Source organism: Vidua macroura, chromosome 14, assembly GCF_024509145.1.
Source record: "Vidua macroura isolate BioBank_ID:100142 chromosome 14, ASM2450914v1, whole genome shotgun sequence".
Lineage (NCBI taxonomy): Eukaryota > Metazoa > Chordata > Aves > Passeriformes > Viduidae > Vidua > Vidua macroura.
The window spans coordinates 19,391,665-19,535,843 of record NC_071584.1 but is presented as its reverse complement, the minus strand read 5'-3'; positions in this window follow the sequence as shown (position 1 = coordinate 19,535,843).

Below are 144,179 nucleotides of genomic sequence, written 5' to 3'. Positions count from 1 at the left end.
AATCAAAGTTCACTGAATTACACTAAAAAGACTTCTAGGTTGGAATTCAATGGAGTGATCCATGGAATGATTCTTTTTCAGAGCTGCTTAAACAGAAGTGCAATCAGCAGGGTGTAGGACTATTGAAACAGGGAAAGTCACCAGTTCTGAATCCCAGGACAGGATCCTGGTTAAACTGGGATTTCTGTGTGGGAAGCCAGGTATTCCCAAGTGCAGTGCAAGTGGCTTTCAGTAGGAAAAACTTCATATTATTCTACTTTTCACTGTGAAATCAGCAAGAATTTTGCTGTACTCATCAGCACAGAGATCCTGTGTGTCTGTTTGAGGCCCTGGCACAGGGTGCCCAGAGCAGCTGGGGCTGCCCCTGGATCCCTGGAATGTTCTAGGCCAGGTTGGACAGGGCTTGGAACACCCTGGGATAGGGGAAGGTGTCCCTGCCATGGCAGTGGTGGCACTGGATGGGCTTTGAGGTCCCTTCCAACCCAAACCCTTCTCTGATCCTTAATTTTTAACATCCAGTGATGGAAATACTGCACTTTTCCCACTCCCTTGTTCTTAATTTCCAGGTTTTGCATTGAATTCTACAAGCCTTAGGTAACTCCAGCTTATTCTGATGCATTCCATTTGTAACAGTTCAAGCCACTGTGGTTATTTATTTATTTCTGAACCTCTGATAAATCTCATGTGTTCTGGGATTTCAGGGCCACGTCACAAAAAGAACACAATGAAGCCATCACCACCAAACAACCAAAAGGAGATCCATATTTTCTGCTCTTTTCTATGTGAACACACCATTCCTGGGGCACAAAATGCCCCCACCACAGCTAATGCAGTTCCAGTTTTTTTTTTTCCCCTCCTTCCTTTTGTTCATTATTTTTTCAACAGTTGAAAAGAGTGAACAAAATCAATACAAAAATATATTACACTAGCACTAAACACTGGTCAGCTACTTGCACTGATTGGATAAAACTTGGTACAGTTGAGTTTGAGTTTCACTGGGAATCTAAAACTTAAATGGATGGAAAATTGTGGTGATGCATGCTTTATTTTTACTTGTTTGCAAAAAAAAAAAAAAAAAGCCATAACTTTATCAAACATTATGAACACTTTCACTGCTGACAACCCTCTTCAAACATCAACTACTGTAATTTCCCCCACATTTGCATAATACTGGCTGATTAAGCTGACAGAATTTTCTTTGCTGCTTGCTGCAGAAATCAAAAATAAAAACACAGTGTTAGCAATGGTTTGCCCTCCTAAGATTTTCACGTTGGAGTGGAAGAAAGAGTAAAATGGCTAACCTGAAGCAGGTTAGAATAATATTAGAATATTCTCCTCAGTTACTAACCCCCTCATCCTAGCAGAATTTAGCAGAATTTAGGGTCTGCAGCCCTTCCTGAAGAGAACCACTGGATTCCCTCTTCCTTCACAACCCTCTCTGAATTACAGCCTCCTGCCCTGATAATTTATTTCTCAGAGGAACTCCAAAGCCTCAAGGCCTGAATTGTCTGCCTGTCACATGAGCACAGCTCTTCCCATGGGTTATTTCAATGTATTCCCATGTGTTATTTCATGGATTATTTTCAATGTTATTTCATTTATTATTTTCAATATTTTCCCATGTGTTATTTCAATGTATTCCCATGTATGTTACTTCATGTATTATTTTCAGTGTATTCCTATGTATGTTATTTCATGTGTTATTTTCAATGCATTCCCCTCTGTTATTTTATTTATTTTTTTCAATGTATTCCCATGTGTTATTTCAATGTATCCCCATCTATGTTATTTCATGGATTATTTTCAACGTTTTCCCCTGTGTTATTTCATTTATTATTTTCAATATATTCCCACGTATGCTATTTCAATGTATTCCCATGTGTGTTGCTTCATGTATTATTTTCAGTGTATTCCCATGTATGTTATTTCATGCATTATTTTCAAATATTCCCCTGTGTTATTTCATTTATTATTTTCAATATTTTCCCATGTGTTATTTCAATGTATTCCCATGTATGTTACTTCATGTATTATTTTCAATGCGTTCCCATGTATGTTATTTCATGTGTTATTTTCTATGTGTCCCCCTCTGTTATTTCATTTATTGTTTTCAATGCATTCCCATGTATGTTATTTCATGTATTATTTTCAGCGTATTCCCCTGTGTTATTTCAATGTATTCCCATTTTATCACACTCATAGCCTGGGTTATATTGAGCAGCAGTGATGTTCATCTCAAGATGCACAGGGCAATGTTACCATGTGGACATAGCAGGTTTGTAACTAAAATTACCGTGTAATTATCATTGTTTCATTGTCACGCAGCTTCAAAATAATCCATGTTGTCTCACAGGTTATAATTAAATCACAATCTCTTTAACTTCCATAGTAAAACCAAAGTTTCAGAGTTGAAAAGGAGGTCAACAGAGAACTGCCAATAACACAGAACATCCATAAAGACAAAGAAATTCTCTGCTGTAGTTAAAGGAGTAATTTTAACTCCTTTTCTTTCTGTAGAAAAAGATAAGTACAAAAAGCTTTGCTTGTGAACACTTTTAAAGCCAACATTTTTAAAGTATCACAGAAAGATAAAGTAATCAATACATCCCTTAGGAAATCATCCCATCTGGTTCCAGTACACATGAAATTAATTCAGACCAATAACACCCCCCCATAAAGCAGTTTCACATTATTCCAGAAAGGAGCTTAATGATCCACAATAATAAACCATTAAACATTCTGCACTGAAGCTTCCCAAGCCACAAGAATTTATTCTTTTGAATTGGTCTGCCTAACATCAGCAACCGGTTTCAGACATAAATCAACTTTAGAAACACAATTCTAAACCAAGAACAAATAAAAATTGTCTAGAATGCCTGTATAATCACACAGTGAGAAATCTGACATTCTTTTCTTGTTAAAAGAGCAGCTGGAATTGCCTCTGAGCTCCCATCTCAGAACATCCAATTTCTCTGTTGTCATTTTCATACTCATTCTCAGTAATTTCCATGGCTCAGAAAGAAATCTGGTAAACAAGAATATGGATTATAGTTTTCTTCTGAAAAAGGTGCAGCAGAGTCAGCTGCACTGTGGTAGAGCAGGGGGCTCCTGCCTTGGTTTGCAGCTAACAAATAATTTTGCTCCTATTTCTCAACAAGTTTTGTGAGTCTTGAGTCCATGGAAAATGCTTTCAGGAGCACAGGCAAGCCCACATGACTTGGTTAGTTTTAATTGTAGCTTGATCTGTTTATTTCTTCTAGAATGCAGGGGAAGCAGAGGTGGGGAATGAATGACAGGATGTTCCTGTCACAGTGAGAGAGCTCCCAGGTGTGTGATAAGGGCTGGGGGAGCTCTGCAATTATGCAAAATTCAAAGGGAACTGGAGAACAGGAGCAGTTAGCACAGGAATGAGTCAGCAATGATGTTCCATGCAGGAGGAGTATCAGACAGCCCTGGAATTTCAGGCATATTGTGGATTAAAGGCAGGACACAGAAGCACAAAGGAATTACAGCGAGCTTCTGTTAAATAAGGGTCAGTCAGGCTCAAGCAGCTGCCAGAAACTTCACAAGATTATGAGTGCTTTAGAGTTCTGGATTTCTCTCTTCCTCAGCCTATCCTATTAATCTGGTTTTTAAGATCCCTTTCCCCTCCCACATTTCAATGAGACAAATTCTTTTAAACCCCTCCTGGGCTTTGCAGGATCTCTCCGGTGTTCTGGGAGCAGCCTTGTTATCTCCATCCCTCTCTAGGATCCAGATCCCCCTTTCCTGCTGCCATCCAGCAAAAAGCCATCCACCTGAGAAACCCCAGCTTGCCTTTCTCCAGCTTCTGGGAACAAGTGGGCAAGAAGGAATAGGCTGGGACAAGAAGGAATAGGGTGGGACAAGAAGGAATAGGGTGGGCAAGAAGGAATAGGGTGGGACAAGAAGGAATAGGTTGGGACAAGAAGGAATAGGGTGGGCAAGAAGGAATAGGGTGAGCAAGAAGGAATAGGGTGGGACAAGAAGGAATAGGCTGGGACAAGTTCTGCCCTAAGGATCAGAAGGGATTACAGGCAATAATCACTCTGCAGCTGCTCTGCTGCCTCCTGGAACTGCAGCAAACTGGGGAACTCCTTCAGCTGCCCCTGCAGAGACCTGGCCTGGGTCACCCAGGGACTTTGTGATTTTATTAGGAGATGTGAAATGGCTCCTGTGAGTTTGAGACTTGTCAGCACACCCTGTCCTTGCCTGTTTGCCCCCACAGATTAATCCTTTCCAAGCTGTAAAAGGCTGAAACAAGATTGACTGTGATGGGGAGGAGAGGGGAGGCTTCAAAGGTGTTAATGTTGTTGTAGGTACCAAGGTGTCTGTACAACCTTGATGAATTATTCCTAAAAATAGCCCTGATGCAGGTGATCAATCTTACAGGTTTGGTCAAAGGGATAAGCTTCCCCCAGCCCAGGTATTGATTTTTTACAGTAGGACCACGTTGGAGGATTGCAAAAGGCACTTCAGTCCCTGCAAACAGTGGCCACAGAGGTTGGTGCAACAAAAAAGGGTGGTTTTTGTTTTGATATATTTGCTTCTCCTCCTTTAATGCTGCCTCTTGCTCAGCTTCCACAGTAATTGCTGTTCTTATTTCTTTACAGTTTGCAGTTATCTTTTAAAATAGCAAACAAATGAGGGCTAATTTCTGCCACAGCAGCACCTCACAAGCAGGTACATGGGCAAAAATAAAGGGAAAAGGGAGGATGGTGGGCAAGCCATGAAAGGAGGGATTCTCCTGCTGGCTGTAATGCTGATATAACTGTGATACAAAGCCAGCAGGTTTTTTTTTTCTGGTTTCAATATTATTTATATGCTGTGTTTTAAAAGTTCTGTAGCATAATTTCAAATCACAAGGTGACTTCAGGAGTATTCCTGGAACTTGCCAGCGATGCTGTGCCTCAGGTGGGACAAGAATTGATGTGGGAAGTTTGGATCCTCTCTCAGGATATCCACTGGAACCTCATCACTTGGACAGCACAGGGACAGGGATGGCTGGTCCTGTTCACTGGCAGAGGGACTCAGGAAATCAAATTCAGTTATGTGTCTGACATCCCACTGAACTCCAGTTTGTGCCAAAGGACAGATAAAAGGTTGACAAGATGTAAGATGTTTGCTCTTTTTTGGCAGAATCTTTGTTGTTTTCTCACGTTTCCTTTAGCAGTGCTAGAAATGCCCTCATGCAACCCCCAAAAAAACCCAACAAAACCCACCCAAACCTAAATAAAACCCCAGAAAAATAACCCAAAGACTCCAGATACAACTCACATTTCAATAGCCATCATCAGCTGCCCCAGGTGTCCCACTGAGAAAATCTCTCACTTGCATTCTCAAATTTTGGGTTTATTCAGGGCTGTGGCTCTTTCTGCTGGGCTGTCTGACATAAATAGATCTGGTATCTGTTTAATTTGCCTGTGGAATTCTATGTTCACAGCATGTCATGTCCTGAGTAATATTCAAAAGTTTTTCTTAGGTTCAGACAACTAGCAAAGATGGATTAATTAACAGATTACCAGTAAAATATTAGTAAATATGAGGCAAAACCAGGACACTACCTATCATCATGTAAACATTTCTTACATTTTGAAAATAAATTATTACTGAAAAGGATAGTACAATTCTGAGCCAAATAATCATTCCTCTTAGAACATCATTTATCTTACTGCAAATTTTAAAAAGTGCAGAACACAGAAGTGTTCTGCTCTTACACTGTGGGAGCAGAGATTTTAAAAATGATTCATTGTCCTGTCAGACTATTTGCCTAATGCCAGGAAAAAAATCCATTAACATCTTTCAGCCTCCAAAATATTGGGAACAGAATTGCTCTTCCCTCTCCTCCCTTCTATCACACTGGGCTGGAAAGGAAAGCAGAGGAAGAGGAACTCTCTCTACGATGGTGATTTTACAGTGCAATATGGGATATTTAGTAAAACGTGGCTCAACCTCTTGTTCTTCTTTTATTTTAATTAAAAAAGGACATTTTTCCCTATGCTGCAGCACGAGCAGTGTGGACAGTAACAGGTACATTTTGTTCTGGACTGCACAGATAACTCCCCCCTAATTTCACAGGTCTCAGGCTCCCATCTGAGGCTGCACATTCCTTCCTATCACTTCCAAACATTTCAGACCTGGGAATGGAACTTTCTGGAATCTCATTAGAATAGATTATGCATGTTTTATATGTTGCCTCCCCAAACTGCATTTAAAATACACACATCTCACCAGGAAATACTCAATCTGCCAGTTTTGCTTTATCTACCCTTCCTAGATAATTTGCCTTCTGAACAGAACTGAAAAGAGATTTTAAGTGATTTTAATACAGGAAGAAATCCAGCAGCTGGAGCCAACTGTTAAAAAATGTGAAGCCCTATTAATTTTTTATCACATATCCAAAAGGACCCTGCTTTGTGTAGATTATACAGGCATATTCAAATAAGTTTGGGAATGAAGCTTCAGAATAATTTTAAGTAATGGATAATGATGCCCATGAAAAGATGAGTGAGAAAAAAAAGGCTGAGAAAAATCTATTTTGATCAACCAGCCAAGCACAGGAGCGTGTCAAACACATGCATTTTCATTTCTGTGAGAGCAGGCTCAATGAAGCATTAAAGAACATATTACCTCAGAGACAGCTGGATTGCAGCATCCCAAAGCAGGACACATCCAGGTTAGCTCCTGATTTATGTATCCCAGAGCATCCTCCTGCCAGGGCTGAGTCCCGTGGCACAGAGAGCAGACTAATTCTAAAGACATATATGCTACTCTTCATCTTCTCTCAGAGGCTCCAGCCACTGTGATCAGGGCAGGATTTGACACAGGAACTGAAAGATTTATGGCTCTCAGCCTTGCCAAGATCTTCAGAGATGGCCAAAGCAGCACTTATTTCATGCAATTAATAATTGTATCAGAAAAGCCAAAGCACTCTGTTTACAGTGACACTTGACAAAAGTTAAATGGCAAAAATCTTAAATCTTGATTTCTGAACTTTCCCTTTAAATTCTTAATGTATAGAACAAAGGACATATTTTTTTTAAATTCACACTTCATCTGGGATCTTCTTTTCCCGCTTTCAAAAAGTTTCCTGCCAAAAAACTAATGCTGTCACTTACTACTTCCTTTTATTCAGTGCTCACCAAAACTTGAACTGCATCTCAGAAAGCAGCATAGCTAAATAGCAAAATTTCTATCCCTTACCACCTTGAAATGACAAATGAAAGTTCTAGATCCTTTGGTATATCAACAAAAAGCACTGCTGATACAGAAATGGAAGAAAATTATATCAGAATTGTGCTAAAAGATTTCAAACTGTTTAATGCAATGTAAAAAACTGAATTTCTTTCCTCCTTGTTCAACACTTTTTCGACATCATTCTGAGTGAGCAGGCCAGGTTTAGATGCCCTCATGAAAAGAGAGAACAAGTTCAGCAGAAGGCCACAAAGAAAACAAATACTATCCATTTCCTTATCAGTTATCTCCCCTCTTTAGGGAAAAGTTTATTTTAAAGAGACTTTTTAAAGTCTTTAAAAGAAATAAACGTGCACAGCATTGTTTTGATTCTTACTTCCAGTAAAATAATTTTATTCTAAATCTACCCATTTTTGTAAGAAAATGCTTGGTGAAACTTTATTTTTAGTATTATATTCTCAGAAAGTTGTGGCTAGTATTAAATACCATTGTATTTTATAAATACTGTCATTTTCTACTGAGGTTGAAACATTGCATAACTTTTCAGATGACAGCAGTAAAATTACATTCAGTCATGTGCAATGAGATGACAAATCTAGATTAAATTCCTATTTCTGTAAGTCTTCCATCAGTCATAGGTGAGACAAATGCAAACCCTCGTTCTTGTAACACCCAAAACTTCCAAATCCATGCTGGCAGTAATTACTGAACGTTCAGGAAAACCAGCCTTGAATTGTGAATTTGCACCAACGCAGAGAAAAGGAATTCAGCAGCAGACTGAAGAGCAACTGAGAAATCACTTTCCTTCCCCCACAGTTTATTTCAGCCCAAGTAAAATGAGTTCTGTTTATGTACATTTATATTAACTTTCATTGCTGGTATTAAAGAGCTACCTGAGCTCCCCTTCCCACAGTTCCTGTGGCATTTTAAATTAAGAGTAAAGCATCATTTCTGCCAAGGACTGCAGCTGGCAAGAGAAAGGACCCTGCAAGTCCTGAGTGACAATGAACTGGATAGAAAAATAAGGAATCAGCTCAATTTTCTGAAACCGTGGTTGGGTTTGTCTGTCTTTATTCAAGGAAACTAAAATAGGATTTATTGGAAAAGCAGGGCAGCAGTAAGTCCATCTGCCTTAATGGTGTTAGTGGATATTATTAGTTATGATCCAGGGAGTTATGTAACAATTTTATACATGTGTAGCATAAACATTTTAATGTCCTTGCAGTATCCCTCCTAAAGCATCCTCAGAGTGAGTGCTCAGCCTCCTTACCTCATTAAATGCCTAAAAAAGAGTTTGAACTATAAGAAATTGCTTTTCCGTAACTTTGTAAAGGCAGTCTACTCCATTCACCCTTGCTTTTTTTAAGCTTTAAATTGTATCTCATGCTGTAGCCTCCATCCTGCGTAGCATTTGACATGAATTTCCTTTTTTATATAGAATGGAATGGAGATTTTAATGACTGTTGGGTTTTTCAGCTGCTGTGATGCAGAAAGAGTACAGGGAGCAGGGAGAAAGTGCACATTCTCAATAGGCTTCTTAACAAAATGCAGGATCACTTTTACACACCTCTCTCCCTGTGATTTTGTTCCATCTCCTGCACACAATTCAATCACCTGTGCTTGTCATCTGATTTCTGGCACTTGGATCCTTGCCTGCCTTCAGTGAGCTCTGTCCTGACCCTGGTCAGGTTTTGTGGGACAAGAAAATCCCTTCAGTGTTGCATTCCAATCGCCTGTGCATCTTCAATTCCCTTTGCTCTCGCTCTCCCCCTTGCCAGTAATTGTCTGGGTCATTTCCCTGAGGGAAAAGCAACATTACAGGCCAGACTTGCTTGAAAATTTCCACATTTTGACTTTGAAATCAAAACTTCATCAAGCTTGTGCTGTAAGCACTGGGTTTGTCATGGGATTTTAAATTGCTGTCAGTAACTGAGATAAAATTTCTGGTGGCCTCTTGGTATTCCTGCTGTGCTACCCAAATGCAGACACACCAAAATCTGCTCCAAAGCTGTTCTGGGTGTGCCTTCATCTCCTCTGCACTGGCTGACATTAACCCCAGCTCCTGCAGAGCCAGGCTGCTGCTTTTCCACCTGTGACTTGCATCACTGGGACTTTTGGAATGACTTTGTGTGAGGGGCTGTTTGTTGTGCAGTGTTGGGAAGTGCAGTGCTGTGAAAACACAGCTCTGCAGCTGGCAGATGACTCATTTTAATGCAATATACTTCATCTGAACCTTGTTAAACAGCACTGAAAGGTTGTTTTTACATGGCCTGACACCTCTGCATTTCATTTCCTTCTCCCAGCAGAGAAATGGATGTTAGCACTCTGCCACAGAGATTCCTCTGTGCATTGTCACACCCCGTGGTGGAAATCCTGTGAAAATGGATATGGTGTCACCTTCACCCCCAGGTCCAGAATGGATGGGAGCTCTCTGCCTCCAGGGAGTTTCCAGCTTTTCCTTTGTAAGATAAAAATACTTCCCTTTATTTTTATGGACCTCTTGTTTTCCATTCCAGGTGCTCAATTAGCATTCGCTTAATTGCAGCTCTCCAGGTTTGCTTGGGAGAGGTTGGTGCCTAATCAACACCATTGTTATTCTGGGCACCTCGGTGGAAAACCTGAGCACAAATAAAAGGAACCTGGAATTCTCTTGATAGAATGGTTGTGATGAACTGCTTGAGTAAACTTGCTGTGTTTTTGGGATGTCACAGACTAAGGCAATTTGTTAGGTGTGGAACATGAATTTTAGAAATTAATCAATACACCAGTCAATGCTATAAAAAACACTTCTGTGCATCTTATAATAAATGGGACAAGAGTTAGACTCTCCACTGAACAATGCTTTTAAATTAAAATTCTCTTTTTCCAGACTCATTGAACAGACACATTTCCTATGTTAAATTATTTTGAATGCTTAAGTCTTCTATCTACTACTTGCCTCCCCAAAACTCATCATAAAATCAGAAACAAGCTCTCTTCTGACTTAGTATTTCTCTTCTGTTGATGTAGTGTTCAATAGGAATCTTCTAACCAACATTTTATTGACAGGCAAATTTGCAAGAAAATCTTCAGTAAATACTTCTGGTCTAAGAATCTCCCTGCAATTTGTAAAAGTTATTGGTGTGCTGCATCTTTGCTGAAATGTAAATCTGGATTAGATTTCCTCTCTTCCAAGAGCCAAGATCACACATACTCTACCCCTAACACGAACTTTATACTTCACTCTGTGCTTGCTGCCATGTTCTGAGTGTTTTAATAAACACTTGCAAACAGGTATTTACAAAACTGAGCTGGTTCAGCTTAAAGAGAATCAAAACTGAGTTTCCCACGGAGCTTTTCTGGTCACCGGTTCTCAAACTGTGTGTGTTGAAAGCATTCAGCAGGTAAATGCTATGATAAAGTTCCATTTTATGTGTAATTTTTTGTTCACACTGGGATTTTCAAATTAAAGGTTTCCATGTAAATTATTTGCTGGGTTTTAGAGAAAATCCCACCTTTCCAAGGGTGTTTCATTTCTAAAGGGTGGAATGACACAGGAGTGTCCTGTCTAAGGGTGATACTGCCAGGAGCACAGTCCTTGCCACCACATGTGCAGTAAAACATGTCCTGCACCATTTTATTTTATCATAAATTTCTTTCCTCCTTGTTCAATACTTTTTCGACATAATTCTGAGTGAGCAGGCCAGGTTTAGATGCCCTCATGAAAAGAGAGAACAAGTTCAGCAGAAGGCCACAACTCAATAGTGCCTGGGAGCACAGATATGATTCATGGCACACAAAAACACTGATTTATTTACTCTGGCTTTTAATAGGAAAACAGAAAACTACCCACACCTGCCTTGCACCTTTTTTTTTAAATATCAGTTATTCAGGACTACACTTAATCAACACAGTTAAAATATGGGGCTTTAATTGCACAATCCTTGAGGTTCATTGAGGTTGTGGGGCTTTACTGCCAAGAAAATGTGACTGTGGGAAGAAGATTCCTTTTGTAGGAGCCATTAATAATAATTATTGTATTCTTGCTTTTGGTTTTAAGGAATGCTTCTTCTTTCTTCAAAGTGACTTTGCAGCAAGAATCCTGGAAATACAAAGTTTTTGTCATTATCAATGCATATTCTTTGGTTTTAGAGTTATATTTTTAACAGCAGAGAAGTCTTGGTTATATCAAGGTGAATTATATCTGTGGCCCTCTCAAATATACTCATTAACTCTGAAAAACCTTTTTAGACTTAGTTCTGTTATATCCTTCTTACTGCAAGATCTGAAGGCAGATCTCCCAGTTATTAAAATCCGTGTCACAGTGTATAAAGATAAATATATATATTACATAGTGTACAAAGAACGGGAAGACAAACATTAATTAACGTTATTCAATCTGCCTGTGTCCCATCCTCTTTTCCCTGGAACAGAAAAGTCCTAGCTCAGAGAGAATTTTATGAGCTCAGTTAAATGCTGATTATTCTTTTCCTGGTGCCCAGCACACTCCTGTGACTCTCCAAGCACCATTAAGCCACGTCCCTGTTGCTGCTGTGGATGCTGATGATTCTTTCTGCTCTGTGCTCCCCAGCAGGATCCCCTCTCTCCATGAGGATGCTCACAAGTGATGATTCCTCTGGGCTGCCTGGCGAAGATGCAGCCCTGCCTCAGTCAAACTCCTCTCATCTGTTGGAGGGTGCTCTTAACTACAGATCTGCTCTCACTCTGGACAGGGGTGGGCTTCAATTCACACACCCCTTTGAAATGTACCATTCCAAGCAGCAAGAAATAAACCATTGACTTTGAGGTGAGCAGCAGAGTAATAAAGAGGACGAGGTAAAGTGCTGGGATGTAAATATTCACCAAGGAGAAAAAAAAAAAATATTTAATTGCTGAGTTTGGCTGGCAGCTTCTTTTCTGATTGGAATCACAAATATAATTTCTTTCCTGTGAGAAGTTGAGAATGTTTGATGACAAAAATAACACCTAAGACATGCAATCAGTGTGTTTGGATACTGTCCTGTTTTACAAACCTCACTGACCTTTGCTATTTCCTTTATTTCTGAGCTCTAAGAACCTGGCTGACATTTTTGTGCTGTTGATTTCACTCTGGTAACTTTGAGGTGCATTACACGTGTGCTGTGTCACCCTGCAGGCTACAGGGGCAGGATAATGAAAACAGGGTAAGCTCTGAACATGATACAAAACATTCCTCTTTTTTTTTTTTTTTTTTTTTTTGGTAACAAAATTAATTATTTCAGAGCAATTTGCTGCTTTTGTTTTTAACAAAGCCCAAATCCAAGTAGCTGCTGTGCTCAGCAAGACCAACACGTATTTTTTTGGTAGGGCCAGCATATTTTGGCTGTCAGGCTGAGAGCTGAAAGCTATCAGAGCTCTTCAGAGCAGCAAAGCTGCTTTCCATGAAGTGTGCTGAGAACCAAGACAATATCTGGCCTCTTGTTGGGTTACAGCCAAATTGTATTATAATGCTTTTTCTCTTGGTTAATTTACCTGATAAAGTGACAAGACTTGAACAGCAGCTTTAGCTCAAGGGTGTGTTTCCCTGTGCATTCAGCTTTGTGTGGAACAGTTTCCTCATGAAACAGATTTAACCATGGCCTGGATTTTGGGTACTACCTGTGGCCTGTAGGAATTTAACATAGGATAGGTAAATGTCAGTCAACTTTCAAAAAGAGTTGAAAAGTGCCTTTGAATTAGATGTTCTGAGTATATTTGATCTCTGCTGGCTAGCTGGGAAAGAAATGACAATTTTTCAGAACAGAATTCTCTGTCCCTTGCAGTTTTTGCATTTGATAATCATTAGTCAAGATCATGAAGGGTGCATGAAAATAACTGTGTACAACAGCCTGCCTAATTCAGACTTTGAGAACTTGTTAGGACAAAAAAAAAAAAAAAAAAACAACCCAAAAAACTTCAACCCACACACCAGCCCACCAGTCTAATCGTATATGGAAATTTCATTTCTGTTAATTCTTTTCCTGCACAGCACTACCCTATTGTGAAGTACAGACCATGGGCTTGTTGAGGCTCCCAGAGACTTGCCCCAAAGACCAGCTGCTCTCTTTTCCCTCCTTGTTTTACATCCAGCAGGCTGATCAAGTAAAAGTGTCACTTTGTAAGTGTATGAGGAGGGCACCTGGAGTCACTGGAAGCTGGGTTAAGGTCAGGATCAGGTGCAGAACCCAAGGGATGTAACTGCAGATCCCCACTTAAAACTGCAGTTCATTGCCTTTTATCAGTTCATTCCCTTTTTTTAATCAGAGCTTCAATAGCAGTTGATAAGCAGGGTGTGTAATTGCTCTTTCCAATGAAAAATGCCAGCTCCTGTCTTGCTGGAATCCTCTGCTGTGACACGGGGAATGCTCCTGATGCAGGGCTGTCATTGAGACTGGTTTGTGTCAATGGCACTGAGCCTGTAACAGTGACCTCCCCAGAGAGGTTTTTCCTTGGTGTTTGGTCTTTGGGGTGTGCTGATGTGCCAGGTTCTGATGTGTCAGGAATTGCCCAGTCAGGGAAATGCTGACTATTACCAGCTCTCCTCTGTGTGGATTTACCCTTTTTAAGTAAGGCCCAGAAAAGCCAAAAGCTGCCTACACTGCTGACCGAGTTTCTGGGGGAGTTTTGGCAGGATAAAGGGGTGTGTGCAGTAGGGGTGGGGGTTTTGTTTGGACAGAGGAGCCTTGGATCAAATGCTGAGTGAAAAACTGAGATGGAACAGCATCCCTGCCTGTGCCTCCCCACCAACAGTGGATGGGAAGAGCCAGCTACAGTTTATTAAATTTAATTAAACACCAGTAAGACCAACATATTAACATCTTCATTCAAACATTCAAACTTTCAAATTCAATGAACTTGAAATTCCAATTTCAATTTTCAAATGGGAAGAACCAGCTAGAATTTAATTAAACACCTGTTGGTCAATTAGACCAACACATGAACATCTTCATTCAAACATTCAAACTTTCAAATTCAATGCATTTGAAACTTCAACTTCAATTTTCAATTTCAGTGAATTCAAGCATCCATTCATTCAATTTTTTCAGATCTAGTCTAAAAAGGGAAAAGCTTCAGTCCAGAAGCTGCAGGTGTGTGTGAATGTGCATGGCCTTTGGGTCCCCTGGGAGCAGCGTGCCCAGCACAACCTCAGCAGCTCCTGCAGACAGAATTCTGAATATTGCAGCGTGCAGGGACCTGCCACTTGAAATGTCCACTGGTCACAGAAAAGTGAAAATCAATTTCTACCTTTACCAGACCTACATCCTTTATGCTGGAAACTGTGTGCTGCAGCGTGGGGCTGAAGTATATTTTCTTAGATAGAAAGAAGAGAGTAAATAAAGTTTACTGTGCTGAAAAACAACTTTTATTATACAATGTAAATAGGTAACTCATAAAAAGAGCTGGGGAAAATTCAGTGAGGATTTGAAGCTGGAATTTGATTCAGAGACTTCCAATACCTGAAAGTTTATTTCTTAACCCTGTTCCCAGGAGACTGGAGATTTTTCTCATGCAAAAAAAAAAAAACAAATTTTTTTTTTTAATAAATATCAAATATTCTCATTAATTTTAATGGCTTTTGCATAAGCCAAATTTTCATCAGTGACTTTTTTTTTTCCTTCAGGACTAGTAATTTCCAAGGGAGTGAGATTTTAAATTAATTGAGAGTGAGTTAACTTTTTTATTTTTAATTTTTTTTTCTCATTCCCTTTAGGAAAATGTAATTGTAATATTTAAAATTCTGCTTGTTTTCATCACCACTTCCTCTTTTCTGCTGATAGATTTGGGTGTTGCAGGCAGTGCATACTTGTTGCTTCTTGGATTTCTGTTCATTCCATCTCACACAGCTCATACATCACCAAAAGGATCCATTGTCTCAGGCCTTAGATTACAAATGTGAAAATAAATGCACAGAGACCTTGAGACTGGTGTGGCACCCTAAAATCTTCCAACTGAGTGCTGACTCATTCCTAGTGTCTAAAATGCTGCTTTTAAGTTCAAGTTCTCCAGATTTTTTTCTTTCAGATCCAACACTATAAATGGAGGAACTGAGAAGTCCAAATGCAAATTTTCCTCTTTGTCTTTTGCATTTGACCATTTTGAGGACTTGCACATGGAGTTACTGAAGGAGTTAGAGCTGGATGAGTTAAAGGATTGTCTGAATTGTTCATTAGTTTTCTCTTACTTGGTGTAAATCTCCCAACCTTATTAGAAAATAGGGACTTTGGCCACAAGTTCTGCCTTGCAGTAAATTACGCCTATCCCTAATGTGGTTAATACTTTTAAAAGTGCACATTTACCAATGAAATCTCTAATTTTAATGGCCAAAACGTAGGATATGGAAGAAACTCTGTGCATGTGGAAAACTCACCTCTATTAGTAGAGGAAGAGTAAAGAGCAAATAAGTGACACTTCAGATTTCTTTGCTCTCCCAATATTTTATTATTAGATTACTTTGGTCTAATTAATTGGGCTCTGAACTTCTTATTGGGAGTTCTGTTTCAGACCTAGAGAGCTGATCTTAGATGGCTTATTGGTAATTTCCTCAAGTTTCTCCATAATGTTCAAGTGTTGCTTCAGGCAGGGATTTTCTTATACAATGAAAATATATTAATTTTCAGTTTCCTTGCTGGAGGGCTGGTTGTTCCTGCTTTTGCTTTCTCCTCCCATCCAAGAGCCTTGATGGTAGTTAAACATGTCTCACTGAGAGCAGCTACTGCTCTTTTGTACTTTGGAGGGGCAGAGACTGAACCTTTGGTAGATAAAACCCCCCCATAAAATCATTAAAGCTTTGAAAATGTTGGGAAGAATTGCAACTTAACAGCTGCTGCTTCTGCCTCTTGGTGCAGCGCTGTAGTGGCAGCTGTGTAAGGAGGACTTAAGGGGCTTTTCAGAGCGTGGGATCAGTCCTGTCTGTGGCCTCACGTGGAATGGGATTTTTGTGAGAGACAATTCTTTGGAAGGTGCCAGCAGAGGCTCCAAGTTTTATCGTGTCTGAGAAGGCTCAAGTGCTCGAGGGCTTGAGTGGTGTGCTTTGGAGATGTGCAAGATTTCTGAGGCTTTCTCTGCTGAGAGTGTGCTCTAGGTGGAGCACTGTGTTTTGCTTCTAGCTCCAGCCATTTCTGACCCTTTCCCCTCCAAACTGGCAATTCGTGTTTCCAGATCTTGCTAGCAGAAGAAAATGTGAGATAATTGCTGTGGTTTTGAAAGAAATCACTGTGAGCTGAATTTCAAGACGAGTCCTTTCACCTGGATAAAACCTGGGCTGTGGCTGCTGTCAGTTTTCAGTGTGCTGGGGTTTCACTGGTTTCATTCCTGGGGAAAATTGGAGGGGAAATTTAATTTGCAGCTGCTCAGATTTGAGATCAAGGGAGGAGCTGGTGTTAGGGGTTGGATGCAGAGGGGAGTCACCTGTCTGGAAGCGGGAATGCCAGAGCTGGAACAGCTTGGGCGTGAGTGGAACTGCCTGGGTGGTGAGTAAGGAACAGCCCCAGCATTGCCTTGTGGATATCACGGAGTTCCCCTGGGCAGCAGAATGGATTCGTGTGCTGCTCACAGGAGGGATTTTGCTGTGAGGGTGTGAAGAAACCTGCTCATGATGCCTCCTTGTAGGACTTGTGGCCACAGGACACCACCCAAGTGCTGCTCTTTCATTTATTTGCTTTTCCTTCTTTCCATATTCCAACACAAGCATGTTTAATTTGCCTCAGGAGGCGCACTAAAAATTTCCCAACAAAAGAGACATCTGGAAAGTGCTGAGTTGCTTGTTCCTGTAGTCAGGACGGTTCTTAGCATAATGCAGATCTGGGGGCTCTGGTTTGGACAAATTAAAATCTGTCTGGCTCTAGCAGGGTGCTTTTCATTCTGTCTCCATGAATTGCACATTTCTGTTAGAGCTTTGAGAGACGACAGAAATATTGTAGTCTTTTGTCATATCAAGTGTTCCAGGACAGGGTTTATTTTATGGCTAATGGGTTTTGTTATCCTGTCTCTACTTTAGAAGAAGGTCTGGGAAGTATAAAGAGCATATGGGTGATCCTTTTGGAAACTGTCTCTGCTCTGAGGTTGGGATGAGACCAGATGAACTCAACAGGGTCTTTCCAACCCAAATTGCTTCAGGGCTTTTGTTGTATTTGCCTATCTGGGACGTGGGTTTGATGTAATTACAGCAACAGAAAGCTGGCAGTTTAGTTTCCTCTCTTGGGATGATCTTAACAGAAAATACATGGGCAGTGTTTCCAATTCTACAGAGTTTGCCTTTTGGTGCTGCAAACCCTTATCCCATGGGCAGATGGGTGACTTCTGCAGGGAGTCCTGTTTCTCAAGGCTGCCACAAATAAAATGAACACTTTTGAAAGACAGCCCTGCTGTTGTGGAGCTGTTGTGCTGCTTAATTGCATATTTAAGGCTAAAACATAAATCAGATGTATTTGTTTTATGGTTGGCATAATCTCAATGGTTTTAGTTGCACCTGAGTTTATGGATAAATACCTTTTTGAATGTATGAGCCATCAGAACTGTGATTGAAAGAAATTATAAATATCTCTGTGTTGTTATCCTGATCTGCAGGTTGTTAACAGGTCTGAGAGTTTGACCAGAAGTTGTCCTTTCCTTGAGGATTTCTATTGAAAGAACATTCCTTAAAAAAAATACCCAGTGAAACTTGTAACACCTCATCTGAAACAGGAAATTTCCCTTGGTTTTGGTCTGAAATAGACAAATACGTACCAGAGACTTAGAAAATAATGCTCAAAGCAAAAAGCCCAGGCAAACCCTAAAACAATACTCAGATATAGCATACTTGTCCTAGTTTTATTTTCTTTAATTTTTATTTTTAATGCTCAACCTTTTGTTTCCTCAGAATGCTTTCTATTTCTTTTTCTTTCTCATCTCAATGTTAAGACCTTTTTCAGGGTAACGTGTACTTATTTAAGATTGGGTTTTCAGCTGTGAATTGTACCTTTATGAATCCTACAACTCCACTACCCTGTAATGGCAGATTAAGTTTGGAGATAGTCACCACTGGGGAGAATTGTGCTGCTCTGGAGACAGGCTTCCTGTCTTGTTTTTCCCTTTTATATTGCCTCTTTAAATAAGATGTTACATTTCAGAGGATAAACGTGGTAAAATGTTTCTTTGTGTGTTCCCCCAGTTGTTAATAAAATAAATAAGATCAGGCAAGTCAATGCATTTCTCTGCAAAGTCTCATCTGGTTTTTTATTCTGTTGTATTTGTTGGAGAGTGGTTTTGGTATTAATCCTGCATGAGGCCATGGTTAGACTTGCCTTTTCTCTCTTTTATCTAGCTTTTAATAAAGCAAGTCAAGGGTGTGGTTATTGTCAGATTTACTTCTGGAGCAGAGTAATAAATGAGGTTTTAACGGGACATTGGAAACACCAATGATTTATGGCTTCCTACAACACTCATTAGACATCTACATCAGCGTACAACATGCCATAAATTATGGTACATGCTGCAAAAAGCCATAAATTGTCATTTCCAATGCGAGTTATCACCATTAAAGACTTTTATTCCCTGCTGTTACTGTGAGTTTCCACGGCTTCCTCACCAATTCCCTGACTAATGATTTCAGCAGCTGCAGGAAGATGACCCAGAGATGCGGTGGCTGATTAGGCAACACAATTGCCTTAAAGCTGGGGAGTCGGAGGTTAAACTGCTCTATAGAGAAAATGTGATCTCCTCTCCTGGTACCATCCCTAACACTGAGCATTGCTGAATTCCATTTGCTCCAACTGCAGCATTTTCCTGGCTGTTGTTAATCTCTGCCTACTGAAAACCAGAAATGCTTTAAAAACACCAATATCCCTTTGAGATAAGCTCGGGCCTGTGGAGCAGTTCAGTCTCTGCTGTTGATGTGCCCATCACAGGGTTTGCAGCAGAGATGTTGCTGTAGCAGTTGTAGCACTTTGAAGGGATGAGCCATGGAATCGCTGGGTTGGGTGCTTGATTCTGGATTGCAAATCGACTGGAGTGGGGCTAAATGAGGTGAGGGAGTTGCAGGGATTACTGCAGGGTTTGCTCTTGTGCAGCACTGGCTCCAGGGAAGGTGCTGTGCTCCTCCAGGTTGTGGTGGCTTCATTTCCAGGAGGAAGGCAAGAAAGGCTGTATTTAAACATCCTTCTGATTTTAGACACCTTTGAGGTTCCTTTTGACTGAGGAGTGAGTGGTACCTGTTAGGCTGCTGGCTGTGAAGTGCCACGATGGAAGCTACACACTGCAGCTTGCAAATGCAATGCAAGCCCCAAAAAATTTATCCTGGCTTTCCCAAGGCATTCTTTCTGAGCAGTCTGTTCTTTTCCCTGAACACTTGTGTGCACAGGGCTCTTGGGGAGGTTTTTCTGAGCCACACCTTCACTAAACCTTACTTTAGCAAACCTCTGCCCTCATCCAGCCTCTTGAATTCAGGGTGCTGAAGACAGAGAGGGACGCCTCTCCAAAAAAAAAACAAAAAACCAAAAAAACCCGGTTGCAATCTTGTTTTGGGCATGATGAAAAGGAGAATTCCGATAAAACGAGTTTTAACATTTTACTCGCCATTTCCGTTGCATTGTAAGAGAAGAGCTTTTTGTGCTCCTCCATCCCCCCACCCCTCTCGCTGCCTCCTAAAGCACATTTTTGGCTAAATCGTGCCCTCTAGTGCGGCAGCTCGGCGGGATTCAAATGGCAGACCTTTGTCGTGGCAGAAGTGGTGTTTTTTTCCCTTTTCTCTCTCAGGTAGCCGGTAGAGCTAATCCAGTACAGTTCCCACGAATAGATAATTTATACTTCTCGCCAGGTGAGGGAAGGGGCAGTGGGGCTGTGGCTGGGGTGTGTTCCGAAGCTGCCGGGCTTTACTTTGCAGGAGGGCAGCAGAGCTGCCTCTGCAATTCCCATTTAGCAGCAATTTCAGAGCTCTCCATGCCATGGGTGACCTCGAGAGCAGTCCCAAGGCAGGAAAGAGGAGCCCGATTAGAAATAAATTTTGCTTTATTTTTTTTTTTTTTTAACTAGATCTCTAGTGTGTCTAGTGGATTACACTGAAAAGGGCCAGTGAATATTAAGAAATTAAAAATTAAAAGTTGCCTGAAGTAAATATATAATCTGAATAAAATAAGTCCAGGAATACCTCTTAGAGTCAGGAATGATGAAGAGTTTTTTCTGTCTGTTGCTTCCAGCCCTTGTTTAAGTTCAGCCTGGGGGCTGCAATATTCTGTGGTTTGGGAACAGCAGAATAGATCAGCCCTGCTTTAAAATGCTCCCACACTTTACATATTCAATTACACTTCCCATCTTATGGTAATGGCAACAGGGTCTGTAAAATGGGTTTGCCACTGTTCAATTCATTGGGATTTATTGCAAAACCAGACCCTGTGCCATCAGTCCTCTCCTGCCTTCAGAGGGCATCACCAAGACTTTTATGATCAAATCCTGTGAGACACATTTGAAAAGAAATTGTGAGTGAAGGGAAAGAAGTATCTTGTGTTCAGTGTGCATTTCATTAAATAAGCATCTTTCATGGAAAAAAGAAAAATGAGGCTCTAGTCCTGCTGAATTATTTTACAACTTCTAAGATACGGGATTTATTCACATGCTGAAGCTTTTTGTGCTTTCAAGGTATTCCTCAACTCATACCTTAAAGGGTTATGTAATAAAATAATTTCATTCTCAAATGGCCTTTGATGCTGTACTTGGTTTACATTGAGGGGTTTTGTAATCTGCTTTAAAAAAAATCTTACAAATCTGAAATTTTTAAGAATGGACTATCTGAAAAATTCAGTTTTCACTGGGAAACTTTGTTTGCCATTTGTTTGAATGTTGTTTCAAAACATTGGGTCTTCTGTTGTGTTTTCACTTTGGTTTTTGTTTATTTTAATTTTTTTAAATAAATGTTTTTGCATTTTGGAAATTGAACATGTTGACTTCTTCCTGGTGAAAATTTTTGGGTGATGGTGAGGAATCACAACTTGTGAAACATTCAGAATTTGGGAGCAGTTTATTTCTCATCTGTTCTAGAGTGATTTTTAAGCAGTCACATATACATATCTCAAGGTGCCATGGGTTTTTTGCCCCTCTCCTATGAATATTGAAGAAAAAGAATTAAAAATATAGAACATGCAACCTAGTAGCTGAATTGAAGGATGCTATAATGATAGCTGATTTCAGTTAGGCATTGAAGGTGAGAAGGTGGGGAGCTTCCTCATCTCTGACAAAGTCCCTTTTATATCCTGGATGAATTTCTGCATCCTCTCACACAAACTTTGCAGCCAGTGGGAGAGACAGGCTGTGAGGCCACCCAGAAATAGTCAATATGTGATGACAGACAGAGCCACGTGGTTCATGGCACCATCAAATTAACATCTGGCCAGGTTTGGGAACACAGAGAACACAGGTGTGAATCCCCAGTAAAGATTTTGCAGTTTACATGAGGGAGTTTTAAATGCAGCAAAGGACAGAACTATGAAGTTGGTGTTTTGAGCAATCATTTCTGTCTTGGAGACTGCTCAAGGAACTTCAGTGTATTGTCCTAGGCAGGATTTATGAGTTCTCTCCTGTGTCCCATTCACTGTGATTCCAACTGTGTCAGCATGCTCAAGGTCTGGTTTTCAGTAACAGATGTTTTTTTCCACTTCTGCACAAAGTAACTGCAGCTGATACTTAATCACAAATATCTCTAAGAAGATATTTTTAAATTAAAATGGTAGAAATTACTTCGAAATTACCACACGCTTGAAATATACACACTGCATTTATTTGTTTTGAATTGATGAATTGTTTATGGAGCACATACACACATATCCTTTTGTTCCAAAATGAATGGGTAGAAAAATTTGGAAACATTGGCTGAAAAAATTCTTTCCATTTGTAGCTAGCTATTAGTCAGCTGTGTATATAAGAGCTCTGTCTGGATGAAAATAAATCAGTTGTGCTTATTAAAAGTAGCTTAATTGTTGTCTTCTAGTTGCAAGGATATTACAAAGCTTTCTCTTTCCAATGGTTAAAAACCTCTTTCTGATTTCTCACCTAAGTTTATTTAGGGCCATGCTTTGTCTGGCTGACTTAAGATCTTGAATGTCCTTTACTAACACCCAAAGCTAAAGTTCAGACTAAACCCAAAACATTTTCTCTTTGGAATTTTTAAGATCCCAGTGAAAAGTCCTCTGCAGCAGAACCTGTGGTAGAACCTTGAGTTGGAAGAGGAGAGCTCTGTTCTTATATTCCCTTCCCTGATGGGTGTTTCACAGTAATTTCCAGTCACTGGATATTAAAAAATACACAATTTCTCTGGCTGGCCTTGAATCAAATATTGGCAAGTAAAATATTAATGAAGTATTATAATGCCTAATTTCTTTGCTGGCTAAAAGCCATAAGTAAAAAAATAAAATTTGGTCCAAATTCCTCCATCTGGGCCAGAGTTGATTTTGTAAATATTCTGGTACAAGGATGGAATTCCTCAGTTGTGCAGTATAAGAGCAGGAACATGGAGATGGAAGTTCCATTCCTGAATGTGCCCTGGAGCAATTCTGGATTTGCTTTTGCCAATCAGCTTTTTAGTTGCTTCTGTATGAAAAGCAGCTGATACCAGGTTTTCCAACTGGCATTCATCCGTTTAAAAATAGATGAAAAAATAAATCTTATTTCATGTTTAACCTTCAAACTTGAAGATTGATTGTGGCAGAGATTTTGTTCCTTTGTCCTTCCTGCACTGGCAATGATTTCTGCCAAGGATTTGCACAAATTTGAGGCATCCCACTTGTCATTCTGCTTCTGCAGAGGAGACTGCAGGAAGGACCGTGTGTCATTACTGCTTGCTGTGGAACAAGTATTTTCATCTGGTAGCTCAGTGGAAAGCAGAAACTGATGATCCTGGGCAGGTGTAGACTTTTTAGATTACAAGACAAAAAATGCAGCCTGGTGTGAAAACTCAGCTGCTCAACTTATGAAACACTTGCTGCTATCCCCAAGGGGTTTCTGAAGCTGTTAGTGCTCAACGCCATCAAAGAGACCCAAAATGACATTTTGCTAGAAATTTTTGGAAGTTCTGTCTGTGTGGTAGCAAGGAGAAGTTAAAAATGAGAATCACAGAGTGCAAATTCATTGCTAGGAATGAATCTTTGTGCTAAGAAAATTAATTATATTTTAAAAACATAGTGGCATATTGTTGATTTCTAAGGAAGCCTTACAAAGGCAGGATGGTGATGGTTTGTGATATGTATATTCTTGATTGAGTCTCATTGCTAATTTTCTTTTAATATATTCTTATTGTGGTTATTGGAAAAATTCAACTCATGCAGAAGCACCTGAATATTTTGGTGACATTTGCTAAATCCCTGAGGTTGTAATTATTCCAAGGCAATATATTTTTGTGTAACTTCCAATAACAAATGTGGAGGCTCATATGAATTCAGGCATTAACACTGTACAGAAAAAAGCTGTGAAGGTGTACAATTAATGGAGAACTCCATGGTTCTGCCACTGGCAAATAATTAAAAAAAAAAAAAAAGTTGGTGGATGTGCTTCAAGGGAGGAGCAAAGTTGACAAGACTGCATAGTGTGCCTTCAGCAAGGTAATTTGCTAACAAAATGCTGCATGTCAGATTTTGGGTCGTCTTTTGACCTCTATATAAGGTTTGAAAGACTCAAAATAAATCTTAGCATGGCAGTTAGGAGATGAAAACAGGCTCATGTGAGCCAATAAACCAAATACTGACAGTAGCAGTGGTTACTGGGAAGAGAAACAAAAAAAGGGTGGATGTGCTTTAGGCATTCTGGAAAAATTATTGGACCTTGGTTCCCACTGGCCATAATCAGCTTTTTGAACGTGGTAGGAAAAAAAGTGAAATTTACTGGATCATTCTGAATAAATACTTCACAGAGGGTAATGTATTCAGTGAAAGATTTTTTGGTTTTTTTTTCTTGCAAATGTTTAATGGCACATTAGACTTACCTCTAATGTATTGCAAATGATTAGTGGAATAATCTTGAAGAATGACTTTGAGATTATTACTGACTTGAACATATTTATTACTGAGAATTTCATTTTGACATACCAGTGGTGTGACATTGTTTTTGGAATTTGCATAACAAAACTTCTGGGTTGCCTACTTTAGCGAGCAGTGAAAAATAGGTTAGTGATAGTACAAAAAAATAAAAGAAAACACACGTTTCCATCAATATTCCAGCCGAGCCAGCAGAGTTTTATACAGAATTTTAAGTGTTCCAAAGGAGGAGAGCAGATGAGGAGAATAGATCAGCCAGAATCAAATCTTATTAACGAGCACATAAAATTAATCCTGTTGGTGAAGCAGTGGTGAAACATTTTCTCTCTGCCTTGTACAGCTGTAGCCTGGACAAGTCTGTATCTGCAAAGCAGAGGGAATCCTTTCCCCTCTCCTTTTTTATTGTGTGCAAACTCTTTAGTTTCATTCCACCCTCAGAGATATTTTGAATTATAATTAAGATGATTTTCAGTGAGACACAACTCTGTTTATCTTTAAACATCCTGATCTGAGCCTAATAGTTCTAATCTTCAGCTTTGCCCACCCTGAGCTGATGTTTAACTCTCCAGCCCTGCCTTGTGATTGCTGCAGTGCTTCAGGAGACAAAATGCTGCTTCAAATCAAGCAGAAATGTTCCCAGTGACACCACTCAGAATAAATAACTCTGGTTAAATGTCAGGGAATTGTCACTCCTTGCATGGATGGTTCTGCAGTGGGCTGGGCCTGCTTGGATGAGTAACCTGAGTGGGATACAATGAAGTGCTTTAGGATTTTTAGGTCTTTCTACTTGTCTTTGTCACTTGTTTGCTCTCTGTCAGCGTTTTCTGCGCTGTCTCATATCACAGGAGTTCTGTCAGTGCCTCTTTGGGATCAACACCCACGTCAGGCATGGAGCTGCTGTGGCACCAAACCCATCCTGCCTCAGAATTGCCCAGTTCTAGAGCTGTGCCCAGGGAACAGCTGATGATTTGGGGTGTGGGATTGGCTTTGGGGCTTGGTGGTGGTTGGCTGGTCTGTGGGAGGTGGGTTGTGAGGTTTTTGGGTTGTTTTTGTGAGAAGACAGTCACAGCCATGTCCCTGGGTGGTGCTGGGCATGGCAGGGGTGGCTTTGGGGGACACCTTGAAAGCTGCTCCCGTGTCACTATTGGACACAAAATGAGCACACAGAAGCTTGGTGAGTTCAAGAGAGAAAAAAAAAAAAGATAATTTTATTTCTGACCTCACAATATATAGAATTCTAAAAGTGACAGTGGATTGGAGGGTGAAATTGCCACCTCTCCAACACACTGGTCAAACCAACAGCCCATCAATTCTCTCCTCCCACAAAGAAGAATGCAAAACAATCATTATTTACATGAACATGTGTGAGAACTCCAGTAGAAATATGGAAACATCAGAAGGCATGGAAAACTTGTTTTAAAAGAACTTTAAAACTTTCAAAAGAACTATAAAAGGAAACTTAACACTTTTAAAAATCAGGGCAACACCTGATAGAGCCAAGCCCTTTGTTTCTGACATTAATAATTGCAGTGCATCCGGGACAGAGCTGTTCCTGCAAGCAGCAAGAGGAATGAGCAGCACTGCCTGCCCCACAGCACTGGGCTAACACAGATCTTCACTCCTTGGACTTCTTGTTTGGGCTCCGCTCTGCTAATCAACAGATTACGCCGAGTTTTCTCCTCACAAAGAATATTTAAGTCAGCCCAAATCAGCTCATGGTGATCCAGCCTAAGGGCTGACTGGGGCTCTGTGCGATTCTCTGGAAATTCTCAGGATTTTTAACGAGGGTGGCAAAGTGTCCAGGGGTTGTTTTGTGTGCCTTTGAGTACACCTATCAGTGAATTTGCCTTCCAGCTTTACACCTTCCTGGCCATGTTAAAGGAAGGATTAAGAGCAGTCTTCCTGAGTTTGAGGTCAGAATTGAGCATTTGCTGTAGAAAATGTCAAATTCAGAACCAGGTTTTAATTTCAGGTGGATCAATGACCTAGAAATCTGTTTCTACAAATTCATTGTAGAACAGTGTTGGAAGTGCTGTAGGGAGGATGTTCTTGCCACGTGTGACATTATCCACCCTGAATCACAATTCAGTATGCCTTTTTCCCCTTGTTCTTTTGCTTTTGTTACAGGTTTTTTTACAATTTTTAGTCCAAGCCCTGAATTTCACTGAATGACTGAGTTTACTGAAGTATGTTTTCTTTGTTATTTATTTTATGCAATGCAGGTAAATTGCAGCTGGGATGCAAATTTGTGCATCAATAGTATTTTTTTTTTAATCTTTCTGTTAAAAAGAAAAGTTATATTTGCCTCAAGAAAATCTTGAACTAACTTAAATTCAGCACTTAGCTGTCCATTACAAAGGTGGGGGAAATAAAATTCAAATTTGTCATGTGCCAGACTGAAAATAGAGCTGTCCTAAAGAGCTTGGGGAGGGAGGAACAGGAGGTCGTGGTGGACAGAGGTGCTGTGGGAAAAGCAGTCCCAAATATATTGATTGTTTCTGTACAGCTGCTTTAAAGGATTTTACTGCCTGAAATCAATAACAACTTTCATCAGTCTTAATGAATCAAAGTGACAACTAAAAGTTTTAAGAATTGGTGGTTTTGGATTGAAAATTATACCCAGATTAATCTTCTGTATTTGTACATTATAGAAAGATTAAAAAACAAACCAAACAAACACATAAACAAAAAAAAAAAAAAAAAAAAAAAAACACAACAAAAACCACCCTTTCTTTAACAAAAATTCACCTTAATCAGTTTTCTCCCATTGGCTTTACCCAACTGAGCTTTGTGAATTTGGGAATGTTACTGCATTTACTGTTTGCTCATTTGTTCAGAGTAGAGTTTTATCACTTGTTCATCTCTTGTGGGTTTTTGTGCATTAATGTTTGGCTGGGCTTTAACCTGCTGACTTAATACGTAGTAAATAGTTACATTTTCTACTGGTTTGCAGTAATTAAACTGAATTAATTGAGCTGTTCTGTTGCTCGTAGTAAGTACAATGGTGTATTAGTACTTAATAGCTTTTACCACTCTGTTTTTGTGGTTCTACAGCCGTAATTGGACTTTACACAGGCAGTTAAAGTATTTATTTGAATTATTTTAATAGCTAATATTTAAGCCATTTTTTTAGCTGAGTACAATTCCTGCTGCTGCCTGGCACTTGTTGATGATAAATATGAAGTAAATGATGGCTATGCTTTGTCCACATGAAAACACTCCCACCCAGGCCGCTGGTACTGACTGGCAGCTGGATTTAGGGTATTAATGAAAACCCTTTCATTTGTCCAGCCTGGACAATTTTCAGCCCATTTATAGGAGCTCATAGTCCATTTATCTTGTCCTCATCTACAAATGTGGCTACAGGGATGCCATAGGTAATTCTGTCAGAAGTCTTTCTATTTATTATCATTAAAATTACATAACAATATGCTTCGTTGTTTAATAAAAATGAGATTTTGAGGATAAACTCCTAAAATTTTTGAACATAGTTATTCATCCAGGCAAGCAGCAACAGTTTCTATGTAGAAAGCTTGACTTTCTTAGAAAAGAAAGGTTTTTCTGTGTAATTATGTCTTTGTAAAGGGGAAAAAAGTCTTTGAAGTATCTGTGGGAATCAATCTCCATAAAAATTTAACATCAACCTTGATGTTTTAATTGTGTGGGCTCAAAACACAAAAATGCAGAATGCCTGGTAGCTCAACAAGTTCTAACCTGTCTCTTCCTGTAACATTGAACTTCTCAGAGCCATTTATCAAACTGGAGAAGCAGAGGAAACATTAAATGTTAAATATTTCTTGGGATCCAGCTGTGGTTTGTCAGCTATTTCTGAACCCTTTAATTGAACATGGAAAATAAGCAGTGGGGCACTTTTTGCAGCTACTAAACAGGGAGAGATGTGGCTCTGGTTTTATGCCAAGGTATTTTCCAGATTTGGAGTAAGAATTGAAGCAGCAGGTGACTTCATGACCAGTGGTTTTTAATCTTTCCCTTTTGAGCTCGGGTAGTTGCAGCTAGGGAGGGATTTTTAGCCCAGAAAACCCAGAAGGATTTTTTTCCTGACATGTGCACGTGCAATAGAGTTGGCCTAATGTGTGTAAGGAGCATCTGATGGCAAACTGTGTGAAATTTCTCCTGGCAAAATATCAGTTCCTTGCTCAGGAAGTTATTGGGAATCAACAGGGATGCAGGAAGATGTCTAATCAGAGAACACAGTGAAAATCTGTCTAGGAAATAAGATTTCCTGTGTATTTAATTATTTTCCAGCTTACTGACTTGGGGGCTGGGAGTAAAGTGTGTTTTTTCTTGTGTAAGGCCATTCAAAAGAACAATAATTGTACAACTGTGGCTATTGCATAGCTTTCTTTTCCACTTACTGTATTAAATATGATAGAAACACTGTACAAAATGTTTATCTGGGGATTTTAATGATTTACTATAATTTATTATTTCAGAAACTGTGATTTAACATTGTCATGTTGTGACTAAAAGTGCAGTTTTGAAGATAAAACACTAAATGGAGATTTTGAGTTTATGCTCTAAAATTTCCTCACCCTTTCTCCCCCAGTTCTACTGCTGCCACACAATGTGAAAACTATTAGCTCAGAAACCATGTTTCTTTTGATTTGTTGGTGCCTTTTTTTCCCCCCAAACATACCCCAGTGAAAATAAATCTCACTGCCCTGGACAACTGACAAATACAAACTGTTCTAAGAGGAAGAACATCTTTGAGCATCAAATATTTTATGTGCCTATCAGCGTGGTCACATCTCTTGAAATGTGTGAAGCAAGGGCAGAGCTTTCGCTGGAGCTCAGGTTTTTAAAGCACAATCCTTTCTGATTAGGGGGATGAAATGCCCATTGCCCAATGCTGATGGGGTGGAAAGAATACGTTTCAAGCCACGTAAAAGTCACCTGAATGCAGTGAGTCCCTCAGCAGGAACTAAATCTGAGTCCATGGGGATGAATCCCTGGTTTCAGGAGCTCCCAGCACTCCAGGTGCCCCCTGCCCTCCCTCCCCTGGGTGCTGCTGGAGAAGCTTTGGCAGAGCAGGTGACTCCAGCACAGATCCCCCAAGGAAAACTGCCCAGTCCTGGCTTTGCTGCTCTCCTGAGAGCCCAGAGCAAGGCTGGACCTGCAGCCTTGTCCCACAGGGACCAAATCAAGTGTCACAGCCACGTCCTCAGGTGTGCTCATCCTGCACACCCTGTATTTTATATTCCCTTCGAGAAATAATTTTCATGTTCTCATCAGAATTTCCATGAATGTTCTGAAAGGTGGCAGAAGTGGGGACTGGGCCCTTATCCACACCCAGGCCTTACCCAAGGCAATTTACAGCAAATGTCTCGAGGAAAATGCTCTGTAGGAATGGGATCTTTATCTACACAATAATTATGAGTATTTTGTGCCATCGTGCAGTGCTGAGTTTCCCTGAAGGTATTTTATATTTGGTCTCTGTCCATTCTGAGTATGGGACACTTCTGTAGTTTTATGGAGAAAGTGTGATGAAAATCTGCTTTGTGGAAAGATAAATGCAGAACCAGGGCTGAGCTTTGGACATGAATACATTATAAATACAAATTACAAGTGAATAGATTTAATTATTTTCTTCTTTCTTCTAAGTGACCATCCAGCAAATCAAACATGGGGAGTTTGCTCTTTTGTGTGGCTTTTCAATTGCCTGCTGTGAAAGAAAATGGATATGAGGAGAAGTTAAACATGCCTTGGTGTGTTCTGCCTTTGAATGCATTGAAATATTAGGGCATTGAAGGAGATTACAACATGAACTCAATTACCACGTTGTACTTCCACTGCAATTTTTCTCAATTTAGAGTCTGCTTATTCTATTAAAAGAGAGGACTTGAACTAATGGTGATTGCTGATCTGCCCTACTGACTTTTTTTTTTTTTTCCTAATTTAAATCAAGTTCTGTTGTGCCATTGAGGATATCATTTAATATCTATCAGTCCATTTATCCAATTTAGAAACAGAAAAGGTCCTGGAATGCACATTTTCAATAACACAGAGCAAGCTGAGGGTGTAATAGGTAAAAATGCAAATAAGGGACGAAAACATCCTCAATTCAAAGGTTCCTAGGAGACATCCTGGGTGCTGGAACCCAGCTCTGTGTCCTGGCAGGCTGTCAGGGGAGTCCCTGGTGTGATTTTGGCATGTCCAGCCTAATGAGCTGTGAAAAGAGGTCCCAGCCATGGCTTGGCAGTCAGAGGTTCCAGAGAGTGCCTGGAAATGAGGCCATGTGGGCTCTGCCAGGGTCCCACTTGGGCTTTGCAACATCAGCTCCATGCTAAGCTACTGGAAATTGTTTAATCTCTCTTCCCATCCCTGGTGCTTTTAGGGTTTTAAGCATTAGGGCATCTTTAATTACCATTATTGAAGGTCTCTCAGCTTTGAAAATTGGGAATACATTTCATCAGAGACCCCACCATGGTAATTGGCATGTTGTGGCAATGTCTGCACAGTGTTGTTCCTATTTCAGTCTGCTGCAGAAAAGATTGTTTGCTGATTTTCCCAGAAGTATAAAATTAATTCAATCTAGGCTCTATCGAGTAATGCTTGTTTGTGAAAATGAAATTGCAATTTCTCAGACTGTGAATTGTTGAAGTCTGCTTTGCTCAGGAAGATTTTGAGATCCAGAGCAGCTCCCTTTGCTTTTATTTGCTTCACACAGAACGGTGTCGTTGTCACAGCTTTGTTTTCTATGTTATGATGGGAGAGAATAAATCCCAAAGTTTTCTTGGCACAACTGTGCCCCCAGCTTTGCTGCTCTGGACATGTGGCTTAACTGCTGACTCTTGTCCTGTGGATTCTCTGGTTCCATGGCAGTTTATGATGTTTATCCCACGTGAGATGCTTGGATGAGCCTGTTCCCCTGAGTGATGTGCAGGATCTTTTCTTTCCCAAACCAGTGAATAATCCACAGGCTTAATCAATTATCTCCTCAAAGTTTGTCATTGATGCATTTTAATATCTGATAACGTGCCTAATGCATTCAGGAGCAAGACAAATATGTTGACAAGGGCTATAAATGACTTGGGTATTGACCATCAGTCATTTTAATTAGCAAATCTCTGAATACACTGGAATCAATTTGCTCAATTAGAAATTAATAGAGGTTCCTAGTCAGGGTATAATGTTGGTTTTGAAATGCTAAAATTGGCAGTATTACCAGATGCTAAAGACAAGAAATAATTGGAGCAGCTGCAGTAGAAATGGAATATTGTTAAATGTGCTCCTGGTTTATCAATTCTCTTTTACAAACGTGTTCTTTGAAGTGAGGTGGCAATGAAATTGGTCTCTTACTGGATTTAGCTTGATCATTTCTTTCTGCTGAATAATTACACCCCTACTTTTCATGACTAAAAGCTGGTAATCCAGGACATAATTAATGAAACTTAAATTCACTAATTGTAAGCTGATCACTCACTGATGTAATTAATAATTGAGTTGACTTCCTGGAGGCTGCTGTGATGGCAGCAAAGGTTCTTTGCTGCCAGAAGTGACAAAGAGCAGAAGAGGTGGCAGAGGCTGTCCCAGAGGGACAGGACCTCTCCTGGAGGATAATTCCATGTCCAGTGCTTTTGGTCTTCTGTCTTTTCTGAGACAACAAAAGCATTAAATGGAACCAAGATATTAAATGTAAATCTAAGCCAATGAAGATCTCTTTATTAAGTAAAAACCCAAACCAAACAATTAACAACCCTCTTTCCCCCCGAAAAACCCCAAACACCCCCAACCAACGGGGAAAAGCAAACCGAAACAAACAATTCAGGAATAGTTTGGGTTCAGACTTGTGAGTTAAGGTGAGAAAACTCTCCCTTGCAGTTTGAGCCGTTCATTTGCACCTCGTAGGATGCTTTATATAGAAGTGTAAAACAGGAGACGCTGCATTTTTTCTGAGATCACTCTTCCTAATGATTACTCCCTTCTAGTTCCATTTGCTTCAGCCTCGATAAGACGCAGATTAAAGGGTGGCAAAATGTTTTGCTCCTAAGTGTGGTTTACCAGCTGATTTTCACTTCCTGCATGGGGAGATTTTAAGATAAATTCCACAGAAATCCTGACTGGAAAAGGAGACGTTTCTAGGTGCTGGATTGAAGTGCAATTTTTGCGAGCATCTCTGTTGAAAATATAGTTGATTTACATCTGGTTGGGCTTTTTTTTTTTTTTTTTTTTTGAGTGTTAGAACCTGCTGTTCATTGCTGTCATTTTTTCCTGCCTGCTGCCTCCTGAGCCAGGAGTGCTGCTGTCATTAGTGCACTTTCTGTGACATTTCTGTCAGCACTTTCTTTCACCGAGGTGTTCTCCCCTTCTCTGGCAAAGAAGGATCTTCTTAACTTTTAACTCTGCTTATGACTCTTTCTTACACACTTTTAATTTGTTGCTAAGAATAACAACTGGCTTGAAGTGCATCACCTTGTTCTAGAAAGGGGTGACATCAGTGAAATTTTCTGGGATCATCTCTAACTAACATTTCTTAAATTTACACTGTTCAAGGCATTCATTAGTAATGGACAAATGAGAAAGAATGTGAGATAATGCCAGTTCAGTAATTTCAATTAGACTCGGCTCAGGCTTTTGGATTCTTCTGTAATATTTTGTATTTTCACGAAATAGAGAGAGGGAGAGAAAAGAGCATCCTTCCATTTCCAGTCTCAGAAATACTTATGGAAACGGAGTTTGTGAGCGTTGGGCAGCCACTGCTTTGTGAAAGTCAAGGAGAAAGAGCTGGATAATGCAAGAACTTTCTTGAGTTGTTAAAAATAGCACAAAAATCAAATTTCAGAGTTACCCTTTCATTTCTTTTCCTCCCTGCTGCAGGTCACTCACTGACCAGGTTTCTTCTTTTCCTGTGTGAGTGAATTTATCTTGATGGGGGTTTTACCAGGTGACTTTTTCCCTCCTGAAGCTCCCACTTCCTGCACTTCTAATGGAAATAAATTCCTGAGGATTGTAGGCTGGCTCAGTAGAAGGCAGGCCTACAGGAAAGACCAGGTTTGTAATGAGGAGGGAGTTCACATTGACACAGTCATTTATAGCGAGATCACCACAATGATGACTAGAAGGAAGAGTTTCCATTTAAATGAAAATATATGAGTCAATTATTTTCCTAAAATACTCTGCTTCTGCATATTTTTGATGCTCAAATATTGTGATTTTTCTGCCTTTATCTAGGCTGATATATTTGCTGATATTGGCCATCAAATTTTCTGAGGAAATGTACTTTTTCCTTTGTTGAAAAATGGAGCACTCGGGATATTGTTATGGAAAATCCTGATCTGAGAATAATTGTGTCTGCAGGCTATGCCAGCCTTTGCTGCTGTTGAGTTCATCAATATCTGCATTCTACAGACACTCATTCCCTGGGACAGGAGCAGTTTGTGTGCTGGTGGGTCAGACACCACTGGAGTGGGAAAGAGCAGAGACAGAATGCAGTTTTAACGTGGATATCTTAAATTTTGACTATTAAAAACCTTTCCAGGATTTGGAGTCTCAGCAGAGAAGTTTGCAGAGTGGAACAGAATCGGGAGGTTCCCTGGCTGGTTTATTTCAGGGCTCAGGGGCACTGGGAGTAGGCAGAGGTATTGCTGTGTCATTTCAGTGCACATCAGCCTCGTGTTTGGTTAAAATTCCTGCATTACTGAGCAAACTCACGTCATGTAAACACCTCAGGTTCTGGTAGGAGTCAAAGGAAATCAAGGGAAGATTTCCACATGCTGCATTACAGTTTGATTTTAACAACCAAAGTAATGGCAACTTTAAAACCAGCAAGTTTTTCATTCTCAGAAGAGCTCAGTGCTGAGAAGCTCAGAGGTGTGTGGTGCTGGGGTAAGGGAGAGGGACAGAAGACAGGGGGAAAGGTGAAATGCTTAATTACACCCATCAAATTATAATATATAATGGCAAAACCTGCTGCAGGTAGAACCAGGTTCTGCTTTTAAAAAAAAAATAATTTAAGGGAGGCATCAAACCGTAAACCTACAGAGAATAACAAGTGAAGTTACTCCCCTGAGAGGGACAGCACACAATGCACAACCTCCAGGTTTTTACTTATTATCATCAAACCACATGGTCTCGAAGCAGCAGATTTAAAACAAACTACTTATGAGTTTTACAGGCAGCAGCAGTGCACAGTAAAGGAGATTTCCTTACAATTTGTACATTCTGTGTACTCTGGCAGTGCCAGAATTGGAGCATTTTTTAACTTGACTTCATTGCAAACAGTGTTGTGGAATAATCATGAAATTTACCTGCCTAGACAGTCTATTTGCTCGTATTTCACCTAATGGTAATGAAAAATGAGTGCTATTTTCCTTGCTTGTCAAACCCGAGTTGTTTAACCCTGATGAATGCAGAGGATGATAACGTCAGTGGTATTTTTACAGCTGGTGACACAGACTGGTAGAACTTCTAATTTACTGTGCAACTGCAGGACAAATGTGGTAAGGGCAACTTTTATTTAATATAAAAAATTGGCTTTTGCTCTGCAAGAGCTCCTTGCATGGCATATCTCCAGGAAATCCTGAGGCTGTTAAACTAGCAGGAGTTTTGAAGTGTTTTGAGGCGTGGGTTGACCCTGATTGCAGACAGGACAAGGAGTCCTCCTCCCTCATTATAGGGCTGAGCCCTTCCTTGAGGAGGGATCTGGCTGGAAATGAGCAGTGCTGGGAATAGTCTGGTGGAGCTTGAGAGATGGGTGACTTGAAAACACATTCACGACTCCCTGCATGAGCTTACTTTGAACTAAAAATGTGTTCATGTGTTGGTTTCCCAAATGGTTCTCCTGTGGAATGTGCAGAGACGGTGAGAGTGAGCCAGAGCAGATGCAATCCACTGCTTTTTAATCATTAAATCAAACTGCAACACTTCACCTTTTTTTTTTTTTTTTTTTTCTGATCAGCAAGAAAAATGTGCTTATTGAACATATCCCGAGACACATCTCCACGAATTTTCACAGTTTAAAAATAAATGTGATGGAAGTGTCACAACTGGCATTTCTGCTGAGGATGGAGGGGGACAAAAGTTTTGCTGTTTGGGCATTAAGTGTATTAATAGAACTGGATGCAAAATTTAGCTCTGTTTCTGGTTGTCTTTTTTTTGCTATCAGCCAGGGATAAACTGCCTACAAGTGCAAGCTACTAACTTGTTCATCTGCAATTATGACCTTCTCAGGCTATTTTTTCAGTGGGGAATATAATAATACTGCTTAGAAAGCAATAAAACTTGTCTATTTGCAGGTTTCTTATTTAAAGAATACCTGACAAACTTGAAGGATAAAGACAGGACAAAATCCTGTCTTATGGAGCTTTTTGAAAGATTGACAGACACAGAGATAAAAGGGATTGAATGCAGGAAAAATAAAAACTGCAAAGGATTAAAGTAATGATGTGGATTTAGGAACCAAAATGCTGCTAAACTACAGGATAAGAGGATGAGGGTTTTGGGAATAAGTTCAATATAACTATAAAAACAATAGAAGTTGGCAGGAAAAGGAGGGGAGGAAGGATAAAAGCAGGAAATAAGTTGTACTAAGATGAGGAGGAAGTCCAAGATCCATTCACAAATAAAAGCACCAATACTTAGAGAGCTGCTGTTGTTTACACAGCCAAGTAGTTTTGTGTCTTGAACAAGATTTCAGTGTTTTTTCTCTCTATTAAATAGAAGTAGCCTTAAATAAAATATCTATGCCTCCCTCATTGTGGAAATGAAAATGTTGACAGTCTAGAAGGCAACAAAGAGAGAATTGAACCTTGCTGAAAATTAAACCTTGCTGAGTTTTCTTCAATCGTGCTGCAGCTGGGATGAACCAAACTTCATTTCTCTGAATCTTCTGTTACTTCTGGTAGAGGCTGCTGAGTTCCTTAGCACAGATTAATGTCACAGCTGTGGCATAGAGTGGTAAAATACTTTTAATATGTGATCAAATTGAGAGATTTTTAAAAATCTGTGTATCTCTAGAACTGACTCCATCCATTAAAATTGTTTCATTGCCAAAGTATAGCGACTTTGAGTTTATAAAAATGATGGGAATCTTTTTACTGTCTGTTCTACTGGAATTTTGTCCTTTAAATGTTTCTAGAGTCTATTTGCATGATAACTTCTTATAAGTTCCTGGATGTAGTTGCTCGAGGAGCTCTCACAGGAGGCTGTGGTTTCAATGATGTGACTTAAAAAAAAAAAACCAGCGGCCTTACAAGGGACAGTGGGAAAAAAGTGTTAATAAATTGGTATTTTCCAACCATCTCTTAATTTCCATCTCTTAATTGAAGTAATGAAAACAATGGCTTAAATCTTGGGAGAAGGGTGGGCATGAAAAGACATTCATAACCTACCCATGCCACTTTGAAATAGTTTAATTTTTACTTTGTCCTTCCTAATTGTTATTTATACTTCTCCAAATCTAACTAGAAAACCTTTTAGTAAGTACCCTGAGTCTTCTGAGGCTCTGTTTTCTGGAGACAGGAATGCACAGATAACTTGCTATCCCAGGTTCTCCATCCCTTTCTAGCAGATTATTTGGAGATTTTTCTGCAAAGGTGCTTTTGGCCTACACAAACTCCTCTGTGTGGTGTAGGTAAAAATTATCTTTTTGTCATTCTTCATTTTGCACACTCGTGTGAGAGCAAGCAGCAGATCAGCCTTTCATTAGGTTGTGTCATGGTAGAAATATCAGGAAACTGAATTATTGAACATGACTCAAAGAAATAGATACAAAAGGATTTTTCTGGCCTGGTGAAGAAAAGCTGACTGCAGGAATGCTGAGAAAGATTAACCCAGGTACTCTGGCCTAGGAGAAGGGTGTGTTTGAGGTTTTAGCACAGGATTGCACAGGATATGGTCAATATGACCATAATAAAATGGTCAAAGGGATGCAGCAGCCCCAAAGAAATAGAAGAATGTAAATACCTGGTTTCTGTGACTGAGCCATGAGAGGAAATCTTAATATTTTTTATTAATATTAATTTAATCAATAGTGTTTTTATTAATATTTCCATTGTTATAATAATTTTGTGTCCTTTGTGAAAGAAAAGGAAGATGCAATCTATTTTGACCCATCAGAATACCTTGGAGGAGGAAACAAAGACTTATGAAAGCAAGAGAGAAATGGCTGGAACTGTGGGAAGTCACTTCTTGGGTGTCCTGTCAGAGCTGGCAGCGGTGCCTTGGCGCTGCGATGTTTTTGTGCTGTTTCTTCACCCATGCAGGAGGAAAGGAAGTCAGTTCAGAGAAGATTATTTCTAATTACACGGGGATGTAACATTTTAGAGTGGGGCATGGGGATTTGGCCATGTGACACCCATTAACGTTAATGGAACCCATGCAGCTAAATCACTCTTCACTTTTCTGGAAAAAGGGATCCTGGAGGGTTTGAGCAGAGCCCGAGTTGTCTGTCACACAGCTGGGCTGGAAATCCTGCTACTGGGAGTACAACTGGCACAGCAGGAGGGAGGAAAGCTTTACTACAGTGACATTTTTTGTGTTTTTTTTTTTCTTTTTAATGTACTTGAAGGCTGTGACTTTTCTGCTGCTTTTTTTTGGTAATTAGTGATTTGAACGTATTAATTACTTGGAGCAGTCCTGCTGTTGTTCTTCATGTCAGCCAGTGATAGAAGCAGCACCTCTGTGGTGGGTGTGATTCTGAGGAAAGCTGTGTGGTTAAACAGCATTTTCCTCTCATTCTGAGTGTGTGGTGGTGTTATTATTGCTTGAAGAAAGAGTTGGTGTCTTGTCTCTGCTGTAAAGGCATTGTGGGAGTGAATTATGTAACTTCTGGGAGAAAAATGGGAGGGGAACTTTGGACTCTGCTCAATCAGCATCCATTACTGACTCCTACTGGAGGTCACAAAATGGATAAGAAAGTTCATCTCATGAATTACTCCCAGAAAACTTGAACTATTGAGTACTTCAATGTAAAAATAGATATATTAAAATTACAAATTTCAGAGTAATAAAACCTCTTTCCTTGGGAGATAGTTCATTACAAAAAGCAGATGAAAGTAGTTCTTTAACATCTCATTAGAATTCTCCCCATTCATGCTAAGTCTGAATATCCAGAGTAATTACTTTAAATGCTTCTTTCTTTTTATTCCCTTTTATTTTATTGTTACTTTATTGCTGTCACTTTATTACTATTATTCATTTTTACTATACTTTATTATTCAAAATTACAGTTACAAAGGAGTTCTCTGATTTTTAGGAACCGCGATTTTTTCTTTTACTCTCTGAACAGAGCAAGCTGGAGATGGAAAATTAGACAGAATGACTAAATAGACAATTAAAACAATAAATAAGTTCCACAGGTTTTGTAAGCTGGATCAAAGCCAAGATTCCAGTGGTTCTATTCATCCTTGGCTGAGCAAGCTGCAAGAGGAGAGCCCATGCTGAGAACAGCAGCAGATCCAGCAGAAGCTGTAATGCAGCAGCACAGCTAATTAGAATTCCTGTAGGCTTTATCAACAGGTCTGCAAAACACAACAATTAAGATTTGACTGTGCAAACGTGACTTTGATGTTTCTGAGATGAGAAAAAACAGCTCAAAATTACCCCATTGAAAATTATCACTTAAAAATCTACTTTTGTATATAGTTGGATGTGTAATGCTTTTGCTACTACAGTGATTTTTTGTAGTTACTGCAATCAAAGTTAGCAGTACTTTAATTTCTCAATAAACTGGAAAATATGGACATTCCTGCAGGCTGATACTCACATGGAGCTGGGTTGGTAGATAAATACTTTATCTTTTCAGAGGAAAATGTGTGTATTTACCCAAAAGGTGAGCTTTGAGGAAGGAAAATGGCTGTTCACAATAGATTTGCATGGAGGCTTCTCGACAGCTATGTCTAGTAAATGTCCTGGGAAGAAGTAGTTAATTGAGTCAGCTAATTTCAAATGAAATTGCTTCTGCTGGGCAAAGTCTAGTAACAACTGAAGGTGTCGTTTGGAGGGAGGAAATTGATGGTTAGGTTTGTCATTCCACTTGTGAATTTTCCTGTTGAAAAGAAAGATGGAAAAAACTCATCTGACAGGTTGATGTGTCAGTGCCTTTATTAAAATATCCCTCATAGGAGAGGGCGTGGGTCTGGTTTAAGCCTGCAAAGGATGTTTAAAAAGCTCTGCCTGGCTGTAGCCTTTAGTGTGTTTGCAGTAGAATCATGTAGGTGGAATCTTATTTGGTGCTGCTGCTTGTGGCTGGCTGAACCAAGTCCACAGGATATGAAAGCGTTGTGACAGTGAGTGGGATTGTCACCATGGCTGTCTGGTGGCAAAAAAAAAAAAAAAAAAAAAAAAAATCTGGGAGGTTTGGAGGTTTGTATGGTAGAATTTATATTTTTAGCTTTTTTTTTTTTTTCTTTTTTTTCTTTTTTTTTTTTTTTTTTTTTTTAATCTAGTGTGTTTTGAGCAAGAGATGTTAGGTGTCTGGATTAAACTTTTGGGGTTTTTTTTAATTTCTTAAAGAATTTTTTTTTTTTTTTTTTTTAATTTCTGGGCCGTTACAGCAATCTGTGCATGCCATGGTGTTTCTGTAGGTGAATGCAGGTCTGGAGCAGGCCTCATTAGAAAAGACATGAAGGAAAGGCTTCTGCTGGGAAATCTTTCTTTCCCTGAGCTGTTGTCTCAGAATTCCAGGAGGGATTGACCTGGCGTGAGGTGATATCCCAGGCTGTATCCTGGTGTGTATCCCAGTGTGAGCTGTGCATCCTGGGCTGTATCCCAATGTACATCCCAGTGTGAGCTGTGCATCCTGGGCTGTATCCCAATGTACATCCCAGTGTGAGCTGTGGATCCCAGGCTGTATCCCAATGTACATCCCAGTGTGAGCTGTGCATCCTGGGCTGTATCCCAATGTACATCCCAGTGTGAGCTGTGTATCCCAGGCTGTATCCCAATGTACATCCCAGTGTGAGCTGTGTATCCTGGGCTGTATCCCAGTGTACATCCTGGTGTGAGCTGTGTATCCCAGGCTGTATCCTGGTGTGTATCCCAGTGTGAGCTGTGTATCCCAGGCTGTATCCTGGTGTGTATCCCAGTGTGAGCTGTGTATCCCAGGCTGTATCCTGGTGTGTATCCCAGTGTGAGCTGTGTATCCCAGGCTGTATCCTGGTGTGTATCCCAGTGTGAGCTGTGTATCCCAGGCTGTATCCTGGTGTGTATCCCAGTGTGAGCTGTGTATCCCAGGCTGTATCCCAATGTACATCCCAGTGTGAGCTGTGGATCCTGGGCTGTATCCTGGTGTGTATCCAGGTCTGGGCTGTGTATCTCAGGCTTTATCCCAGTGTACATCCTGGTGTGAGCTGTGTATCTCGGGCTGTATCCCAATGTATATCCTGGTGTGAGCTGTCCATCCTGGGCTGTGGATCCCAGGCTGTATCCTGGTGTATATCCTGGTGTGAGGCTCTCTCCTGGGCTCTACATCCCAGTGTGTATCTCAGGTTATATCCCAGTGTGAGGCTCTCTCCTGGGCTCTACATCCCAGCGTGTATCTCAGGTTATATCCCAGTGTGAGGCTCTCTCCTGGTGTGTATCCCGGGCTGTGTCCCGGGTTGTGTCCCAATGTATATCCTGCTGTGAGGCTGTGTATCCCTGGGTGTATCCCACTGTGAGGCTGTAGCCCAGTGTATATCCCAGGCTCTATCCTGGTGTATATCCCAGTGTAAGGCTCTATCCCAGTTTATCTCCCAGTGCCTATCCCGGCTGTATCCTGGTCTAAAGCTGTGTCCCGGTGCCTCCATCCGTGGGCTCTATCCCAGTGTATTTATCTCCTGGGCTGTATCCTGGTGTATTTATCCTCTGGTGTCTCTCCTGGGCTCTATCCTGATGTATTTATCCCCTGGGCTCTGTCCCGGTGTGCTTATCTCCCAGTGTATTTATTTCTCGGGCTCTATCCCGGTGTATTTATCCCGGTGTATCCACCTCCCGTATCTGCCGGCGCTGGGTGCGTGCCCGCAGCTCTGGAGCTGCAGCTCCATCTCCTGGAGAGAATCCTTCCCGCTGCATCTCCTGGAGAGAATCCTTCCCGCTGCATCTCCTGGAGAGAATCCTTCCCGCTGCATCTTCTGGAGAGAATCCTTCTCTCTGCATCTCCTGGAGAGAATCCTTCTCTCTGCATCTCCTGGAGAGAATCCTTCCCGCTGCATCTCCTGGAGAGAATCCTTCTCTCTGCATCTCCTGGAGAGAATGCTTCTCTCTGCATCTCCTGGAGAGAATCCTTCCCGCTGCATCCCGCAGCCCATTCCGTACATCGTTCCTGAAATGCCAAATTGTCCTTGCAGAGGGGTTCCCCACCATGTGGGGCCTGTCCCTCCAGCACAGTTTAACTACAGAAAGTTGTGCTAAATAATGAACACACCCTCTCCAGGCCTTCTAAAACACTGGAGTTTTTCTCTCTAGGGTAAAACTTACCTGTGTCTAAGAGTGGGTTTATATTTACTTATATATTTAGCTATAAACTACACTGGAATTATTTTAGCATTGAACTTCTCCCTGTTTTTATTTCCCCCTAATAATATAAAATGCATCCAGAGTTTTAGAGAAGCTGTCTCTAGAAATGAAAGCAATCAGATCCCAACAAGACTTGCTGTTAAGTCAAGTTTGAGGTTATCTCTAAAGGGCTTTTCTTCCACATGCACTGGGAGCAGTTCAGAACAGCTTCTGCATGGGCTTCTGTGAAAATAGGCTTAAAAATGTTAAGGAAAATTACCTCCACTGTTTTGGACTTCTCACTGAAAAAAACAAATCACAGTGTCAGTGTTTCAGTGCATTTTTCTTTGCTGCTCCACTCATAAATTAGGGCTTCAAGTGCAGGAGGTGCTGCTTAGAAGTCTGATAGTGCTGCATTGCAAATAGAATGTTTTCCTTTGAGGTCTAAATAATCAATTATCATAATTATTTTTTAAGTGTTTTGTGTTTCAGAAGTTGTGTTTTTGTGGGAATGGTTTATTTTCAGTACAGATATAAATTTATAAGGAGATGGCCGGGTTGTTGTCACTGTCATATGGAGAAGCTTTTTATAAATGTCAGTAATCACTGAAGGAATGGTTTATGCACAGAATAAAACCATGAAAGGAAGATATTTTCTATCCATAATTTGTATCAGAAGTGGAGTGAGTTTCCCTTGGCTTTCCAAGTCAAGACTGGCAGTAACCCTCAGCTGCAGTGTGCTCTGAGCCTGTACAGTGTATTTTCTGTCTGATGCCACAGGAAAGCAAAGCTTTTGAAACAATGTTTATAGAATGTTAAAATTAAACCCACAGTGATGTCAAAGCAGCAGCTGGAAAATTGTCTGTGGCTGTGTGTGCACAATGAAGTCAAGGCTGTGTGACTTGGTGTGGGGTGGACTGAGGGCCGACAAGGTAATTCTGAGGAATTATGTCCTTGTGACACTTGACTGAGATTAAATGAGTTTTGGCCATTTTTGTCCAGCTTGGTTAACATAACTAATATGTTGTGTGTTCAGAAACTGATGGCAGAATTCACTCCTTGCTGCTCAGGCCACAGATGGATAAACACAAAGCAGCTGCAGTGACTGTGTGTGACAAGTGTGGCTTGGCAAAGCTCTCCCTGCTCTTGGTAGGCTTCCTCTGCATCAAAACCAATGCTGCTGAATTATTTTTGTGAATAATCCCCCTGCAAGGATGTGTCTGGCATCAGTGCTGCTGGAAATTGAGATTTTAATGGTTATTCTAGGACTTCTATTGTCTTTCCACTTGTGTTGAGTTCAAAGGTAATGTGCTTTAAAAACGATTCCCGGCGTTCCCTTCTGGGATTCTGATTCTGGCTCACAACATAAACTAAAACTTGTGATAAATTCTGCAAGCAAGCAAACAAAAATCAAACAAGAAGAGAAGAAAGAGCAGCAACACTCATATAGACAGATGTATGTTATAGCTTCTATATGTGTAACTGGGATTTTTTGATCCTGTTATTCTTTGAACTGTGTCTTTTTGAGGAGTGTAAGTAGAAAGTGTCAGAAAGCAGATGTTTGAGATCTATTTGGCAGATAAAAATAGCATTTAGAGAAGGTGTATTTTACTTGGAGTTGTAAGAAATCCTATTTTGCAATGAGGAAAGAAACTGTTATAAGATATTTCACACCTTTGATGTCAGTCTTCCTTTCTCAGTGCCCCACTGCTTCTCAGGGATTCCTCTTCCCTATGAAAAGCTTCAGCTTTTGGTGGGAGAAAAAAGTTTTAAGAATATTTATTTAGCTTTGAAATCCTTTCCGTTTGCTTAAGATAGCAATCATCAGACCCTGTTTGTGTTCTTAAGTATTAATGGATGATGTAGATTTTTTTTTTCAAGTTTACAGTAAAATTTCAAGCCCAAAAAAACCCCAAAACTCAAAAAAACTCGGATAACTTTCCCGCACTGGAAATGTGTTGAATTTTAGAGAAATTCAGATGAATTCCTGTCCTTACTGGCTATTTTGGAAGCCCAGATTGTGCAAAGGAGATCTCAAGAGCCCTCAGGTGGCCTCACAAACCCCACAGCCTTTCCAAGCTTAGTTATTCACAGCAGTAAATAATCAGTGATGTCTGAGTAATGCAGTACATTTGCAACTGCAACTCTTGGACAGTAGGGCAGGGTTTGGGAGTTAAATTAGCTAGCACAGTGCTCAGTGAGAAAGAATTCCCTCAAATTAAGGATTCCTTAAAACAAACACAGATCAGGGAGGATTGGTGTTTTTTGGGGCTCCAAATTCCCATAGTGTGATGTATACTGGATGATGCTGTTAGGGAAGACTAATAAAGCAAACAAAAGGCAAAATAACTCATTGAAATAGTCCACTTAATTATTTTTGCTTTATTTATTTTATTTGTTTTATTTTATTTATTGTGTGAAAAGCCAAGTTTGATTTATATGCAGTTTGGTTTATTTTGAAGTAAGTAGAATATTTCTAACTAATGTGCAGCATGAAGGAGCATCAGGGACAGAAAGGACAATGTAGGATGACAATTCTTACACAGGATACATTTTACATGGGTCCCTCAAAGCTTTTTAGCTGCAGTCAAATCAGTTTTACGACAGGAAAAAAACAATTAAAAATAAAAACAACTAACAAAAACTCCTCCCCAAACTAAGTCCATTCTTCATCTGGTGGTTTCGTGGAAAGAAGTTTTCAACATTGACTTAAAGTACAGGATAACATTTTTATTTCCTTCAGAACTTTGAACAAGGCTAAGAAACGTCCACTACCCTGTGGTTTCAGATGGAAGCAGGGATTTCAAACACTTACAGCCTTGAATAATTCAACACATCCTGGTTTTATCCCATTTTTTATGAGTTGGGATCTCTGCCAGTGGTTCAGAAGAAAAGTCCAACCTCTCTGCAGCACTTGTGCAAAGTTTCCCAGGGGTTCCTGTTATAACATTAATATGGATTGTTAAGATAAAGTTACCAGATATTTACAAGTTTCACAAAAGGAAAGGCGATGCCCCTCATTCCTACAATAACATTTCTGACACAGAAAGTGGTAATTAAGTTTTAGGATTAAATCCCATCCTAATGTCTGATATTGCTTCTAAATGAACTGCCAGAAGTCCTGGGCAGGTGTAATATCTGATTTTCACATCTGGATTTTATTCTTTCAGCCTTATTCACCAGGCTTTAGTAGGCATTCCAAGAACTGCAGAATGAGACAATTGTATGTAATTGGCCTAAATAAAGCTGTAGCTACTGCAAACTTAATTTCTTTCAGCACTGACAGCATAAAAATTGTATAAAACTCAGTTCCTGTTTTGAATTCAGTTCTAAAAGGCTCATTTTTTTTTCCTGCCCTGAGTATCAAATTGAAATTTTAACTAGTGTACAGGTATTTTCCCCCAAAGACAGAAAATATGGAGCTAATGCTGTATGTCTGAGAAGCCAAGGACACTACAAACTGCACTTCTGAGCCCTTCTGAGCACCACTTCACAAGAAAATTTACACAGGCCTCAGTTGGTTGTAATGCTGCTTAACTTGATGATGCCTTTAATTTTTTTTTTTTCCAATTAATTCTTCAGAGACTGATTTGATTTGCCTCAGTGCTGAAAATCTGTTCCTCTCCTTCTTTCCAACACAGATCCAGGTAAAGCTGTCCAGTAGCAGAGTTATGATGCTGGTTATTAGTCTCCATCCTCTTGAAGAACAAGAAAGGTTAAAGTAGTTTCAGAAGGTCCCCAGGTGTCAATTTTTGTCTGATTCTATAAGAAGTGTTAAGTTTTGGGAGGAAATTAAGTTAACTTCAACGTTGCAAACACATTCTTGCTGTTTGCATTATAAAAACCCATGAAATCAGTGATCAGAGTTGATGGAGTTACAGCTGATGGTTTTGTCCATGACTGATTCCCTGGTTAGGGATACAGCAAAATACAGAATTTTCCAGAACTGGAGTATGTGCTAGGGGATGAGATACTGGAAAACTACAGATTTTTGGGGTTTTTTTTTTTGTAATTTTGAAACTTATTTGCTGTGTAATCTTAAGGTATCAGCAGAGGAGGGAAGCACAGGCTCCTCAGAGCACACTGTCTCTGCATCAGCAGCCCAGGGAAACAGGATTTTGTGCTTTGCTGTGGGACAGAATAGCAATTAAAGACCCAAAAATGGGACTTTCAACCATTCCCGAATAAATGCAGCCCGTCACAAAATAAAAGTCAATATCAAATAATTAGGAATGAAAACACTGAGCAAAGCAATGCCAAAGGAAATATTCAGTTTTGAGAGTGCCAGAATATTGCTACAATGAAATGCTTTCCTTTGTCAAATTCTTGGCTGTTTGAGTTAGAAAAGCCACTCTTGTAGGATTTTATTCTTTAGGAGAGGGGGAGAAGAATGGTTGCCTCTCACTGCTGATGAGTTACACAGAGTCCTTGCATAGGACAGCTGGGAGTAGCTGCTGCCTTCAGAATGATTTTAAATTAGCAATATTGAGAAAAGTACTCATGTTACCAATTTCCAGTCCCTATCTTCTTCATATTTTTTTGAAGAAGATTTATTTTCTAAGAGGCTTTCTCTGGCTCTGGATTCTACAGGTGTTTTCTCAGCTGGCAATTTCAGATACTGTTTAACAAGGAAGGGAGCAAGATGCCATCATTCCCAAGTCGTAATATTGGAGAGGAGATGAAAAGGTGTTATACCAGCTTTAAATAGATTGAATTTTTGTGTGAAGGCACTTGGAGCTTCCCTTGCTGAATAGTTTTGCAGTAAACTCATTCAGTTGCTCCTTTTCTATGCTGGAGCCAGTAAAGTGACACTGTACTGGAAAAATGACTTTTCTTGTGGATTTTAAGAGACAGATTCCTCTTTTGCAGACCTGTCAGGGGACATTATCATGTAAATAATAATGGTGTAAGTAATGTGGGGATGATGTTGTGAAGGAATCAGAGATCAGTCTGCAAACAGAAAATACACATCCCCTCAATATTCAGTCACCCCACGGGATTCTTTGGGGTGGGGCTGGGGATAACTTGGCATAGCTGGGTACACTTTGGAAATATTTGAGTGGGCTCCAGAGAGCTGGAAGTGCTTTGGGGACACACAGTGAGGTAGAGAGTGTAGAAGGAGGAGGAAATGGAATCTGCTGAGCACACCCTGGGCACCTCTGGAATATTTTGGTGCTGTAATGATGGTCGGCTCCTCCTGTGGTGCAGGTAACAGTAAGGATTACTGATTAACACCTCTCTTTATGGATTCAGGTGTAAGTGGAGGTGCAATTTATCTCTGACATTAGCCAGGGACTGATCAAGTGCCTCGACAGCACCTGAGGAGTGAGATGTAACACCTTGAGGTGTTTAATTCCTCTGGTTGATGTATTTCTCCTTGAGTGATGATACCTTTTGTTAAGATTCCACTTTCCTAAAGTACCACTTTTGTTCTGCTGCTCTAATGGAGGCATTCGAGGCAGTGAAGAGTTGCTCTAATTTTTTTGTGAATGCAGAAGTTACTGACTTTTGCTTGAACCTGCAAAGAGGAGAGGGGAGGAAAAACTCAACCTCTCCAGACTTACCCTGCACAAATTCTGATGGCTTCAGTGCCCTTTCAGAGTCCAAGGGAATATGGGCTTATGAATTATCCTGATGATGAATCCAGGTGGAGATTGAACCCATTTCATGTAGACTTTTTTTTGAGGTAATCCAAAGAAAATATTTAATGTAAAAATTTTGTGTTTGTGGAATCTCCGAGAGGGAGAGGCATCCTGAACTCAAATAAAGGATTTAGCAGAAGACTTTAATTCTGCTGTATCAATGTTTCATGCAGACTGTGTGCACAGCATGCTAGCTGCTCACTGGGCTTGAGTAGTCTATAAAAATCAAGGTTCCTTAACTCAGTGTGGGACCAGCAGGAGACCCAAAAAAGGAATAAAAAAGTGAAGCATTAATTCTGGCAAAGCCTGAATTAATCAATTTTTCTTCGAAGCAGATGTATTCCTGTCTCTAAAAGAGAAGAAAGCTGTTTAAATGTGATCTCCGAAATGAATAGTGAATCCACAGGAGAAGAATCTATTTAATAAAAGTCTTACACAAACCTAACATCAGGCCAAAATGACTGTTTTCAGTTGACTGCCTACCTTTGAACTAAAGAAGACCACACCAGGATTTATGTACTTCTCTGGCAGCTCCTATTGCTGATTACAATTGCAGCACTCATTATGTCCAGATCATAAATCTTTCCTGGTTGATGCTCAGCACCTTAATTTACCAATTTCTTATTTTTCTAGCTGATCTACATTGTCCCAATCACACATTCCTGTTTTGGGTTTGTCTGCAGGAGGGAAGGAATTCCAGACCATCGATCTTTCTTTAGCAGCTAACTTAAACTCTCCATCAACCTGAGGCTTACACAAGTGGAAAATTACTTCCCTGAAGTAGTTGAATTGCATTTTTGTTAGCATGTTCAGACCCTACAATTTGTTACTGATCTAATACTGATCTATTTTAATAATTTTGTGGTGGTTTTATTGAGAACAGGCAATGTAGTCAAGTTTGTGTTTTACAAAAAAAATTTAGGAGGCTGTTAAAACTGAAAAAGCTTTCTTAAAGTTTAAGAAACAACACACAATATTTTTATTTTAGACTGGGACTGTAGCTGCTAATACTTTCACAGACTTGATGAACAATAAGATTTAAGCACAGCAGTCTCTGCAAAAACCCTCTAAACTACATTATCTCAAATATTTTATATTTTGATAAAGGATTGTTTTGAGCACAGAAATCCAACAGACACAGGAGATGCCTCTAAGTACTTTGTTAGAGTTGTGGACGTTGGCAAACCTTTATGAAACATCTGGGTTGATTCTGACCCTTTTCCTCCCATGCCTGCTCTTGGTCCTCAGGCAAAATTCCTGAGAAATTTTCCTCAGAAAATTTGAAAAAATTTTCTTTGAAACCATCACAGTGCTGCGAAAAGCAGGGAGTGGTTGTACTCAGGGATGTACCTCTTTCCCTCTCTGAAATAGCCCCAAATGATCAGCAGGCAGTGTTTTCTGAAAGTGCTGTGGATAAACTTGCAGAAGGGACAAGTAAGCCTGTTATGAGTGATCTTGAAAAGATTTTTGGGTCTGGGCTGGTGTTAGTCCTGCTGGACTCTGGGAGATGCCTCTGGGTGCTGCTATTATCCTAATTATGGTTAATCAGAGGGGAAATGCACACTGAGCAGATTTCAAATTTCAGTCTTTGTGTTACAAAGAAAGGCAGTTCTCTTTCCAAGATGGGAGATGAAGGGGGATTGCTGTGGAAAGTTTGGTGCAGAGGAGCAGATTGGGAGAGTTTGATGCTGGGAAAGAAGGTAAATTGTGGGAAAGCTGCAGAATCAAAACCAGGGAAAGGGGAACTGTGGGGACCAGAAACCCAAGAAAAAAAAGGGGGAAAAAAAAAAGCCAAACTCACCCAAAGAAACCCCAAATCTAGCCTGCTAACTTGATAGCTTAGGTATTCCCTAAATTATTTGGATGGTGGCATTTTTTTATCCTATGGGATCAAGAAATGTCCAGTGCCACTTTCACTCTTGGCGGTGTCATTTCTCAATTCACTATTTTCTATATTGTGCTGAATAGGTTACAGACACTTAATCTGTTTTATCAGCTAGAGACGTTATGAAATGAAATGTTTCTGGAGTAAGGCAGAGGTAGATCTAAACCAGTCCTGTCGGGAATATTGCTGACGTGGGGCTAAATAAAAGCCAGGAGTCTGAACTTGCACTGCTGAATTTGCTTTGAGTGTAACTGTCCCCACTGAGAATATTCTGCTACCTGGAATATAATCAGGTTTTTCCTCTCTGGTTCCTAATGTTGTATCTAGATTAAGTATTTCACTTCAATAAAGACTGCACAGTTATAATGAACACTACTTGATTTCTGAAAAGCTTGGGTTTTGTCATCATTATTAACTTAATGCCCATTAAGATTGTAATTATGGCCACAGTCCCCAGGTACTTCATCCTCACTGAAGGCCTTTATTAAAACATTGCTTTTGCTTTGACAGTGTGCACAAATTATGCTCAGGATTGCAGAGGCATGAGAGCCTAAAAATAATTTAGAAACCTTTAATCAGAGTATTCTTAAAGTTGTATGAGATAATGTCCTATTTTTGCTCTTAGCTGTGGCCAAACTCACTGCACTGTGAAATGAGGACTAAAAAGGGAATTTCCAGGTTTAATACTGGAAAATGCATATTGAGAATAACCTTCATGGTACCATTGTCAGGATGGGTTCAGAATTGTTGGTTGATGAAGGAAGCATACTCCTAAACTAGGTTTTTTCAAAAATCAGTATTACTACAGCTAGGAATGTGTTTCTGTCAGCTGTTTGTTCACAATTCTTAATAACATTTTCCAGTACCAGCTATCAGATATTTACAAGTAAAAACTCATTTTTGGAGCTGTGCTCCTCTTTAAGTCAATAGACTTTAAGAGGGATTAGAAGCTTCTGGATGGCTTTAAAAGACAGGGCACTTAAAAAAGATTTTGGGTTCTTTTTTGCACGATAAAATTGGTTCAAAATTCATGACTGTTGTTTGTTTGGTGTTGGATAGTAGGCTGCAAACCAAAAACCACCAGGGGCCGTGTGGATGAGAACTGATAAATAGGTGATTGAAAGGGAGAACAAAGTGTTCATGAATCATTTTCCTGTTCAGGCAGAGGAATCAGCTTCTCCCCAGCTTTAGGACGTGGCTTTGCAATCCCACCTCCTTCCCTGCCCTGCCCAAACATCCCAGGGCTCCTGGTGTTTGCACAGCTGATGTGGCAAACACGAGGCAGGGGCCTGTGCAGCCAATTACCCTTTAGATGGAGCTGTTTCTCCTCGGATGATGTGGAGGTTGCAAATAGTGTCTCTAAGAAGTTGAGTAAGAACGAGCTGATTTGTGCTGCAGCTCAGTAGAAGGTTTTATTCTTTTATAAATGTATGTTTATCACTGCCAAAGAAAGCAAAGTGTATGCTGTTCATGCCTATTAAAAAAATCTCTTATAAGAAAATTGATAAGGAAAATAAGATGTATAATGATGTTTTGGAAAATACACAAGTAAATGTGTACAGCTCAAACTGGGGATAGTTTTGTGATATGAAAAAAATGTGAGCGCTGCGTGTAAGATAACGTTACACAGTCAGTGAGCTGAGCTTCTGAGCATTCAAATATTTCCCTGGGAGGTGAGGAAATTTGTCTTTTCCCTGTGAGCAGCAGTGTATTGGTGGGAGTGATCCTCAGAAGGGTAAAAGCTATTTGTTTGCTTCCTGTCATGATTAACACAGACATCTTTCACTACCAGGCAATCCTGCTTTATCAGCATTAACTCCAGCATACCCAAAGCAACTCTGCTAGCTGGTCCTTGGGAAGTTGTCTAATTAACTTCTAATTAAATTCCCTCTTTGCATTAAGTGCCACTTCAGAAGGATGTGTTCCCTGACACGCGTGGTTCCAGGTCTCTGCCCTTCTGCAGGATAACCATGTTCAAGTGCTCTGCACGTTCAGTGCTGCCCAAGAGCTCATCAGCTACTCCAGAGCATGCAGTTTGTTTAGCCTGCAGGGTTGTTTTTTTTTTTTTTTTGCTGTCAAGAGATGTGGATTGGGCTGTAGGCTCTATTAATTGTTGTGGCAGCACTAGCAGCCTGCTGCTGCCTTTCTCTGTACCCTCAGAGCTCGGGGTGCACTCGTGGTTTGATGAGAGAGCAAAATCCTCCCGCAGGGAAGAGGTGCGTGGAGCCAACCTGCTGGCAAGCTTAGCCCAAGGACATCTCCCTTTTTTCTCCCACAGCCTTGAGCTGTTCAGAGCAGAGCTGCCCTGCTGGGTACATTGGAGGCCAAGATTTGGTGTCCAGCAGTGGCATTTGAGACTGACTCTGTTTGTGATGATTGTGTGAGCAGAGGCACTCGTGCTCAGCCTTTCTCCTCCTGCTTCTCCTCCGTCCCTGCTGGATTAGGGCTGTTAAATCCATCTCTACCTCTCCACTCTCCTGTGTGTTTTGGCAGTGCAGGACTATGCCACTGAGAGTTCTCTATGCAGGTGCTGCTTCCATGATTTTGGAAATGTTGTGTATCCCCTTCAGCCTTCTCTCTGGATGGAGACCTGGCCTTTCCACCACCCCTTGTGGAAGTAGCTGTGACCCTCTCAGAGCCCTTTGCTTGCCCAGGTCTCCCCCACTGTATCCCCTTGATGCAGAAGCCACATCCAAGCCCTGTACTCACAGGCGTAGCCCAGTAAATTCAGTTTTCCATGATTTGCAGGCATGAACACACAGTGACCTTCCAGTGCAGGCTCCTGGGACTTTGCTAGGCTTGGTCTGTGCCCCAGCTCCTCCTGTCATGCTCTCAGCAGCTGTCTGGAGGGGAAATGACCGGCTGTACTTTTGGGATGAGCAGTTCTGGCACAGGCTTGGGGTTGGCTACCCCTGCCCAGCAGCCTGTAGCCCTCAGGGGCAGGTGGGACCTGCTCCTCTCTTGACTTCCTGAAGACCTCCCCCAACCTGATTCCCACACTCTGCCTGGCTTCTGGCACCATCCCTGCAGGCTGTGATAAAGCTTTATTAGTTTCATTAGACTTTCATTACGGAATAATGAGAACCACGCTAACAAATCCCCTCATTATTGCTGTATAAATCTTGCATCATAGCTCCTTGTTTCTTATTAGTGAGCAGCTGAACCTTCTGCCAGTGCAGGAGGCAAATAAATCACTGCTGGGCAAGGGCCTGCCAGGCTCCTGCTTATTCCCAGGCAATCCTGAAACTCTTCCCCAAGCCTTTACTCGTGCTTGTCTTCCAGGAATGAAATAATTGAGGATGAAATAACTGAGCAGCTGTCTCACCTGTGTGTGCAGCATCCTTGAAGGCAGCCAGGAGCTGGAGCAGGGGTGTCCTCAAAACCCCAACCTGTGAGCAACAGGCAGAACTTCAATTCTCTCTTAAATGTGTCTTTATGTGTCTCTTATTTCTCTTTATTTCTTTATATGCATCTCTTATTTGTCTTTATTTCTTCTTTTATCTCTCTTATTTGTCTTTATTCTCTTATGTAGAGAACATCCAACTTCTTCTCTAACAGAGGCACCTTACACAGATTTTTCACATTCTCCACCTACACAGTGTTGTAATTAAAGAAATTACAGGGTGACAGGATGACTTCTAACCTCCTAAAATAATTTCCCTTTTCATACAATAGCAATTTAAAACCACTTTAGAGCTGTGATCACTTGCAGAAAAAGCAGGGAATTGGGATGGGACTTGTGACACAAAGGCAAGCTGGGCTTCAGTTAAAAGCACTCAATAACTCCTTTTGTGATTTTTTAAATTTTCATTTTTTAAATATGGATGTGTTTTCAACAACATTTTTTATATACTGATCTGTGTGATGCATAAGCTGCATATGGTGTTAATTACTGTGAAATTAATCACATTTTGTACTGTGCTTGTACAACCTTGTCCTCTAATCAGCATTCCTGCAGATTTCTTCTGATGTTGAATCATTTATAGGAGGCTTTTAAAAAAATATTTATGATTCTAGAGATGCTTCTCTGCTAATTTATTACTTTGAATTGATTGCTAGATGTGAACATGGGTTTAACCCCACGCTTGTGCTCAAATCCTGATTGCCTGGAGCTGAGCCATTGACCTGAAGAGCAGCAAGACATCACAGAATTGAGAATATCAGGTGCAAAGGGCACCTCAAGGGTCATCCAGCTCAACCTGTCTTGGCAAAGGCAAGGGGTGTGGGAGTTAGTGGGTGCTTTTTAGTGTTTATTTATTTAAATTTCTGCACTGTCACCACAGTTGCTTGTAGCTGTTTTCTGCATTCCATCTTACTCACTGTGGAACAGAAATAATTTCATGTGCACTTGTTGCTCTGTGTGCCTGACATGGCCTTCCTTCCATGGTTACATAAATGGAAAAAAATGCTGTAAGGTTGTTGCTTTTAATGATGTAAATTAATAGTTGTCTTTATTTCCAGTTTTACTGCTTGTTTTTATTTATATTAATGTGTTGTTTGTACTTTCCCACTCTAATGAATTATTTTTTTCTGTAGCATAAGTATTTGGGAAATTGTGGGGCTAGGCAAGCAAATTCCCTGAGCTCTATTGCTCTGGGATTAGATTCTGTTGCTTTCTGCCTTCTCGAGCAGAAGAGGTGAGGGGATAAAGGGGAACTCCTTCATTTGCAGGGCTCAGGACTTGTGCAGTGGAGAGTTCAGCCAGGTAAATCTGCTGTGGTGGGGGCATCAGAGAGCTCCCAGAGCTGGAGCCCCAGCAAACAGATTCACCCTCCTGCCTTTTCTCCCACCCCAAAATCACCCCCACCCTCTCTCCAGGCTGCTCTTGCCTTTTTGCTGTGATGGCTTCAGTCTGAAAACAGTCTTGCTCATAGAAGCTCATTTGCAATTCCATAGACCCTTCTACTTATACCCAGTAAATTCAGGATTTATGGCTTAATTTTCTGCAGGGTGCAGGAAGAGAAGGTAAAACACTTTTGAGAAAAGAAATGAAGATAAAATAGGGAGATTTCAGCCTGAAGAGAGGTTTCTTTTCAGGCCTGCAGTTGGATTTCTTGGAGAGTAAAAGCACTTCCTAAAATGTGCAATTTATCAGTGATTCCATCACTCTTTATTGCTCCTTCTGAAAACCTGTATAAAAAGAATTAAAAAAAAGAAATTAAATGACTGAGTGTTAAAAGTGGTCACTGCCCAGTTACACCAACCAGCCACCTGATCTAGTGAATATATATGGTATCTGGGAAACTGAAATTATTTTAATTTCCAGGAAACAAAAAGTTGGTCTTTGAAGGAAAAACAGCTTTTTGATGGGCATTGATCATCCACAAAAATCAGGAATTGTGGCAACTTTTTTTCAAAACCCAACCATGTGGTAACTGCTCTTAAAGCCTGCTGGAGCACTGATTTACAGTGCATACCTCTGCTTCCACTGCCATGCCCAGATTTACATTTACATCCACATATTGACAGATAATCTCCACAATCCCCTCCCTCCATGTAGATATTCTCAGTTTGAAGTTTATTCTTGACTGCACACACCTCAGCTGGGATCAGCACAGAGCAGTCATGCTGCTTTCTCCTTTGGGTGGGTACAGAACTTGCCCCAGCCAGCTCCCTGTATCCCACAAGAAAAGGCAATATTTTTTATAATATCGATGTTACCTCAATTTCTGCAGAGTTTTCTGTGCAATCTTTCATGGCTCCTTCACAGGAGATCCATGTAAAGGGCTTAGGGTGTTGCTTGGGAAGTTTGCTATTACATTTCAGAAATTATTTTCTTTTTAATACAATCAGTGAGGCTGTTAGGAGAGGAAAATCTGGATGTAGAAGTGGGGAGGCATCTCTGCCTTGCTCCTCATTTGGTGGGCTGTTTGTCACTGTGTGACAGTGACTTAGTAGCCACCAGAAACAGCAAAGAAAGCTCTAAACCCAAAAAAAGTTTGAAGTTTGAGCTGAATTATTACATTTGCTGTGTTTTAAGTACCTTTAAAGCAGTGCTAAAGATCACTTGAGAGGCAACAGCATCAGCTCAGCTGATGACATGAATGAATACACCTTTTATATGAAGTGTTAACATCAGTTAACCTTGCTGAGAGTTTATTCTTTCCTGGAAAAATGACGTTCTGGTGTCACTTTGCTGCACACAGAGCAGCTATTCTGCATTTCAGCACTTGTGGCTGCAGTGATCCATCTGACTGCAAAACCACACACTGGCCCAAAGCTAAACAGTCTGTGCAGGCTGGCAGTGGGAGCAATTTGCTCCCCTTTGTCCTGAGAATAAATCCTCAATGAGCTTTGTGAACACCTAAGTGTAGCACAGGACATGGAGATTTTTGGGGGCAGGTTTTGCTTTTCTCTGAGAAAGATTATTTCTGTGGAGGTTGGTATACCTATTTCAGTGAATTTGTATAATCTTTTTTTTTTGTTTGACATTCTTAAAGTTTCTGAAATTTCCTTTTATGAAGGGATACATGCGTAGTGTGAGAAATCTAATTTTCCAGAGAAAATAAGATCATAATGGAAGTGCAGAGATTTCCTTCTTGCACTCTTGTTTATTTTAGGATCAGTGTTTCTTTGCTCAGCAGTATTTATTTTGAATTCCATGGAAATGTTTTGAGAGAAAAAGAGATTAATTCTCTTTAGTGTTAATTGGGCACAGACTCAGTCTTTGAGAAACTAATGCTTTAATAAAGTTTGAATGGCTTTGAAATTGTTCTTTAAATTGAGATTCAAGTGAGGAAAACCTTTTCCCCAGTAAAAAGTAGTATTTTTTTCTTTAAGTATGCCACCTCAATTTCTGCTGAGTTTTCTGTGCAGAAAACTCAAAGGACATCCAGGGCTTAGGGAGTTTTGCCAAGTGCTTGGGAAGTTTGCTCATTACATGTTAGTAATGATTTTCTTTTTAATACAATCAGAGACTGTTAGGAGAGCAAAATCTGGGTTTAGAAGTGGAGAGGGATGTGTCTTCCTCCTCATTTGGTAGGTTATTTCCCTTTCAGTCTTTAGGGAGACTCTGTCTTTTTTTCACCCCTATTTTTTTCTGCATTTTTTTTCTTTCTTTCTGGGGTCCAGCAGCAGACACACAAAGAACCCCACTCTGGGCATCTGCCAAAGGCACTAAATTCCTCTGCTGCTCCCACCAGGAGATATTTTGGCAGCTTTGGAGAATCAGCTGGAGCTGGGGCTGCTGCTGCAATTTTTTCCTGTGGGATGCCAGGATGATGGAGAGTTCCAGGGGACTGCCTGGGGCTGTGAGCAGTTTGGAGTCTGATAATTACAGAGCAGGATCCTGAATGGACAAACACGTGGCATTTTCCAAAGTGGACTTAAAGCATCTGCAGCTGGCAAGGATTCCTTGTACCCTCTGTGTTTTGAAGCTAAAACAGCAATATCTGCCTAGAAATCTTCATATACTGCTGAAGTTAAGAAAAAACAGTAATGATTTGTTGGGATTTTTTTTTTTTTAAACTGGCAAAGCAGACTAAAAGTGCTCAAAGACATAAATGGTTCTGGGTTACATCAAACCTTGCCACATACTGCATCAGAAATTGCTTATTTTGTTGCTGCTTTCTGAACATTTTCTAGCTCATCTTTTGTTTAGTTGTGGTGCCTGTGACAGACCACCAGCAGCAACATGTTTTCAAGTGGAGAGAAGCAGAAAGTATTTGAAGGGCCAAATTTTATACAAATAAAGCAGGCCAGAGGAAAGGAAACAGCTGAGAGATGAAAATTAAATGAAATATAAATATAAATTAAATGAAATACATATTTATAAATATATATAATATATAAAATATATTTCTATAAATGAATAATAAATGAAATATATGCTGAGTTTCACTTGCAGGGAGATATTTTACCCATCCACGTGGCAGGATTTCTATAATGAAATAACCTTTAATTGCTATTTCTTACTTCAGTTACATAGGAGAGAGTGTTAAGAGGTTTCAGATAGCAGAGTTCCTTAGCTTAAAGCTTCTTTCACCTCCCAGATATCATTCCTCTCATGCTGGGGTGTCTGGGACAGGCTCCTGGGTGCAATATTTCCTTTAGCAAAAGTATTTCAAGTGCAAAATAGAAAAGTAATAATGGCTGAAATAATAGTTCAGTTTTTTTATCACTCATAGCCCAGATTCTGCATAACCTGTCTTGCCCTTTTGATCAAAAGTGAAATATCTTCTATTTGCCTGGTTCAGGACAGAAAATAGATGATTCTTTGGTAGTTGTGCTCTTTGTTTTTGGCTCTTTCTAGATTTTGCCCATAGTAAGCTTTTAAAAAAGAGAAATACCTTTAATAATTTCTGCACATTTATTATGTAAAGAGATGTGAAGATTTAAGGTTGCTCGAGACTTTGGATGATTCCCATTAAGAAAAAAATGAAATGTCTGCTTGGAATTAATCCTGGCTTTATGACATGGAAAAGGATGAGCCATATTCCCATTTAATCAGACATTTCAGATCAAAGTATTGATACCATTTTTTTTTTTTTGAGAAAGTAGATACCATTACACTTTATTATTGTTTTAATTTCCATTTGTCTTCTGCTTAATATGAATTGAGTCTTGAGCCTCTTTTACCCTGCTTCTGTCATCTGTGTTTTATGACAGAAATGGAATGCAGCTCTTTTAATCAAAGTGGACCAGGTTATTGTGCTAGGGACCTCTTAATAAAGTTGCAATTTTAGGGATGATCAAGTAGCATAATAGAAATATTCATGTATCCATGAAGCCTAAAGTAATTATTTCAGCCTTTAATGCAAAGTTACTAAATCTCCAGGAGTAGTCAGGTTATGCAGAGAGCCAGTTCTGATGGATTTTGTGGTGCCTTGCTTTATGGCACTGGGTGGTACTCAGCTCATGGTTTCTAGGAAGTTATTTTAGAGGTTTCCAAAAGACAGAGAGCTTAATCAGACACTGAGAGTGAAGGTGAAATGAGTCAGCTCCTCTGGAAACAATGTCAGTTCAATTTATTTTCATTAAAAAAAACACTACAGAGATTTATAATCCCAAAGTATCTGTAATTTATAATGCTTGCATTTGAAACTTTAATTATGTCCTTGTTGAACCAAACACTGTGTTATTAATTATCAGACAGCAAAGGCTACTGTTTCATTACTAAAATTAGCTTTAAGTTTGCACTGTGCCTGTCTCAGTTCTGTGGTGGAGACATGAGGGAGTAGATGTACAGGATAAACAAATGTGGGTTTAACTCTGATTTCTGAGGCTGGTAAATAATATCCCTTCATCTACTGCTGCATCAGGAGCAGCAGCTGAAGTCCCCTCCCTGCAGTCCTGTGGAAGTCTGAACAAGTTTGGTGAGCCAAGTTTGCCTTCACAAATGTTTTAGGAACTCGAGAGGTTCCACACCAATTTTCCCATTGGCCTGGGCCTGGGGAACCTGTTGCATTTCCTCCAAGGTTCTGTGAAGGGTGGCAGTGGCACTGTGTCTTCTTTTCACACCTTCCATCACTAATTTCTTTAAGAAAACAGCTTGTTGTAATATTTGTAGGTAGAGGTGAGACACTAATTTCTGCACGGTAACTTTGTGGCTCTGTTTCTCCATAGTCCTGTGTGTGCTGTGTGAGCTAAATCTTCCCCAGCCTTTTCTCTTTGCTTTGAAAACTTGAATGGAATGGCTCTCTGAAATGAATTTTATTTCATAATTACACATGGAGAATTGGCACTCAAAACAAATATTGCTGCATGGCCATACAGAAGTTTATACATAAATATTAGTGAATGCAATAAGGAAGTCAGGCTCTTCTCAGTAACAAAAATGAAAGTACTCTATATTTATAAACCACCTTGCTAATAATCAGTCTGGCTCTTTATTACTTCAGATATGCATAATTTTTATTTAGATCTGTGAATGTAATATCATTTGAGAGTTAAATACTTCGTACAGAACATGTGCTCTGGTTTGGAAAGTGCATTTTTATTAAATTTATAAATGAACTAGCATTAGATATTTTAATTATTATTGTCTGTAACACTTCTGGCAGAATTGATGAGCTAGGTTCTCAGAAGAAGGAAACCTCTGGCGTGTATCTGGAAGGTAGAACCACGTCTTCCTAAAACTGAAATTCCTCTTCAGAGGTTTACCAAGGCTGATAACCAAGATTTTCCATATACACACAAATGTATCTATAAAATAAAACTTATTTATATGATAATCACACCGACCTATGGAAAAATAATTCAATGTGTGCCCAGCTGTTGGCTGGTGTGACCCTTGTTAATTTGCCTTCCCTAAAAGAACCACTATCTTCAGCAGAACTTTTTGCAGCACTGAGCTTGGACCAAACTCTTCAGTGTTTCCACTGCACTTGTGGATCCCAAGCAGCCCAGACTGGATCCAGGCTGTCCATGAGTGCAGGGTGACTGCTGCTCAGTTAGCCAGGACACATGGTTAGGGTTCCTGAGGGATTGTCCCTTCTGTGGTGGGATGTCACCAGATGACACAAGGAAAAACAACGCACCACAGCTATGGTCACGATGAAGAGACTCATTTATTTCCTCTGACTCCAATCATTGATAGTTCCCAAAAGGTGCCAGTGACACTGGACAAACTACCTGTACATCAAATTTCTCCGCCTCGATGAAAGAATGCAAAATAGGTTGTTTACAGAAAGTTGTGTGGGAAAGTTCTCTACAAGAATGTAAACTCAGAAGGCTTTAGAAAACTCTTGCAAATCAGGGCGACATTGGGAGTAGCAGGACAGATAAATGGGCGCAGAACTGGAGTGAAGCAGACAGGCAGCAATACAAAAGCTGCTGTTACAAAGCATCTTCACAATTTTGGAACAAATCTGAAATGCTCTTAGGCTACTGCTTGCAGTCATTTAGTTGCCATACCTTAATCTGCCCCCAAATCTTCATTTCCTGTGTCACTGTGCCATGGCGTGGATTATTTCCAGGCATGTTCAGGGTGGTGATGCCTGAGCTGATGCTCTGCAGGAGCACAGGCAGTTTGCTGTGAGTTTAAGTCACGTATCTGCAGCAAATGCTGATGTCTTATAAAGTGTGTGGCTCTTTCCAACTCTCTTGATTCTTTCTCTCTGTGATATCCATTTCTGTTTGTTCCACTTTCTCTGAGCTTCACCTCATTGCCCTTGAGCTTCTCTCGTCCCTCATTGCAGTTTTTTCCCTGTTAGAGTTCTAAGGGATTGTCTTGCTGTTCTGCCTGTGTTTTGCTCTTCTTTCATGACCTCTGTTTCTTCTGCTGCTGGAGTTAATGTTTCCCTTTGCTACTCACAGAGGGGTCGCTGCCCCCATCTCCCTGCCTGTCCTCTGACTTCATTCTTTCCCTGCTGCTGAGCACAAAAAAAATTGGAGTGGAAAGGTAGATTGGCAAGTAAACTGATCAATGACAATTTGATAACCTTCCTCCCAACCTGGAACTCCCAAACCATGATTTTTTTACTCCGATGTGTCAGCCAAAGAACTAAATCCACAGGAAGATTTAGAAAAGGATGTAGGAAAAAAGAGCAAAGAAAGTCACCACCACAGGGAGCTTCCACCATTGCATCTATTTCAACAGAACGTTAGGCCTTGGAAGGTGCACTTCTAAAGCTTTCCTTGGAAAAATAACTTCCTTTGATTCTCCCAAGGGCTGGGTGCCCCCAGGGCAGGTGCCAGCGCTGCTTGAGACACTGCATGCAACAACCCCCTGCCAGGGAGAGGTGGCACACCTGGCTGAATTCCCCAATCCTGTTGGCTGCACTGGCTGGTGAATGAAATGGAAATTTATGCACCTGGTGTAGGAGCTTGGGGTTCCAGGAGCAGCATTTCATTGTGGTCGAGAAGTGGGTTTTGCAGTGGCAGCAAATGGGCTTAAAAATAATGCACAGAGCAAGCACAGGGATGAAAGAAGGTGTTTTGTTAGGGAGCTGCATGGCATCTGGGGTGAGGGGCTTGCAGAGTGAGGCTTTGGAGCCTCACTGCCACTTCCAAATGGACCCATGAGGCTGCTGTATAACATGTTTTATATATATATATATATATATATAAATCTAACATTTTCTAATATATATATTATTATACATAATTATACATAATAATAGCTACAATTATACAATAATATATAATATACAATTACATATTATACATAATATATATTGTATATTCTAATCTATAATATATATTATATATATTATATATATATATATAAGAATTTAATATATAAATGTATTTTATAAAATAAAATTTAAAAAATCAACCAGCCAAGAAAAAACCCAAACAACAAAGCTCAGGTGGGTCATTATTCTATGAAGTTTAAAATCCAGAATATCTCCAACTATTTCTTTCTCCCTCAGGACTTGTTTTAGGAACTGAACAGGTTGGGTTGGACATATGGCTTCAGGTTTTTTAAAATTAGTTATATGGGAAAAAGGCACATTTCTGTCAGTCCAGGAAGGCCACAGAGTTCCTTAATAGCTCTCACACCCTTTTATAATGTGGATAAAAGACTATTGGACAACTGTAATTGTCATCTGTTCCTGGCTGTCTGAAAGGAACAGTGAGAAGGGAGAAAGGTTTATGCCCATCCTCAGTGTGAATTTGTGTTTTTGCTCGTCTCCTGCCGTGCATATAGATAGCTAATATTGCTGAGATTGCCTTCCCTTCTAGATACATAAGAGATAACTGGTACCTATTTGAGAAATGTGTAAATGGCCTTGTGTTTATTGAATATTTTTGAATACAAAAAGAGTTGTTTATACCAGTACAGATGATATTTTCATTTTTGACAAGTTTTAGTTAAGCAGTGCTGCACAAGTAATTTCTTGCCTTCTAAGCAGAGCAATGAGAAGTTACAGAAGGTAAGAAAAAAGGATTTGCACAGAAAAATAAAAAAACAAGGGAAAAAAAACCCCAAATAATATTGAAACTGTTACACAAACATAGAATATTTATGAATTTGTAGCTGCTAGAATAGTGCAGGACATCCATACTCGATACTGACCACCAGAAATTAATTTAGAATGAATATTTCAATCCACAACTCTTCTATAAAGCCCTAACAAATGTGCTAAGCATGATCTTTCCCAGCATGTTTCCTTTTTAGGAGGTGAAAAAAAGAACTGCTTATTTCAGGGATTTCTATCTCCTCATGTGGTGGCAGTTGCTGTGCGAGGTGGTTACTTGAGAAGAAAAGCAAAGAAAAATGGAAATTTATTTCTATATATCATCAGGCTGGAATAGCCCTTGGCTTTTTTTTAGAAGGTTTTAGGTTAATTCCTTTGCTAATTTTTGTTGGGTTTGGGTTTTATTTTCTCCTGACACAATTTTTTTTTTCCTACATGACGCATGCATGGTATTTAGAAATAGTGAGAGAAAAGAAAAAGCAGGAATAGTTGAGTTGGAGAAGGACCCATTTTTATATATTGTCACTGCTTCTTTATTTGGGTAGTGAAGCCTAAGGTCATGCTTTTGAAGTGCCTGCTACTTGAGGATGTCCATTTAAATACTGAAGTACCTAATTCTCAGGACAAGTTCTGCACGTAGCAAAACGTGACTCCTTAAATGTGTTTCAAATTGGAAATCTGCACCCAGGAATAATCTCTGAGAATTGATTAATCTGTGCTGTGGGAATTCCTGCTGTCCTCCTTTAATGTAAGCCTGCTCCTGCTGCTGCTAGAGAACCCACACTGAAGAAACAAATCCAAATGTTGAAAACTGAAGTCATTTTCCCGTTCTTTCTCCCACTTTCTGACAAATTCTTTTCCTTTATCATGGTGAAAAATGGAGGGAGATGGGAGCCCCCAAAGGGATGAAATAATGATCTCCATGGGAAGTTTGTGAGTTTGGGGCCACTGCTGTTCTACAGATGCCTCTGGTGGGCCCACATAAATCTCTGTGCCAGCAGAAACCGAAGCACTGCAGCAGGTTTTCCTTGCTACTGCCTCAATTTACAGATGAGGAGCAAAGAGAACATGATGAAATAATGTGGTTTTTAAGCAAATGTTTATTCATGAAGCTCCCATCCTTCTGCTGGCCCTGCCTGGGCTCTCAGCAGGCTGTGGGATGCACACCCCAGGCTGGAGCAGCATCTGCCGCACAAAAATGAAAACACAGCTCAGCTGGAGAATTAAAAAAAAAAAAAGGACTTAATGATTCTTTCACCAGTTCTAATATGACAGGGAATAAAGTTGCTTACTGATGGCAGTAAGTGATGTCTGATTGATGCTACAGGAGGGTTTTTTGCTTATGAAGTGATTCAAGAAAAATGTTTTCTGAAAAAGAAGTGAACTGGTTTCAGTTCTGTCCTGAAGGAATTCTTGGGGATGGAAGAAATTCAGTTCTCATTGTACTGCATGTAAGTGCTCCTGGAAAATGTGTAGTTTTCACCTCTCTTTCACTACTGACATGCTGCCTGGCATCATTATCTTTAAAATTAATTTGGATATTCTGAAGGAATGATTTTTGTGACTCAGGAAAAGTGTTCTTCTTGGGAAAAACTGAGGTGATTAAGGGAATGTAAAGGGTATATCAAATGTTTTGTCAGTGGGTGTTTTGTTGTTTCTTCTACCTGAAAATAAGGTGATTATATTTTTTTGAACTGGACTATGATATTTAGGTTGTTTTCCTACAGTTTTGCCCATTAAAAGCTGTTATTTAGCTTTTCCATGGTATTTATGCATTCTGAAAGGCTTAAAATATTCTACTGATGTCCCTTTAAAAAAATAACAAAGACAGGAACAGGGAAACCTAACTGAAAATGCCACCTCAACTTTTATCTCTGCCCCACAACAACAAAATTAAGTGTTCTATAAATCTGGATTTGAGCAGAGATATTAATGACTGCATTATGAGCAAGTTCATTATGGGAATATTCAGTCTTCTGTAACAATATAAATTTAGGATGTAATGTCAGTGGAACAGAAAATCATCTCAGGTTAATAAGTGCCCCTGCTTCTTAAATATCAGGGCAAAGATGAAGATTTTATGCGTAAAAGTTGAGGATATTTCAAATCCATTGAGTGAGAAATAGTGGCCATTTCTGCAAATTGCTCTCACCATTTGCCTAACCACTGCACTACCTGAACTCATTTAAATCCTTATCATAATACAATGGGAGACTGAAATACTTTGTCCCTCTCATTTCATAATTAAAGGTTAAATGTGAGATAAAATATCAGAGACCTGTTTCAAAAAGTGTTCTTGAGTTCTTCACTTCAATAGTAAATGCTTATTAGGATTAGTGTCATGGTTTTTCTTGCAGAAAACCAAACCAAACTGAAATCCAGTGTGACTGCCCTGCTGTGAGAGGCTTTGTGCTTCAAACTAAGTTTACAAACTCACTTCTGCATCCTGTTTCCTGCTGTAACAATAAGATTCTACATTTGTTCTTGCTAATTCTTTGCATTTATTTTACAGCTCAGAGGAGCTAATGGGAATTTTGGCATCCCTAGCTCGTGGTTGTGAGTTTTGTGCTCGGATTTCTCCCCGTGGCAGGGCTGCAGGTTTTAAATCTGCTCAGTGATGCTCACTGTGTTAAAGAGGTGAATCCTGGAGAGACTGGAATTCTCCAAATTCACCAAATTCTAACACAATTAAGCAGATCAGGTATCATGTTTTGAACTGACTTGAAAGGGCAAACTGAGTGTTTTGTTTATGACCTTTTAATCTTGTCTACGGCAAATTAAATTGTGCCTACTGAAAGTGAATTTGGGAAGATGATGAAGTGTCTTATGGCAGGAAAATCCATTAGGAAGTTTTGAGTGGGGCTTGATGAATTTCTCTTTGGAGCTTCATGAGCATGTGGCATTACTTCTGGTGCAGTTATTTGTGTTTTGTGTGGTGAGGGGAGGAGGATGAACACCAGGCACAACGTTGGATCTCCTTGTGGAGAAATACTGAATTCTGTGATTTTAGTCAACTCACAGGTAAAACTTGTGCAGCAAACTTTGCTGGAAAACCCAAAAGGCATCTTCAATTCATGCCACAATCTCGAAAAGCAATGTTTTGCAAAGCAAGTTATAGAGTCACAGATATTTGGTTTTATTTAAAATAGGGCTCTCATCTCAATATGGGAGCCCCCACCCCTGGAAGTGTCCCAGGCCAGGTTGGGTGGGACTTGGAGCAACCAGGAAGGTGCCCCCATGGCAGGGGTGGGATGAGATGATTCTAAAGGTCTCTTCCAGCCTAAACCATTTTAAGATACTCTGATTTTCAGGCATTGTGTGGGAATATTGGTGCTAATGGAAATCTCTCCTCTTTCAGTTCATTGCTATTATCATAGACAATGATAATTTTAGATAAAATCTGTCATGCAGTCCTTTCAGTAAAATTTCAAGTTCTATCACTAAGTCATCACTGTCATAAGGAAACTCTTCTAAAACTTCATTACTTGGTTGAAAATACCTTTTAAATTTTCACCTTAGATTAGTTCAAGTTCTGTCAAAACCACTGAAACTTATTGCAAACACGGTTCTAATGCTCCTTTCAGAAGTACAGAGTAAACAATAAACAAGAAAGTGCTTTGGCAAGGACAGAAGCATCAGTTTAGACACAGGAGGGGAAAAAAAAAAGAGTAAATAATATGGATTAGTAGGATTAAAAGATTAAAGTAAGAAAGAAACGGGCGATGTTCCTTACAAAGCTGCCACCTTGAGTTTCATTTCCAGCCCCAGCTGCTCTGGAAATGGTTCAGAAAAGGAGGAGAGATTCTCTGCAGCCTCCAAATTGTAGGCAAGGTGCATAACTTCACCCTAGAATATTGCTTTTTTTTAATCAAAGGACACTACTGACATTGAAGGCAGTTTGGATTGCTCACTGGATAAGCACACATGGAACAGTTGTGGCACACTCAAATGTGAAGTACCTATGGGCTGATTGCAGCTTTGCATTTCCTGCAGCTTTGAGTACCCAAAAGGGAATTTAAAGTGAAAAATGGCTTTCAAAAGGAGGGGATCAGGGAGCTGCTTGCATTACCAAGTTGCAGGTTGAATAACAAAGTTACCTTAAATAAGTACAATTTTAAGTGAGACAGTGTCATCTAAATTATAATTGCTATCACCAATACTGGTTTTCACACAGTCACACCACGCAAATCTAACTTGGGCAAAGAGAGACTAAAGAAATAGAACTTTAGGAAATCAAAAGAGATTCAGTGCTAAGCTCTTCCAAGCAAGAACTTAAATTCTGAGTCACTCAGAACCTGGTTTAGCTAGAGAAATTGTTTCATTGGACTCACTGCAATTCAGATGTTTGCCATTTGTAAACCTCAATATGAAAATTTAAAAAAATGAACTGAAATTTCATGAGTATTATTTTTTATCTCTTTTAATAACATTAGAAATGAAGCAGAAAATGGCAGTTGTGTTGATCTGTTTTCTGAGTTGAGCAGAGCTGACACCTCTCTGTAAAGAACTACATTTCCTGTGAGACACAGCACAGGGTGAATCAAATGAACATTATAAACAATCCTTGAAGTTTAAATAATTAGGATAAACCCAACTTTTTCTGCATAATACAAGTGGGCTTTGTCTTGAAGGATATAGAAGTTAAATTTTTGAAGAGAACACAGGAACCATAACTACTTTAGTCATTTTTTGTCACATTTTTCAAGTGATGAGTAGATAAATGTTGTTGCAGCTGGGGGTGATGGGTGTGAGCACAGCTGAGCAGCTGCCCTGGCAGTGTCAAAAGGGGATTTCAGAGCAAGGTGTTTCAGTGTGGGTGAAGAGAGGAGCTGCAGCATTTCTGCTCACTGATTACATCTTTCCCCTGCATTTCACAAAATATTAGCTTGAGTAACTTTTAGTGAGGTGGCTCTGAATGTGTGTTAGAGCTGAATACACTTTTCTTGCCTCAGAAGCATTAGTATTCAGTGTGTGCAGTTCAGCTTTGAAGTGGCCTGTCAGCTTTGAAATACACGACTCAATACAGTGTTCAAAGAAAAAAAAAAATAAAAAACACCCACAACCTCATTGTACAGGCTTGTTACTGCTTGGGAATTAAAATAATACCAATAATTAGCTTTTTACTATTGAGCATGGCACGTGTTGCACCAGTGTAAGAAACCACTGTGAAATACCCCTGAGGTTATTCTGAACTGAGTGTTAAGCTTGTCCTTTCTCAGCAGGGGGAGGCTCAGGACCTATTTTTCTTGGGAAAGTCTTTCTGCACCCCATAAATTGAGCCCTCTTTGAATGGGACACTTGTTATTAAGGACCTAAAGCACTCTGGACACCAGAACAGGGAGGAGCACTGAAGTAATCACAGAACTTAATAAAAAAAATCTTTAATATTAAAAAGTAATAGATGCATAGCAAAAGTCTCACGTGGCCTTGAGACAAGAACTGGTTTCTTTAATCTTCACAAAACTATCCCAATATTGCATTTGTGGTGTTGGATTTTTGCAAATCAATAATGGCTTTGCTGCTGATTTTTATTTCTTGAGAGAGAAGAGGAAGGCAATGGCCTGCTGCTCTGTGTGCTGGGTGGTTCTTTATAAAATTGTGTGCTGGGAATGCTGCAAAGGGAACTTCAGCTCCCTGAGCGATGCATGCAAGGAGCAGCACAACTTCTGCTCCTTCCTTGCTTTGAAAACCAGCAGAGCTGATTGTTCTGTGCAGCTGGTTCTTAAAGCAGCAGAGAGCCACAGAATCACAGACTGTGTTGAAGCATTCCTTGTATTGCTCTTTAATGCCAAAGGCAACTGCATAATTGGTTATTTAAGCATGTTTCATTGCTGTGAAATTGGCAATTTCTTCCTTCCACGTGATATTGTGTTCATATTTTCATGAATTGCATCATTTTAATGCATGCAGGAGTTTGCACAGTGCAAAGTGGGCTTCTCTGTGATTCAAGTAGTTGTAACAATATTTAAATTGCATGTAAGGTACCATATTCCAGCTGCTGATATGATCATTTATGACTAACCGATTACAATTTGTTAGCACAGAGCTGACCTTTTTCTTGTAAGGAAAGGGCACATTTTACAGCTTTCTGAACATGTCTTATCCACTTAGAAGGTTCTACAGAAAAGTAACATGTAGTGACATTTAGTTTTATTCTAGTTCACTGCCATTAGCCTCCTCGTGCTGACTTTTACATGGTTGTGCGTGGGGCTTTATCAGGAGAGCACAAACTCAGCCTGTTCCCTGCTGCATCTCAGAGCTGCAGAATTCCTGCCCTGCCTGCCACACTCTGTGCTCCTGCCTGTGACACACCAGCTCCTGAAGAAACACAGCATCATCAACCCAGGGATCACGTTTCTTCATGGCTCTGGAGCATCGTTCTTTGCAATACCTGTGCTTTGCCATGAGCAGTCGTTGCTGATTGCCCTAAATCCCTGTAGGCAGAGCAATGGACATGCTCAGGAAACCAATTTATGTGGCTGTGTTCTTTGAAATATCCACCTTTCACTGTTCCATCTCTGTGCTATTCAGTGTGCTCTGCTTTGCACCCCTTGGATCAGTTCAGGAGTTAGAGCAGGGGAAGTTTTGCTGAGAAATTCAACCATGAATTTCTATTTTCAATTCAATATTCAATAGTATTTTCAATATTTTCAATATTATTATTACTATTTCAATAATTCAACCATTAATTTCTGTTGGTTTTTTTTTTTTCCTTTCCCCCACCCAGTGTTTAGTGGATTCAGGCATAAAATCGAAGGCATTTCACAGGCTGTTTGGTATGTGTGGGACAGCACGGTTCAAAATGAGGTTTTCCTTTCAGTTATTGGAATGTTTGGAGTCTGTTGGATTGACTGAGGGAGGGGTAGTTAGAGTGTGTGAGTAACAAAAGGCTCAGACCATCCCTCCTCCACCCCTCTGGTCAGCCTTCCTCCAGTGTGCTCATTAAAGTGATCAGTGATTTTCATCAGGGAACAGAAGTGCTCCAGACCAAAAGAAAATCGAGTCCAAACCACCTAAGCAGCTGTCTAAAGCTGACTGGGGTCTTGAGTTCTTGTTTTGGCTTGGAATGCTTTCCACTGCTTTGTGTTACTCCAGTTTCCAGTATTTGACAATGTTGATGGAGTTTGGAATAAAAGCAGTGGATAAGAATTCAGTCCAAACATATAAATTTGGCAGTGAATCATTAATCAGTCCCTAATTATTAGCACTCACCAAAGTATTGCTGGTAAGAACAGCACAGATTTCAGTTTTAGCCAGACAAAGAGCTTTCTGCTGAACAATTAATATGCAATGCGCATCTGTTTTGAACTATTTTAAACTTGTCTCCTCTTCAAAGCTAAAAAAATCAGAATCTATATTTAGGCTCAGGCAGTTAATTAAGCCCCTCTCTTGCTTTCTGATGTGGTACCAACCTTTTGGCCAAACTTTGTGTTTGATTTACCCATGAAGAATTTTATCCTTATCCTGTTTTGTTGTTTTGGGTTTATTTTTCAGCTGTGTGGATAACTATCCATGTCCATAGCAGGTTTCTTTTGAACACATGTAAGACTTATATAAATGAACACACTTCATAGCTGGTTTAGAGCATAAATTCATACAACAATTTCAAAAGAGTAGCACAGCAAATAAGGGGCATGAAACTAAGAATAATAAACATATAAAAGCTGAGAACCTGTATGGCAGCAGGTCTAGTTTGTGTTTCCAAAGAAAAGGAATGTAGCAGTGTGGAAGTGGTGCAAAAGCCACATTAAATAAAGAGGGCAGGCAAAGGTTTATTGTGTTTATTTGTCATTGAAGTGGCTTGTGTCAGTAAGAGAACGATGAGCTTGATTTCTGAAGAGTCATCTGGAAGCAGAAGTTCTTTATTTATACACGTAGGAGGAAAGAGATGGATTTCTATGGCAGAGCTCATTTGCTCCTTTTGATTAGGGGCAATGACAAGGTCCTTCCGTGAATTTTGCATGAGAAATTTTGCTTTTTACAGTGCTTTGTTAAAAATGAGATTGCAGCAGATATCACCTTGATAAGTAGCTAAAATAATTCTGCACAGCTTAGTGAGATCTGGCAGCTAATGTCTAGTTTAATATCTAATACATTAGACACATTACTTATTAAAATTTTCTGTGGCTAAATCTGAGAGGGAGTAGACAATTTTATGGTCACATATTAATAACATCTATATATAGAACAGTCCAGAGGAAGCAGGAAGGACATTTTCCTGCCTTGTCTTGCAGGAATTGTACAGCCTGTTTGCTATGGCTTGCTCTTTTCAGGTCAAAAGGAGTTAAATGGAATTTCTGTCCAGCTGTATGCACAGTCTGTAAGGTTCATTTCTCCTGAAACAACTCTGTGTGCCTGAATTAGGTTTTACTCCAGCGAGTTATTTTTATGATATGGGAGATATAGGTCAAGAAGGATTAAGGAGCTGAACACAAACTGGTGGTTATGACCTAATGGGAACATGGAAGCAGAGTTTCCTGATTTGCCAGACCAAAAGCAAAGGGACAAAATTGTCTCAGATGAATGAAGGGGCAGATAAATGGGGTTTCTTTCTCATTTGACCAGAATTTCTGCAGTAGAATAGAGAAGTCTTTTACACTGGGAAACACATTTTACTGAGATTAGGCCATTTTAGAGGTGTCATTTTCAGGCTTGTTACCAGAACGAGGCACTTTGGAGCAGATTACTTTTGCAGGTGAATAAATTGGAGTGTTATTATCCTGCAGAGCTCTTGGCCTTATCACATCAGAGCAGATACCCTGAGATGGGCAGGCATTTAGACCCCAGTTAAATGGCTACAATTATGTCACAAATGAAAGGGTGAAGATTGTTTTCAGTGTTTGGAAATTCTGATGTTGAATTGGGAAAACACAGAAAGACTTCTGAGATTAAATTTACAGTTTATATATAAATGTATATTGATCTTTCTGCTTAAAGGTCTACCTATATCTTATTGCCAAAAGATATCCCTAGCCAAACAGAAAAGATAAGGTTGTTTCTCTCCCTCTCTTTTAAAATATTTACATGAAAATATGTTAGATGGGGTTTGCACCATATTTACAAATCTGGAAAACAAGAAACTGTGGTGTTTCTACCAGACTGTTGTTTTTTATAGATATATGTTATGGCAAAATTTCAAACACCTATTTTTCTTCACTACCCAGATGTCGCTGAAATAAAGGATGAGTTTGGATGAAAGATTGACACCAAGGAGTACAGCAAAGTGCAAGTGTGCCAGTGGCAAAAGTGTAAAATGGCTCAGAAGTGTAGCAGAGGGGGGCATTTACTTTATGCAGAAAAACAAAGGACACAGTTGAGAAAAATAATTCACCTGTGCCAGTGATTCTGGCTGTTGGCAGCAGCAAAGTGTTGGTTAAGAGTCTTCCAAAAGACAAAGCAAAGTTTGAATGGCTTTGGGTTTTTTTTTACCTCGTTTTATCTTTAAATTTTCAATGACTTTTTAGTGTGTTTAGTGTAAGAGGAGTGTGTTTGTTTTTCCTTCCCGTGCCCTCACCTCTGGCTCAGGCACGAGCACTTGTGTTGTCATCGTGCACTCACCATGAAAATCTCTTAATTATGATCTGGCTTTTAAGAGCTCTGTACCTGAGTTGCTAACGGGAAGGAATGTTGCTTAGGACACTTTTATTTGAGACCATGTTGCCTTGAAATGATGGGGTTTTTTTTAAATTTCCTGGTGTATTATTAAGAGAGCAATTAGCCGTTTATGTGGATGGCTGCTTCCACACTTGGAATTTCATGGGCTTTGTGCTGGTGTCTACACAAGGGAAATGTCCCCTCTGACATAAAGGAAAACCAAGATGACTTTTTTTATCAAGGCTCTCATATTTGCTGTGAAAGCCACAGATAGAGCAGTCTGTAGATATATGTTGTAATCCCTGAAGGAGTACAGGAAATAATTTTGTAATCTGCAGTTCCAACAAGCATGCAATAAGAAGAATTCCTTGAAATGTATGGGTGTGGTTAAAAATCTGTTGAAAATAAGTTCAAGTACAGCAGAATTTTGCCTCTGTGTCTTATAAAATTTGCAAATTTCCCTAAAACGTTATGGTAAAATTAACTGAAGTTGTCTTTTGATGTTTCAACCCCCTACTGAGACAGGTTTAGGGACTAAAACTCTCTGTGAGTCTGCTTGGCTATTACTAAAGTGTGGCAAAGCTCAGATACCATCAGTTAGCCAACCCAGGTTTCACATATCCTCTGTCATTAAAAAAATATCTTAAAACAGGCAGGGAAGCTCAAGAGTTAATAAATAGATGTAAAATTCCTGATTTTTTTTTCCTTGAATCTGTTATTGCAGAAAGCTTTAGGAGTTATCTGAGCTGATGTTGTTTTCAAAAGCAGAATGTGCCCTTTAAAACAAATCAAGGGCATGTCTGAACTCTTAAATTTTTTTTGAGTTATTACGGTTAAAAAAGAGGTCAGATTAACTGGAAGATGTCTCCAGTGGAGTTCTGAAGCCTTGGCTAGTTTCTCACTTCAGACCTGCTTTAGAATAGTGAGACACAAAGAAATAAAAGGAATCTCAGGGTTTTTGTTCTTTTTAGTTTTCTGAAGAATGATATGACCTTTTCAAGGAAAGAAGCCTGCAGTGCCTGAAGTCACAAGATATCCACAAACAACTCTAAAAATAATGGCTTACCATGTTTTCTTTAATTTCCAGTCTGAATAGATTGAAGTTTGTGTTTGATGTGAGTGTTACACTCAGATATTTAGGTAAAAATGCAAACTGGAATGAAACACTCATCCCTCTCTCTGTGAGGCATGAGTTACAGTAACATGCTGAATTGCATAGCCAAGGAAAGAATTATTCTGGGTAAACTGAGCAGGTAATTTTATTGCAGTAATAGAACACAGTGATGATTTAAAGATGGCCATGAAGGTTGTGTGTCCTCAGCAAGAGCCCAGCTGGGACAGAGGTGTAAATTTGGAAGATGCACCATGGTCCAGGATGACAAAGTCTGGCTGTGGTGCAGAACTGGAACTTCTGCTCTGTTTTGGGAGAGAAAACTTGTCCAGAGCCTCCCTTCTGCCACCTCCCACAGCAAAGGGTGTTTGGTGCTACAGGACAAGTCCAGAGCAGGAAATCTTCACAGACAGCACAGGGTACAGGCAGGTGTCTCTGCTCTGTGGAGGTGTTGGTTTTCTGCTAGCAATGGTCACAGGGAGAAAGGAATTCCTGAGAGTTCAGGAACTGCAGTGGATTTCCTGACTGAAATCAGGAAATATGAGCAAAGATGAAATTTGAGGGAAAGAAAAACAAGGTTGGCTGGAGTTTTGAGTCTTCAGGCCAAGACTCATTGAAGTCTGAAATAAAACGTGTGCTGAGGAAGGGCAATTTGAACTAAAGCAGATAATTAGTTCTTTCTAGTTAATTGTACAACTGGCAGTTTTAGAGGAGGAACTATCACCTTGTGGCTGTGTGATGTACAAATAACTAAGATTACCAAGAAAAAAAAAAAAAGGAGTTTATTGAATGTAAGTGCTTGACTCCCTAATACCTCGGAATTATCTTGAAAAGAGAATAGGACGAATCATCCCAAAAAACTGAGCAAATATTTTCTGGGGATCGGGTTGTAATATTTTCTATCACATCCAGTCCTAGTCTTAAGTGGATTTATTTGTTCTTAACTACCTCACTGTGCATGGAGGTGAATGTACACAAACGACTTTTGAGCCTTTTAATAGTTTTTTTGTTATTTTTATGTACTGGGCAGAAAAAGCAAGTTGGACTCCTGTTGCTAAATAGACCTCTACATTTTATGTAGACATTTTACAAGTGCCAGTACTTGTTGGTAAAGTTTCTTTTGTAGCAGGAAATAATGCAAACAAAGAAATTCTTCAGTACTTGAAAAGTATTGAAATATGGACTTAGATTGTATGAACAGGTTGTGTTACTCTCTGAAAGAAAATCCCTGTTATGAGTAGCTTCACAGGAGAAAGCTCCTTTTCCTTTTCCTTTTCCTTTTCCTTTTCCTTTTCCTTTTCCTTTTCCTTTTCCTTTTCCTTTTCCTTTTCCTTTTCCTTTTCCTTTTCCTTTTCCTTTTCCTTTTCCTTTTCCTTTTCCTCTTTTCCTTTTCCCTTTTTCCTTTTCCTTTTCCTTTTCCCCTTTTCCTTTTCCTTTTCCTTTTCCTTTTCCTTTTCCTTTTCCTTTTCCTTTTCCTTTTCCTTTTCCTTTCCCTTTCCCTTTTCCTTTTTTTCCTTTTCCTTTTCCTTTTCCTTTTCCTTTTCCTTTTCCTTTTCCTTTTCCTTTTCCTCTTCCTTTTCCTTTTCCATTTTTTTTTTCCCTTCCTTCCTTTTTTGCCTTCCTTTTCCTTCTCCTTCCTTTTCCCCTTCCTTCCCCTTCCCTCCCAGGCCAGGTTGTGTTCTCTGCGATCCAAACCAAAGTTACAAGTTTGGGAGATGTTGTCAGGACAGAAGATTGTTTAGGATCACGTAGAGAAGCCTTTGTGACCTTGCAGGCAGCAGAAATGAAAGGAAATTCAGTGCTAGAACATGTACATAGGCAATGAGGGTGATGCATGTGAGGAGTGAAGCCTGTCAGAAATAATGGATGAGAAGGCTGCTGACTTCACCTGATCACTGTGGGCTGGTAATGACAATAAAAATAATCACAAAAAATATTCTGAGGGGGAAAAATGTATGCCACCCCATCTGGAATACTGTTTACAACTCTGATCAGCTTTAGTAAAGAAAGGATTGCTTTGGCTTGGCAGGTATTTATGACTAAATTATCAGAAGGCATCTTTTATGGAACTGTAGTCACAAGGAGCTTGATGTTGTGTGGTTATTGATAAAATTATTATAAGGGTATTACTGAGCTGTAAAATACATGAAAAGAAGAGAAAAGGGAATAAATATCTCAGTGAAAAGCTTTTCCAGCTGAACAAAATGGAGTGAAATGGTTATATCAATATGCTGGAAATGAGAAGTGACCTAACTCTTGATTTCTGCAAGTGGGTCAGAAGACTTAAATGCTTTTAGGAAGATGTTCAGTTAAATATGAACAGAGCCTACATTCTACAATTCAGGGTTTTGTCTTGGAAGAAGTGGGAGAATGTCAGAAATTGCTCTTCACTCCCAGTGAGCTGAAATAATCTCCTCCCAAGAGCCTTTATCTCCTGTTCAACAGCATAAATCCATGAGAACGTGTGAAAATAACAACCACTTCTGAGGCTGCTATGTGGGTTTTTGGAATGATGGAACACCTCATAATTTCGTCCATTTGCCTCTCTTGAAAGTAAAATCGGTGCTCACACTCTTGCTGAGTGCTGAGCATTGTGTTTGGAGCAGATTTTTCTCAGTTCTTATGCAGATTGAGACTTGATTGCCTCAAATCTGCAGCAGAAGGGCCCAGGAGCCAAATGCACTCCTCAGAGTGTTGGAATTATTTCTGTGGAGCCACTGGGGAGCATCAGTAAGTCCAAATACCATTAAAGGGGATCTCTGAGCCAGTGGAGCCGCAGATTTGGATCTTGAACAAGCTGTGAGTAGTGATAAGTGGACTTAGTGAGCCCTGAGCTGGCTAAGCCAGGCCACTGCACTTGTCCTTTTTACAGATGAGAGATCGAGGATTTCTTTTTGCCCCCCTCTTCTTGCTCAAGAGAAAACCTCATCTTCCACTGATTGTGATTCATCACTGCCAGAGATAATCTACTGGGAAGCAGCAAGACTTGAGGATTCCTGAACTACTAGGTGCTGACAGATATCTGAATCAAAAATTGTCTCTAAATCCCCCTCTCTTCCCAAACTTTCTATTACCTGGAACTAATTTTGGCTCTCCTTACTTCTATGAGATGTATGTTAGGAAGGAATTTAATCCAACAAGATTTTTACAGCAAGGTAAATGTGAAGTGATTGGATGCATATTCCCATCTGTAACCCACTAGTAATTTTTTCTTATAATCCAAGAACATTTATCTTGAATTTGGAATAGTGTAATTTAGTCTAGGCATTGAATGGCAGCAGGAAAGAACACCCTGATTTTGATTCCTTTAGTTCCTAATATTGTCTAACAAGGTTCTTAAGATTCCCATCTAGATTTATAGCTTGTGACTTGTGTTCCATGAAGAAAATGTATGAATTCCAAGTATGCAGGAGTTGAGGTATGAAATAATTACATTTAGATATCTAATAACCATGTTTTGGTAAAATTACTCTAAACTCTTTATTCTCTTCAGATCCATTAAGCTTGGGCAGTTACTCAGGGCATTTAGATTTTTGGATGACATTCCCTAGTTCAAACTTTGCCTTCTGTAAGATAAATTTCCCTCTATAAAATGAGAACAGAACAAACACGTGCTACCCTTCACCTATGATTTCTGAGCTCTTGTATTTAGTCCTTTCACAGATTTGTGACATTATTGTTGCTTTTACATTCCTGTCTGTATGTGCAAATATTTATAGGATATTTTCCTCCTTAGAGGATATTTTCCTCCTTATCCTCCCCCCTCCTAGCTCATGAAAATAAAGAACTAAAAACTGGAATGTACTTAATGACTTCAGGTTCACTCCTTCAGCTGTTCCTGACAGCCAGCAGGAACTTTATCTAAAATGTCTTTTTGAGTTGTAATAGAAATAGGATACTCTTTCAATTTCTGTCTTGTCTTTGAATATACAAGAAAATCTTCATGGGAATTTCTAGAGAACCTAATTAAAGCAGATGTAAAATTAGCAAGATTAGAAGGATTTGCTCTAGAGCCTAAAAAAGAATAAGTCTCTGCAGGTGATTGTAAGTAATGTATAATATGTATATAATGTAAGAGGAAATTCTGAGGGATGTACACTTTTTTTTTGAGGAATAAGTTTAACTGCTGAAGGTCATTTCTAGAAGAGGTGGATGTATATTACAGCTGGCCTTACAGAAACATTTGCTACAGCTTGATCCATTTTCCTGGAGTATAGTAAGGAGAGATATCCCAGGGTTAAGAAATGTGTCAGATCTGGTGTTCATTAAACTTACACACATCCATAATCAGCTCCTCTGTGCAGCTGAGAGATCTCTGATTCGTGCATGACCTGCTGGTTAAACATCATCTCTCTTTTCTAAATAGTGTTGTCATCTGTGCACCAGTTGTAGCAATGAAAGTAAAATCTATTCTCCTGAGAGCTGAGGCAGGACATCACTGAGCACCTACTTGGAAACAGCTGGCTGGGTTAAAAATGATTTCTAATCTATAGCCAGAAGTCACCAGGTGCTCAGAAGGGGCACAGAGAGAACAGGTCTAGGTGCAAAACTACTTTGTAGTAATATGTAGCTTAGATTTAGGGGATCTTAAACAGCTGAGAGCAGACATCCAATTCATCTGTTCAAACTGTAGCCAGAGCAGCTTGTGTGATAAAGCCCCGCTGAGGCACAGTGTGTGTGCAGCAGTGAAGAAATTGGGAGTTTCCATCAGGCAGGGCTCAATCCCTGGCAGAGATGGTGTTTAAATCCAGCACCATTCGGATTACAAAATGGCTGCATTTGTTGGTTTCTTTTTTCACAGAAGTGAAGGAGGAAAAGCAGCTCTAGAGCCCAGAGCGGTTTCTGTTGTCACATTTCCTAGGATGACAGGCTGCTTTGCCAAGTGCTTCTCCCCACAATGGCAGGGAATCATGTCTTTTATAAACCTGCTCAACTTGCCTTTGTTTTCACTTTTTTCCTCCTGTTCAAATTTCCAGACAAGCCACAGAGCTGCTGTTGGAGCTCTGAGTGAAATTCCTTCTCTGCTTGACTGTTCTCTGCCAGACAGTGCTAACAAGCCGCCTTCCCAGCAAACTCTCAGATGGAATAAGCTCTGATAACCTGAAAGAGGACTTTTGTTGCAACTCCTCTAAACCCCAGAGGTGTGGGTTGTCTTTTCTGCAAGGCACACACTCCTCTAAACCCCAAGATATTGGATCTTCTCTTCCTCAAAGCACGCAGTCACAAAGACCTTTGCAGAGCGAGATTCCTTTTTTAGTCCTTTGAGTGTCTGGGACATGGAAGGAATGGAAACTCAGGTGCCAATGCTCAAGTGCAGTGTGCAGGTGAATTCTTTCTCCAAAGAAAGGCTGGAATCAATGCATTACTTTACTTTCACTGAAGCCCAGTCTCTGACAGATCTGAAACTCTCAGTTGCCTGCAGTTCCCTTCCTTCTGTGGAGCACCGAGAGGTCCAGTGCTCTTCTAAACAACCAGGGGGGAGGGACAGAGGGACAGCATTGTTCTTAGACCAGGTCTGTGCTTTCAACCCAGCACTTCCAGATCCCAACCATGTGAAAGAGATATTTGCTTCCTCTGGCATCAGTGCGAGTTAGAAGTAGCTGGAGAAGATGATGATGATGGTTGCTGGGCATTTCCTTAATTCAGATTATTTTTTCAAACCTGCTGTGCAGATATCTGGCAATATTTGGGGGTGCTAGCCTGGCTTTTGGTGCCACTGTTCTTTTTTTTTTTTTTTTTTTTTTTTTTTTTTTTTTTTTTTTTTTTTCTGTGCTGCTTTCTTTGTCTTTTTTGGAACTTTTCTTTCTTTCAAGGAGCTACAAGAGTAATTGAGGGTAAAATGGGAAACTGTTCCCAGACCAGGAGCAATCACACAATGGTTTGTGTTGGAAGGGACATTCAAGATCATCCCACTCCAGCCCCCCTGACATGGCAGGGACACCTTCCACTATCCCAGGTTGCTCCAAGCCCTGTCCAGCCTGGCCTTGGACACTTCCAGGGATGGAGCAGCAATGGGGGACAGTAACAGAAGGGTTTTCTGTCCAGAGGAGAACATCCTGGGCTAGCAGTGAGTGAGTCCTGCCAAGCTTGTGAGGAGCACTGGGAGTTTAGAGTGACCCTGTATGGATAAGCCAAGCCTTAATAAAACCCCAGCCTCATAAACCCAGGGATGTTTTCTCACAGATGAGATAATCAGGTAACAGAGGACTGACTATCTCAGCTTTCTGCATGTCTAAACTGTGAGGATTGCCACTGGGCAATAACAGGAGAATGTTCCATCTCAAGTAATGAATGCAATTTTCTGTGAATGGTGGCTGGAGAGGCAGGACCTGCCTGGCATCCCTGGGAGGGCAGGTCCCAGCTCCAGCTCAGCTCTCTGGTTGCTGTTCAGCTCTGAGTGATGCTGCATGTCTGGCACAGCTGGCCAGAGCCTGTGTTTGCTCAGGGCAGGCTCTGGAAAGAGAAGAGGTGTCAGACTGTGCAAACCTTGACCTGAGTGTATGGAGTTTTCCTGCCTGGGGTAACGGATGAAGTGGACCTCTCTGAAGCATCTTGGGGTGGCTGAAAATCCCCAGGCACACAGAGCCCAGGAGGTGCAGCCATTTGGTAAATGTCACCCTGGAGTGGTGCAGAGGTGGCTGTGTAACAGTGTGAGAGCTGCCTGGAGATGAGAAATCAGTCGTGTAACAGCTCTCCAATCATCCCAGGGAGCAAGACTGAGTCATTAGCTTGCTGCTGTTGTACTAGCCAGACAATTTATTGTTAAATGCTTGTCTGTAAAGAAAAATCTGCTTTTTCTGGGAGCTCTCGATAGCACTGACATTTACTCAGAGTAAATCTAACACGGATTGGCTCAGAACACTAGAGCTTGACAGACATGACATTTGCTGCTGCCATACTTTAACCAATATTGTGATGATAAGGTCTTGGCTATCCAATGGAATTGATGAAATACAATTTTAAACCTAATGGATAGTCTATTTACCTTTACACTAAGCTGTAAGAAGAAATAAATTAAGGATCTTTTCATGCTTCTTGGTATACACTGAAAAAACCCCATGAATTAAATTTACCCTTATTTCCATTGTCTCCAGACATTGAAAGAACAAGTTAGGGGATTTTTTTTTTCTGTCCTTTTTAGGAGTTTGCAAGTCTGTTTCCAGCAGCCTTGCCAGAGTGCAGATTATACATGATCTTTAAGTACTGGATGATTGCATCGTGCTGGAAAGCATGCAATGGAAAATCAGGAGGTGATTGGTGACAGGCAGCGTGACTTCACTAAGGGAAAACCGTGCCTGTGACAGAGTTCCAGCATGGCTGGGTAAGGGCTGAGTACCAGACATCATCCACCTGCACTTGTGTGAGGTTTTGTCACTGTCCCATGCGGCGTGACTCCAAACAGGGCAGGTGGGTGTGACACTTGGGCACAAGAGGGTCAGGAATGGCTGGGTGGTCGCTCAGAGCTGTGTCACTGTGCCCTGTCCAGGGGCAGAGCAGGGCTGGTGCCCAGGGGCTGTGCTGGCTGCCACTGCTGAGCCACCCTGGTGACGTGGGCAGTGGCTCTGAGCAGCCCCTGCAGGGACACTGGAGGAAGGGATGCCATCCACAGGGACCTGGACAGGTCTGATCACAGAGCCAGGCTTGATGTAATGTTTTGAAACTCCAAAGCATCGTATAAATTAATTGTCACACAGGATCAGTGTGGTTTCAGCTCCCAGTGTGAGCTTGGCACCGTGTCTGGGATCCAGGAGAGCTCACTGGGATCAGGGATTTGGGGGTGCTGGCAGATGGAAACATGGACCCAAGGGCCTGAGACAAGTGTTTAGGGGCTTCAGGAGTTAATCCATGTTCTGTCCCCCAGCTGTGGGTGGGAGGACAGATGTGGCACTGCCTGCAAGGGTCCTTGCCAAGCTGGCAGCTGCCAACCCACCAGCGCTGAGCAGGGCCCCTCACAAGGCTGATGCTGAGGGTGAGCCATGGCAACTCCCCAAAAACAACCAAAAAACTCAAACCCACCCAAATCCCTCACACTGAAGCAAATCATAGAGTTGTGGTAATAATCATAGGGGAATAAAAATCATGGTGAAAGAGAGGATGAAATTATCAAGTTGTAATCACCGCTTGAAAAAGAGTGTGCTGGAAAAATATTATAAACATTACTAGCATTTAGCAGCATTTGGGAATATCTTGCAGGAAATGAAATGATATATTATTAAAAACATGAAATAGTTTTATTTCCACTAGGAAATGAGAGAGTTGCACGAGGATAGTTCTTTCATAAATCATTCACATAATATTTCTATTCTAGCATTAGTCATAAGTTCAATTAGCAGTAGTGTAGTGTGTCAGGAGTCGTGTTGATGAGATCTAATTATTTATGGATTTCTTTGGCCACAGTTTTGTTTTTTTAATGTGTTGAAGTAAAGGTTATTGTCCTTCATGGTTTAAGATAATCAAATTACACACACAGTGTTGTTGGGAGAGAAGCAATTACCAGTCATGCACACACAATTAAGATAAGTTTGGAAGACTTTAGAGAGCTTTAACATTTTATAATTATTCTTAAGTAAGAATATTTTCATAATAGTTTATAGAACTGCTGGAAAGTCAGAACCTATTATTTTTAATGCAAACTGCTAATACATTTCTTTTAGTGGCTCTTTCATTTGAATAACAGTTTTGTTGAGCTCCGTTTTCCACAAAATGTTGTCTTTGAAATAGTTGAAATTTGGAAAACAACAGGAACTATGTTCATTTGCTTATGGCTTTAAACCTGGTTGTACAAATGTTCTGGGGAAACCTTTGATCAGGAAGTGGAGAATGGCCTGCTAAAGTTCTAGAAGCTTTGAAATAGCTTTCTTTTTTTTTTTTTTTTTTTTTTTAATGGAAATATTACAGACCCAAATAACCAAATGGCAATGACCGAATTTCTGTGGGTCACTTTTACCCATCATTTTTGTGACATTTGTGTTAAGCCAACACATGGAAGGCCACGTGGAGTGTGTGTGACTGAGAAACTCAAGTTAGGAGATGAAAGAGACCCAGAAAGTCCCAACCAGCAGTGGAAAATGTGAGCTTTGAGCCGCGTGCTGGCAGATGTTGACGCAGCTGAGCTGTAGGTGATGGTGATGGTGACAAACCCGTGGGAAGGCTCCGGCAGGCTGAGACAGAGTGAAAGTTTAACAGGGTTTAAAGTTTTAAAGTTTAAATCCATTTGGATTTAGGAGAAATGTGCCGCTTTGAGCTTGCTACAGAAGTAAAATATGCTGTTTAGTCTGGTAACTGCAGCACTAGCAAAACTGCCCCAGCTGAGGAGAAAGAATGCGAATTTCCAAGCTGAAGAGATAAGAAAGACTCTTCGGACCTTGAAACACAGTGCAGAGTGACCCAGGAGTTCTTTCTGTACTTTCTCACAAAAACTGAGTACAAGTGTAACTAGCTGTAAGTGTAATGAGAAATCAGCAGAATGAATATGCACGAGCCTATTGTGAAATTTATGCATATGTAAATTAGTTAAGGGTAATAAAAAAGGATCAGGAGTCCTCAGGGGCACGTGTGTCCTTTGAAGGGGAAAGATCCCTCACATGTGCCCGGCGCTGTAATGAACATACCGACCCTACAAATCTTTATTGCAATTGTGGGGTTTTGATTTTTCGTCCGCGTTTCAAGGTGAAGGTGTGTGCCCAATCATTTTAAATCTGCAGCAGATCAAAGCAAGGCAGATGTAAAATGTCACCGAGGCACTGCAAAGCTGGGGAAGCTGATGTTTTTGACAACAGCTGCCACTGCTGGATTAGTGCTCCTCCAGAATGCCAGCCACGCTGTTTGAAAAGTGAACGACCTGCTTGGAGAATCAGAGCAATCTGCTCCTGTACTTTGGGAAGCAACACTGCTCCTTTTCCATTTGGGATGCCACCAATTAGTAGATGGTGAGGGAAACTACCACACACACATGCAGCCTTTGCCTTAGGCTGCAGGTCAGGACCAAAATTCAGAGGATAACTCAGTTTAAGGGTACCTTGGCATGTCTGTCCACTTCTTTGGGGTTTAGAGCAAGATGATCAGCTGCTAATCAACTAAACAGAGAAACTGTATTTTTTTGTGTTGGTTTTCCCAGCTTTCACAGAGATTTACAAATCCATTTCTCACATTTCTATAGAAAAAAATAACTTTTTTTTTTTTTTTTTTTTTCACAATACAGTATCCAGAATGTTAATGATGAAAAGACCAGGAACAGGGAAGGCTGTAACCAAACTTGGTGTTCTTAGGGTGAGGATTATTCCTCTGGATGACAATGTCCTCCTCTAAGAGAGGTATTCTAATGAATGCAGCCAAGTGTCAGGCTGGCATAAGCCAAGCTTTCAATTGCTGGCAGAGCTCAGCTGGTGTCTAAATGAGAGCACACGTTTGAGTTATTTTTTTTTATTCCAAAGAGAGCTTGATACTAAGCTCTGAGTGCCACAGGGAGCAGCCAGCTCAAGAGGAGAAAAACTGGAAATAAATGCTCTGACAGGAATCAGAATCAATGGAAAAATCTAAACCTACTGATTTCAATCTTCTCTTTAGAAAGGGAAGGGGTGGCAGGGAAGCTTCTTTACTGTATGAAAAATAATGCAGTGCTATTGGTTCTGCTTTATTTATTTCTCCTTACAGGAATTCAGAGTGTAAGAGCTGATCTCATTTTTCAGCAATGATTTTGTGCTGAAGGACACATTATTGGAAAATTAAAAAAAGCCAAAAAAAAACAACCAACCCCAAACCCCAATTTGTTACTACCCCTTTTAAATGTAGGAGAAAAATCAAAAAGCTAACCAGAACTAGAATCTGTGTTTCTTATTCCCACTGTCATGCAATTTTTCCAGTCAAAATTTTAATTCAGGTTTGCTCAAATTGTCAGAAGTTTGTCTTGTGGCATTTGAAAGTCAGAGAGGAGGAGATGGCAGTGTTCATGGGGTTGGCTGGATCCTTGGTGGGATTACAGATTCTGTTGGCTTTTTTGGACTCTGTCAAAGCCTCCTGGCACAGGAGGAGGTCAGGGGGAGCCTTGATGTTGATATTTTTGGTGCTTTCTCTGCTGCATCATTGACTGAGCTTATCAAGGGAATGGTGTGGCAGTTCCCCATAACCCTTTATGTTATTTAACATTTATATTTAAAAATCTTGTGGCTGATGGTGAATGGAAATGATGCCAGACAGTCAAGGCCAGCTTTAATACACAGGCACTGGGGCCACAGAGGGAAGTGCTGGTGAAATGGAACAATTTTTGAGTTTTCTTTCAGTGTGCAGGAGAAAAAAAAAAAAAACAAAAAAAACAGGTTTTGTATTTAGTTTTGCTCTCCACCACTGGGGACTGAGTGCTCTCTCATCCTGTAGTGTCCGCAGAGAAATTAGTTGGAGAAATCAGTGCAGCAACATAAGAGAAAACACTATCAAATAATAGAAAGTAGTTGTTTAAGCCACTGTTGGGCTCTCTAGGACTGGAGTTACTCTATCTGACCACAAACCCTACTTTCCAGAGGTGATTATCCTCTTCAGGTTACCAGCAGTGGTTCTCAGAGGTAATGACAGAGAAGAAGAATGCCATCAATCATTCCACATTTTCCCCATTAAACCTTCTGGCTGATGTAAGGAGAATATTGGGCTCCTTTTGTTTTTTACTGAGATTCAATTCTAGCACACTAGAAATTGTAAGTATACAATGAGTGGAGAGGAGAGCTGTCCCTAAATCAGATTCTTTCTAGTTTAAATGCTATTTATTCCAAACAAAGCATCTGAAAAACAGTTGAAGTTTCAAAAGTGTCTGCAAGCAGGAGGTAACAATGTTTGGGTTTTTTCTTTTCCCCAAATATTGAAAGATTTTCAGTAGGGAATAAAAGAGAAGAGGCATATATTACAATATTTTCTAGCATTCCCGGGGGCTAACATTCCTCAGAAAAGCTGAGGGAGAGCCAGTCCTGTGACAGAGTAGACTTTGGAAGCTTGCATCTGGCCTGAGTGCCCCAGCTTTGTGAGAATTGTAGATGTTTCTGTCACTGCAGTGACTCCTCAGCAGCTGGAGCTGGGAGTGGGTGCCCAGGAACACCTGGGAGAAGCTTCTGGGCAAGACCTGGAGTCTGTGAGAACCAGGTGACACAAGATCCCACAGATCCCCTGTTCTCACTGCCTGAAGTGGGGACACTAAAAATAGTCTGTGCTTATAGTGAAAATCTGCTTTGAGGAGGAGAGAGGAGGTTCCCTTTTTAAACCAACAGCTGTGACACTCCAATTCTTTCAACAAAAAAAAATTATATATTGCATTTAATGCCATTGGTCTGACTTTGAAAGGGATCTTGAGGAATTCCCAAGCAAACCCCAGAGTACACATCACGTGGCTTCTGCATTTGGTTTTACTTGTTAGCTAAATATTTTTGTAATTGTTAACATTGTAATTTTTTAGCTAAATATTGTAGCTAATAGTTGGACGTTAAACTAATGTCCAGCATCCAAGGTACTTAGTGCTTCCATGTTCTTTAAATTCTTGGCATTTACACACTGGAATAGTCAAAAGGTTAAACAGTATTTTCACTAATTCACCACATTCTTTCATCAGTGGGCACACACACACATTAGCTCAAAGCTGCCCTTTCACAGTGAAGTGGCAGTCACTGAAGGTGCTATATGATAATTTCTGGTTTTGTGGCCATACTCTGATGAAATTGTTATTTGATCAAACCAGTGATGTTCTGACATGACAATTTATTTACTAACATCTAATTATTTCACTCCAAAAAAGTTAATAATTACATTCAAGAAAAATGTTGCATTTAATAAAATTTAAAACACAGCTAGAGCACAAGACTTGAATGATTAATAGCCTCTAAATTGCTTTATTGAGCAGCTTTGCATGGAGTGATGACTATTTTTTTTTTTATATTTACTGAAATGATTGTCATGAAATAAAACAGAAAGGTTTTCTATTACTTAGACTCCAGAGGTTTAGCTTGTATTGCCAAATCAAAATGAAAAACAGTTGTTAAGTGGCAAACAGCATTTAAAAATCGCTGGCCCTTTGTCCCCGTGTTTGCAGCTAATGCTCAGCCTGAATTTCCTGATGCATTATGGTAATAAAAGATGCACTGCATTTCCTCTAACAGCAGGAGCCTCTGACCCTCCTGGCATCAGGAGAGAATCCCCAGGGAAGGTAAACAACACGTGCCCACTGCAGGGCTGGGCTTCAAACTGGTGGAAAATGGATTCCAGAGCAGCATTGCCCTTGCTCTAGGATTTGATGCTGGGAGTGGCTCACAGGAGCTGAAAGGTGTTGTTTGAAAAAGTTCCTCCTTCCTCTTCCTCTTCCAGGAGGACAAAGGGAGTCAGGGAATGCTGGAGTTGAAATCCCTCTGTGGAGAGCAGAGCTCCGTGACCCCAGAGATGAAAATGCCCAGTGCATCTTCCCTGCAGGGGCTGTGCCACGCACAAAACACGAACACGAAGTGGTGTGGACTTTGTGCACTCTTCCCTTTGTCTCCTTTAATGCTTCTGAGCTCGAAGGAAACACTGGAAATTAGTGGAGCAGCTGGAATGCCAAGGGCAGGGTGGTGGGGCACCCTGAGGCAGGGCTGGAGCAGAGAGCTCTGGCTCCAGAGGGAGTGTCCGTGTCCTGCTGCTTTTCACAGCTGATTAAATGGGATTTAGGACCTTTTCCCAAGCTGGTACCACTAATGAGGATTGTGTTACTTGTCTCACTCCCTCCTTCAGACCTGGAGTGCTGCACCACATCCCCAAAACCTCTCCTTTCATGTCGGTGTTGGCATCCAGGCAGACCCACAAATCATTGTAAGAAACTGACTTTCAGAGTGGTCATTTTGATGTTGTACTTTTGCCATAAAGGAGGAGTAACTGGCAGTGCCAGAGGCCAGTCCTAGGCTCTGCTAAGGGGAGCTGAAATTTCTGGTGGTAACAATGTGATGCTTAAGGGAATTCTGTTTTCTTGTACTCTTGTGCACAGCTTTTGCATTCAGATATTTTGCTAAGCAGTTTCAGGGCTTGGTTTCCTTTCACAGCAGTCATTTTGCAGTGTTCACAGGTAATAAAATAAGTTACTTGTGAAAAATGAAAAATAACTTTGGTGATGTTACAAAGTCTGTTTTGTTTGGAACGCGTTCTCTCAACAGTGTTTTAAGTTATCGAAGCACAGATTGGCTCTGTCAAGCAAAGGCTGAAAAGGCTGCCTGATCATATCTGAAATGTGGATTTGAAAGGCATGTCCTAAATAAAGGCTGAAACTGAATATTGAACAAAGATTCAGGTGTGCATGGGAGGAAAATCCATCACTGATGTCTAAGAGAGCAGTGTCTGGCACATAAAGCTTTTGAGAGCTCAGGTGTCACTGAATGCTGGCACCGTGCCCTAGTTTCTCTCAGGGTACTTTTGCTTTTACTACAAAAATCGGTTCTTGGGCTGCTTTGAACAAAAAGAGGCTCAGAATTGTGCAAAGATTGTGTCCCAGCTGCAGAGGTGCCTGCTGCACATGGGGGGAGTCCTGCACAAGGCAGCAGCAGCAGCTCAGGACGTCCCACACCTCTGTGGGCACAGGAGTTTGAGGGCACAGGTACCAAATAAATACCTGGTGATGCTCTTTGCACAGGGGGGGGCTCTGACAGCTTATGCTGACCAGCACAGAAGTGTTGGGTTTTTTTGCAGCCTTCTAGAAAGGACACAGTAATGACATAAAGTGAATGCCCAGTGTTTCAGATGTTTTATTTTCTGCTCCTCCCAGAAAAATGGGTTATAAATATGTATCAAGAGTCGCCGTTCTTCCAAGTTTACACTGCAATAATTAATTTTGCACTTTTTTTTTTTTTTCCCCTCACATGTTCTCTTATCCACCAGGTTCAGAGGTTTTGGCCTAGCAAATCTTCCAGGACCTATTATTTTTAGAGTTGCCAAGTCTGGCAAGTGCTCATAATCCAGGGAAATGTTGTCTGTGTGATTATAATTCAGAAGCTATGGGGAATTTGTTGTCCTTCAGCAAGCTTTGCAGTAAGCCTCCTATGTAATTTTGGAATATGATACTGATTACTTTGGGAACCTCTTCATTTTGGCAGGAGCAGTGAAGCTTGTGCTTTGAACATTAAAACAGCTTTCATGGGCTTGGAGGGTCTGTCTTCACTGTTGAAATTTGTTGTGAAAAGGTATCCAAAGCAGAGATTTTGGGTTTTTTCCTTCCTTCATGTCAGACATGTTGTGTTTAAAAGACAAACTAAAACTACAGGATAAAATGATGATCATTTTACTGCATGCTAAGCTGCATTAGTGGGATGGCTTTTGGGCTGGGTTTATTCATTTTAAGCAGAAGAACAACACTTAACCCCTAGGGAAGCTCACAGAGGATTCAAACTAAAGATTGTCACGATCCTTTCCAAGCAAAGGTCACCACTACAGGTTTTGGCAGATTGAGGGAATTCTGGAAAATGGAGATACTGCACTGTGCCATCCAACCCTTGGATAAATTTCACTCAGGTGGTGCCTGAAGTGAGTGTGAGATCAGTGGGGAGATTTGGTTCTGCCTCTGTAGGATGCAGAACTGGGGACAAACTTCACGGTGCTGATGGATCTGTTTGGAGCCCTTGGGTTTCAGTTCCAAAAGGGGCTGATAGAGAGAAATGGAAATACTGACAGGCACCAGGCTCTGGTGAAAACTTTAACTTTCCTTCTTTTGCTTGTGGTGTGGTGACTTCATGGAGTGGATCTTGGATCACATTTGTTATCCACCCACCTGGCAGCAGCTGCAGGCAGGGGGGAGATGCTGCAGGAGGAATTCCTCCACCAAGAGCCCTGCCCACCCCCTCTGCCTCGTCCTGCACACTTCCCTGTACAGTGAATTTGAGAAAATACCTTGATGTAGTCTATAAACACTTTTATAGATTTTTATTTATTTACTGTATAAATATAATATTTATATATATTTATTTTTATATAATATATATTTTATATATATTTATTTATAGATATAGAAAATGTATAAATATATATTTATATATAATATATTTCTGTTATATATAATTTTTGTATATATTTTTATTTATATATATTTATCTACACCAGCTTCAAGTACATTTAGTTGCTGCCTCTTGATTCTGAGTGATGAGTAGATGGATTGAATTCACTGAAGGCATTGCTGCTGAACCTTTATCAAGTGCCAAATCATTTTTAGGGCAGAAGCATTTCTTTTTAAAATATATAGTCAACTAACCATAACTGTTTCCAAACTGCAGAACTTCTAGCATCTGACTGTTTCTGTTCAACTGATAATTTAATTGAGTTGAATACTTGTATAAAATATCTTGTGAGATTATATTTAGCAATAATGCTTTAATTAGTAAAAAATATGTTCTTGAGAATAATTATTTAGCAATATTTTGAGTTTAATTAACAGCTACATTATTCCAACTTTTATGCTATAATAATTAATACATTACTAATTCTGTTGGCACAATTATAAGAAACTAATTGCTTGAAATTTTTGTGCCTATAAAAAGGTTAAATTAATTAAGATTACCATTAGAATAATTTGTACAAGATTTGGGGTAACTAATATCCTGGCTTATTTTCCTTGGTGTTAAAAAAAAAAAAAAAGAGAAGGATTTATAAAGAGATAATCAATTCCTAAGAAGCTGCATACAGAAAATATCCATGACTTAATGCAAGCATATTATTGTGCTGGCCTGGACTCGGGTAGAGCTATTCTTCACAGCAGCTGGTGTGGGGTTGGATTTGTGCTGGAAGGAATTTATCCTCCAGGACTTCATGCAGCATCTCCAGTTGGGCAAGGTGGATATTCCACCCAGTGAGAGTGGACAGGGGTGATGTTTGTTAGGCTCGTGAGGGAACAGGGCTCTGAAAAGCAGGATCTGTTTGCTGTGAGCCCAGAGATGAGAAGAATGCCCAGTGCACCTCCTGTGCAGGGGCTGTGCCATGCACTAAACACAAACAGAAAGTGGTGTAGACTCTGCAGTCCTCCCTTTCTCTCCTGTAATGGTTCTGAGCTCGAAGGAAACACTGAAAATTAGTTTTGTGGTGCGCTAATGATACAGCAGTGTAAGAGGGAGGGATCTGCTGGAGCTCAGAGAATCAGAGTACTTGATGTTGGAAGTGATTTAATCTGGATGGCAGCCCAGTGCCCACTAGTTTAAAGTGATGAGCATTTTTATCATCTCTAGGCCGCTAGGTTTGATTTTTAGATCCACTCTGTCAAGTGGAGAAACACAAGCACGGGCATTCAGTTCTTTCTCCATATAATGCCAAGATTTCATTCTTTAATTGCCCTGGAGCAGAAGGGGTCCATGGATTCTCACAAGGGCTGTAGCTCTACAGCAGGGAGACTGCCAGCCTGCTAGGTTCCCTGGTTTTAACCTGTAAATTAGAAGATGTACATGAAATTCTCTCATTTCTCTCTCACTTTTAAACCCTAAATTTATTAAGCAGCATGCTTTTCAACTGACAGGGAACTGCAGCACGAATGGTGTGGTTTGATGCATTAAACTCCTCCTCAGAAACCCAGGTTTACCTTCAGTTGAGCCAGGAATAGCAGTTTGCAAATCCTCACCCTTTGTCCCAAAAGATGTTCAGTGTGTGCGTTCACATACAGCCAGAGCTGAAAAATAAATGCCTCCAGAGTTTTCAGCACAATTTCTGTGATTAGATCTTCTACTAAGTTCAGAACCTGGAACAAGCGAGGAGGTGCAGGTGCTGTGTGTGATCCCTTTCTACTTTGGTTACCTGTTGCTGTTCTGCTTTTCACTTTGAGATTCTTTTTTTTTTTAGGGTCCTCCTCTCTCCTTTCCTGTCTTATAACCATTCATTCATGGTATGGCTTGTTTGCCAGAATTCCTTTTCCTCTGAATTATAACTCAGCCAGAAAGCAAGAGTGGAGGTTGTGCTTATTTCTCTCCTGCTCTCACTGTGTGTGATATAAAAGAAAAAAAAAAATCTTGTTAGTGCAGGTTTTTCTAAACTCTGAGCAAGGTTTTGTTCCTTGCAGCAGGTGCTGTGGGCGTTTAGGCATCGATTAAAAGCTCTGCTCTCCACACTAACCATGCCTGGGTCTCCAGGGTGGAGCTGAGCAGGGATCTCATCCTGCTCTCAGCCATCTCCTGGTGTCAGCCCGAGGTGTGGGGATCTCTGCTGATCAATAAAACATTCTGAAGGCTTTCCTTGTTGACAGGGGGATTAGAGACCTTCACCAGCTGGCCAATAGATGAGTTTGTCACCCTCCAGAGGACTCTGATTGTTTGATTATGTGACAAGGAGCCACATTTGCCAGGAAGGGCTTTGGGAGGGCTAATGAGGAAATTTTGCTGATGTTAGTCAGGCTTGTTTCTGTCTGAAATTCTTGCAGGAAGGTTGTTTTGCTGGGCTTCCCAGCTGGTGGCATTTTGAGATGTTTGTTTTATTTACTTTCTTGTTATATGCTCTAGTCTTTATTCAATAACCATGAATGGACATAAAAAAAAAAAAACCCACCACAAAACTTGTACATATTAAAAAGATGTTTTTTCTTTTACTGCAAATTTAGCTGATAGTAATGTAAATTTACTCATATTCTTCCTATCTCTACAAATACACCTAATTATTGTTATTTTTAACCATCTCCAAGTATCCTTATATAATTTTAAAATGTATTATTGTGGAATTTAAAACTCCACTGTTCTCAAAGCCTCGGTGAAGAACTTTTTGAACAGGTTGAGCTGATTTCCACTATAATCTCCATAATAGAGGAGTAAAAATAAGTCAATAGCAAAGGTGATGGAGCCATTTTCTATTCCTGAAATCTGTTATCTTAGAAGAATATAATACTTTGCTTTTTGAAAAACTGTGACTATCCAGGCCACTGTTATCACTTGATTTTTTTTTTAATTTTAATAAAAGAAATACCTGGTACTGTTACCATTTTAAAAGACTTGGGTGCTGTACTTTGTACTTTTCTTTTTTTACTCTATTCTCCACAGCAAATGCATTCATTTCCCCTTTTCTGGCATAATTCAAATGGATATCTGAATACTAGACTATGAACCCAAGTCTAAATTCTCTTTCTGGTACTGATGTGTCCTGTTTTCACACAAAAACTTTTCTGCACACGCAGTATCTTTTATTCAGAATACTTTACACATATAGAACTACGTCTGGTGGTTTTTACTATTACATGACATTTATCATCTTACAGTTTCTTTAGTGAAATGCCAAAAAAAAGGAAAAAAAAAAAAAAAAGCAGAAATATTTGCATTGACTGACTTCCAGAAAGCACATTTTGTTCCCTGGTAGGTGTTTCTAATGGGGTGGCCATATAGATTTATATTGCTACATCAGATCATGAAATTTCTAAGACTTCATTATCTGAAGAGAGCTGTGATTCATGCTGGCAATTCATGGAGAAATATAAAGCAGGGGAGAGGAATGAGGTTGTTGATGGCTCTTCAGTGCTCTTCCAATTGCACAGAAATTTACTTCTGTACTTTCTCTTGGCACCAAATCCTGCAGGTCTGTAAACATTCAACAGCAACAGGTGAGTGAAAAACTGATTTTTTGTCTCCCTCTAAATGCTTCTTGGTTTAATTTATGTGTCTGCTTGGTATTTGTGTTCCATCAGCAGCAAATAATGCAAAGGTGCTTTGGAAGTTAAACAATTGTTTCATGATTCTGGCATTTTTTTCCTGGGAATTCTGTCACACATGAATTGGTAGAATTAAAATCAATAGTCAGGTCACTCCTTGTCAATGTTTTTCTATCTCTCTGAACACTCAGGAGTTCTGGGAGAAAAATTTAACATCTCTTGTCATGTATTTGGATGCTGTCAAGGATTTAAGAGGATTTAGGATTAGTACTGCTACCTCACTATGCCCCTTAAATGTGTCCTTTCACACAGAGAATTCCTGCTTTTTTATTGCCTCTGTATCTTACATAAAACATGCCAAAATACCATCAGGAAGTTAGGATTATTATGAAATTCTGCTTATTTGGAAGATAAACTGTGGAAAGACTCTCTGCAGTTGCATCAATGGTAAGAATTTAGAGTTAATGTGGGGATTTTTAGAGTTTCATTGTGCTGAGAGTCACTTCCCACTGGATGGCACTATTTAATAAATTATACTGGGGAAGGTGATTGCTCATTGCAGCAAACTTAGAGGACATTTCAGAAGGGATATTTGGAATTGGTGAGTACATTCTGTCGTGCTGTTTTCCAAAGGGGAGAGCAGAAGCCACATTGGTGCCAGGAGCACATGGAATGAGCACTGGGGTTATTGCAGCAGCACGTGCTTTACACCCAGCACAGAGCTGCTTCCACAGGCCTACAGCTTTTGGTGGTTTATCAAACTTCTCATCCTGACCTTTGCAAAAGGATATCGTTTTTAAAAGCAAGAGGATTCCTTCTTTTCTCACATCAGCAGAAACTGATTTTAATGCAAGGCTTGATGGTCATGGGTATTGCTGAGGTCTGGCTCTAGTTTTGTTCCTTAATATAAAATATCAGCAGTAACCATTCTGTAAGTTATCAGGGTTTTCATATCAGGACTGTAACAGAACACCTGGTGTACACACTTGGGCAATTCACAGCAGGAAGACAAAAATGAAACTAAATCAGTGCATTTTGCTAGAAAGTAAGAATGCTGGAATGCTCTTTTCCAGGTTTTGAAAGCTGATTGAAAGAATTGCTTAGCTCATAGATAGGTAACACTGAACTTTGTGTATACAAACAAAATGCATTTCTAAAGAAATAATTCAAGGACACATCAAGCTTCATTGACAGGCAGTCAGGAAATAAACATTCAGTAAACAAATTAAAGACAGGCATCTATCCTAAAATAACAATACAGCTGGAATGTGCAGAGATACAGGGAGCAGGATAACAGCACAGGCTCTGCTTTCTTTTCTTGCCTGATTCTTTCAGTGGTCATAAAATTTCTGCTGAGAGGTGTCATTTCTAAATGGCTTCTATTTTCAGAGTGGTGCTGAAGTTAGAAATACTCAGGATGGAGCCCTGTGTTTTGCTGTGAGCATTTCCCCTGTTTGTTGTGCTGTGCCTCAGGTGCCCACAGCTCGAGCTCTGTGTCTGCAACAGCAACACCTCCCCCTGGAGCTGGGGATTGTGTGCAGAACCTGCCACAGACCCTGGGAGGAGTTACCAGCCATGGAGCCAGCACGAGGCAAAACAACTGAACAAATCCTGCTCTGCCACCTTTTACTGTGCCAGCACACAGAGATTTGATCTTGAGTTTCCCTTCAGCAACAGCTTCTGCATTGCTGCGTTCTGGGTGTGACACAGTGGGAGGAGAACGCCCACAGGGAATTATCAGCTCTGGGAAATAACTCACAGGCATCTAAACTTCCATCCTCTGCAGCTGATGGGAGGGCAGGCATTCCAGCTGGAAGTGCAGAATTGTGCCCAACATGGGACAGCAAGAAATGAGACTCAGGGCTGGCTTGGTTTTTGTCATTGTGTTGCTCCCTTGATCTCAGAACAGGCTGTGGTGTTTCCTTTATGCAGCTTCTCACCTCCTGGTTTTAGAGCCTGGCAGGATAAATCAGATGACCTTTAAAAAGCAAAAAGCTGTTCTCCCAGCATCTGAGACTGAAGGCTCTTGGACTCAAGCTCTGCAGTGAAGTCAATTTTCTTGTTATTAAACCACTGATACATTTAGTGTGGGCTACTTACATCATCTGACATTTTGACATCAGTCTGAGAGGAACCCTGGCCCGCTAAATCGGGATGTTATTTCTGATAAAGTCAGTTCAGCTCCAATTTCTTCTTTTAAACTCTGCTAAGTCTGTTCCAATAGGGAAAAAGTTAAAAAAAAAAAATAAAAAAGATAAAGTCCTTGCTAAAAGACTAAGCAAGCTCACAGTATATTTATTCAGCTCTTTGTTTGGGGAATTTCAGCCTCAGTTGAAGCCCCTCTATGCTGCTGTGGCATGGCTCATTCTGTTTGCATTAAAAATAGGAGAAAAACATATTCGTGTTTATTTACAGTGAAGAAATAAAATGAAACATCCAATGATCTATACATGTAAAATTTGAAGTTAAGTTAATGTAATTTACTCCTTTAGAAACCCTATTTTGTAACTTTGTTCTGTGCTGCCAGTTGGGCAGTTCCACACCTGCTGTTTTTCCAGTTCTGGTGTTTTCTGTAACGGCACAAACCCTGGCAACGTTGGGCTGAGTTTGTTTGCTGCCAGTGGGAGAGTGAAATCCCTCAGCTGGGGCCTGGAGCAGGGTGTGCTGCTGGAATTGCACAGCAGGACAGAGTGGGAACTTCTTTCTGATCCTGATGGGCTCCTTGAGCTCCTCCTTTGGACGCAGGTCCCCTGACACATCCAACGGAGAGGGGATCCACCAGGACATTTCCATTGCTGCATCAGACACTGCCAGAGTAGAAGCAGAGCCCAGTCTGTGTTGGACACAGGTTAAAATTACAGATCTTCATCCTAATCACTGGTTGGAATCACCTCCTGCTGCTCCAGTGTTTATTCTTTACCAAATTTTTCTCTGTCAGTATTTTTGAAAACACATTTTCTACCTTATCAGGTAGTGGCTCAGGGAGTTTTTCTTTTCCTAATTGTTACACTCTGAGTGATCCTTTTGAAGAATTGGTTTCTATTATGTTTTCTTTGACCTTTTGATATTAGTTTTGGCCTTTGCTCTTTGTGCCATCACTGACAACTGGCTCTCTTATTTTCAGTTCAGCCCGTCCCTCAGACCAGATTTTTGGCAGCCGCAGAAAGTTTTTGAGAGTTGTAGGAGTTTTTAATGTACTGACAAATACTGTACTACAGAGCCACTTTTTAATATTAATTTATGGATTTCATGCAGATCAGTGCTGATCTCCCTAGAATTCAGCAAGGATAAGTGCCTGCTCAGAGAGAGCTGGGAATTGGAGATGGAAGAGGCTTAGCAAGGCATTTGCTACCCAGCCTACCTCTATTTCCATGTAGTTATTCAGAAATGCACTCCTCCAGCATTGCAGATAAATACTTTTTTATTCAGTGGATCTTGCTGGAGTAAATCTGGTAATTCATAAGGCGGAGCAAGAAGCCTAAGTCTAAATGAACTGTAACTTTGTGTCTGTCTTTGTGGAATAGGCAGTTATTGATTATCTATACGTCAGGTAAGTCTCTAATGCCAGGAAGTAATTTTATTATGTCTCAAAGCATGCATTTAAGAAGTTATTAAAAGTTTATTCAATCCTGTGGTGAATGATCTGTTTAGCTACTACTCTGTCTTAATAAGTACTTTGTTTAAATATCTCATACTGAGGAATTTTAAGTACAGCATAATGCAATTCCTTTTTTCTTACGTTTCTAATTCCACTGGGGTGATTTTACAACATTATGAAGAAATTAATCTGTGACTTTCCTTTGTTTAGTGTTTCAAAAGCATTTCAGACATGTCTGTTATGGCCACACATTCCATATTTATCCATTTCACGCTCTGGGCCTCGTGCGTTCTGCACATTTTAGGAGAAATCACCACGGGACTACAGGCAAATTCAGGTGCTTCATCATTAAAACATTCCTGGACAATTTCTCCAGTGATTAAGGGTGATTGAGTGTTTTCTATTTTATAAGGAAATCGGTAAAATTCAGCAGTAAATTTGTTTGGCTTCCTTGGTGTAAAGTCATTCACAGAGCACGCAATGGAAAGGGAGTGCTATTGCTGGGCTCCTCCCAGGTTTGGTTTGGACAAATTTCATGGGGAAACTCACTCAAGAGGCAGGGGAACAGTGGAAGGCAAGGGCAGGGGTCAGCCTGGAGCAGGCTGGGCAGTTTTGTTTTCCTGTTGTTCCAGATTTAAATGCAGAGTTTATGCTGAAGGGTTGAAGTGTCCCACACTTTTAGTGTGTAGTGCAAATTAAGGTGCACAGACCATAGACAGCACAGTTATTAATTGAATTTTATGCCTTTCCTCCCAGGTTTTAGCACTGCTAAGCATGGAAATAAATGCTTTTAGTCATATCTCCAAGCCAAGATTGCTTCTCCCAGCCTCTACTGATTGTTGTACTGTTTAGATTTAATTGTGCTTTTGCTTTCCTGTGTTTTGGATTTCATAATGTTCCCTGTTTTCAGTATTCAGTGTCAGAATTACCTTTACAGAAACCTTGTAGGGTGTATTTTGGAGCAAGACTTGATACAGCATTTTCCTGTGTATTTGACACTGTGTTGCAAAATGTGGACACATCATTTTGGACAGAATTTTACTCTCCTTCTAGGTCTTTCCATCCTCCAAGGGCAGCAAGTTCTGTGTTCTATGCTGCATAAGGAGCCTGGGACATGCTGGGTGATAATTGTACAGGTAAGAGCTTGGTGTAAAGGATATTTTCAAATATCACATCTAGGATCCCTGCAGTTTGTTGTTTGATTCTCCCAAAAAGCAAAGGAATTTAAATTCACAAGTTTTTCTAGCTATCCATTCTTCTTCTGTAGAACTCCAAGTGAATGCTAGATTCATATTTAATTCCTTGGAGTGAAGGGCACAAAGAACAGTTTTATCTGGACCAATGTTTGGCTTCTGGAGTCAACTTGTATGGATGATACTTGGGTTTGTGCAAAAAATCATGGGTTTCAAAAATCATGGGTTTCATGGAGAAGATAGGAATTGCTCATTGCCCTGGTTAAGAACCTTAATGAAAACAACAAAAAAAACCTCAATAGGCGAATGCTTAGAAATGAATTCTCCTCCTCAAATAATTCTAAAAATGAAATAAACCTTTCAAACAAGTGAGGATTTATCTTGTTTCCTCCTGACAATATTTTATAGGAGCAGGGGTGACATGTGAGTGGTTCAGAGTACTCCAGAGTGGGACACAATCAGCAAGTGAATGTTTGGGATGTGGGCTGCCACGAGCCCAAACAGAGCTAATCCTGTCCAAAATGTCACCTTGCTGTTGTCTAACACAAACTCAGGCTGCATTCTTGGCTTTCATCTTCAGTGACACGTTCTTTGATTGAAATTATCAGCAGTTCTTTAGTGCACAGCAAAGTCAAGTGTTCCCAAAAGTGATTAAAATGCAGATCTTGTTAAAAATTCGGTAAATCATTTTGAAGGTGTAGCTTTTCTTTGGGTTTCTTACAAGCTGGTTTTCATGGTGTTTTGAATCTGGCTTAACACCTCGATTTTTAATATCCATTTCAGAAGATCTGTTTTCCTACTTCCATTGCTTTAGATAATAATTTTGTCTGTGCTAACTGTAATCTTAGAGGATATATATAACCTAACAGGAACTGTCTGCTTTACTGCATACAAAAGATGGAATAATTTCTTCATGGTTGCCACTTCTATTTCCAACAGGCTGTAGCTGAATGTCTGTATTTGCAGCTCCCTGCAAGGAAGTGATCTCTCCTGCAGATGCCAAACAAGCCCTGACATGTGACAGCCCAACAGGAATATTTCCTAGAGTCCGTGCTAACATAAGAATGATTTGTGAAAATAGGGATACCACAAATATTACCAGCTTTATCAGTTGTTTAATTTGCATTCATTTTCCCCGCTGAGCAATATATAAATATTCATGGTGCTATCAGATTAGTTTACACTTTGAGAAGTTATCAGAGATGAGAGAGAGAAATATGGCATAAATATTTTAATTCTTCTAAGTATGTAGTTCCTTTGAATCCCTGATGATAGTCACAGTGACATTATGAAAAGAAAAAACTTTTGCAACAAATTTCATTCGCGGGAGTAGTCACCAGTGAAGTTCAGAAGTCTTTATTATAAAACTCTTTGTGAATCCAGTGGAATTGTTATCTTGTAGGTCTCTTTCTTCTTTGCATGCGTTTGATCAATATTGGTTGAACTATGGCTAGACTTTGAAGGCAATAAATGAGTTGTTAATGAGCTGGCCATTGCCCTGGTGTACATTGCTGAGAACCATGCGAGTGATTTTCATTTTTCGCACTTTGGAAAGAGGCTCTGAGCAGGGGAAAGTTATGGAAGCAAAACACACAATTAACCCCGGGGAAGGGGGAAGTGGCATTAATTTCTGTCTCGTAGGTAGCAGCCATTGAAGTCAGTGTGAAACTTTGAGGGCTTATCTGTATTATTGGGTGAGGGTGACCCCTGTTTCTGCTGCATTAACCTCGAACCTGAAAGTGTGGGAAAGCAACAGGACGTGCTTCACAGCTTGAACTCCATTCCTTACCTTCCCACTCCAAACAATATTCATTTGGACTGACTGAAGCTTTGGGTTTTTATTCAAAGCCAGTGTGTTTCTCTCAGAATACGTCATATTTTAAAGTTAATCAAATGTGTAAATGTTTGAAATCATTTGTTGTCTCAAAATATTTGAGAAATTCAGTGCAGCCTTTCAGTATCTCAGATATTTTCCCCCTAAAGTTACCAGTTTATGCAAAAATCAGAAATTGGTTTCTGTATGATTAAGTGTCACAGCTAGTTTTGTGGAGTTCTTGATATGAAGAAACTCTCAGCTTAATATTTTAAACAATTTTGGACTCTGCTATCAATTAGTGCAGTTTTTTCTAGTTCATGTCTGTAGAAGATTGCTTCTAATATTTTAACTTTTAATTGGTAAGAAATTTCTTTGTTTTATTTGAATTTTTAATTGCTTTAATTATTGTGATCTTAGCAAGGACTTGGCAGCAGGATTAGAGACAATTAATATTTGACAGATGGGTGTCACAGTGATCAGTATGCGAGAAATACCTGGGCAGATAAAGAGAATCTTGTCACATTTAAGCTTCTGTACAGCCTCACTTTGCATAAACAGATAGCAAACATGAGAAATCTTACAGGAAGTTTGCTGAGGCAAATTATTGCTTGCCAAGAAGCACCATTGATATTTTATAATTACAATACCAAGCTCGGTTGTGCCACATTGTGGGAGACATTTTGTCATCATCCTCATCATTGCTATTAATGTGTCTCTGCATGCAGGATAAAACACAGAGCTTTAGCTCTAACTGGTTTTGATCTGACACCAGTTGTTGCAGGATATAAATGAATTTTGTGCTCTTGTTCTATCTGTTCTCAACACTCCCAAAGAGCCAGGCAGCAACAGCAATGCTCTTGGCTTCCTTTTCACTTGAAAAAACTGTACAGTGTTTTCTTCTGCCACCTCAATGTTGTGAAGACCTTCCCCTGAGTTTTGGGTGAAAAGGATTGTTATTCCAGTAATTGGGTAGTCTATGACAACTTGCTATAATTTCTTTATTAATAATGTTTCTTAATATGGAAAAATGACATCTTGGTGTGTTTGAATTCAGCTACCCTGACAAAACTAATTGCTCCTCGAGATGCCATCCTGGGATGTGCTGGGAGTGTGAAAAAGAACAACTGCTGACTTCAGTAACGTATTTTCCCAGCAATTTAACATTTTTCACATAATTAGCTCTGGTGTTCTTCTTGGATTAACAGATCCACTAATAACATTGTGCTTTAAAAGCTGCAAAGTGGGAAGAACATAATGCAGAGCATATTCAAGGGGTGCCAGCTCATTATGCTGACAGGTTGGGTAAGTACAACACAGTTATCCTTTAACCTTCACAAATGCTTAAATACATTTCAAATACAGCCTTGATAGTAGATTGCAAGTTTACAGATTTGTTGTTTACTTCAATAATAGGGTAACCTCCTGAAATTAGCAGAGTTTTGATTGCAGGCAGATTATTTCTAAAGAGAGATTATAATTTGTCTGTATCTTCCACTTCATTAACTCAAAATCTAAGTAGAGGAAGGAGGGAACATCCCATAAATACACAGACAAATATATGATATAGATATGGAATGGTTTTTCTCATTAATCCAAATAATGCTTTGAAAGGGGCTGCCAGACAAGGGCACAGCTAAAATAACCAGAGCCAAGACCTGCATGTCAGGACAGTAAGGAGCCCAATGGATTTCTGCTTGGAATGACAAAAATTGTAAAGACAAGGCTTTATATCTGCCTTTTTTTAGTTTTTCTTGTGCAGCTTTCCAAATCCTCAGGAGTTACAGTGTATTATGCAGGGAAATGCACACATGAATAATCTCTTCCCAAGCCCTTGCAGAAGGGGCTGGAGCTGCAAGGAGAAATTCATGGGAGAAACTAAGGCAAAATAAAGTGAACGAAACTGTTCTGAACTTCAGTGAACAGGTTTTGAGACTAATGAGTACGAGGTGATTTGATCAGTTAGGAGTTATAACAGTCAGAAAAGCAGGAGGGTTAGAAATAGAAAATCTAGAGACTTGGAGATGCCAGAGAAGGGATCTGTGTTCAAAAGGATGTGTCAAGAACCAAATTTTGTTATAACACAGATGATTTAAAATTCGTGTCTGCAAATCCTAACCAATTGTCATTGGTGGAAATCTGGATTTTGAAATAATACCAGCAGGGCTAGCAAACCCCACAGCTTTAAAGGGATGTTTACACAGATTATAAAATGCTAATTTTATCAGTGAGATGGAAAATGTAATATAAAGCAGTATGAACACAGTTATTTACCTCGAAGGAGATGGGCTGGAGCAGACCATAGACCTTATTAACCTTAATTATCAGCCCTTGGGGTGCCCTAAATTCTTAGTCTATTAAGTATAAAATGCTAATCTGCAGGGGCTGTAGACTCATCATGTGAAAAATTATTTGAAAATGCAAATGGGAATTAAAAGAGAAACATCCATCCACGTCTGATTAATTCTTCCCTGCTGCTGTCTCAGTGGATCTGCCCTCCCTGGTGTCTCACAAACACCAGCAGCTTGCCCACTGCCAGGCTCTGAGCCTTGCTGCAGTGCTCAGACAGACAAATCTCCACAATGTTCATTACAAGAAATAAACCTGGCAGTGTCTTGGTGAACTTCCACCCTGATCAGAGCAGCAGAGGACTTTCAAATCATTTAGGATTATGGAATGGCTGGGGTTGGAGGGGACCTTAAGGATCCAGCCATGGGCAGGGACATCTCCCACCAGCCCAGGGTGCTCCAAGCCTGGCCTTGGACACTTCCAGGGATGGGAAGTCTCCAGTTCAGGGCAATTTCTCTGCTTTATGGAAGAGGATTTGTTCTCTGTGTATCCTGCAGCCCTCCTTGTGTCCATGCCTGTTTAAAACAGCTCACTCCTACCTGGCTGCATTGCACAGCTCTCCAAAAAAGCAGCTTAATTGTGGCAACCATCTCCCAGTCACACATTGTGCTCCCTCACTCTGTGCTGGTTTGCTTGTTTAAGTAATGTACACTCAAAATTTGACATGAAAATTAACTACAAACAGAAAAAAAAAAGCAGCATTAGAGACCATTCTCATCCTGAAACAGAGACATATTGAAAAATCTGAATCCATTTTAATCACATGGTTTCTGTGAAATGAATCCTATTGACTTGTGAATGCTTCCCACATGAGAAATTCTGAGACTGACTGCTGTCATGGGCTGTTAGTTCTTAGTTCATGGAAAGTGGCTCTGCTTATTGATATAAATGGATTTCAAGCTTTCTAAATATGAAAATGTACAAGTGGACTATACATCTTCACTGGTGCTGACCTTACTTTGATAAGGGCCTTGAAAGACTGTTTGATAAATGCTGGGTTTTATTTCATTTCTTTTGGCTTTTTTGCTAAAGTGTCTTCAATAGGCAAGAATATCTGGATAATAAATTTTAGTGATTTGATATTTCTCTGTTCAGGTGAGAAAGAAAGGAAAGTCCACAGTGAAATTAAGATGTATTTCTTACAGAGCTCACAAGCTATGAACTCCTTGGCAATTGGTTATCTGGCATAACTAATAAAAAAAAGTAAACCAGGAATTGTGAATAGGAGGAATAAATCTTCTGTGAAAATAGACTGTATTGTCAGGGGCTTACAGCTGTAGAATGTGTGTAATTATTCAGTGGGTACTTCTTTTTCTGGGAATACAAGATAGAAAAATTGCACCTGCAACTTTACGGAATTTTTTTCCAGCTGAAGAGAGTACAGTTCATACCAAATTAGGAAAGACAGGAAAATTGTATCAAACAATACAATAGCTGTATAATGCTGTAATATGGGAGGTTTTCTGCAAATATTTACACGTTCTGCTAACTTTAGGTGTCTTTTAGAATGTTCTGTGTTCCCAAACACATCCATCTATGAGGATACATATGTGAGTTTTTATGAGATCAGTGAGAAGACGACTGATACTCACCTTTTCTTTTTGTTTAGGTATTTCTTTCCCTCAGAGAAAAGCACACAGGGGTGTTTATTTAGGTCCATGCTACAAAAGTCAGTCTAGCTGTGCTGTAGATCTCACTGTGAGTTTACTAAAATGGGAGAACTTGATTTTGTTTCTCCACCACTGGATTTATTACTCCAATTTGGATATATATCTCATAATCCTCTGGTCTGTATTACTGGAGTATTGCCCATCCTGTGAGTCAAAACTGTGTTTGCCACTGTTTTAAAAACCTCTCTAAGATTTGGGAAGAATGGATGGCATTTCAGCATAATCTCTTAAAAATAACATTCTAGGGAGTAAAACCCACTCCTTTTCCATAATCAGTGCTACAAATAAATATTCCAAATGCAATGTACAGGAGTAATTTTGATTATGCACTGAAAACACTTGGATATCACAGGTTATTTTTTCACTTTAGAAAAATCTTCATTTCTTATATTAAAATTTTAAAGAGCTATTTTTTTTCATGCTTCCATATGATAGCCAAGATAACTTTTCTTTTCCCTTAGTGTAATTGGTCTCTGTAAGAGTCACAACAATCTCATGTGAGTTCTAGAATTACAATCCTTTGGTCCTCTGGGATTATTCTTTAGATCTGTTCTTCAGGGCAATAGAAGCTGGGAGGAATTAATTAAGCCTGAACTACGTACAGGCCACATGCTGTCAGGATCTAACTGGTAATGCCAGATGAATTGCAATAATATTGTAATTTAGGACTCTTGATAGGACTATAGCCTTGGAATTGTTCATGAAATCAAACTTTATATTAATATAATTTCTTAACTTTCCTGGTAGTTCCATTGACATCTACTTTGTTCAGCCTTGTGTTTATTCTAAGTTGTCAGCACAGGATGTTCTAGTGGAGAAATTAATAAAAATACCTTTTTTTAAAACAATTCAGGCAGAAACAAAGATGGCAAACGTCAGAGCAGCAGAACCACTTGCTCTCAGGGAACTGACAAGATGTTTCTGTAGCTGGCAGTTGTACCAGTCTATCACTGGTGTTTGAGGTGAGAGAAACAGAAGGAACATCTGCAATCCTGTGGAGTTAAACAGAAATTACTGAAGTGTAGCTCTGCTGCAGCCCCAGCCAAAATCTCACTTTTGGAAATCCACAGCCCCTTGTGCTGCTTTTTTAACCTGTTAAATTTCCCCTTTTCCCACTGGCATTGGCAATTATGCATCCCTTATTTTGTGTGCATTTCTGGACAGATGTTCATCATTCACGAAGTTTGCTGGCTGTTAGCACAAATGATTTTGTCGTGGAAACATATTTTTAGATAAGCAGACACTGAATCATTATGGTTCTTAAAGGCAATTACTTAAATAAGTAATTAGACTAAGAGTCACAGTACTTTCATTTCCCAATTATAATCAAAGTGAGAGTGACTCAGACATTTCACTTTTATAGGAATGGTGACTATAAAGCAATTCAGAGCTTGTGTGTGATTGAAATAATTGATTTCTGGTAAATATTTTGAATTAATGAGTGTTTATTATTTTGTTAGAGCTGCAGTGGTAATTAATTATGTAAATAAAAATGACAACAACAGTGAGCAGAACATGCAGAACACTTATGCTGATTTATTATTACATATTTTTGGATTCTGCTGCTTCTGCCTGGGTGGAAAGGTTGAGGTAAAACCAAAATATTGCTGGGACAGAAATTCTTGGATGTGATTGCCATCTTGTTGAAGGAGAGCTTATTTGTTCTCGGCTGAAGTAGCTGTGAAAATGCCATTTCTCTTGGCTTCTCCAGTTCATGCCCCAGTGTAATTGGTCACTGCTCTGAACTGTGGTTAATACCAACATCAACTGCATCCAACCAAGACAAACTCTAAATGGGAAGAAATACCAAAGTGATAAATTGATTTCTTTCTGCTTCCGTTTCCAATCTGGCTCTCTGATTTAAAAATGCATTTTGGTGTGGGGTTTTGCTGGGGGTTTCTGCTGTTTGTTTTTGTTCTGGATGCTGACATGTTTTTAGGAAACTCTCAGACTTTTTTTTATAGGAAGTCCCCAAAGTGTTTGTATTTTATTAATTTCTATTAGAGGCAACTTGGTTGTATTTTTCACAGATAGCAGGGAAGGCTTATTCCATTACAACCACCAAGATGTTTTTTTCTGCATACAATGGCCTGTTATCTCTTCAATGCTTCTCTTTCATGATCAGGAGTAAACTTTTACAAACCTCTGAGATGGAATAAATAGGATTTTTAGTCAAGTACACTGGGAGCATTTTTACATCAAACTTCTTTAGGTTCATTTGAAAAGGAGCATTGTGGTGCTCTGCTTTGAGTCTTCAGCATTTGTCCATGGTGAAATATTACTAGTCTGCACTTTTTTTTTTTTTCCTGTACAGAGGGAAATACTTCTGTCCTGAATGATTCTTTATATCTTTCTGGAGCTGTGGTGTTTGTCATGCTGCATATCCCTGACTGTGCAGTAGAATCTCTGCAATAACCAATATCACACCTCTGTCCTCTGTCTTCATTTCATTTCTTAGTCCTTGGAGTCTAACTTGGAGGCCAGGTACCTGCAAAGCATCCCATCAATCATTTGAGGATGGATTCACTGGTCAGATCCATCATTCTTTGCTGCTTTCCTGCAGAATTTTGGAGAAGCAGGTAGGTATTGGGCTAGAGAAAGAAAAGTGGATTGGGAAAATGATGCTTTGGTGGAGCTCCATCAGAGCTGGAAGCTGGTGTCCCCAGCAGCAAGGCTTCAACCAATACATGTGGGCTTTAAATGTGGTTTTGCCTTTGAGAAGTAAGAATCCTTGAGATGCCTTTGCTTTTGGAAGCTGTAACAACCCTCCAAATGTGATTTGTACTTTAAAAGCTTATTTACAGAAGACAGACCACTGCTAATGACATTTGCATGGAAATTTCCCCAATGAATATTTATAAATATGAAATATGAATACAGCACAGTGTAGTGCATGTCCTGGCACACACATTTCTATCCACAGATGTATGGGTTTTGTTGAACTCAGCACAAGTGACAAATCTCCCAGGGAAACACCAAACAGCTTGTTCCACATACAGATGTTCCTTTGGCATCTTATTAGAAAGACTTGAAAACATACTGTTTTACTGGCAATAAAGCAGCAATAATGTCTTAATAGAATCTGAAAGAATAACTAAGTACTTCAAATGCCTGGAATAAAGGGGTAATTGAAGTTGCTTTGGGTTTAAGCCTTGGTAATTTCTTGCTTTATAATAACTCAGGTGACTGTCTATCTAATGAAATGCAGTAAAGTGAGAGCATGCTATTGATTGAGAATTTAAATGTTTGCTTGTATCTGCAGTGTGTCTCTGTGATACTCATCATTGTAATGGAAGAAACAAATCATTTCAATTATATCTCATTATGCTTAACACAAGAAGTAACTCACTTGCACAGAGACTTTTCTAAAACTTTGCAAAAATTTTGATGAGGGTGCTGCAAACTAATCTCACAAATAATTTGTACTCCCAGGTTTTTTGTTAAAGAGTGATCACTGAAGTTGTCAGACTTATTAATTCAAAATACTCTGAGCTCCACAGTTAGATTTCTGTCATCATTTAAAAAAATCAGGTGATTTTATTGTTCTGAATATCACAAACTTTATGGTTTGGTTCTCAAGCATTTCTCTGAAGATTCAGGCCTTCAGTTTTCAAAAGAAGACAGGCAGCAGTTTCCACCCCATTTGAAGAACTGACAGATGGTATTTAAAGAAAAGCTGTGAATGTGATGTGAATAAGCAGCTTGATTTACAACCTCAAGAACCAATTTCATGCCTTTAGATGTTTTGGGAATGTAAAGGAACAGTGGAAGCTCTGATCATCAAACTGAAGGTAGCATCACCTCCCCAAAAGTGTGGAGGGCTGCATTTCCAACCCAGCTCCTTCTGAGATTCTGTAAGGCAGAATGTGTGTGAAAAACTTTGGAAAAGAGGAATTAACAACCCTCAGTCTGTATAAACGATGTTTTCCAGCTTTTAAGATATTTTAAATTTTCTTCTGAACTTTCACAGTGTAAATAACAATCTGTAAGCTGAGGCTATTTCATGTCTTGACCACTTCAAATCACCTGGATTTTTTCACTGAGAAAGAATCTCCTGGAAAAGATTTCAATGTGTTTTGAGTGTTATCTGTCACCATAAAGTATAGGAACCAGTGGGTTTTTCAAGTCTAATTTTCAATTATCTGGAAGCACAGCAAAGAAATTTCTCCTTCCCTTCACCACTTCTTATGGGAATTAAAAAACAAAACAAACAAACAAACCCAAAAAAACCAAACAACCACAAGCAGATTCTGTGTTTTTTCCTGAAATTTAAATTTTGAGTCCAGTGTGTGAAGCAGGACTGTGGTCATCACTGGGGATTCTTTCAGGTCATTCTGCCTGGCCAAGGCTCTGGCAAAATCCAGACATCAAAGTGACTTTCAAAAGATGACACAAAGTTTAATCAAGCTGAGCTGTTATGAACAATTGAGGAAGAATTGGAGAAGCTGAAATAAAAACCCAATAGAAACAGAGTTCAGTGTTTTACTTGTGAAATGCTTCTTTGCTGGAAAACTATTTCACATAATTGCTGTGATATTTTTGTGCCATTGCAAGCCAGGAATCATTTGTCAAATGTCTGAAAAATAACAACATGAAGTCCTTTGTAGTTAAATTGTATGGATAAGGTAATTGAGAAACATTTTTTTCCTATCACTTATTCCTCCCTCATTTGCATGAAACATTTAGTTTTTAAAATCAGCATCTCTTGGCAGACTTTACTTATTTTCCATTTTTTGAATCTGTTTTCTAAAAAGTGATTTCCTTGAAGTTGATTTGTTTATAACTCTGTACGGATGAATTGCATCATTTTGGGTTATTCTCATAATATAACATTTTGAGTAGTTGGTGGGAAAAAAATTGTTTTACTGAAGACAACAGACAGCAGATAATGACACAGTTATTGTAGATGAGATTTACTGAAGGAGAAAAATCTTGTAAATAAGAATTGACATTTCAAGCAATAAACTCTAACATTAAATAGTACACAAATAAAGCAATAGTTAGGTGATCTTAACAGGCTATTCCAGCTATAAAGTTATAATGAAGTTATATTTCAAGTCTCAAACTGAGCTGGAGATGGAAGACTTTAAACGTTCCAATTTTCTCCAGCAGGAATAATTCTATTCTGTTTTTTTCTTATTTCATGAAAGTTCTTTCACTCCTCTGGTTTTCAGGAGCTGCCAGAACTGTGGGGATTGGAGACAGAAAGGCTGAAAAATTCACCAACTCTGGATTTGTGCAGAATCCCCCTTGAATGAGGAGTAAATCTGAGGATAAATCTGGTCCTGCAGGCCAGTTCCTGAGGAGAATCTGCTGCTTCTGTGTTCTCTGCTGTTAAATACAGAGAATATTTCTGTTCATAATGGACCAGTCACCCCTTGTTCAAGAAGTTCTGCAGAAGAGGTATGAAGGTGTTCATAGCAGTTCCTGGTGATTCCCAAATGGGATTGTGCTTAACTCCTCCCTCATTCTAAAAATAAACTGAGTTCTTCAGGTGGAAATGTTTGTTAGGGTAGGGAGGAGAGGGATTTCTTTTCCATCATGAATGAGCAACTAAAAAGTTTTCAAAGCAGTAAATGTATTGGTGTTTGTTTTTTTTTTTTTTTTTAATATATATTAAAGGAGATGATCAATTTCATTAGAATTTCTCAGCATTAACACTTTTGGATGAACATGGCATGACATGGTTTGAACATCTGAGTGTTAATGGCATTGCCAGAGTTTATCAAAGCTTTTATCACTTAGCAGCTTTTCACTGTGGCTAACCAAGTGCAGTCCTGCAAGAAACTTTACAGAGCTGTCTGCACATGACGATGGTCAGGTTGCCCTCCCTTAGAAGTGACAACAGGGGTTTATTTATGAGTACTAATTTTAATTAGTACATATTTGTTGAGAAGTAATTCAGCAATCATCCTTACTAATATGAGATCTTGCCTATAATCTGTCTGTATATGTACACAGAACTGCATGGATGCAGAAGCTTTTATTAGGGGAATAAATTACTGGTCTAAATATTGGTTTTGAAAAAATAATTTACTATTTACCCATTAGGGAGAGTTGTTGGTCTATCTTAACACACTGAAAATCTAATTTTCTTTTTTAAAAAAATATTAATTATTCCTCCTAGCCAAAAAGGACTACATCATTAACCCCAAAGCAGTGGTAATAAACAAAAATAATTTAAAAGCTTTATTAAGTTCAATTAATTGGTTGTAGCAGACTAATTTTGTCATGCTTTGCTAGACAGTGTATTGTAAGTAATTTTGATGATCTCCAATTGAGTTGGGCAAACAAGCCTGCACACTAAAGCAAAAATTGAATTGTCTTGATAATTACAAAAACCATTGGCCTGTTTGGTATTTGTGATAAATGGGTTAATTAGCTACTTTTTATTACATCTAGACTTTCAATGCAGGCCAACAGTGGTAATTTATTTTGCTTTGTAAACTAGTACAGTCAAAATTCTGTTGTTCTGATTTGTTCCAGATAAAAATCTTTAGAGCTACATGATTTAATATTAGATAAATACGGAAGTGGATGGGGTTTTCATTATCTGCACTTGATTTGGGGAATTTGGGGAATTTGTAAGGTTGTAGTCAAAGAAACTCTCATTTTCCTTTTTTTTTTTTTGGTGTTTGCTTTGGTTTGTTGTCATTTGTGCAAATTGACAAGAGTATTTTGAACAGTCTTGGTAAACAGCTCTTCCTCTGACTCATAAACAATTTGAAATATATAAATTAGTCATTCAAATTAGAGTTCATCAGAAGTCCAATAATTAATCACAATGTTTAAATGTCATTTTGTAGTTGCCAAAACATTGTTTTGAGCAGTCACTTTGCTCAATATTTGTTTGGCTGTGTCGGGGTCTGAGAAGCCAGGTAAGGTTAGGGCTGGTTCTGTTTCTCCCTCGTAGCTGACCCCCACTTTAGCTCCTTCTCCTTGCAACAGGGCCTGCTCCTCAGTGGGTGTTAAATCTGGAAGGATTCATCCCCTATAAATTACTGATTTCAGCAGTGAGGGTGGAAAGTTTAGGTTTATGCTTGCAGCTGACAGAAAAATAAAATCAATGTTCTATGGTTTGGGGATTTTTTTTTTTTTTTTTAGGAGAGTTGCATTTTAAGATAATTAAACAGAAATTCCTGACCCTCTCCCCACTTCCCCACAAACATGGGTGTTCATGAAGTTTAACAGCATTTTCTAACCTAGTATTGCCAGAAACTCTGATTTGCCAAGAAATCTAATAACTTCTTTCTCCATTTCAACTTTGGAAGGATTATTCAAATACTTCAGAGTCCTAACTGCACAGAGCACTCTAATCCTATTGTTTGGAGATTGTCATTCTCTGCCTTCTCTCTGCTTGCAGCCTCCCATTAGACACTGCAGGCACATCCTGGTAATCTCAAATTCCAGGGAAGTGCTATCTGGCAATCAATGTCTCCCTGGCCGTCTATTTGCTTTTCCACTCCTTGCATATTTTAAATGAAAAGAACTAGACTCACAATCTTCTCTCCAGCAAAGTACAAGCTCTGACTTACAAAAACCCCTTTTATAATTGGCATCTGTCCTTAGTCCTGAGCTTGTGTTTGCCATCTCTTCCCTTGATCCTTCCTCAGGACCTCTCTGATGACTCCAGATGCTTTCTGCTAACTCCAGAGATTCCCCTGTTTGCTGTCAGGCAGAAAGGCTGCCCTGCAGAAAGTATTAACTGAGGGAAATAAATTCTAATCTCTCAGCTGACAGGGAGCAGGATATGAGCATTTATCTCCAAGTGATGGCCTGGATGCCAGCTCCCAAACTCCTGTGTCACACTGCAGGGACAGAGACTGCTGCTTTCTGCTCCTTTCTGCTCTTTCTCTGCCAAGACCTCTGAAAGAAAGGCAAGGGCAGTGTTTGCAAACCCAGCTCTTAGCCTGCCTGCTTGGGGCACAGGAGGCTGCTGGAATGCAAGCACAGAATCACAGAATCAGGCTGGTTTGGGCTGGACAGACCTTTAATGGTCACCTGGCCCCATGGGCAGGGGCACCTTCTGCTCCCCCAGCTTGCTCAGAGCCCGTCCAACCTGGCCTTGGACACTGCCAGGGGTCCAGGGGCAGCCCCAGCTGCTCTGGGGATTAATGTTTGTCTTTTACTCTGCTGTTATCAGCAGTAGAATCTGTGTCTCAGTGCACATCTCAACCTTTTATGCTGTGCCTTGCTGTCTGTGGTGCTTGTTTTCACTGCTGATGTGTGCCACAAAACCAGGGGTTGTATAAAGGGCTGTGCTGAAATGATCCTGTGCCATAGGGGCAGGCAGTTTATACACCCTAAAACGTGCCCTGGAATCTGTCTCAGCAATTCTGGTGGGGAAGGCAGGCTACTGCAATGAAACCTTCATCCAAAATCATGAAGGGGGAGCAAAGTTCTCTGCTAGGTGGCAATATGAGAAGGTTCCAGGGATGGCAGTGGCCTTGGCTTTGGGTTATTGTCATGTGCTGGTGTCATGCAGGATGGCAGCAGTTCCCATTTGGTTCTCATTCTGTCCTTTTAAATCCTGCTGTAATGACTGCTCTACTTCAGTTGCTTCATGGACACATATCTGACTATCGAAATCTATTTTAACCTTTCATTAAGAGAAGAAAAAGTGGGTTTTTTTTTAGGAGGTAAGCATCTGGCTTAGGATTTCTTACCATTAGGAACTGGTCAATACATAGAATAACAGTTTCATTTCCTTCCACATCTCTATTTTCTTCTGAAGCTACTTAAACTCATCTCTCCATTCTCATTTCTTCCCCAGGATTTTTGCATGATCACAGTGCTTTGAAGCTGTCTCTGTGATTGTAATTTTTTTTTTCCAGTAGGCTGTAGGGCATAGCAGACTGGTGTGATAATAATGGGCCTAATTGAGATAAAGTTTAATGGTTTTTCTCACATGCTTCATGATTAGGCCAGTGGCACATTTTATTGTCATCTTTTCTCTGTGGTTGTTGTGTTAGCTGGTCCTAATTATAATTAAATGTTTCAAGGCTACATAGAATAACACTTCTTTTATGCAGGAGTCTTTTTTGTTTGTTTGTTTGTTTGTTTGTTTGTGTTAGATTTTTTGTTGGGTTTTTTCCCCCCTCCTCCTTTCTTTGTCCTCACCATTATAAAAGGTTGAAATTCATCCTGCTGACCATCATCTGGAACAAAATATTTCTATTTATAAACTGGTTTTGCTCATTCAGTTCATGGCTAAACAGTTTACATATAGCTCATCAAATCTGCTAATCATATTTGACCAATATATAAAAGATATTTAGGCAATCAAGTAATGAAATATATCTCATGGACAATTCTAGCCTCTAAAACCCCTTACGGCAGTGAAGGAAAACTTATTTCATTTCTGAAATGGTCAATCATGTCTGTAGTGGTCCTTAAGACACAGAATTAAAAAAAAAAAAAAATTCCTGATTTATCCCCATGTTCCTCATTGTGATTATCTGTGTGGCAGTAGCACTCTGCAGGTTTCGAGAGGATAATATCTCCTAAAGGGTACATTTACTTTTAAACCAGCAGCTGAATGAATCTTGTGCAGTCAGTCCTGTTTTTCTTGCAATTATGTTGTCTGTGCAGTAGAATGGCTGAATACAAAGTGTGTGGTGGCTGGTTCACAGGAACAGAATTCGTTTCCTGGAGAATATTGTAATATCCAAAAGGTGCCTTGAGAGAGCAGCTCCTGAATTCATGAGAAGTGGAGGGGTTGTTAAGATGCATATTTAAAGTATTACTGAGTGGATTCATCAGGCTTTAGTTCCAAACTGGGCAGCAGTGGACAGCAGTGCAGTTCTGGTCTTTAAAGCACATTCCTAAAGGGATTAAAAATGAAACCTGTCCTTGGCCCTGGAGAAAATATGAAGTCTGTGGGCAGATTACATACCAACATTTGATGAAAAAAATTAGTGAAGGCTTACCTGTGCTGATGAGAGGCATAATGATTACACCTCCTAGTAGCCCTGAATAAATAAATAGGATCAGCATCTGAAGCACCTTGCAGGGGCTGCACTCAGCTCTGCCTTGGACCTGCTGCAGCAGCCAGGCTTTGGAGGGCATCCCAAAGAGCTAAGGGATGCATATGGACAGAAAGTGACACCAAGAATTTCTGTGTATTTCCTGTAGACTATGATTTTAAGACAAGAAATGACAAAAATTCTTCAGTCAAATTCTGAGAGGCTGCATGGCCTTACCCCTGTGTATGCTAAAAGCACATTTCTCTGTGTGTACAAAGGCTTTCTTTTAAAGCAGAGCAGCTCTCTCAGCTTCTATCCAACTCAAGGACTGTTAGTTTATGCTCTACATTTTTATTTTCCACCCCTTGGTCAGGTTCCCCAGCTGTGCTGGCCTTTTCTAGGTCCTTCCTCTTTTGGCAGCCGTGGTGCCAATGGCAATAATCATTTTGGGTGCAGGTTTATGCTCAGGTGCATTACTGGAGGTAAGGCAGTTCACAGGTTGCTACTGGACATGAAATGAGCACACAGAAGTTTGATGAGTTCAAGAGAGAAAAAAGGCTAATTTTATTTCAGACCTCTCAATAGATAGAATTCTAAAAGTGACAGTGGATTGGAGAGTGAAATTGCCACTTCTTTAACCACACTGGTCAAACCAACAGCCCATCAATTCTCTCCTCCCACAAAGAAGAATGAAAAACAATCATTATTTACATGAACATGTGTGAGAACTCCAGTAGAAATATGGAAACATTATCAGAAGGCTAAAGAAGTTTTATGAGAACTTTAAAACTCTCAAAAGAACTAGAAAAGAAAACTTAACACTTTTAAAAAATCAGGGCAACAGTCAGATAACTTCCTGGAAGTTGAATTCAGGCAATGCAGTGAAAATGGGCAGCAAAAGCAGTTTTGGAGGGAGAATCTCCTGAAACAGGAGGTGCCCCTTCTCACAGGCACTCAGAGCTCAGCTCCACACTCGAAGCAAGGCTTTACTTGCACACTTTTATTTTAAAAAGCAGCAGGGATTTTTGGGTAACACTGCCAGGAGACAACAGCTAACTGTAAGTGTGTTCAATGTAAAATGAAAGAGAACTGAACTTCTCCAGAGTAAAATTTTCATATTAGATGCAGACATCCAGAATGTAAGCGTGTCTTTTTTTCACTTGGGATTTTCCACAAATGTAGCTTTGATTTTAATACACCACCTTGCACTTCAAGTTTGTTTGCAGCTGCTGTGCTCTTCTTAAATCTGAATGTGGGCTTTCAATACTTTGAAAATGCAGTTGTGAGCTTGGCTTTAAGCTTGGTTTCAAAGCAGAAGACACAGCCCATGGCAGAGGGGTTAGAACAAGATAAATTTTAATTTTTATGGTAAGTTTTGCACTTCCAGCCCAAACCTTTGTAGGATTTAGGGTGAGTCTGTGTTATTCAGGTGCAGTGTTTATCATGGTTCATCTTTTGCAGTGCCATCTGGTGTCAATTAAAGAAAGTTAACCTGGTTTTCTACGTGTTGCAGCTGAAAACTAAACCCACAAGAATGAAAAAATGAAACTGATGCTCAGTATAAGAGCAGTGTAAACTTTGTTTCTCACTCATCTGTCTTTTAAAAAAGGAAGACTCGCATTTTAAAACAAAACCAAGGTAACTCATCACTTGTTACCAATCTTTTGAAGTATTTGTGGTTAGTCCTGTCTTGTGTTCCACATTAGGAAAGAATTTGGAAATATTTGGTTTGTGGTAGGCAGAAGGCATTCTGGATGATTTTGGTAACTTGGCCTGCAAATAGATTTATGACACTACAGGAACTGCCCTCAGCTTCTACCTTCCACAAAATAAAATTTTCTACCTGAAAGGCAGATAAAATGTATCTCTTTCCTTCTTTACTTTACAAATATATATATATATATATAATATATATATACATATAAGGTCTATAAGGCTTTAATACATGACATGAGCATCTAGCTGAATTTTTGCATGTGGAAAACCATTGTAACCATTGTGGATTATTTTGTGCTTTCCTTTGGCAGTAAATTTCTCATAAAGAAAATCATACCTATAATATAAACCTCATTATTCCTGGTTTTTTTTTTGGGGCTTAGATTAAATATAAAGATCTTGTGATGCATTGTCTGGGCAGATAAATTATTAGCTGACGTTGGCTAAAGTAGAATAAATCCCTTCATGGCAGTTCTCCAGGTGGAGTTCTACTGGGTACATTTTCTGGAAACTTCTACTCTTTGGCAACATGGCAATACTGATAAATGGGATTTTTTTTTTTGGTTTTTTTTGGGGGGTGAGCTGGTACTAAACTTAATTCCAACTTGGATATGCCATATATTTCTGGACTTCAGCACTAACATCATTTTAGATTTCTGCCTGGAGAGCTTCTCCCCAATTTTTTGTGGTCTCAGAAAAATTTGTTCTTTTGAGGTTAATAAAAACTAACCCAAAATATCTCGAGTTTTTTGCTGACGCTGGAGGTCTTGGTTCTGCTGTGTTCTGAATCTAACAGATGGTATTTTAGAGGACAAAAGGACTTGCTGCCAGTGCAAAAACTTGATCTCAGTATAACTCTCACTTGAGGTTACTGCAGAAACTTACTAAGCAGATTATTCCAATTGAACCGATTGACCCAATCCTTTGCATCATTCAATTTATCCTTAAAATATCCATCAGGCTGTGCCTCGGAAAATGCCCAGTCCTGGAACTTGGGAGACATCTACCTTGACTCCTAAATCTCTTAAGATTTGTGATTGGGCTAATTTGATTAACTCAGAATGGTCATTTTTTTTCTCATCAGCCAGAAATTAAAGCATCAAAGTGTAGGGCCATTCTCAGGGATTAAACATCAACTCTGTCATTTGGCTTCCCTGGTGTAGAGTTTATCCATCCAAATCAAACCCAGATGTTTGTGTTCTAGCCTGAAATGGGATCAGATTCCTGCTTTTTTTTTGTTTGTTTGTTTGTTTGGTTTGGTTTGGTTTGGTTTTTTGGTTTTTGGTTTTTTTTTGGTTTTTTTTTGTTTGTTACTTTGGAGATGTTTTTGGTCTTTTTGGGTTTTTGTTTGGTTTGCTTTTTTTTGTTGTGGGTTTTTTTTTTTTTTGTTTGTTTGTTTGTGGTTTTTATTTGTTTTGTTTTGTTTTTTTTTTGCCTACCTTTCCATCATTAGCAGTTGCCAAGGTCAATGAGTGAGCCTGAGGAGCTGATGAGGGCTCTGTGTGGTTCTGGAAGGTTCTGGCTCTGTCTCTGCTGTGGGCACGAGGCACAGCAGCTGCTCTGGCATCACCTGAGCATCACCAGAGCCCTCTCTGCACCTGTGTGCAGTTTGAAGCTGTGTGTTACACAGTTCTGCTGTCAGGGTTCAGGCGCTTGTTGGTTCAGATCACATCTAGAATTCATGACCAGAAGGATGGAAAATGTGATTTTTAGGCCAGGCTCGGTGTAATAATGATGAAAATGGTAAATTCACCTGCTTGGCTCCCCAGCCAGGCCTTGTGCTTTCAGTTCTAGTGACTGGGCTCACAAAAATTAGGCTTATAGGCACCCAGCTACCTTTAAAAAACAGTAGGTACAGTGACTAACTCCCACTGGAACAAATACAGCCTCTCCATGAAGGTTTAGTAAAAAAAAGAAAAAACTGCTGCCTCTTTCTTCAGTCTCTTGAAAAGATGACCCTTCCCCTTATCTGTTTTTTTTTGTTTTGTTTTGTTATTTTCTTGCAATTTTTTTTTCCTCTCCTCTTTTGAGAAAACATCTTTAAGCTTTACAAGATTTGGGAATTTTATCAATGTTAACTTTCAGCACCTATCTCACCTTTTTTTGAAGTCTGAATTTGCAGCAAGAGGAAAAAAAAAAAAAGCACAGGAGACCAAATGATGCAACTGTAATCACATCCATTTATGCACTTCATGGGATGTAGACAAGCATTTCCTTTTCATTTTTATTTGTGCCAACAAATTGCTTCTTATCAACATCTCCTTGCCAAGAGATGGCAGCAAAGGATTGCAAAGGAAATTCGGGTTATTTTGTTTGAACAAATAATTATCTACCAAGGAGCAATCAAATATCACTGAAGGCATGTTTTCTTCATCTCAGCACTATAGGATAAATTTTTAAAGATGCTTTTTAGTGATCAGACAACAGAAGAAAAATAAAACTTGTGATTATTTTTCAAGGTTGATTTTAAGCTCATCTATCTGATAATGCTCATGCTTCAGACTGAAATTCTTCCTAATATAATGCATTAAGGAACGCTGACATTCTGTCAGCAGTCTGCACAAAGAATCATAGACTCACACTCCTTGTTTTTTTCACTAAAATCTGTACTTTAGAAAAGCTTATGACACATGACAGTTTGCATGGAATTTCCCAACACAAAGGCCCAGACTGAGAAATGCTTCAGGAACTTGGCTTCCTCCATGAAATTCCACAGGGGTAATTGTGAGGAAAGAAGCAAAAGATACACTTGTGAAATCACAGATCCCCATGGTGGTTTGGGTTGAAAAGGACCTTAAATCCTGTCCAGTGCCACCCTGCCATGGCAGGGACACCTTCCACTGCCCCAGGCTGCTCCAGCCCCATCCAAGCTGGCCTTGGGCACTGCCAGGGATCCAGGGGCTGCTCTGGGCATCTGTGCCAGGGCTGCCCACCCTGCCAGGGAACAATTCCTGCCCCAATCCCATCCATCCCTGCCCTCTCCATTGGAAGCCATTCCCTTTGTCCTGTCCTTGTCAAAGTCCCCATATCCCTTCACTGCCAGGACAACCTTTGGGGAGAGGACCCAGAGGTGAGGAGAGCCCAAATTTGTGGGTGATTTGCGTTCTCCTTGTGTCAGCTGGGCTGAGCTGTGCCCTCACACCATCCCTGCCTTGGTGGCAGTGCTCCTCCCAAAAGCTGGAGTTGCTCTAAAATGAGCCTTTGCTCTCAGTGACCGAGTTTGGATTTGGAATTTTGGGCAGTGAGGGATTACTGCAGGGCTGGGATACTCTGAGGGTGTCCCACAGCCCCTGGAAGGTTGTGCTCTACTTTGCTTTTAGAACACAGGGAGGATTCTGGTGGTGGTTCCAGATGGGTTTTTGGGATTGCCAAGTTGAACATTGCCAATCTATCTTGGGCTGATGGAAAAGCTAATTAAAAGTGGTTTTTCCCTTTCTGTTTCTTTTTCCTTTTCTCCCCCAACTTTAAATCAATCTGTACCTGGTGCCTCAATGCCTTTTCACTCCCCCTGGTCTTTTCCTGCTGCTTCTTTGCATCACATTCTGCTGCTCCCCTGCTTCTGCTGTCTTTGTCAGAGCTGCAGGGCTGTGAGGAGGCCCTGGCAGTACCAGAATGATGGTGCAATTACATCTTTGGTTTTCTCCCACATCCTTACAGCTGCCAGCTCCCCAGAGCAGCAGATCTCTCAAGGAACCAGCACATCTTGGTGGCATTTACAGCCTTGTCCTCTGCCCTTGTCCAGTTACACCAGTGCTGGATCTGCTGAGGTACCAGTTGGAATGTGCTCCCTAGAGCTGAGATTTAGGCTCATTTTTAAATCATCTAGGGGCACATATTTACATATTCCACCTCCCTGGAGAATTCCTGAGCAAAAATTTAAAAGGTAGTCTGGCACTGACAAAAGCAATACCATCTATTGATTGCTGAGGTGAAAATCAGGGTGGAAAAACAATGAGAATATATGTTTATATATTCAGAATATATGTTGGTATGCCAGAATTCAGTTCTACTCCATTCCTGAGTCCTTTTCTGTATTTTTTCTGGTATTTTCTTGACTAACCCAAGGGCTATGGTGGAAGTACCAAAGTGTAAGACTGAGGCACGTTAACAGCTGGGTGTTGGATAACACAACACAGAGATACAGGTGTGGGGTAGCTCAGTTCATGTCTCTGTTACCAAAAGCCTGTTGAAGGTTTGCTTTACAGACAGTGGGATGTTAATTTACATGTCTTCCATGTGCAGGTTGTTCTCTGCTCAGCTCAGTATGGAGCTGAAAGGGTCATATTTTAATAATTCTCCTTAGTATGTGTTTTCCAGCAGCCATTACAGGGCCTGGGTAATTGGTTCTAATCTGAATGTTAACACTGACATTTTTATTGTGCTTGACAGGGAACGAGGGCTAATGACTAAAACATTGATAAATTGAATAAATTGATATAAGTCATATTTAATTTGCTTCTTTGCTATGTACTGGAGTGAATTGTTCACGTTGCTCAGGATTTGTACCCTCTTACAGAGAGTTTGGTTATGCCATAAATGTTCATAAGAGAGAAGCCTCATTCTTGTCTCATGTACTGCTGTTTCTACATAAGTGTGGAAACTTGTGAGAAAGAGATGCCATAAATCCACCAGGGAAAAAGTTCTGATTGTGTTGAACTGGCAGATTTGCTGTTCCGTGAGCTCATTACCTGTACAGCTGCCAGCAGGGCTGGCTTTGATGCAGGGCTCCAAGAGCAAGAAATATGAGGAATTATACATGTACATAAAAGGCCTGATCTACCATCCAAAATGGTACTGGCTCATCTTGAAAACAAACTTCACTTTGGATCGTTTTTGCCTGAAAATGTTGAGTAGCTGTGTAAACTTAAACCAGTCCTAATGGAACGTTGTTTTCTTGGAGATAGGAGCAGTAATGTTGATAATGCTCTCAAATGTTTTAAACAGTTATTATTTTCAGAAGTTTCAGTGGAAAGAGTAAAATTTGCAGAAAAATATAGAGCAAAATAGAGTGTTGGGAGAAGTAACAACGAGAAGGGAGAAGAAACAACTCTGTGTGCTGGGTGGGGGTAAGATGCATTTGAATTTCAAACATCCCCAGTGGCTTTACTCAGCAGAAATGATCTGCAGCTCCTTTGTGTGAGTAATATCTCAGCAAGCCTTGGAACAAATCCTCACACCCTACTGACTTTTAATGCTTAGCAGAAAATGAGTTGCTGAATAAAAGATGCGACAACTTAAAAGGGTCTTTTCATTGGGAGTCAAAATAAATGCTGCAGAGAGTTGGTGCCTCTGCTGTCAGGAGCAGGTGAATTACTTTCCACTCTCATCCCATCTCACACAACTGCTTACAGCTTTCCTAACACACACCTGGGGATCTCTGCTCATGTGAAACTTAATCCATTTACGTGCAGGACAGTTATGAGACCGGGCTGCTGCTCATTAAGGGATGCAAAAGGAAGCCCAGGATAAGGAACAGGTCTTAAAGCAGTACCCAGGAGAGGAGAGGGGTAGGCAGGGGATTGGAATGTGAGCATTAAAAGAGTTTTAACTGTCATTATTTTTTTATTAAGCATTGAGAAGTCTGAGGAGACTTTCTAACAGTAAAGATTTAATTCTTTGTATGGTTTAGGGGCCAAGAGAGAGGAATTGTTTTAAAATGCTGATGTGAAAATGAGTTGCATCATGTTTTTAAAGGGACAAAACAGATACAAAAGGGAGCTTGGAAACTTAATATAAAGTCATTAATTCGTGTCCTATCCCTTCCTTCCAACAACCATTAACTGAAAGGCTCTGATATTTTTATGAGGGTAAATCTAGATTAGGGTTGAGCTCTTCTCAAGTAGCAGGGTGTGCAGAGCTCACCTCATGGAAAAAATGCTGGCAAGGTCTCTAGAAAGTTCCTTGGAAAAAATGAGTTTGATAAATCAGCAACTCCATGAAAATAGCTAGTAAACATTTATGACAAGTTAAAAGAGTTTCTGTCGCAGGTTGGCAGCCTTTTGCCACTGAATTATTGCATGAAAATAATGTATTCTTTAATTCCTGTAGTAACCTGTAAGCATTTCTCTTAAGTATGTTTTATTTATTATGTCAGGTTTTTTTTTTTTTTTTTCCATAATCCTCAGTGCCTGTGGAGAAGTCTCCTGTGAAGGAAGCGTGATCTGTAAAAGCACTGACACTTGTAATACTTCAAATTACCTTACGCCTGTTGTAGTTGCCTTAATGCAACAGCTCCCTCTATCAGCAGTGGTAAATCTGGATGTTAAAGACAGCTTTTCATTCTTGGGATTCAGACCTGATCAATTTTATTACAGATAGGACTGATAGCTCTTTTCTGCATAATGGAAAACAAATCCAAACACAAAACCACCTCCAACAGGTGAGACATGGAAGTTTTATTCAAATTAAGTTTAGAAGTTAAATTTATATCATTAGAAAGAAACGTAGGATATTTTTTCTTCTCAAAATATGCTATTCCTACAGAAGTGAACTTATCTTCTTGTAAATATTCTTGCAATAATTGTCTGCAAGTAGCAGAGTTTGGTGCCAGATAGCAACAATAGCCGACGCTTTCTAGGAAGCAATTAGCTCAGAAGAGATTATTTTTTTTTTAAATTTTTCTTCCTGAAAAGGCTCTTTCATTTTTAAATGAGAATTTACAGGTCCAGTCTTGCAGTTGGTAACAATTGTGAAATAATTCTGAGATATGTTTTAACTGACCTGTTTACAGGAAAAACGAGTGAGAATCTATTGTAAAGCCAGAAAATTACAAAGTGGAGAGCTATAATATGGTTGCCATAGACACAATTTCATATTCTCTTCCCTGTTTACTGCATTGATAACTCCTTTATTGAAAACTGGGAAAAAAAACCCACCAAAAAAACCCTAACAAAACCAAAACTGTGGATGTTCTGAAAAGGCTGTATTCCTCTCTGTTGTAATGAGATTATGTTCAGAGCTGCTTTAACCACTAATTACCATAAGGAAATTGGCCAATGAGCTCCAGTTGAATATTTGAGCGTACAAGGATATATTCAAGATCAATATGTAATTATCATATGCACAGAGAGATTTCATAGTCAAATTTAGTAAAAGCAGATGGGCTTGCTACATATGGCTAATAGAGATTTAAAGTTAGTAAGAAATGCAGGAATTCTGTAGATACAAGACTGAGGTTCCTTATTCTCCATTACCAAGAAGACAGGATGTTAACTCATCTTTCTTCTTTTGTACATAATGCCTAAAATGTCAGTAAGAGTTGATACATATGTGCATGTGGCAGGGAGAAGCCTCAAGCTTTTCTCCTAGTTTTGCATGTTTTTCTACTCGTAAAATTCTCCATCCAATCACTGAAACTTATAATCTGCTCTTCTGCTGTTTTGATGTCACCACAACACCCCGCTAAGTCCTTGAAAACTCTGTTTATTAGAAATAGATGTGAGCTAGATTTTTAAAATGTCAGAAGGAGGACTTCATTTTGTCTAATAGAAGGATGAAAAAAAAAAAAAAACCCAGACCGTTCTTTTTTAAACCTTTGGTAGCCGGAATCTTCCAAAGATGTTATTGCTTAATAAAAACCTGGCAAGCCAGCACGTGGGGATTTAACAGGTAGCTCCATTAGCAGCGAGAGGAGCAGTGCAGCTAATCTCTGACACTGCAGCCGGGCTGCTGACAGGCTCAGCTGCTCCTTCAGAGCAGGGAATTGTGGCAACTTAAAAGGTGATTGTCACAGAGTGAAAGAGGGTGTCTGAAGAGGAGTTAGACAGGATGTTTTCATTAACATTAAAGAGCTCTTGCTATTCATTAGGCAGCTTGCTCTCCAGACCACAGGAGAGTTGTCACTCACAGGATCTTTTCACATGAAAAGGATGCATCATATAGAACCACATTTTTACCTGCTTCCTTGTGGAGTTTCTGCACAAAAGCAAAATACAGGCAGTTTTGGATTTTTTTGTTAGAAGACTTTATTTTATCCTAAAAGAGCTTTAGCTGTTATGCTCACGTTTACACACCATGTGTACAACAAGTTGCACCAGACCTCAACAAAAATGTGGTTTCAACTTTTCAAGGCCAGGCTCACTTTACTGCTACACTTACACTCTGTTTTTTTTCCTGGAGTTAGGCTCAACACCAGCATCCTTCTGACCTGTGGGAGTGTTGGTACTTCATTGTAAAACACTTTATTAAAACCAGAAGTGGCTCCTGGTTGCACAAGCCACGTCCAGAAGGGCTGGAGATGACAATCACTCAGCTGGGCAATTAATGATTAAACTGCTCAGGACAGCAAAGAGCCAGCAGTGGGCAGACAGAATATTCATGGCCCAGCTACCAGTGTCCAGTCTGGGCAGGTCTGCAGGTCCTCTGCCTTTTGTTGGAGCTGTCAAAGGCTGCTGTGGAACAGGTCAAAGCTTCAAACACAGAAATCAAATGTGAATGCTTCCAAGTGAGGGTGGGGGAAATTCATTGGCTTCTGAAGCCTCTTTAAACTGTGCCTAAATACTTGCACAGTTAATGATGCATGATGGGCACGTGACAGAGGACACCAGGCAGATGGAAGGAGGCTGCTGAGTGTTGTGACCTGAAGCCACCAACCTTTGCCATGGCTTTGGGAGCAGGATCCTCCTGGGCACTGATCGCAGAGCTGGGCTGGTGTTTGCTGCTCTGTGGATCTTGGTGGGAACAACCCAGATTTCCCATGCATAAAAAACACAAACTAACCTAGATGTGGTCGAATCCAGCAGCCTTTTGCTTGGTGACTTGCTGCCCAGAGGAGTCAGGGCACGCTGTGCTTGCTCGGGGTCTGGGCTGGCAGAATTACACAGCACAGATCTCCTGTGCTGTTCTCCCCGCTGTTCTGAAGATTATTTTGAAGGGCACCAAACTTTACTCCTGTCTGAAGTTGTTCTTCTGTAACAGCAAAACGAAAAATATGATTTCAGAACTTTCTAACACAATTCTGAGGAAGTCTCTAATATTGTCCTGCTTACAAACAACTCTGACCTTTTTATTCTTTTGAAAGTTTCCTAGATAATGAGAGGCCTTTATCATTCCCAGTCTCATCTCCTATGCAAACTAGATTGTTCTGATGGGATTCTGTTTGCTTTATGCTTTTAAGGAATGAGCTTTAGGAGTGGACAAGAGAAATGAAACTGAGAATTAGTTGGTTTTTAGAGTCACATTCAGGATAGGGTTTCTTCTGTAATACCCAATTAAAATAAGAATTTTTTTCCCTCTCTTGCTTCCTTCCTTTGTTCCTGTAGCCCATTCTTCCTTTGAAAGTGGCAGTTATAACTACAGGGGTGTATATGTAGTCAATATAGAAGCTTTCACCTAAATGGAGTTCTGGATTCGTAGGGAATGCAGGAAATGCCACATTAAAGTTTGTTTGGTGCTAATTCTATTATATTTTCTTTTTGTTTCAGACATCTTTTTTGGATACGTTGCTTGAAGATTATAAAATCATTAAATCTTTAAAATTGTGATTATCTAGGAGCAGAATGAAAGGAAATTGTTCTATCTCAGCAGAATAACGTGAATACATGGATTGCTATTTAATTAAAAAAATGTGTCAAAGTTACACTGCAACATATGAGGTTATATTTTTGTGTTCAGGATAAGCAAAATATGAGCACTGTGGATTTTATTTGACTTTACGGGGCAGTAATAAACCTTTATCTAGGTTTAGATTGATACCTTCCTCCATTAGTCATATCTAAGTTTTCCCTTTAATTTCTTCTTGCATTGTCTTTACCACTGCATTTAAATGTGGAGCTGCACTGTGGTGTTCCAGTTGGGTTTTAATTAGCTTTATTATCTATTGTGTAGGGCTTAATCAATTCTATTGGATGCTATCTGCAGGTGCCTCCAGTAAGGGCATATTACATTGATTTTTCATTTCTCACATCAAGCACGCCGCACACATCCAGTGCTTGCTGTGCTTGCTGTTGACAGCAGGGTTATTTAGGGCACCCAGGCCAAATGTGACAGGGATCAGGACAGCTACAAACCCCACAGTATGGATTTATTAGACAGCAAATAAGAGAATAGGAACCTGTCCTCTTTGGCTGGCTGTCCAAGAGGGAGGGTTCAGGGGAGTGAGGAGCTCGGGAGGATCCTTGCACTTCAGAGGGAGAGTTCTCCAGCTGGAGTGAAGGTCCTCCAGGGAGCTGTGAGATGTTGCCTCCTCCCCACCTTGGGTGTTGTTATGCAAGCAAATATTGCATTCTTCCTAACTGCAGGTCAGCATTATATCCTTCGTGTTGGAAATTTTATTAAAACCTGCAAAAGCAGTTAAACCTCACAGGTGGGGGATGTTGGAGACAGTTCAATGTGCTGGTTGTGGCTGGGGTAGGAAATCATCTTAATTGTGAGGAAAGGCAGCAGGAATGTGCTCACAACCCTAACATGGACTGAAATCCTGTCCCCATTCTCTACACTGTGTCCTCTGGAGCTCTGTGCCTCTGAATCTGCATTTTTACTTCAGGGCTTGCTGATCCAGGTGCAGTTCTCCATCTGAGCAGAGCCTTTTGGGGACATGAGGCTTTGCCTTCAGTTTGGCAGTGGGCAGGCTTGGAAACTACCCTTAAATTTGATAAAACATGTTTTAAATCTGTTTTAAATTGTGCCTCCTAGCTGCCCTTCCCCTAGACAGCAGTATTCTATGCAAAATGGGTATTTTTTCCTCTTGTAGTTCTTTCATCAAGGTTTCCAAGGTAATCTTAGAAACCTTAGATTTTCTCTGCAGTTTTTTTCTGATGTTGTGATCTACACAGGGAGTTAGGTATTATCAGTCCTGATATTTCTCTTTTCCCATAGAGGTTAATACAAATCTACAGCCCAATTTTGCACCATTTTTTTCCTGTTGGTGAACACAAAGTCGATTGATTGGAGTCACACAACTGTTTGGGAGTGGAGCTGTGTTTTGAGAGAAGGAAAGGGCTGTAATCAAGCAGACTGACAGGAGATGCCAAAGAAATGCTCCAAACACTCTTATATTTTCATCAGAATTTCTAGGCCTAGATCTGTCCTTTCAAACCATGAATAACTTCTTTTCTCTTGCTTTAAGTTCTTACCAAATTGTGGAGAGGTTCAGAATTGTTTAAAAGCCAGGGTATCCATAAAATCACCACGTTAAATTGACTAAAATATGGAAGGAAAAAAATTGGGTAATATGTAAAGATTTGCTTGGCTTGATTAGGCATCCAGCAAGGGTTTTGTCTTCTTTGAGACACTTTGGATGCCAGTGCATTTCCCTGGAAGGTTGTCAGCCTTGCCTGTGATTCAATGAAAGGGATTTTCCTTTGTCTCCAAACCCACACCTGGCCAGGCAGGTACAGCCCTGGACTGAAGGCTGGCATCTCTAAGTAGGTTTTACCTTGCCTCTTACAGAGTTGCACTATTTCTGCCCAGTTCCTTTGCAGGAACAGTGGAAAAGAATTCTGTTTCTTGCTCCATTCCATTAGAAAGATCGATGCCAGAGAGGTTTCCCTGGTTTAGAGAAGCCACTGGGCTGTGCTTGCTTGAGCAGTGTTAAGGATTGGGTTGCACCACTGTAATCCATTCCTCTTGCTGATAAAAAAGCAGAGCAATTCATTGCTTAAATGGAATTTGAATAACACTGTTGAAATCGATAGCTGCTCCTTATCCATATAAAGATAATTGATCTTTCTGAAGCTCCTTAAATGCAATGAGCATTTGATTGTGTTTGCTTCCATTGCTCAGCTTAACACGGTAACGCAGTAAAATTAAATGTTGCTTGTCAAATGACTGGAGCATTCAGTGGTTTTTACTCCTACAACTCTCCTTTGGTCTGTTTTTGTTGATTAGCTGTAAATGAAGATAAGAGCTGCTGCTTTGGAATGGGCAATGCAGCAAGAATGTCTCTTTGTGTGTAGAAATCAGTCACTTCTGTGGCCTCTGGTCACCCTACGATGTGCACTTCACACTCCAGCATTATTGGTTTTTGTACTTCCTAGTGCTGGTCAGACACCTCTGTTAGTCCCTCTGTGCCTGTCTGCTCTGAAATGTGAAGTTTGGAACTGGAGAAGCAGAGGATCTTTCATGTTTCAGGTGTGTGTGTGCAGCTGAATCCTGCACAGAGCCCGAAAAGTGCCGCTCCTGCAGAAGCACGAGGCAGAGCTGACCTGGGGCCTTTCAGGTGAGATTCTCAGGCTCTTGTCCTGTGAGGATGCTGGAAAGGAGCTGCCCAGCCTGTGAGGATGCTGGAAAGGAGCTGCCCAACCTGTGAGGATGCTGGAAAGGAGCTGCCCAACCTGTGAGGATACTGGAAAGGAGCTGCCCCAGCCTGTGTGTGATGGGTGCCAGCCTGTCCCACTCACAGATCTTCCTGATGGAGTGCAGAAGGATCTGCCTTGTGACAGGCACCTTTTCTTGTATTTCTGAATTTGTTTTCAAGGTGTCCTGCAAATTTTTAGCTGTCAAGGCTCTTAGAGAAAATGCTTGTTTTGTTATAAGGTCTGAAAATTCACTTTATTTATTTTGTGTGTACTGAACATCAAATTTTGGGATTGTGTGTTAGAGCAGAGGGTAAAGAGCTTTGAGATTTTCAGTGGATCACTTACCATAAACAACTGCAAATATCACTCCACTAGAAACTTCCCCAAAAGTGTGATTTACTTGATTTTTTTGTGATCAGTTAACTATCATCTCAAACTATTTTGTTTGCTTTGGCTCTTCATTTTTCCCAATCAATCAATCATTGAATTTACCATGATCAGAGGAGAGTCCTATCATCCTGCACTACCTCTACTTTGGATTTTGCATCACTTTTTAAGTTTGAAAAGTATACAGTCTTTAGACTATAGGTTGAAAATGTTGACAAAAATTTTAAATATTCATTACAACCTGAAATGGAAGGGGAAAGAAGTCTTTTCTATGCTGTACACACTGAAACTCTTATCCAAATATTCGCTATTTTTGTCTAGTACTAATAAATTCTGCATTACCTGTCATCCCACTGCAGGTGACAACATTTATCACATACACTCTATGGGAGCCTGTGGCTGATGAAGAGGTTTTGTCACCGAGCTGATGACAGCTGATCACTGTGACTTGCATGTGTTCTCTCAGGTAAATCACACAGTTTCCAGCTGGCCTGTGAAAATCCTGCCCCTATTCCATTTTGGAACAAGCATCTTGAACCTGCAAGCATAGCAACAAGTAATTAATGCATAGAAGTTTAGAATTTTTTGTAAACTATATTTAGTTTAAAGGGCAGAAAGTGTTAATGAACAAGTAAATATTAAAAAAAAAAAAAAGGAAGCAGAACTTAATTACTCACTGATGGAGATGCTGTGGGTGGGACTGGACATGTGTTTGTAGTAGGTGCACACATCTCTCTGAGCAGCTCTGCACCCTCACATTCACTCCCTATGCACAAACAGGATCAAAAGCCTCATCCTGTTCCCTTCTCTGACTGATCAGGCTGCCATTCTGGGAGTTAGGATATGGAATTTATGGACAACACATCTGTGTGTGCAACATGCACCTCCTCAGGGGCTGCTCCTGCATCCCTGACTGCAGCTCCTGACACCTGGGACAAACTGAGGTTCTCCTGCATTGCTGGCACTGCAGCTCCTGGCACCTGGGGGTCTGGGACTGCTCCTGCATCCCTGACTGCAGCTCCTGGCACCTGGGACAAACTGAGGCTGCTCCTGCATCCCTGACTGCAGCTCCTGGCACCTGGGATAGCCTGGGCTGCTCCTGCATCCCTGACTGCAGCTCCTGGCACCTTGGATAGACTAGGGCTGCTCCTGCATCCCTGATTGCAGCTCCTGGCACCTGGGATAGCCTGGGCTGCTCCTGCATCCCTGACTGCAGCTCCTGACACCTGGGACAAACTGAGGCTGCTCCTGCATCCCTGACTGCAGCTCCTGACACCTGGGACAAACTGAGGCTGCTCCTGCATCCCTGGCACTGCAGCTCCTGGCACCTGAGATAGCCTGGGACTGCTCCTGCATCCCTGACTGCAGGTCCTGGCATCTGGGATAGACTGGGACTGCTCCTGCATCCCTGGCACTGCAGCTCCTGGCACCTGGGATAGCCTGGGGCTGCTCCTGCATCCCTGACTGCAGCTCCTGGCACCTGGGATAGCCTGGGGCTGCTCCTGCATCCCTGGCACTGCAGCTCCTGGCTCCTGGGGCTCTGAGGCTGCTCCTGCATCCCTGGCACTGCAGCTCCTGGCACCTGGGGCTCTGAGCCCCCAGGGCCCACAGCCTCACTCCAGCCACAAGTTCAGAGCCAAGTGGTCCTCAGGGAGCAGTTCCTGAGCTAAACCAGAGCCTCAGGCTGGGGAGTTCAGGGGGAGGATGCTGAGCTGGTGCCTGGGGCCCTGCAGAGCCAGCAGAGTGGTGTTATAGTTCCCTCTATAAAGGCAAGGTAAATTGAACAATATAGCTCAAGATTATTAAAAAAGCCCACCACCAAAGTGGTTTTTTGGCAGTGAGAGGCTCTGCCCAGCCGTGTGCTGTTACACAGGGCAGCTTCACTTCCAACACACACTGAATTCACTGGATTTGGCACTGGGGTTGGACAAGAGGCCTCCCTGCAAACATGCACGAGTGTGTGGTGAGCCTGCTCAGTGGGGCAGGGTGATTGTGGCACTGTGCTTTACCAGTGTGGATTGTTTGCTCTTTAACCACCTGATCTTACTGCAGCTCCTTTTTTAGCTCACATTGCAAATCCAGCCTGACCCACGCAGAGCAGTTTGCTGGATGGTAAAGATGCTGAGCTCTCCTAGAAACAGGAAAAAGCAGTGGTTCTGAGGATTTTATAATGTTTATCAGTAGGAAAACAGAAGTTGCAATTGCTTTTAATTGCCCAATAATTTTATTATTCAAAAGATGGAACTTACAGGAAGCAGCTGCAGTTATAACTGAACCTGCTCTTTAATGTGTTCTGGGTTTTTTCCTGTGTTATATTATCTAATAGTGATAAGCTGCTGGTTTCAGTCAAATTTTGAAGTACAATAAGAGTTGGATTTATCAAGCCGTGGGATGAATATTCCACTACTCTCACTGAAAGACACCTTTGTGAATACTGTGGTTCTGAATTATCTGTAGAAATCCCATTCCTTATATTAAATCAACTTTCATTCTTTGTTCTCTCAGTACACAAGAATTTTAAGATTCATAACCTATTTCTGTTTAGTTTTTTTCCCTTTGTTGTTTTCCCACCCTTTCCCTGTGTTGTTATTCAGCGTGTAAGGAAATGCAGCCCCACAAGGAACATGCACTCTGAATTAATTAGCTGCTTTCTGTAAATACAAATAAATGACAGCAAGATCAAAATGAAAAGCGGGAAGGGGAGGACTAGCTACTGTCACACCTGTGGTGTTACTGTTCCTAATTTAAAAAATAGTCTTTAAAAGGTGCTGTGCTGCCAAATTATGTCCACTGTCAGTGCTGCTCGTGTGCTCCAGTCCCACAGCCCAGAGTTGTCCCTGAGGGTCACACTGAGCTCAGGGCTGGTTGTGGCTTCCTTTCAGCATCAGATTTGAAGGCTTTGAACAGCTATTTCTCATTCACTGCAAACTAAAACAAGAGCTTCCCGTTCTTGCTGCCATGTTTTTCAAGGATTATTGGTAACAGTCCTGATTTTCCAGCCTTGTCTTGCTGAAAATCTCATTTGGTGCAATCTTAATTCACAGCTGGAAATAGAGTATGGAAAACTGCAGACCAAGCATAAACTAAACTTGCAGCTCGAATATAAAAGATGGGAAAATTAATATTTCAATTTGCTTATCCTCTGGTAGTTATGTGTTTATTTAAAAATCATAGTTTGCAGAGCTGAAATTCCTTTTTTCAGTGTTTTTATGGAATGTGAGCAAGGTGACAGTTGGCATCCCGTGATGTTCCTCCACTGACTCACCTACGTTCCACATTAATATTGAATAGGGCTCCAGAGAGATATGACTGTGCTTTTGTTAGTCTGGACAGGCAGTTTTAAAACACCGCTGTAATTAAATTTCTCTTTTCATTTCAATGGTGGAATTAAACAAATATTTTTCTTTGGAGGAAAGTAACAATTTGATGCTAATTGCTTCGATCTGTTTCTCAGCATTGTCAAATAACCTATTGTAAAAACTACTTAATATTTCCAGAGGAATGCCATATATTGCATAACTTGTTTCCTTTGCTAGTTTTGTTTGATGGTTAAATGGTAATTGGAATGAAAGGAATAAAGAAGCACTTGTGGGTTGGGAACCACTCAAGGGATTGAAAATTTAAAGCAGAACAATGATTTAACATTTCTTTCTTTTCTTAGCTTTTTCTTTTCATATGTGAATTACGTGCAAGTAAGAGAGATTATAGGGAGAAAAATAAAGGGAGAATGCAGAAAACTCATTTAGATCAAACTCACTGTGCCTAATAAGCAGACAGAAAAAAACTGCAAACTGTCTAATCTTCAGTTTGTCCTTAGCCTTCCTAGATGTTGTAGAATTCAGAAAATCATTCTGAGAAGGAAAAAATCAACCTATTAAAAATGAGAAAACAGAAACAAAGCTTCAGCATCATTCCAAGAGGTCTGTGGCTTCTAGTTACTGTGGAAGGGAAAATCATTAGGAAAAGAGAGAGCACCCACGGCAGAGATGTCCTGAAATGAAAAATGTGCTTGGATTTCCACACTGCTGAACTTTGCTGGGGACGTGTTAAAGGACAAATCATCACCCACCCAAAATCCACAAGGCGTTTGCATGTGAAAAATGTCAGTGAAATCTGTTCATTTCCAAACAGCCGGTGTGAGGAGAGGCTCTGGGCCGTGGTGGAGGCAGCAGAGCTGATTCAGGTGTTCTGTGGGCGAGTCCTGGAGCACAGGATGGGCAGGAGCACACAGAGCAAACTGGATTTAGGAGAGGGGCACCCTAGCTGGCAGTGAGGGTCAGGATTGTTCCAGCTCAAGGCTCTGGGCACCTTGGAACCTGGAGAAAGCTTCTGAGCCAGGAGTTGCAGAATTATGGAGTGTTTTAGTGGAGAGCTGTGCATGTTCCGAAGGGAAGATGGATTGTCCAGGACATGTTAAGCCATCCCATTTTTCAGCAGGAGCTATGTATCAGCCAGTGTCACCCCTTTTTGGGGTGCAAAGTGAGGTTTTTCCCTGCCTTTCTGTCACAGTTTGAGGCTGTCCTCCCCTGGGTACATGCTGTGTGAAACCACACCAGTTATATTGAAGAGATGGGCCAGGGAGCTTCCAACTTACCATAAACCCCAAATCGCTGACCATGTTTTCCACATATGACAAAAGCATTTCCAGATATTTAGTGGTTAATTATTCCATTAAAAAAAAAAAAAAAAAGGTGTAGGTGAAACTCATAAAAGGCCATTGTATCAAAGCAGTAAAATGTAGATATTGTTCTCTATATCTAAGTGTGTTCTATCTTTATTTTGGTGTTTTGAAAAAGTATAACCCTCAATTTATTGTTTGGTTTGTTTTTGTTTGTGACTTTTCTATTGACTGAATTCTGTCAAATGACTGAATTTTTGCTAGGCCAATTTTGCATCTTTTCAACCAATGATAGATGTGACTGGCTTTCCTTGCCCACCTTTACTCTTAGCATGGATTTGGGCAGTCACTTATTTTATCTTGTTTCTGAATTCCTTTTTAGGGTGGCTGGAGACTCTTTTGAGGCAGTTGGTTCCTCAGGCTGCTTTAAGCACTGTGCTATGCATAGAGCTGGGTATTTTTGTTGTCCTTTTTTTCCTTTTTCAAACTTCTCACTGTTCTCAGAGATGTAAACTTGCACATTTTTCTCAAGGGCAACTTGACAAGATGCCCATGAGTACAAGCTTAGCAAAAGAAGCTCTTCAATGCAGAGAATATGTCATACCTTATTTTAGTAAGAGCATTTAAAGAGAATATTTTTTTTATCACCACTCCTGTCACTTTAAAGTCTGCAAGTCCATCAGGTATTTGGAATATCTAACTTTTTTCCTTGTCTTTTAGAGTCCTGGTGACATAACTAAATAGCCAGCAGATGTTCATTTGCACCTTCAGGTGAAGGAGGATGCAGAGCCAGAGAGGTGAGAGCCAGGAACATAACCCTGTGCTTGGATTCCCCTTGCTCATGCAGAGACCTCGTGTAGCTTTCATTGCCTGCTTGTACTTTTGAGTCTCACAGTTGTTATTTCATCAGCAAAAGGAGGTTTTCCTTCAAGGCTTCACCCTGCTCTGTGTGTTTTTTATAAATTATTATACAGACTGCTGTACCTCTTACAAATAAATACTGAGGGCTAAAAGTACATTGTTGGCAATTAAAAAAATTTAAAGTGTGGTTTACAGATTCTTTGAGTCTTTCTCCCGGGATGTCTGAAAGCTTTTTTGTACCACAGCCAGCTTTGGAACAGCTCAGTGGCCCATGATAAGTCACAAATCTGAAAATGGAAAAACTCTGAATAGATTGCAGTAGGTCAGGCTGGCTGTGCCTGGAACCATTGCACACAAATGTGAAATTTCCACGTCCTCCCCATCCCAGAGCAACCAGACTGGGAAACAGCTTCTCTGGGAGGCAGGAGGAGGAAAATGTTTGCTATAGGTGGTTCTGTGCCCTTGGAAATGAATAGCTTGGCTTTTTTCCCTGATGTTGTCCAAAATAATTGTGATTGGTGTTTGGAACAGTAATTTCTCTCACCAAAACATGTGGGACATTACACACACACACACACACACACATATATATATTTATTAATATAGCAAAATCAGGAATTCACACCCTCTCAGCAATAAGGCATTCTGTGATTACTGCACGAGGAAGTCTTTGCACTGGAAGGAGAAAGTTGAAGAACAAGAGCATCCCCTCAGATCTAGTAGTTTTTCCAGTCATGAGCTGGAAACTGAGTTTTGACTTCATAGCTGAAGTGGCTTTGAGATAAAAGTCTTTCAATCTTCCGTTAAGCAAATTGGCCCACCAAAATCTCCCTGTCAAAGTCCTTCCCCTCCCTCCAAGAGTGTGATAAATGTTATAAGTTAAGGGCCTCAAATTATTTTTGCAAAGTCTCATAAATGTTCCATATGTCACTTTCTCTAAAATTATAATCTATTATCTCACTCAAGTGGAATAATAATGCTTTGAAAAAATGAAATTTATCCCAGGTGCCCCAGCAGGTTGATTCTTCATTATGTGTTAATTGTTAATGGCAATTTTCCATGGAGCATCTGCCAGTTCTAGTGAGCAGAGCTTCCAGAAATGATATATTAATTTCAAACATAGACTCTAAGAGTAGATAAAATGTGTTGGGTTTTTTAAAAAATCTAACTTTGTGTCCATAAACTGGCTGGGCATAGTTATTATTTTAAGTGAGAGTACAAAATAATTTATAGAACAGCATAAAAATAGTATTTTATTGAATGTTTAACTCAGTTAAACATGATTTTATTTCTGAAGTACTAAGCCTTCACCATGTTAAGGGTAAGGCAATGACAAGTATCAGCTGAGAGGCTGTGGGAGTATTTTTCCATATGTGTGTACTACAGTACTAATATAATAATACCACAGTACAGTATTAAGGCTTAGGAATAAAATAAAGTTCAATTGGTGTGGAGGACATGATGTAGTTCTGTATTTCAGTTCTTGTTTCAAGGTAAATGAACTGGTGAGAAAAAATTAAACTCTCTTGAGTTTTTTAAGCTGTGCTCTTCAGCACCATCCTCACTGTGGATTTAAACAAACTTGGTTAAGGGGACTGCAAATTGTAAATTGTAATTGTAAATTACAGTATATTTTATAAATTCATAAAGGGATAATATTCACTTATAACTGCTTTGAGAACATAAAAAGAATTGATGTTTACCACATTCCTGAGTCCCTTTGGGATCTGTCTCTGGGCTGTATCTAAGTCAGGATTGTTCAAGTCCTTTATGGTCTCACAGCTGAGCGTGTCTTTGGCTGTGTGTTAATTCCACCCATTTAAGATGATCTGTGATGTTTGATGGCCAAAATCCCAGCAGGTCAAGGCATGAACTTTGGGACTGTCTCTGCATTCCTTGGCAGGACAGCTCATGCTGGAGGAGGAGTTTGTGTCTGCAGGAGTTTCATGCTAAAGCTGCAATTTGTATCTGAAAGTTGTTTCCACAGTGAGAAACTCTGAGAATGTGTTAGCAATTTTCATTCTCTTATTTTCGTTCTCTTAATTTCATTCTCTCTTATTTTCATTCTCTCTCATTTATCTTATTTTCATTCTCTTGACAAAAATTGCTGTTAAACAAGGACATTATAGCAGGTGGCTTTGCAGTGCAGATTAAAAGTGGTTGTTAGGTTATGTCCAACCCCCTGCCCAGGTAAGGAACAAAAGAAAAGGAGGGTTCAGGACTGTAATTCCAGTGCTGTGCTGCTGTCCAAATACAGAGAAATCCCTGATTGTCTTCAGTCTGACTGGGCAAAGCAAGCAGCAGATGGGAAATGTGGCTCTGAGGGGGACAGGGCAGAGGCTCAGCTGCTGATTTATTTGTCCCCTGCCTTGGAAATCTGAGGCACTGAGCAGACACAGGGGAGGGCAGAACAGTTTTAGGGGCAGCAGTGAACAGAGCTGATCCCTGACAGGGATCTGCAAACCTGGCAATAGGCAGGGATGGGCAGCAGTGCTTCTGTCTTTTGCAGAATAAATGATGAGTAAAGGGCAATGAAACAGTTGAACAATTAAGGTACATGTGACAATATAAAATTAGTGGTTTCTTTTGACGTGTAATCAAACACGGGTATGTGTGTAAAGGCGCCTAAAATAAAATTTAACTAAGTTTTTTAGAAGTGACTTGAAGAGGCTGCTGATGGAAAGATGATAATGGTGTTACTTGACAAATATTCCATTTCAGCTCCTGATGGTGTCATTGAAGCATGTTGTATTTTCCAGTACTACGTTTCTTACACATTTTTCATGTTCATTATCAACTTCTGCTATGCACCTTGTTTATTTTGTAGAATTTATAAGCAAGCTTTGCTGTTTAAATGACCCAAATAATCAAGAAACTGATTATATAAAACATATTAAAGATGATGGAAAGAAAAAGCAGAATATATTATTCCCTCTTGGTAAAACTCTGCATGTTCTTTTCAATGATAAATGTCTTTTTGAGTTGAATGCGATTCAACCTGTGATAAATATGTCAGTATTTCCATCACACGTGGCCAATTACCCTTGAAAGTCAAGAAAGCAGTGTAGTTTTCTCTCACAAATACTTTTGCCCTGTAAAATCTTTTTTTTTTTTTCTTTTTCTTTCACATTAATGCAGCCCAAACTGGTGAATTAGAAACATATAAAAGAAAGCAGGCATTCAGTGGACAGGTGTGAACAGTTCAGTTTCATATTGTGTGAACAGAAGAAGAAAACCTCTTTATTACAAGATAACAAATGGCTCGAGGTTTTCAAACACTCAACGTGACATTTTGGGAAGGCATCCACGACAGATCAATTCTCTTTTTCCTATTTGCAATATCACAAAATGTATATGATTTCATGCAGCCAGTTTGTTCCTGGGTTCTGAGTGCTTGTAGCTGATACTCACATTAATCATTGCATTTGGTTTTTCTTAGTCTGGATGAAAAGAATTTGATCGATATCCAGAGCTGGTATAAAAAAAAACTGATTCTGTTTCCAGTTCATGCAGTTTTGTTGTGATTCTCAGGAACCAGATAAAGAAGCAGAATAACCACTGTGGGAATTTAGAGATCATCAAGATGAGCTGTTTGGGACAGATCACAGAGCTGTCATCTCTCACATAAGGAAATTCTAGTTTAATTCAGATTTCCAAGAATGGCTGAGAGAATTTTGAGGCTAGAACTTGATTGTTGGGAGTACCCAGCTCAATCAGACCTCTGAATTCCTGGTTTTGTAAGATTTTACAGGGAAAAAAATGCTAAAGTTCTTGCAATTTGTACCTCCCCTTGGCTGTCCAGCTGAAAATGGCAGGTGAAATGTTAGGATTGATAGGAGGGGCTGTGGTAGGGAGGATGGTGTGTGTGCCTGTGGCAGTGCTGGCAAATCCAGGGAATTGTTTCCACAATAGTGCGAGTATTGTTTTCCAGGGAGATGTCTAAAAGTAGCATTAATTTTATTGGTTAATTAAACAGCTTGCTTCCTATAAAATTGCAGGATGTGATAGCAAATATTTGCTCTGAGTTTAATACCTCACAGGACTTGAGGTCTTTGGGAAGAGTCCTGCATTTAATGTGAAGCTAATGGTGTCTGATGGTTTTCTGTTCTACTGCCAGTACGTTTATTTATTTATCTAGGTAAGTGAGCAATTTAAAAACATTATGGTTTTAGCCCAATTAATTTGAGATTTTTTTAAAAAATAATTTAGCTTTCAATATTTCTTCCTGTCTACTTATGAAGTAATTTTATTTTCCAGACAATAGTGTTTGTGAGACTCTCTTGACTTGCTTAGAAAAACTTGATTCCTTTTGAGGACATGGTCTAAAATAGGCCTAAAATGCTGAAGTGTTGTTGAAATAGCTGGATTCCTCTTCCATAAGGATTTTCAAGGAACCTAAAATGACTTGAGAGCAATAGCATTTTTTTAAATCCATGTACCAGTATAATATCCAGATATAGTTGCTATTGATTTTATATGTGTTAAAAACCATTTCTGCTTCAGTTTTTTGGGATTCTTTTTTTTTAATGCTTACCTTGCTTTTTGTAAAGTACATGATTATCCTTGGCTTGTTTTCAGATCTGGTCTATTACTCTTGCATAGCAATCAGTCTTTGATTTTTTTGGTCAGTGTTTGCAGGTTGCTCTTTGATATTCTTTACTGTCTGTACATTTTTAATGTGGCAGTGATAAGAGGTTCTGAACAGCAATAAGTGGTGGAAATCCATTCTGCAAGATTTATAGCACAATGGGAGAGGATCTCTGCTAATCATGAAGGACCCCACTCCAAATAATTTTGTTCAGTGGGGGTGACTATTTATTTTCAGCCTTGGAGTGGCTGAAGCTATTTATCATTTTTAACATGTTTCTATCAGAGTTCTGGTCTCCTGCTGTTGAGCTGACAGACCAAACTGAGGTCCCCCCATATTTTTTGCATTTAAAACAAATTCAATAGGAAGGCAGCAGAAAGGTTTCTGTAGCTGTCTATGAAAAGTTGTCTGGAAGTAAACCGTGCCCTTATTAAAAAATCATCTGTAAAATTAAAGAGACTTGAGCCTTTAAGCCTATAAAAAATATTTAAAAGAAGAGTTACTGAATTTATGGAATATGTCCTTGATGTACTTGAAATCATTCTTTGACATTCTTTAACTAAAAATATCAAACTCTCCACCTCTTGGAGTGGAGTTTGCAATATAGTGCAAATCAATGCATTTTTACTCATCACTGCATCATTCTGCACTAAATGTTCGGAGTATTCTGAGGCCATTTTTTATCACTGCTTGTGGGAATTAAATGAAGTTCCAGACACAAGAAGTTGACCCTAATATGGATCCTACCCATTCTGCCCATTCTACCAAATTTCAACTCCTCATCACTCTTGAATTCTGATATTCTGTCTGAAAAGTTGATAGGTGTTAAATATTATAAAAAGTGAAGAAAAAAAAAAAATAAACCCATGCCCTCTCTGTTGTTCAGGAGAGATTTTTTTGTGCTTTTATAATTTATTAATATATTCAAGCATGGTAAACTAAACAAAACACTAATCTGCCACCTTAAAATCTATATGCAACAGTGATTCTTGCTGTAGCTCTGAAGTCAGCATCCTCTACACTTTCCCTCCACCATCTCACCCAGGAAACTTGGGGATTCTCTTTTCCCCAAGTGTTCACACACTGTTATGGTTTTTTTTAATTAATTTTTCCATTTCCTTTCCTGCACAGTAGATTGGTTCTCTATCATGTCTGAACCATTTCTATGGTGCTCTATGCATTCTTTTATGGAGTCTTAGTTTCTCTCTTAGAAATCAGATCCTCTTTAGAAGGTTATGCTTATCTGCCAAGTTTTAATAGGTATTTATAGATTCTTGCATTCATACAGCAGCTGCAGGCAGATCCACGGAGTATTTTGAGATTGGGAGGCAGAAATAGCAAACAGGCTGCTGGACAGCAGTCAAACACTTCCCTTTCTCTCCTGGCTGTTCAAATCAGGAGCAAAAAGCAACACCTTGTATTGTCTACACAGCAAAGCCTCACAAAGGGTTTCTCTCCAAAGGGAGCCCCTGTACCTGAGCTGCAGAATGCTTTTGCTGCCATTGATAGGGAGTCATAACTCCTGCCAACAATACAGGTTATTTAAAAAAAAAAAGGGATTCATAACTCCTGTCAGCAATACAGGTTATTTAAAAAAATAATAATAAAAAAAAAGATAACTCAAAAGGAATGAAAACATCCAGGAGTCACAATGATGTTGCAAGTCTAAAGCAAGAAAGGGTTCATGTATTCCATACACTTTTGAATAAAATTCAGTGCAGATGATAGCACATTCAGCTTGTTTCTGAGCATAGGGGAAGAACTGTAATATATTTCTAATAATCATTGAAACTTTCTCATATGAAGCAATATGTTGGACAAATAGAAGTCTATTTTATACATCATAAATATAAACTTTAAATATAATCTGCACTTGCAAGGTAGCTGTTGTTGTGAGTGTAGCAAGTAGGTCAGGTGGGCAGCAGAGAGGAATGAGCTGAAGCTTTATTCCTTTGAATAATCAGCTGTTGCTTTGCTTAACTGGAACATCATAGGTGATAAGCTGTAAAATAAGGTTTCTGTATTAATATTCAGGGCTCTTTATAAAGCAGAACCTGTGAACCCTCAGGAAAACTTCATTATTGCTCCCACAGTGTGGCGTTTTTTTGTGAGCTTTGATTGATGACTTTTTCATAGGCAAAGGTCATGGCAGGATTCTCATTTAATACTGACAATAGAAGAGAAATAATGAATAAATGAGTGGACTAAAGATCCTCAGATGCTTTAAGAGGGGTTACAAGTGTTTTGAGTGGCCTTTGCTGCATCCTGTATTTTATTTAATTCTTCCAGCCTTTTTTTCTCTCACCTCTTTGGTTTTGGTGTATGAGCTCTCTAATACAAGTGTTTCTGCATTTTGTATTTTTTCAGAGCATTTCAAGTCCCCTAATAGTGTAAGCCACCAATCTAATATTTTAAATTTTCCCTCAAATATCTTTATATAGGAATATATTGCATTTTTAGACCTATGACATGTATCAACATCCATAGATTTGTGTAATTGACCGTGCATGGAGTGCTACCATCTTGTGCACTGATGGAATTTCAGCTGGATGTAGACTCTGGCTCTTGAAATATCTATCAGATCTTCCAAAACCACAACTTGCAATCTTCCCATGTTATCAGCACAATTAGGCAGTGCTGTCATTTGAAACTCTGCTGTCAGAGAACACCTTTGTTTGCTGAAGCAAAAATAACAATAACTCTTGGATTTTTTCTTCTTTTTTTTTTTTTGATTGTTCACAGGAGAAAATTGTTTTTGTGGCTTTAGTTTGCTCAATATTGTGTAAATGTAGATCCACAAAGTCATTTCCAGTCATTTGCATGTTCACCTCCATCTGCAGCCAAATGTCTTGACCAGAACACGTGAAATTTCTGCCTTTCTGTTCCAGCTGGTTGGGAGGGAGTGGGGATATCTTTGCTGTTTAAGATGGATGCTTCACTTGTTCACAGGAGGAGAAAAAAATTCCAATCATTCTGCACCACTGGAGTCTGGCATGAGCTGCTGAGAAAAAGGAGGATAAATGCCATCAGAAAAAAGGCAGATGTGAGGGTGCTTTCCATGGTAGGAACTCACTAAAGCAGGAGGCTAAAATGCTCAAAGTGACAACCTAAAAGTGGTACCATTTGGAATTTACCTTGTTTTAAATACCTGTTATGATTCATTTTGCACAACTGACAAATATTGTTCTTTTCCGAGCCCTTTACATTTGGAATTCATTTAGTCATGTTAGTCTCAAGGTGTGTAATTGTTTATTTTCTTTTCATTATGTTTTTTTTTTTTTTTTTTTATTCTTTGGAGATAATATGTTGTGATTCTATGTTAAGTAGTATCATGAAATTATTTTGGAATAGTTGGTGCCATAAATAAGAAAACAATAAATTCAATTCCAGGGCAGCACAACTTCTCCCATTTTCCATGCTTCTTGTGGAGAAGCCTTGGAGGATGTGGGTGAATGGTTTGGGTGAAAAACCCTCAAACAAACTAAATCTGACTTTGCTGCTAATTTCTAGTTTTCATTGTCCTGCTGAATGTAGTGATTGTTATTTCTTCTGTGTCAAAGTCTTCCACCACGTGCTGTTGCTAAGAAACAGGGCTGTTGTGAGTGATCCAAATAAAAGAACAAATCCCTGTTAAATTCACTATCCAAAATGAGGGCCTGTCTGCGTGGAATTTGTTTCTTTATGAAACGCCCCAGTCAGAAATTCAACTTACATTTTTAATATTCTGGATGCAGCAGTAGATAAAGTCTGTAATGAGTGTTTGGAAGATCCCAACTGACTCCATTTGAATGAACCCTCCAGGTGGAAAACTCCTGGCACTCTTTAAAGGGCTTAAATCTCTCTGCTTGGGAAACAAAGCCTTGTGTGGAAGTTACAGAGCCCTGGAACTCTGTGAATAACTGTGGCTGCTTGGCTGAAGCAAAATAAAAGCAAATAGTCTAAAATGACCTGAACCTTGGAAAAAAAAATGGAAAAAGTGATATTTGAAAAAAAAAAAAAAATTGTTTTGGTTCAAGTTGAATGATTTGAATTTTTTTCTTTCCAGGTTAAAAGAAGAATTTCATGTCACAACAAAATAACACAAAAGGAAAGCAGCACACAATGAAAAGATAGGAAATATGTACTTCCAGGTAAATCTCCTTGACAGATTTGTCATTACTTAGCCAAAAAAAAAAAAAATGGTTTAGTGTGAAATTGATTTCTAATTAGATAAGTACTACCCTGGAGCATCATCTACAGAAGGGAGAGGGCCTAGTCCTTAGAAATCTTTCAAATGCTCACTCCTAAATCATCAGATTGTGGCTTTGCATGTGGATGGCAGCAATGCTTTTTGGAGCCAAAAATGATGTCAGTGATTTCTGCAGAGAGCTGATGACAGAATTCCATAGCATTTTCTAAGCCATAGATGATAAATTACACTGTTCATATATTAATGGAATTTTGTAGCATTTCCATAAAGTATCTTTGAAAGCTTTTTTGCTTTAATTTCTGTTTGACTTTGAGTGAGCCTGAGCTGTGTGTAGTGAAAAGGAATGGAGTATGTACAGATGAGACTAATTAAATACTGCCTGTCACTCTTCATCTTGAAGGCCTGATTTTAGCTTGCTGTCTCAACTTTGATTATTAAAATACGTATGGTAGTTCTCACCCCACGTTACCTGTGAGTGTTGCTAATTAGGTGTCAGGATGTCAGTGATTAATGCAAAATCATGAATAAATTACCAATAAAAGCCATGCACGTGTACAGAGCCATTTAACTATTTAGAATGCTCTGCAGCACAAAGTACACCAGTGGTAACCACTTTTCTGACCTTTGGGTTGGAGTAATTTGCCTGGAATTTCACTAATTTACTAGATGGTAATAGTCAAGTCAGAGTCCCAACTGGAAATCTCATTTGTCACAACAAAAGTTAATCTCCACCTGTCATCATCCAACAGATTTGATCTACTTTTGAGTCCTGTGACTATTTCTCATTCATCATTTATATAATGGGGGAAAATATGATTAAGGCTGTAGTCCCAAATAGTGATTAAGTCTTAATCATGATGAACACAAACATGTAAATAATAGAGATTGGTCTTGGGAAGTTGTGCATTTTTGCTCAAACCTGCCTACCTGCTTCTTTTTGGTGTCTTTCTTTTCATAGAAAGGAGGCTACAGGCATCAAATAAATGTGCTGGGAGATGGACAGGACACAACTGGAATCATTCCTGAAGTAGGAGGAGTAGCTCAGGGAAGAAACTGCCACCAGTCCTGAGGCAGATGAATCTCTGGGCTTTCTGAATGTCCTGCAGAGTTCTTGATCTGCATCCAGGTGCAGGTAGTGACTGAAGCCTGGACAAATTGGTAATTAATATCTGCAAGTCATGGAATCCAGGCAGAGATGCACATTCCTGAGCTGCTTAGGTGGCACTGATGTCTTCCTGTCTGCTTAGCTGTTCTGTAACTGTGGGGAGCACAGATCTCATGTCATAATTGTTTTGGGAGCTTTTCCCTGAACTGGTGTCTGTTGTTTCCATTTTGTCTCATCTATTCTTTATCAGAGCTGTCATGATTTTTTTTCATCTCACGAGTTGTGTTTTGGGTATTTTAAGAAAAGGGGAAATTTTGCTCAGAGACCAACCTCAGCATTCTGATGCTGCTGTTTCTTTGAATGAGGGATTAAATAAAACTCAAACTAAAAGCAAAACCGCCCTTATTCCCCAAACTCAGGAAATAAAATGCAATGCTTCCAAATGTGTACTCTCCATACCCCAGCTGCTCTGTAAAATTGGGTTTTTTTTGTGTGTTTCAATTTCTCTGTTTCTACCCAAATATCAGTTTCCCTGAGCAGATGCAGGGCTCTCAGGATCTGTGCCTGATGGCTGTTGTGCCATTCAGAGCCTGGGAACCCAGCCCAGAACATCCAGGCTTCCAGCTCTGCAGCGGGGAAGCCCCAAGAGTCCTGGATCCAACCCATAATTCCAGGTTTGCAATGCCAGCAGAGGGATGGATGGAGGGATGGATGGATGGATGGATGGATGGATGGATGGATGGATGGATGATGGATGGATGGATGGATGGATGGATGGATGGATGGATGATAGATGGATGGATGGATGGATGGATGGATGATGGATGGATGGAGGGATGGATGATGGATGGATGGATGATGGATGGATGGATGGATGGATGGATGGGTGGATGGATGAATGATGGATGGATGGATGGATGGATGGATGGATGGATGGATGGATGATAGATGGATGGATGATGGATGGATGGATGATGGATGGATGGATGGATGGATGGATGGATGGATGGATGGATGGATGGAGGGATGGATGGATGGATGAAGGGATGGATGGATGGATGGATGGATGGATGGATGGATGATGGATAGATGGATGGATGATGGATGGATGATGGATGGATGGAGGGATGGATGGATGATGGATGGATGGATGGATGGATGGATGGATGGATGGATGGGTGGATGGAAGGAGGGATGGAGAGAGGGCTGCCCAGGCTCTGGGGCTGCTGGTTCTGGAGCAGGACCTTGAGGAAGCAGGGCTGGGTCAAGGCTGGTCTGGTGATGTGAGCTGGTGAGCACTCTGCTCACTCAGGAACGTCAGGTGTTTGTGTCCTGGGCTCCACCCTGGTGTCCAACAGCTGCTCTGGTTCTGGGAGCTGGGGGTGCTCAGCCTGGAGAAAAGGAGACTCAGGGTCACTCTGCACAGCTCCTGAAAGGTGGCTGTGCTCAGGTGGGGCTGGGCTCTGTCTCCAGGAACTGACAGAACCAGAGCACACAGTGTCAAGCTGCACCAAGGGGAATACAGGTTAGATATTAGTAAAAAGTTTTTTACAGAAAGAGTGCTAA